We start from the raw sequence: 144,179 nt of genomic DNA on the forward strand, positions 1-144,179 counted from the left end.
TATTCTATATCTTTGTACTCAAGTATTTCCTTCATTCTCTCAAGGATCTAGCTCTGTGTGTAGTTTTGCCCAGTGTTGGAGAAGGGTTGCTAGACTTTGGCATGAGTTGATCAGTCTCACAATTTCAATGATCCTACTAAAGAGACAAGGATATATTTGAAAATCTGGGTTCATCTAATATCAGACTTTGCCCTTTTGAGCTGAAGATGGATACAACAACAGCATGGATGATACAGATGGATACTACAACAGCATGGATGATACAGATGGATACTACAACACCACTTCTCTCAATAGAGGCCATCAAAGAGACTTCAAACTGGGACATGCAGCTTTACTTTTCTGTTGGTCTGCTGGGTTTGGAGTTGGTTGGTTGGTTGGTTGATTTGATGGTTGGCGTTTTTTGGGATGATTCATTCTGGCTTTTTTAAAGTTAAAGTTTAGGAAAATGAGCGTTCAAAGGATCTGATTTTTAAAAATTAGAGAAAAACCCCAAAATGTACTGGGGCCTCATGTTCCTCTTTTGAAAAAGAGGAACAAAAAATGCTGGGAAAATTTGCTCTTTTGAATATCTTGCAATGTACTCTCTGTATAAAAAAAATATATTATATAACACATGCAAGCATATATTTCCTTTGATTCTTTTTAGACTTAAAAAGGGAACATCTTACATAACATATATATCTGCAGAAGTAGATTATCCTTTTTTTTCATAGGCTGGAGGAGAGCTCCCTTTTCATCATAATTAACTACTGGAAAGTAGAACACTGAATGATTAAAAGCATTTCTCTCTTTTTTTTTTTTTATTAAATTCCTTTTCCCTAGAGGCTAAACAGAATGTGCTCTACATATACACATTTTTCTGTGGATTGTGTTTAGCTATATATGTATAGATTCCATATGATTGATCTAGCCAGAAAGACCATTCAGAGCAATGGCATCTGGTAAAGGACAACCTCAGAATTAAATGTGTGTCAAACCTCAATCTACCTATTATTTTTATAAATTACATTAGTCAAGAATGTCCCCCTATGCCACAGTTTAGCATATTTTAAAATTCAAATCTCCTCACTACTTCCACTGGATTATGAAAAGTTGATGACAATCAAGACAGGGTACTTTCTTAATAAAAATTTGAGTGCATGGAGCAATAGCTTGTCTTCCTTTTTAAAACAGGACAAAAACAGATGGAAAATATATAAATTACTTAATTCTTCAAAATAAGGCATTCATGCAAAGATTCATAGACAGGTAATGACAGTGATCTTTAGTCTTATTTTGATAAAGGAAATCTCTTGCCTCATAGCAAATTAAGTAGCTTAGCAGGGTTTTATTAGTTTCTGCTGCATTATTAAAGGCTTGTTCTGAGTAGAAGACTCAGTCACTTAGATTTTTTTTTGTTAGATATGTATCAAAAGGAGAATGAAAGATAGGCTGTATCCAAAGCAGTTGATTGTACAAAAACAAGCATTTTTGTGCCATGTTTTCATGGTTTTGCTATTCCATGTCCAGATTATTTCTGATGCCATTGGGTCTTTTTGTTCATCAATTTATTGAAGGGAAATTGATTACTTATTGGGAGTATTGGAAAAAAATATATTGAATTAGTTCCCAAGGAGAGTAACTTTAAGACAGACATAAATCTCATTTTGTTTAACTTCAAGTACAGATAAATACTATGTTACCAAAAGGTAAGAAATGCAACCAACAACATACTATTAATATTTACTACTTTCAAAACCTAAAATAAACTCCATCAATGAACAAAATGTTAAAGAGTTATTGAGGCAATATTTTGATGGTATTTTAATTTCTATCAAAATTGCATTAAATTACAATACTCAAAAAATTTTAAAGAAAAATCCCTACATAAAATCTATCTAGACTCTTATAATAAGTTTTTTGTCACCAATAATATGAAAAGGTATCATCCAGTTCAAATACACAAGATTATCATGAGTTAACGAATTGGAAGAGACAGTGACATGAAATATAAGACAGGATTTGAACTTACATCTGACTTTTTTAGTAAGACTGTTCTCCCGCCTTTCTCCATCTGCAGAGAAGGCATAGTGATACTGATCATCATTTTAAAGTGCACTTTCAATGTGCAGATCAGACGTACTGTATTACGTTTGGGGTGTCCCTTTTGGGTCAGATACCAATGACAAGGGAAACACAGGACCCCAGCCATGTCACCAATGTTAATTTGTAGAGTTATTTGTAGAATAAGGATGAGACCTATCAGAATATGATTCATTGGAACACAAGGCAAAAAATTGCATAAACATACTGCTTTCCTATGATTGGTGTAAATGTTATTTTACCAGGAATATATAAAATGCTCTTTAAAGATTTGAAAGAATCCATTGAAATTCCTCTCAAGACACCAGTAGGAGTTTTATCCAGTCTTATCTGTTACATCTTCATGAGAACATTTAAATAAAATGGCTGACTAGAATAACAAATTTATCTGAATATATTGACATTTCATAAATGTGACCTATGCTAAAATCAAGACAGTGGTCAAGAACTGAGATGACATTAGGAATTATCTATTCTAATTGCCTTTCTTCTATAAATAAAGAAGCAGAAGATGTGTTTAAAAACTATTCCTAATTAACACAAGTTAAATATCAACTCTTTTAAAGCTTGCTGACATTAAACAAAAATTATGTTTGTTCTTCTTCTGCAGCAAATGAAAAATAAAATCATTTGCTGTGATCCAGCAAGGAGATGAAGTGTAGGAAAAACCTAACACATCTGTAGGAGATCTTTGAACTAGCAATTACAAAAAATGCACTAAACTCCTGGTAGCTCCGGAAGGGAAACATATATTTAGAGTAGCAGATGACTAACCTGCTACACTTGGAATACCATTCCAATGGCTTTCCAGACCACAACCAATAAACCAAAAAACAGAAGGATGATACTGAGCAAACCCTGGGAGCTTAATTAAAGTAAGTCATGAAGAATGGGGAAAAGCTGCTCTTTTCACAAAAAAAGAAAACTGTGCCAGATTTTGAGAGTGGATGATTTGAAAGTCTGAGATGCTGACACTATGATTACAAACAGCTAATCAGTTACTGCCATCTACAGAGCTGATCTCACAGCTCCACCTTGATGAGGAAGTTTTGTGTATTTAGTGTCACAGGAGTACTCTGCAGGTCAAATCTTCTGTCTAATACTAGAGGGAATCTTTTTCACTGACTTTAACAAATGCAGAAACATGCCAAATTTATGACCTGTTAGTTTGGACCTGCACCAGAGAGTTAATCTGCCATATTATTATTATTTCTGTGCCAGAGACCATTGAAGAAAGCCAAAAAGTACTTTTCACATTTATACAATATATTTTTTTTTAATTTGATAGAGGACTAGCTGAAGATGAAAGAATTTTTTTCTTTCTTCTCCACAGTTTTTTCCCAGTCTTAACTATCTTTTCAAAATACTCTACAAATCAAATTTACAAACAACGCGTTCTAAAAATGTCCACATATGCAGAGTGAAATTTGCTTGAAATTTTCAGACCCTGAAACAACAGTTCTGCTAATCAGGTGTTTGTGTCAGTAGTGGTGACAATAACATTATCACTATTGCAGCTCACTATGGCACACAAGAATGCACTAAGAAGAGGTAGGGAAAAAGAAGAACATTTTATTTTAAGTGTTCTTATAGATGGTATAAAAAAAATGGATAGTAAAACTGCAGGATAAAAGAGACAGCATAATCATTTTCATCTTCTCAAAGAGGTATATTCCAGTTTTTGTTAATGTGATTTCAAAAATATTAAATGCCTGAAACATATTTCCCCAGATGCCTGTAGTATATTGAAATACATGGCACAGAAATGTAACAATATTTGGAGAGGATCTGTAGGGTTACAGCTATACTTCACAATGCACTTTTCTTCTCAGAAATGGTTCTGCAGAATTTTTTTTCTGTCAGATATGATCTCTGACTACAGAAAGGTTGAGAAATATACCATAAAACAAAAGTAGATATTTGGTTTGGATACTGGGCCTGATGATGTTGGAAAGTACTTTGTGAATTTAAGTTGCAAAGCAAAGCACTCTTGTATTTCTGCTTCTAGCCAAGGAAATGCGCTTCAGGCCAACAGAGGGACAGAAGCAATTGGCAGTTCTTCCAGGGGCTGCTGGACCACACAGACGCACCTGACAGCACAGCAGAGCCCCACACATCACTGAGCTGAGCGGTGGAAAAGGCAGGGGGATGGAGGCATTCATTTCCCTTAAAGTCCAGCGGTAACTACATTAGACAGAACACCTTGTGATGGAAGTGACCTTAAAGATCACATTGTTCCTATCCCCCTGCCCCAGACAAGGACACTTTCCACTTGACTAGGCTGCTCAGAGCCTCATCCAGCCTGGCCTTGAACACTTCCATGGGTAGCCACTTCCAGGGATATTTACACAACCAAACTTAACAGCAATATAATTTCTTGTCAAAATTGGGCACTATTTGCATAGTAAAGAAAAACAGCATAAAAGATAGGTGTATCAGCACCACCTAGTGATGTCTACCAAATCATTGGTTCCTTGATATTCAGAACTCAGAAGAAACCTCCCCAGCTATATACACACCTGTACCAGCAAGCCCATGAACACCACTCAATGGTCTTTGAGATGTCTTTGGATTTTGTGTCTTAATCTAATTTTTATACACTACAGGCTTACATGTTTTCAATTAAGATCTTTCTTCAGAATATAGGTAAAAATATTTGAATTTACTGGAAGATATGTGATTCATCAGTACAACTTGAAGTGCTGTAGCACTGTACTATCTCAACACTTTAGAGGTGCTGGCTGTGAACCTCAGAGGATTTTGCCTAGAAGCCAGTTGTTGAAACATTTATTCACAAGTAATTAATTAGTAAAAGCCTGATGATAACATTGAAAGATGTCTCAAGTTTATGAAGACCTTGAACATTCATACTTACCAACAATAAAGTTTTGGACTTTGATTCACCTAATTTTTTGTTTCAACAGCAGTTGTTTTATTATCTGGAGCTACCTTAATTTATTTTTATCCAAAAGTGATATTACATTAAAAGAATACAAGGTGCAACAAAAATACATGAAATATTTAAACACATTTTCTCATAAAAAAACAAAGGCATTGTATTCCACATTTCAGAAGGTCTAATAGGCATGATGGCAACAGAAGAAGTAACCTATGTAGGTCAGAGCTGATACAACAAAGCAAATATTGCAAGCAAAATTCTTCTGAGTACTTAATGTTATATGTTCATGATTGTCTCAGCTAGCCTGAGGAGTCATGAAGAGAAGGATGTATCCCACCGTTCACCCCACCCAGGTTTTTACTACGGAACACAGGTTCTCTTTATTCAAAGAAATGAGCATGAAAGATAGGCAAATATTTGTGTTACCCTAACTTTTTGTCTCCTATGTAGTGAGCACTATTAATATTTCTGTTGTTATCATCATTGTGGTTGTTATTTGGACAGGAAGAAGTGAATTTCACTTCGGTACCTTTGTCAAGGTGGCATTTCTCCCCAGATACCTGCAAAACTTGGGAGGCAAAGTATCACTACATGCCTAATTATTTGCTCTGCATCTAGACACTTTTGAAAACATGGGAGTGGGATAAGATGGACAAGGCCAGGCTAGATGAGTCTCTGACCAGCCTGGTCTAGTGGAAGGTGTCTCTGTCCAAGGGGATGGAGGTGGATAGTCTTGAAAGTCCCTTCCAACCCAAACCATGCTAGGATTCTATTTCTTCACCAGGGAGAAGAGATTCAGCAAAGGATGGTACAAAGTACCTACATACAGTCTTTTTCAACAATGAAGAGGACAGCCTTTGGGATGTTTAACTTTTTTACCCATTTTTTTCTTTCAAAGTAACTTGAAACCAGATGGTATCATAAAAATAAAAGAAGCTCCATTAAGAACCAGCAGAGATGCCATTAGTATGCTAATGGCCAGATGTTTTCTTAAAGAAGAGATAAAAGAAATGAAAGATATAAAAGATGTCAAGAGAATAAATAGATCCTTTATTTTTTAATGTAGAAACCAACATAGAAATGACCAATAGGATAAAGCAATTCAGCAAAGGAAGAAGTTTAAAAAGTCATTTTAAAAGTCTTGGCAACATTGACCGGGGAATTTAAAAAAAGTTCCTGTTAAAAGTTTCTTTAATAGTCTCATATAAACCAGTGTCCCTGAGTGAAGAAGAGATGTTAGCTAGATAATGACTTTTCACTATATAACTATGATCAAAAATTACACCAAATAAAACCTCTTCAAGAAAGAAAAAATGCCACAATACTGCACATATGTTCAATCAGTAGAAAACAAATCTGGTCACAAATATCTTAAACCAGCTACCTAATTTATGAATAATGTTAAAAATAGGCCTTTTTAAAAATAAATTCTTTAAGACACATATGCATTTATTTTAGTTTAAGTATGTCAGAAAGCCCCAATTACATCCATATCTCAAATCCTGAAATATTACCTGAGCTTCTTTGTTTTAAATTATTTTTATTCAGGCCTGAACTTGAGAAAAATCTTTCTACTACACAAAAGAGTCTCCTATCTAGGAGGTGGTAACTGTATCAAGCTGAAAGTACTCAGAGGATGATTAGGTTAAAGTCCATAGCATTATTATATTGTATGAAATGTATTAATGTGTGAAAAGTGTAGGGTTTTTTCTTCTTTAGTAAGGAAGAAAGTCCTTGTTACCAAGTGTGTTCTGCCATGTAGCTGCCTGGCTTTGATTCTTTGATACAGAGGGACAGAAGTTCATGTGTTTTATGCTGTCTAGGTTGAAAATTCAAAACTGAAATATTTGATGGGCTTTGGAGAGCCTTAAGGAAGGTTTCTTTAAGACAGTCAAGGGAAACAATGTTGGTTGAGTACATGGTCAAATTGTGCTGCTATCCTTACTCTGCTTCTAGCCTGCAGAAATACTTCAGTAAGCATCTATGGTTCAAGTTAGCTTTCTGGAAGCTAAAGATAATGATACCAATTTCTTCTAGGAGTAATCTGAGATTCACATGCGGAAAGTCCTGTATGAAAAGTGGTCTTACTAGATAGATGCAATTGCTCAAATTAAGCTTGTCAATTAGATGCGAACACATCGATTTTTCAGTTCAGCAAATAAACGGCTCTAATGTGAGTGTACTTGTGGTGTGGCATTAACAGGAGGGAAAAAAATAAAAGGAAGAAAAGGATTCGAGCCCCACTAATTGTGGAGTTTAATGACTTAGAGTACTTTAGATGAGATTATGTTTGTGGGCCTCAGAGGACAAGAAAGGACACAGCCATATGGCTTGGGAAGAGAAAGAGGTTTAGCTGTGGTTTACGTGATTTGTAGTGTGCAATTTCTCTTTAAAGCAGAAGAGGGAACACCAAATTTTCCAGTCAAATTTTTGTATGAGTTGCACATATTTGAAGCCTGGAAATTAATCTTACCTCTTCAAAAGAGGACAGGCAACAGAAGTTTTGTAGAAATGCAGACAGGTAAAAGAACAGAAATTGAAACTTGTTAACAGGATGAAAGAGATACAGTTTAGAAAGAGCCATGTGGTGAATTTTGAGGTCATATGATAAATTTATAAATGTGGGTCTATTAGGAAAATGTCAATCTGATATTAGTTTCTGCATACCTGTTAAAGACTTCAAATTAACCAGATAATTGGACCAGGTGAAGTACACCTGAAAGTGCTGATAGAGCTGGCCAGTATCATCTCAAAAAGGACAAAAAGGAGGATGTTGGAAACGCTAAGTCTTACTTTAGTCTCTGGGAAGGCTGTGGAGCAAAACCTCCTGAAATCTGCATCCAGGTCTTTGAAAAACAGTAAAATGACTACAGTCATGATGGACTAACCAAAGGCACTTCGCATCTTCTGCAGTGAGACAACTGCAGTGTGACAAGGTTTTGCAGGTGATGCGAGACCAGTGGACATCAGTTACCTTGACTGTAACAAGGTTTTCCTCAGATTTTCCATACTGATATTTCATTTAGAAGTCCAAATCCAGTCAACATACTAAACGTGTTGAATACAAAGTGTGTAGTGAAATGACTGGACTGGCAGGTTCAGTGAAATCCCACTGGTAGCCAGTTATGAATGACATTTCCCTGTGATTAGTACTGCTTTCATGTATTTTCCTACAAGTAATGACTTGGAGTTCGACATGAGTGTGCACAAACTAAATTCAAACCAAGGAGGAATGAACAACTTGCTGGGCAGAGAGCAGGGCAGTCTTTTTGAGGGATCTTGACATGCTGGAAAAATAGACTGCCACAAAGTGCATTAATTTTACCCAAACATAAACTATGTGATGCAGAATAAGCCTGTGTAAAACAAAGTCTGGGGCTGGCTTACTGGAAAGCAGCTTTGCAGAACATGAGGTGGAGGTCCTCATTGCTGAACAAGTGGAATGCAAGCTGGCAGTGTGTCTCTACAGCAGTGAGGGCCTACCAATATCCTGCTTCAATACCATAGCTAGTATAATGAGGGAAATGGTTATTTCCTCTCTTTGGCCTTTGTATACACATGGGAAGTGTTATGTCTGGGTTTGGACTCAGCAATGTGAGAAAGTTAATGACATGAAGGAAGAAATTCACAGAAGCATCAACAAAGATGGCTGGGGACAAGAGCACACGATGTGTGAGGGCAGACTAAGGGAATTAGGTTCATTGTGACCAGATAGGAGAACGCTGAAGGGGTTTTCTAGCCTGAACATTCCTCCTCAGTTGGATGCAAGCATTTACCTTCTGTGTTTTATTGATGTAGTCATCCAGAACTCTCTAGACACAATCCTATGCAATGTGTTCCAGGAAAACCCTGCCAGATCAGGGAGGTTTGGCCAGATGACCCTACTGTGTTCCCTTTCCAACCTTAACCCTTCTGTGATTCTGTGATTTGTAGATAGGCCCAGACACATTCTTGGGTTTCTCTTTGAACGGAACTCAAGCTCCAAACATTTTGCTCTCTGCAAAAACTGAGTAAGAGTTTCCTTACATCCTATCTGAATAGACCCTTAACTCCAATGATTCTTTATAACTCCAACTCCCATTTTCTTTTCCACTTGCAGCTGCATAAATTCTGTCATTTGTGCCATATTCTTAACATTGCTTTGTTTGCCTGTGGGCATCATGATCCACTTAGTACATTATTTTTTTAAAAAATGCGTTTTGCTTTTCTCTTCTGCTGCCCTGTAAATCTCCAGACACAGGAATTAGAAGAAAAACTCTGATTCCATCACTATGGGAATTATGAGTATGCAAGCATTTACCCAAAGTTTAGATGTTTGTTTTTTATTTTTTTTTTTTAATTTTAGCAGAAAGAAGATTAGAAAAGTAAAATCTCTCCATAGCAAACATAAAAACAAACCATTTGGAATTAGAGCTGCAGTTATACAGCTAAACTTGCCATATTTTCCCATTCCTGGGAGTCTTAAGTCTGCAAGCCTAAAATGAAAATCCTTCTTAAATCATGCTGCAAGGTTCAGTGTTGCACAGGTCTAGTGGAAGTCTGCCATATTTTCTGAACCCCAAGAAGATGAAGAGCTGCAAGGGTAAAATGAAAATATATTGTCACTTTTTCCTGAGAATTCAGCGTCATAGGGCACCTGCTGAAGAGTGCTTCAGTGTGGATTGCCTTCCCTCCTAGAATTTGAGAATGATAAATTTATGCTGAAAGAAATCAAATCTACTCCTCAGAAAAATGTTACTAATAAGACTCAAGAAATCACAGACAAGGGAAGCTCAATAGTCATCTAGACTGTTGCAGGTTATTTGTCAATAAAGTATGAAAATTAGGACAGAATTAAGAAAACAGATTTCCTCTTTCATTTTCTTCAGTATAAATTGCTAATGGCAAAATTGATGACTAGTGTAAGTGAGAAGAAATTTGGCCCAAAGAGAACTAATTAGAAACTCTCTACCAGTCTGCCTGTGGATGCAAATCTCTCCTCGACAGTGCAGAATTTGATTGAGCATTCCACACTGAGAACATCACCCGAAACCCATTCTTGCAGAGAAAATAGTCCAGCAAAAATACCTTTTAGTTCAGACCTTTTCTTTATCTATGGAACTACTGTTGGCTTCAATTTCTCATGTGGAAATAAGGAGTAAAATATGACTAAATGGAAAAATACAGGGTAATCAGTAAACAGTTTTTCTTAATCTTGTTTTATTAATAAAAGATAAACTACTTATTAATGTTTGCTGCCTTTATAAAAACACCTCTTACCACAAAGACATATTATAGGTTAGTATAGAGGTAAGTATCTAGAGAAGTGTTCAGTAAGTGCTTTTCTTATTAAGTAATTGCTTCTATATCTTTTTAATAGTGTTAGTCATATTGGTTTAAATAGAGAGAAGGAATAAAATATTTGGGTTGAAAACTCTTCTGTCAGTATCTGAAGCACTAATTTCTGGAGACTGCTAGAAAGGAACTTCAGCCCAAGCTGCTAATTTTTTACTGATTACTTTTTTTTTATGAGAATTTAGTCTTTTCCGTCCTGTGCTATGGCACTTGTAGACTTGTGGTACTTGCAAGGAAAAAAAAGCACCCAGCTGGTTACTTTGAATTAAAACATCCATTCAACGAGGAGGCATGTAAAAGCATTTGGCTAAATTAGCAAGTACTGCAGTGTCTCTGCAGCGTGAGGGAAGATAGATCCTGACCTACAAAGGATTTCAATCAACAGAGGTCTTTCTATCAACTTAAGCCACTTTAGAAGTGTCTAGTGGTCCATTAAGTCTGCATCAGTGTAACAATGAGTTATTCTCACATCTAAATCCTCCTTAGTTTTAAGAGGACTTAGGCATATGTTTAAACTTAAGCAAAACCTTAAGTGGTTTCAATGTAGGGAGGTTGAATTGTGAACCTTTAATGAAGGAAGAAGCTAACAGATTAGTATGAACACTATTTCTGTATGGAGAATTAATTCTCTGATGATATGGATAGTTAAAATACTGACACAAAGTGATACAAAACAAATCCCAGTTTGGAAGGAGCTCTTATTGTGCTCTATCTTCCTGTGTTTATTTTTTATAAATTAGAAGTTCTTTTGGAAAGCAGATCTTCTGATTCCCACTGAATCTCAGACTCTTGCCTAGTCGAGGTGCATCATGATATCCTACTGCTTTCTGTTCACTATAACCATATTTTGAAATTATTTTTGCAGACCGACTACCCTGTACTTACTGGCAAACTAAACCATTGATTGTGATGGCAGTGCCTGTTATCTTTGGTAATGAACAGTTTCAACTGAAAGCCCACATGGAAATAAATCATATTTGATAGAATAGCTTCAGTACATCAACGAGTTATTAAAAAAAATTGCCATATGCCTGTTGCTTGGGGTTTTTTAAGGAGTTAATAAATTTTTGAAGGCTTCCACAATGCATTAAGAAAAAAATGTTTGAAACCTTCTCTCTTTGCTCTTACATAATAAAGAAATAACACTGCATTATTTACACTTCCCTTGCATTTCTTTGCTTTCTGGGTTGTCTGTTGCAGTGAAGGCTTGCAAGCACTTTTTCAGAGATGAGCCGGATGACCACCATGACTCATCAGCAGATTAATGTTGAAGCCAAAATGACACAAGGCTTACACCTTTCCAGGAGACTGTGATGGCTGAAAATGAGTCTGACCTTTTGTGCAGTGCAGAAACATCATAAACTTTGTCTTATTCAACTTAATATTATGGAAAAGCTTTAAAGAGCAGCTGTTATCTCCATCTTAAAACCAGTGTTTTATGGAGATGCTGTACCATTTCATCTGGACATTGCAAGAAATATGTTTATTTATAATTTCATTTATCTAAATGACAATGAAACTACCTAAAATATGTCTCCATATTTCATTTGGAATGAAACAGAACAATTATCACAATTATTTGGCTGTATTTTAGAAGGTAGTCCAACTTTACATTGTATAAGTATTCACAAAGCTTTAAATTTTCTCTTTTCTGATTTTGAGATATGGACATTTAAAGAAGGTTGCGTTGGTCAGCCCGGCAAATGAAATTTTTTCCTAAAATTTAGGATCAGGGAAGAACAGAGTAAACACAATATTGAATTCAGCATCTAAAGGTTCCTTTTGTCTATCCTTTGTCCTTTTGCTTCAAAATACCAGTGCAAACTAACTGTCACACAATCCTGTGGAGTTAGTGCTTGAAATGAAGGGTATAAAAGATAGAAACCTCGCCTCAAATAAATCTGTTTAACTTCACAGATTTCAGATTGACTGAGCTAATTTATAATAGGTGCAGCTCTGCCCCAGAAATAAAGCCAAAGGTAAACAAATGTAAATACAGCCTTCTCATTGCAACTCAGACAAATTAAAATTCTTCTACTTATCTACTCATCCACTCTAAACAGAAGATTTTCCTCAATTTTTTCTCTGTATATTCATATCACCTTTTCCTGAATATAAATAATCAAATTTATGGTATCCAATTTGCAATACAATTTTATTACAAAGAAACTGCTAGATAATGCAGAACAAGATTTAACCTTATTACTGATTAGGCTCAAACTATTTGTTTTATCAAAAGTTCAGTCATATGTGAATGCATTCAAGGGGTCCCATAGCCTTTTATTTATTTGGGACAATGCACCTCCAGAATGGCTTCACAGTTGACGGTCAGACCTGTGGTTGTAGTGATATGGTCTGACACCACTGCAGCTGCCATTAAGTCATTTCAACGTGTTTTGGGCTGGCATAATAAGAAAGGGCAAAAAAATTAGGAAGAAAACAGAAAAATAGCAAAATAAGACCAGCACCCACAGCAAGCAGTGGTTCCACAGAGGACCTCATCATTCCGTAGTGATTCAGCACCCAAAGGATAGGAATTCAGGCACACTCAGAAGTCCTGATAGTGCCATTGCCACAAATGCCAAAGTAACCCTGAGTCATACAGAGGATGTCCCAAGGAGTACCAATTCATCCAGTGTATGCTCAGATCATGTCTAATCCACTGGAGAAGCATTGAGTTCAACACAAAACACATCACTCATGGTTATTTTAATTCAAAAGTGCGCAGCGAGGAAGAGTGGTACCACTGACCTTGATTTCCATAATATATACTTGTTAGAGCAGACTTGTCAATATGGCCAGGTCCAGAAGCAGCAGATTGCCCCTGTTCTGAGCTTAACAGCCATTTGCCAGTAAATCTGGGAGTCTGCTGCCCAGATCATCACTGCTGCTAGCTCAGGGCTGCAGCTCCTGACAAAGAAATGAGAGACATGGGCTCAATTTCCTCATGAGACAGAGTGAGATTAAAGCTGCATTTCTTCAGGTGAATGCCCTGGTCACTTGACCAACAAGCTTGCAGTGGAAGAGTGAGGTGGAAGGGAGCTTTAGATGCTTTCAGTGGAAGCTTGGAAGCTGTTGAACAAGGAACACAAAAGTCATAAGTCAGAGATCCAATGAGGTGAAGCAGAAAATGAGGCAAATCCTGGATTTTGCTCTTCACTGATTTAGTTGTGCTCTTCACATTTAATTGTGGTGGGGTAAGATGTCCAATATTAGGAATAGAAATCAAACCTATCAGACAGAGTCAAATCTGTTCAGTCTGTCCTACTACAAAAATTTTACTATCCTGAAGATATTGAAAACTTTAAGGGAGAGTATTTGTGGTGGTTTTTTTTCTTTTTTTATTTATTTTCCATAAGCAGGAACTGAATAGTTTTGAAAACATATTCCATAAAATGGAGATGTTAAAGGCCACCATCTGACTGATGAGTCTTGAATCTCCTTACTTGAATGTTCACCCCTACTCATATTACAATCACAGAGCACGTGAATTACTATTGGAAAAGTTTATTATTGTAGAAGGTAATGAAACTATAAACCTGAAAGCTGTTTGCTAAGATTCTTGGACAAAAAAAGAACTCAAGTGACAGTCACTCTGACAAAACAAACAGGCCAAACCTTCATCTTTTGGGTTATATATGTGATTATGCTATAGGTATTTAAAAACCTGAACCTACTGGTTCTAAAACTGCAAAATTTACTTAAATTTTTAATGAAAAATCTTAGTGAGAAATTGTGTCTCATTCTTATTTAATTTATATGCAATTTTAAAAGTCTTTCTTCCTGCTGAACACCATTACAGCTCATTTCAAATAAAAATGTCCTTTACTGACACATTAGATTTTTACTTACACTAGGTTAGAATTGGTGTATTCCTTCTGCTAAAATCATCATTTACAAAGAAAAGGAAGCAGTCTACTTTTCATTCTTCTATTATATTTCTAAGAGTTTTATTTGCTTCACTGAAGGCACAGCTGATTCAGAAAGAGATGCTTCTGCAGGAGTTCAGAGAGCAGAGTCCTTGTTTTGGATGTGTCAAGCTTTTCTTCCAGAGCCTTTGGTATCTGTAACCAATTACCTGGGATCTTTTGCACAGTGAAGATGTAACTGTTAGCAGAAAGAAAAACACAGAAAGGAGATAAGTTTATTATGAAATTAGGTAATAGAATACAGACATTCACTGTTGGAAAAAAGTGCTGCAAGAACACATAACACAACTTATGGGCTGAATAAATTATCTGTTAAAGTTATCTGTTTCTTGCCAAATTATTATTTAGTTCTGTTTTCAAGGTTTGTATAAGCGTTAGTGTATCAGTACCTGCATAACCTTTCTCTGTGCATTCCTGCAGTTGGTATACCAGGACCCTTAGTGGGTTGTGTTCCAGCAACAGCAGTCCAGACAGAGAAGAGTCTTGGAAGAGTCCTGTAGTTTTTCAGCTCAGGCTGTTTCTAGTTGGGGTGATTTTTGCACTTCACAAAGATATCCCACAAGTCACGAGCCCTCAGGGACCCAATTCATTTAAGAAACTGAGTAAGGTTTCAATCTAAGATGCTGTCACACACATGAAGGATCTTCTCAATTTCACCTTCAAAACCACTTCAGCTCAAGTTCAGACCAGGTCAGAGGGGAGGAAAGAATCTTATATTTTTGTTTTGACTTCATTTGCCCTCCCTGACTCTGTCCTGACAATACAATCAGGCTTTCAGCAAGGTCTCAGTTCCATTTCACTGGAGAAGTCAAGGACTAAAAACGAAGACCAGACTAACTTTTCCTCTTCGGGTGTCTATTCCATATCTGTGACACAACACAATAACCAGGAAGAAGAAGATCTACCACCCTTATTGTCTTCTTTCTATGAAAAAACAAATAATCTCATTTTCCTGTTATAGAGTACCAAATTAACTTCAGGGTAGGGTAAAACAAACTTTTGGAAACTAATTTCCTAACAGCACTTCTGATCTCACAGACTATGTAAAAATATAGTATTGTGAAAATAATATGTGTGATATTAAAGTACCGTATAAATATATAACATGGAACAGGTAGGCCGTGGTTTGAGGGTGCAAATCAGCTACATATTCTTCCTAGAACACAGCATAATAGTCAGTTGTAAAAGTGAGTTGGAAAGAGAAGAAAGGAAAATCTTCCATCTTTAGTAGTCTTCAAAGACAAAAATTTCTATAAATCTTTCAAACCTGTAAAAATAGTCATCTACTATTCTAGTCATTAACCAGATAAAACATTTTCACTGAAACTTATGTCCAGCTTCCTTTCCTCTACGCATTTATTATGTCTTCACAATGTAGTAAGTATGTAGATTGCAAATACATTAAACTGAGTTGTCTTAAACTAAATAAAATAAATCTAAGCTTATTTGATAGGCTTTATCAGCACTGCAGGTGACATTCACAGATCTATTCCCGTCCCATGTTCAGTCATGTAACAGAATTATTCCATGTAAGTACTGACTCATTTTTGAAAGGTGATATGAAACATCTGAGTCAATATATTTTAAAAATGCCCACATGTACTCTGGGAACATATTTAACAAGGCCAAGTCTGATGGTTTACTTTCTTAGAGTCTCAGCATTTCATGATGCAATTATCTTACTTGGAGGAATAAAGTAGGAAAAGACAGAATGACTTGGGACTATTTAATAGTTATGGCAATGCACGCAAATGGCATGGCAACATCTGAGTGGTCAGTGGATAGGCCTTTCTTTACCTGATCATTTTTCTGTTATCTCTTCCACACTGCAGGACTGCTTAGGTTGTGCACACAAAGTGCACACACGGACCATGAAGAGCTGCAAGAGCACAGCAAACATCAGGTGCCTTGCAGCCTCAGGTTCAGGTATGTGAGTAATTCCCAACAAAAGCCTCTAGAAACATCCTGAGGGTTAACCGTTAATGAAAAAATCCTTAACACTGATAAAAGAATCAGAGGGGATGTAATAAGCAGAGAATGAGCATGTCAGGAAGCCTTAAGATTATACAGGAAGGTGACCTTCTTCTCAGATGCATATTTCTGCAGAGTGAAGCCTCCCTGAAATCATGACTACTTCTTTAGGATTTTAATCCCTTGTTTTCATGTGTAGCTATACCACAAAAATTTATAAGTGCTCAACCATGTGTTCAGGAGCCCTTAAGCTATTCTGAAAGCATGACAATTACATATCCAGCTAGCAAGAAAATGTGTTTGACAGCCATGTTCTTCTGTTCAACCCCTTTCTGCTATTTAAACCCTACTGAATTTTCAGTTGGATTCCCCAGCTGGTAAGAATTGAGGAAGTCAATGGAAAGAAAAGGGGGAAAATGTTAAAATTCAAACTTGGTAATAAAGGTCAAAATCATAAATAATTTTTCTCATAATAAAATAACATTTAAAAGATCTTAGTTTTTAATTTTTACACAAGTATAATTAGGGTGTAAAAAGCACTAGCAATAAATGGATTCTTTGCTGTTACAGCAACCTTGGTGGAAATCTTTGGTTAAGAGATTGAAGAAGCAACAGTAATCATGGAAGCTGTTGTGGTGTTTATTTCTTCCTTGATGAACAGCTGCTACAGCACTTTGCACCATTAAAATAATTTAGTTAGTCTCTAAAATGTGGAAAGCAATTTCTGAAGGGAATTAATTGCCCCTCTAAAAGCTTTAATGATTTTTTTCTTCTTTTCCATTTCAGAAATACTTTCACCAGCTATACATTGAAGAGTCATTCTTACAGTGTCAAAAGTATACATTGACAATGACAGGTCACTAAAATTTTGCTTATACAGCAGGATGAACTTCACTGCAATAGGTTAAATTCCTGTTTAAATGGTGCCTCTCTCTGCAAGCAGGAGAGCAATCAAGGCAGCAGGTTGAGGGAGAAATCCAACTCTGCCATATGATTGAAGGAATGTACCCTCCTGAAGAGAAAGGACAGGATGATCCGCATAGTTTTTGCTGTGAGATGATCCCACGAACAATTCATTAGCTGTGTACTCTGCGTTGATGGATACCTCAAAATCTTATAGCCTTAGATAGATCCCAAGACTAAAAAATGCTAGAGTGTGCTTTTCTGAATTAAACGGAATCACAGCTCTGACCAGCTGTATTTTAGCAGAAACTTCTGTCTCATGCTTGAAAGAGTGTAATGATAAACAGTCTTTCCATTTAGCACAGTTCTTGGCAAGTTCACAGCAGTCCTCAAGGTCTTTTTTTTAATTATCTGAGCTGCAGCTAACATTTCCCAAGGAACTAAGCTGGAAGAAACACCTGACAAGATAACAAAAACACAGATAAATGAAAGTTCATATTTGGTTCGATAGTTATTTTTATTACAATAATGTAGAATCTTAGATTCAACTTTAGGTATTATGTCTTTCTTGTGAAAGGTATTGTTCAAATGTATGTCCTGTTCCTGGATGCTTTGGAGATACATACCGAAAATATCCATGGTGGATGCAGGCAGAATGACATATTTGAAGAAAATTATTCAGTCACTGGTAGAGTAAATAGTGTCCTTCAAATGCCACTGGTATCACTACAAAGTAGTCAGTGATTTTGTTGATGTGCAAGCAAATAAATTCCTTTACAGAAAATTCAACATAAGCAAATAATTAACTATGTAGTGCCACTCCCCCAAGAATGGTAGAAATCATAAATAGTGCTTTCCTTTTATTTTCTAAAGAACCAATAAATTAAAGGCAAGAAAAAGCATTATGGGGAAAATTATCCATCAATTCAAAATTCGACAGCAAATTAAATTAACAGGAATAAGTCTCTGAAGGGATTTCTGCAAGGACAGGTCCACTGTCCACCATTAGACTACAGACTGTAGTTGAAAGCACTCAAACTTTTTGCAAGAAAATCTATGGGCTATATGTAAATTTCTCTATATTCTTAATGATCTGAGTAGTTGATTGGTTATAATCACTGTAAAATGTTCAATTCAATACAGAACCCTACATCCAGATGCCGTTTCTTTCAATAAATCCCTTACTACTGTGTGTATGTGAGTTTTCTTGTCAGGAAGGCTGCATTGAAGGGGAATAGACCCATGGTTGCTCCCCCTAACTCTGAGCTCAGCCTGATACTTGTGAACATTCAACAAGCCAGGTGACTAAAAGCTACTGGTGGCTTTTTTTGGAGCCAGTCAATTTTTGGTGCTTCCCACACTTTCTGTACCTAATATTCTATCACCTTTGGTCCCCTATGATCTTGTCATTAAACCATCTAGACACAGCAATTAAATATTTATTTGGAAATAGTGTTCTCAGCCAGTTGGTATTATTTCATAATTTTCTTAGTTTGCTTCCTGTTTATTCCAGTGTTCTTTTTTTCTTCTGAACACACACATACAAGGATTTCTAGCCTGATAAATTTGGTCATTTGTTTTGGTCTATTGCTGGAGTTGCATCCATGCCTTCTCTCAGATGTTTTCAGGCTGTAGTCTCTGCAGCTGCATCAGCTCATTCATCCCCTTTACTAATTTCTGTAGTGCCCTTGGCATGACCTGGGCATGACAGTGATTTCTTTAGATATTTAAGCTATCTATTTATTTTCCATTCAATACTTTCTTGCCTTATGATGTGAAAAATTCTTATTCTTTCCCTAACATTTTAACTGGCTGACATATCTCAAGACCTGACAGCACAAAAATTGTTTGCTAAGAATCAAAAATGGGGTAGGTATACTTACAAAATCTGGGAGTGAAGTATTAAATTCAAAAGGTATTGTTACAAGAGCTGGGAATGAAGAATTAAATTCTAGTGGAAAATTATTTTTAATTTAACTTAGTGGAACAATTCTGGGCTTATAGTATATTTTTCCTAGAGTTTTCATGTATTATTTTGCAATTGGTTCCCTACAGTTAAATATGTATCCAGAATTTCACATACTTAGCACACTAACTAAAAAAAAAATCTCTTAATCTGACAGGAAGAAGAACTTGTATTCATCAGTATAGTTACATTGAAAAAGAGAGAGATGCAGACCAATAGTCAGCTTACTTTTTAAGAGATCCAAACATAGCTGTTCGGATGTGTAAGATAGCCCCAAATTTCCACTACTATCAACAGAGATATCAGAACAGTCTTGGAATCTTGAGAGTTGAACAAGTATATGACTCTACTTCTTATCTACAGGCACTTTAGTTAATGTAGAACACTTAGTCAGGTGAAATACTTTAGAGTGTCTAGGATGCTCCAACAGCCTGGCAAATATGGTGTTCACTTCTGGAAGACCCATATTCTTTCTGATGTGGCAGCTGGATAGCAGATAAGAAGTCACACAGTATCTGTAGGGTAACTGACACCTGTGTTTAGACAACTGAGTCCTACCCTGGATTTCCCCTTTTGGGAGCCAGATTGCTCTTAAATCTCAGCTGATTGAATTGACAGGTAGGACCCTGATTACTGAGTTGAATGACACATCTGAGGTGTTTGCTGGAGTGGAATCAGCAGCTCTCAAAGTCAAAGAGCAAGCTAATGAAAAAACCTCCCTTGATTTTCTTCTCCTTATGTTTCTTTCCACCTTCAGCAGGACAAGGGTGTCCATTTAACAAATTCAAATTTCCAGAGTTACAAGCAAAGCTATATAATCAGTTCAGGAGAATTATTTCATCACAATTACATGCTGTGCAGCCATTTGTGAAAGTGTAAAGTCAGCTTAAAGGAGGGAAATTGATATGTCACCATCTATTGATAGAGGTTCTAATAGAAAGCAAAGGACAAAAGTCAGATTTATGTAAATGATACTGTTATCATTCCAGCTAAAAAGTGAAACTGGTACAGCTCTATTTCTTTACACAGGACAAAATACTCACATCCCATATACAATAGAGAGAAATCCAGTTTAGGAATGACCAAAAAAAAATTTCAGAAAGAATATATGTGGATTATTCAATAATACAATTTAGAAATTGACAGAACAAGACATAAAATTGATAATTTCTGGGTATCTCAGTCAATCAAAGCAATTAGATTCCAGATTATCCTTTTTGTTAATTTCTTCACTGATGTAATGATTTGCCTGTGCCTCCGAACTGATTTTCAGTTTGTCTCTCTGGGTTCCTTTGACTTCTTTTGTCACCTTGAAGAGCATATTTCTTTCTAAGTAGTCCAGTGAAGCCATTAGGAATAAATGGCAATGTAAATGGTATACACAACATAACTTTGTCTATAATAAATGTGTTAGGCATTAGTGTGCAATTCCTTTTAGCACAGGACCTTGGAAACATTTTTCTCCAGAGAGGTGAAACTCACCCCAGTATGGAACAGCAGAAAAAGGTCTGAAAGTCACTTCAGTTACTATTTCATGACACTCACTTTCTCTGTTAGTCTTGCATGCCAAGCCTTTGCATTTTCTTTTCTATTTGAAGCATGAGAGGCATGAACAACAGCTATTAAAACTTCAGCACATTTGTCTGTTAATTTAATGTAAAGCTGCCTTGAGGAAAATGGGTAATCTAGTTCTCTTCCACCCAGTCTTATGGCAAGAAAAACTATAATGTTATTCTAAGCAGATGTTTGCCTAAATCATTCTTTAAATGATGCAGATTTTGCTACTTTTATTGACATTCCTTAGCTGGTCTACCAGAAATGTTTTCCTAATGCCCAATAGAAGTCACTCTTGCTGAATATTAAGATTGTTCTTGTCTTGGATGACAGAAGAGGGAATACAGTTATTAAACATGAAAATGTCATTACAAAGCTTGAAGGAACTGTGAATGTTTTGGAACCCAGAGAACAATTTACTAATTTCTATTTTGCATTTTTTTCTAAAAATGGTTGTTATGTCTGCCTGCAGTTACTCTTTTCCTGAATTAAATTCCACATAATTCCATATTTCCTCATTTTTCAAGATGTCTGATCATGTTCTGTACTCCTGTGAGACGGCCCACATATTTTTTGAGGCTGAAGTGCCTCAAGCTCCAAGTTCAAGAGCTTAGTATCATCGAGTAGAGAACAAGAAATAATTATGTGTATCTAAACATGGATACACTCTTACTTAATGCAATGCATGTCAATTATTTCAAATTCAGATACACATAGTAGAAGATACCTTTCTCTAAAACTGCTGTCTAAACAGTGGTCCTCTTTATTCTGTTCCATTAAAAATTTCTACCTAAAATTTACAATTCTTCTTGCAAATTCTTATAAAACAAATAAATTTATTCTCTTTTATGTTATCCACATTGAAACAAAAAACCTGATGTGAAAAAAGTCCCTCAGAAACCAGATTACTTTCTAGCCCAATACTTTCAACCACTTTTACCCATTTCCCTCAGTAGTTAAATCTTTGCCCTGTTGCTCTATCTCACTGCTCTGAATAGTTCAGATTCATTCTATGTATAAGTCTTGATTTGCCATTGATGCTTGATCTGACACAGTCATTATCTGCTTGCAGTCCAACAGCAGCTGACACAGTGGATGACAAAACTCTTCAATAAAATCCAAAAAGTAATTCTTCCATGTGCAGGCAATAAAGATTCTTAACAGCTATTAGATTTATTTGGATCAAGAAATAAAGTAAAAAGTCAGTTTCAAATGTTTTTAACTACTGTAATTAACACTTGCCCTTCACATAAATCTGATATAGATGTACTGGTCATAAGCTGGAATTTATACAGGCTGAAGTAATACAACTCATAATCACTAAAAGTGAGATTTATACAAGTTTTGCATAACTGCTACTGAATATGTGGCATTCATTTTTTCAGGAGCACTTCAAATGTCCTTTTAAAAGCCAACCAAAGGTTGTCTTGATATGTCCATTTAATTAGAAGCTGAAAAATGTGATCCTTATGCTGTTGTCAGGAGCATACTGCATGCAGGGATTGAAATACACTTGATTGGCTCCTCAATGTGTAGCTGCACTTCAAGCAACAATTCTGGAGCACAGATAATTGGTGCCCTGCAGCCTTCCCCACTGAAAATCAATTGAATTTCCATTATGTTTCAATTGTCTTGCAGTGGGAAACCTACAGGGTTTCATTGGCTGGTGGTTTTTTTATTATTACCTTCCACACTAGAGAATAAAAGTTTTTAATGTTTTTTTCCAGGTAAACTACTAGCAACACAAGAAAGTAATCAATTCAAACAATCTGCTCTGCATGAAACCCCCTTTCCTACAGAAGGGCAAGTAACCTTCTGTATTGTACTGATTTTCTCATACTTCCAAGCCTTGCCTCAGTCACCATGGTCTACAGATATTTCTGCAATGTATTCTTCATGTAGTACTTCATGTGGAAATGAAAATGAAATCTGCAAGCTGTAGATTGAGATGCAGAAACACAAACTGAGCTCTGGGTGAGAGCCCAGCAAGAGGCCATGAACTGCCAACCTTTGGGATAATAAAGGGCATGAGGATGGGTGCCAGCCATAGGAAGGAATGCTGAGAGACAGAGCAGGAGCAGAGCGGGGAACTGCTGACCTTTTGGATATATGGAGATGAAGATAAGTGACTCCAGCGAGGTGGATGAGCAGTGGAAATGGGGGGCAGGAGGAGGACTGAGGAGGAAGAGTGAAACTGGGTAGATGGTGAGGGGGACCTTTGTTGAGGGTCCCTCCTTAGAGCCACCAGCTCGAGCTGTTTCTGTGTTACTGCACTGTGAATAAATGGCTTTATGGAACGAGACATCAGAGACTCTGCCATGGGAAATCCAGGACTGAGCTGGTCAGGAAACCAGTGTGAGTGTGAGTGTGAGTGTGGGGTGTGGGAGGAGTCAAACAGGGACCCGTTGGGTCACCGGAGCTGCCGCTGTGGAGGGGCTTCAGTCCCAGCAGTGACAGTCCCTGGCGCTGGCAGAGCCACTGCCACAGCCTGTCAATGGTCAGACTGGGAAGTTTCCTTAACAAAATAATGAACTGAGAGCAAGCTTCTCAGTTTCTCCTTTGTGTAGCCAGAACATGTGCCACATAAAACTGAATGCAGGCCAGACTGAAGGAAGGGCTTGTTATCGCCACTTTGTATTTTATTTACAGCAACTGCTTTCACATTATTAGGTTGCACAAGATATTGACTTCTCACTCTTCTTCAACTCAAAATGGTCAGCCCTGGAGAAAATTCTTGTAATCATCCATAAAGTTGGATGAATGTACTTCTGTGTAATCAAACACAGCTTTACCAAGAAAAAGTATCCATCCATGGTCTTTCTTATTTTACTGACAGCCTTCAGAAACAAAGCACTATGATATTTAACTGTCTGGTCAGAACAAACATAGATGGCATTTGGGAAATAAAGGAGTAAAGGAAAAACTAGTGTTTTATTAGATCAAATCAATTGAAAGAGAATATTCTTAAAATAGAGGACTCTCTTATTAGCAGCAGTCTCCCATGCCGTATTCTGATATTGTTATGTGACTTCAGAAAACTCAGGGGAAAGACAAGCATTATTTTAAGTCTCTATCAGGTAACAGAATAAAAGATTTCTGGAGAGAGAAAAAATGGTGAATGATCTTGAAATCAACGTTCCAACAAGTAGTCTACCATCACTTAACAGTTTAAAGAGACATCATCTGTGGCTCTGTTGACTTAACATTTTCAAGTTATATTTTGAATGCATTCTTCCTCTGTAATGCTGCAGAGTTAGATCAAACACTTGCTTCCATAAACCTCTTATGTGTGCCAAATTCCTAATTTAATTCACAAAGTATAACCAATGACTTACTAATGGATGTTACATTAATATAGCTATAGAAACAACATTACATTAATTAAAACTTTGTAAATGCTGTAATTAAGATATGCAGTGACAGCTGCCTTTCCTGTCCCTTAGCTTTACTCAGAAGTCTCTCAGCACTACTTATTTTGGAATCAGCAGCTGCATGGATGCAGGAAAAGCCATCTGTTGGTATTTTTTAAATGTTAACTGAGAGAGGTTCCAAACAATTGCTTCTAATACTTAAAAAAAAATTATTATTTATTTTAAAATTGTGTCTGACTTTGGCAGGAATTATGTCATTAGCACTTAAAAATGAATGTATCTTTGACTTCCTATCTGACTGATACACTCTACCAACATAGAATCAGAACAATACCTTTGCCTTACCTGCGTAAGTAAAGCACTTCAAGGTTTTACCCCATGTCATATTGGAAAAGCTGTATTGTCCAGAGAGATACTATCATCTACAAAAGGTCTACAAAGTCATTCTGCAGATACTTGCTCTTCTTCACTATCAAATCAAGAGATTTTTTTTCCCCTCACATTTGGAATTTCAATGGGTGCAACAGAGATAATTTTGATACCAATCTATGTGGCTCTTCTTTATCTTCTGTAACCTTAGTATCTGCTAAAGCAGGCTGCCCTTCACATACAGGAAATTCAAAAAGCTACCAAAACTCCTCCATATTAAACTATTTGCTTTCATATTCTAATTTCTTACTTTGTCAGTGGACTCTGGATTTTGCTTGCACAGCCAACTTTCCCCCTCTTCCCCTAATCTAGCATTCCTACTCTCTTAATTTAATCTCACAATATGAAGCCATTTCCTTGTGAATAACATTTCTCCCTCTTTGATGAATAACATTTCTCCCTCTTTACATCCTCCAAACAATCTGTTGCTGTTATCAGACCTGAAGGAATAATGAATTCAGTGAATTACACATTTTTTCCCTATGTCAGCAAGCAGATGGTATAATTCTCAAACTCATTCATCATTTGAAATTATATTGGAAGAGATTTCAGTTTCGCTGCATGGGAGATACAGGAGTGACAGACATGCTGCACATCCACATTACCAGCTAACTCCATGGTTTACTCCCATGTCCCAGTTCCCCAGTCACCAACATTACGAAAACATTCATTTACTCCTGAAATCTTTGGTAGCATTAACTTACTCTACCCTGAGAAGAAACAGTGTAACACTGCGATAGTTTATTTCAAGCACAATTTGCAGCAGTCAATAAGAATAAAGTAGCATCAGGTCTGATTTCCTACACCCATTACAAAAGCAGGCTTTGTCAGCAAACATTTTGAAGTACTTTGAAGTCCCATCCCAGCTTTTCAGTACTATGTAAAAAACACAATGTTCCATTAGTCCACAACTCAGTTGTCTTATTGTTTCGGACTGCAATTTTAAAAAATGCCAAAAATAGTAATTGTAGTCTAGGGCCATAGGGAACTCATGAAGAAATCTTCTGAGAAGGTTCAAAGTTGAGTTGTACAAGGCATACATGGCAACACTATTGCTAAACTTAAACACCTTTGAACAGAGTGGACACAATAGCTCTACAACACTTCACCGTATGTAAAAGCATTTAATATTATAGATGTAGACAGTAAGCCTGGAACATAAGAATTTTGCACTCTTCCAAGGAAATGTTCTGTTTCATTCAATGGTGTAGTACCTCAGGTGAAACAAGAGCAACTTACCTGCTTTTCCACTGACAGAGACAGGTTGGGGAAGAACAGGGAGAGTATGTAGAGATGTATGTGATATTTTAGGGTTTTACTGTTACAGAAGCAGAAGTGTGCCAGCCTCTACTTTCTGAGGTGACTTCTCATTCAGAGCAACCAGTTATGCATATGACAAAAGATACAATGGAGCTTTTAAAGAATTTCATTAATAAAATATCAATAAAGCATAAATAAATCACTATGAAATATAGCAGTAACTTTGCATGCCTAAGCATATAATAAATTGCTTGTAAATCTGATGCTATAGTGCTTATAGCAACCACTAATTTCTAGCAGTCTGGGGCAGTCTAAGACAAGATTTTTTTTTTCAGAGCTGAATAGATAGAATGAAAAAGAGACTGATAATCTCAGATGCCAAATTTTCACTGCTGACTCCTGTAGTAGAATGTAAACCCATAAATTGTGTGGCAGAGGTTTTCCCTAAAAAGCCTGGAGAGAATAGTTCATCAGAGAACAGGACATGAATGAACCAGTCATAGATTAAGGAACCACTTAAACTTTTGTTATAAAAGAATATACTTCAAATCCAAAGTAAATTTGAGAGATGCATTATTTGGGACTAACTATCTTGAATCCTTTCCCTAAATAGGGTATCTGAGCTCCTTTCCTTGGACAAGCAGAGAAAGATTTCATTCATTTATTTGAAACAGCTCTTTATGCTCTAGTTCATTATTTAGAACAAATCCTTTTCAAGTGCAAAACCAAATTCTTTTATTTCACTGAGGAGTTGAATCCTATTTCTCAAGCAGCTAACTGCCTAGTTTCATACCATGTAGGAGATCAACACTTCATCAATATTTCCTTGGCCAGTGACTTTTTAGTACTAAAGATAAAAACTTTCATTGAAGAACTACATTGAGGTATAAACGATTATAAAAGGTTCCAGAATTATGTTAATTCTCTCAAGCTTAGTGAACTAAGCTACCATAAATCATGGAGGCTGACACTGCTTCCCTCATACATGCACCTGTGGTGAGAATAATCTAACTTCTACACTTGAGCTGGCTCTACATAATTAAGGGTAATTTTTAAACACAGTTTTCAGATGTTGTAATTAAGGGTGAATAGAGGACCTATGAAGACATAGTTCTGCTCATAAGCAAGTTGACTGAATTTTTCTGCATTCCATTAACCTAGAATGTATCAATAACATTGTGATTCAACTACATAGCAATGCAAAAATATTTTCATTATTTCAGTGACTTCTTTCAAAGTTAGAGATTTCAAAATTATTTTAAAAGTCCTAGGAAGAAGTCCTGTAATCTATGATAGGTACTTTATATTAACAGAGTTACAAATACTCTTAAGTGTGGCTTTATCGAGTTACTTGACTTTGGATTAAAACTACAATATTATTAAATTAAAAAATAGAAAAATCTCCAGTAAAATTTATGTCAAATAGTCAGCATTGTTTCCATCTAAACAAGCTATCAAATGAACATGTCAAACACACCACAATCTTTATGAGCTTCCATTTACATCTGATTTATTCATGTTTAAAAATTGAGTTCTCTGATATAACTCCATTATGCCCTGAAAGACATTGATAAGTCGAGAATTCATGGTAGTAGTAAGAGCAAAGTTTTTATTCACTTTTGAAATTCTTTCCATGACTTTAAAATTGTTTTTAAACTTTCATTTTTGAGACTTTCTGCCCTCTTACATTGTAAATATCTGAAAAAGAAAAACAAAGTCATTAATAAAAAATGGGGGTTTTCTTGTCAATAGTAGAAAGAGAAGATTAAAGGGAAAATTCAGTACCCAATGAATAAAGGACTTCAGAAAAGTCTCGGCATAAATGTGAACCCACTAATACTTCCACTAGCAGAATTAGCGTATTAGATGTCCACCTGTTTGAATATTTTGTTGCAGTAGTCTGGAATTTAACTTTGAAAACATTCATAGCAGTAGAAAAAGTGTATAAAATGTCTTTCTACACTTCTACTAAACATTCTAAGGAGGTCTTGTGCACATGAGTAGGGAACACTGGCATGAGGAGATTTTTCAGGGTCTATATTTTCACCCATATTGATGACATTTTCAGAGGACTAAAACTTCTTACCCCATTTCATTGCAGAAACTGATATATATATGGAACTAAACCTGAAGATAATTTTCTCTTCAAATTCTCTCCATCTTTTTTCCTCAAAGGAAATTTGAGGATGTCAGATCTGATGAAAGAGATTAAATGGGTTTAGTCATACTTAGCAGAGCAACTGTTAGGGATTCCAGATTGTACTGTTGATATTAAACACATTCCAATGAAACAAGAAGGTGACAGAATCTTGTCCTTGAGGGATTAATAGATAATTTAAGAATAATTATCCTTCCAATTCACAAGGTTGAAGGAAAAAAACACCTTTTAATCAAATAAGGAGAGCTTGATTAGATATTTGACAGTGTTCTCTATTGGTTTAGGCTAGATAGTGCCACGAAGAACCTGACTGCAAAGTAAAACACACCCAAGATCAACATAACCCAGAATTTTGATTTTGGTTCTAGTCAGAAGCAGATACTAAGAAAAAATATTCACAAAATTACCAACAGATAGAAGAGGGGGTTAAAAGCAGCCTCTGAACTCAGCTGCACCCTGATTTCCAGCAAATAACCCTGTTCCCGCAGCACAGCAGGTTCCATACTTTGAGATTCCATCTGGCATTGGGGTACCCACAGCAAGTTTGAAGATGACAGTAAGCTGAGCAGTACAGTTGATAACACTAGAGGGAAGGGATGGCATCCAGAAGGATCTTGACAGTCTTGAAGAGCGGATTGGTGTTGTGGATGCACTCAATCCCAAGGTGTCTATGGTGTCTGTGCTATTGATGTACCTCCTAAACAGTATTTGTTGCTGTACACACCCTTAAGGAACTCCAGTTCTTACTGGTATCCACTTGGGAATTGAGCAACTAACAGTAACTCATAGGATGCAGACTTCTAGCAAATTCCTCAACCTTCCAATCGTCCATCCACCAAACACATACGTTCCCAATTTAGTGGACAAAATTTTGTGAGAGACCATTTCAAAAGCCCTACACTAATCCAGGTGGATGACTTCTGTAGTTCTTCCCTTGTCCACTGACAAAGTTACTACACATTAAAAGGGCACTAAATTAGTCAGGAATAACTTGCCTTTGGTGAAGCTATGCTGGCTTTCTCCAGTCACCTCCTTGTCCTCAATATGGCTTGAGATATTTTCCAGGACAATCTGTTCCATGATCTTACTTGGCCCAGAGGTGAAGCTGACTGGTCAGAAGTTCCCAGGATCCTTCTTTTTATACTTTTAGAAAATGGGCATTATGCTTCCCTTTTTCTGCTCTATGGCAACTTTGCCATAGAGCAGAAAAGAGTCATTGCCTGAGTGCCATGACTTTTGAAACATGAGGAAGAGTGATTTGGCAGCAATATTCATCATTTCCCACAGAAACCTGTGGTGCATCTCATTATGTCCCATGGACTTGTTTATTGCTCAGGTTTCTCAGGTGATCTTAAACCTAATCGTCATTGGTCTGCAGTTAACACCAACCTTGAGTTTTCTTTTTCTGGTTTGACAGCTAATTTTTACCTATGGTTCCTAATATGTTCATCCTTTGTTTTCAAAGACAATTCTGTGTAGTCAATCAATTTTTTTTTTTTTTTTACATAAAGGGCAACTCTTCTGGCCCCCCTCTGCCTTTCTTGCTTGTCCCTTCCAAATAGTTTATATTCACCAATATCGCCACTCCAGTAGCCTGCTTCATCCTACCACATACCAGTAATAGTGATTAGATCACAGATTTCTAGCTGGACAGTAGCTTTCAACTTCTCCCGTTTGTTCCCCATGCTGCGTGCATTGTGGGCATGCATATGCATGCCCAGCGGCACTTCAGCCAGGCAATTAACGCCTTTTTAGAGGAACACACCCTAATTATTCTGAGGCTGTTCACAGGTATTTACCTGTTGGTTTCTAAAACACTGATGGCCTCTAGTTCTTCTCTGTTGCTCAAAATTCTGGCTCCTTCTTGTAATTCTGGTTTAATTTTTTTTCTTTAAAAGTGAGATCAGCTCTTTTTTAAAGACCCCACTCCTCAATCCACTTTATGGGTGAATCCCATCAGATCTCAACAGACCCGGCTTCTCAAAGGTACACCCTTGATTGCTATAGAAGTCAAAACCTTGAGTATGTGACCAGTGATACAGCCAGGTATTCATCCGTTCACCACCTTCTTCACAAATCATCCCCTTTGACTGGGAGAATAGAGGAGAGCAAATTGCCTGTGCTCCAGATTGTTTTAAGACTGCTCTGACAGACTTATCATATAATCTCTGTTCTAAGTTGCCTCCTCACAGTATCACTGGACCCTATGTGGAACACTAGGAACAGGTGATAATCTGTAGGCTTCGCCAGGCTTGGCAGACTCTTGGTGCAACCCTGAATGCAAGCTCCTAGTGGGCTGCAAATTTCTCTGGAGAAATTGTCTGTATAACAAATGGGTGTTTCATTGTCTTTGAGTGAGAAGTCTCTAATTACCACTAATAATTTACATCCTTTTCTGGTGACATTGATTCTGATGCAGGTGGGTGTTTGGATCAAATTGCATGGTTGACTCTCATGTGTCCTTTTCGTTTCTTATGTGCTCTTCATTCATTATTCCCAGATCACTGTAATAGGGTCACTCCAGGGGAAAGGTGAAGGTTCTTCCATTTTGAGCAAAGACAAGGATCCAGTTCACTTCATCTCGCAATTTACTTGTATCAGTCATCTTAGGGTTGAATTTAAACTTCCTTATTTCTTCAGATGTTCTTTAGTAATGTTTCATGAGATTTTTTTGTGAAACTAATGGTCTGAGAAAATGTTTAGTCCTTTTTGCATCAGTCTTTACAACGGAAACTGTTGCACTACAAAATTTCATCAGCCCTACCTAATCTAGTTTAAATAATTTATATAGAAATATTTTGTACAGCTGTTCTAGATTGAATCAGACCCCAGTTTGCTATGCATTTTTTTCACTCTGTAATCATAATTGGTGATATTTATAAGGAAAACCAGCAAACTTATTTGAAGCTGCTTGATACATTCTGTGGTTTTGTATTCATTGACTTCCTCTCTCTATTTCCATCCTTCTGAAATTTAGTCATAAATTAGAAGCACTGAGAAAAAGGCAGTGTACATTTTGTTATTTTCTTAAATTTTCTCAAGAAAAATATTATGTGCTTCCGAAAGCATTTGGATCAAAAGCTTTGGAGAAATTTCCTGGATGGAATTTGTTTGGATTTGTCTCAGGCTAAAGAAATTCAAACTGCTTGACTTTTCTACAGTAAATAAAACATCTATCTATCTAATCTATCTATACTAAAAATGGTGGCTAATGTTACCATTAACATTTCATTTAATGGAATGATTAACAAAATCCGAAGGATTAGAAGTACAAAACTCTCACTGCTCCCGGCATCTCTAAATTCTATGAATATATTAATTGCACTGTAAGCTAAAGACTTTTTTTAAAATGCAGGGAATTAATAGTAAATAGGGAGCCATGTAACATGCAGGATGCACTTGAGAAAGAGAGGGAACTGCACTTGCTTACTTTTAATTCAAGGTAGTACTGCCTTGACTCTAAATCACTACCAACTTTTTTAAGAAGCAGAAATATTATATACAGATAGTTCTTTTCCTCCTTTCATTGAAACTAAGATGAGGTAGTTCTCAAAAGAGAAAGTGTTTGTCCAAAGAATTGGGTCACCAACAGAATGTGGGAGAGAACTCCATCTGTCATCTTGCTGTAGAGTTTACAGAGCTCATTGCTCACCTTCAGACACTGGAACCCAGGAATGTTTAAATCTCTTGATCCTCATTTCCTTAGAGCTCAATTACCATCCCTAAAGATGTGTTAAGTCTGATGTTAAATATACATTGGAATAAATGCATAATGATTGTGAGGTCTTTGGACACTATGATAATGAGTTCCATAAAAATATGAAGTCTACAGAAGTACCTCTGCTATTTTCTCTCCTTACATTCTCCTGAACTTCATTGATAAATATTAATGCTATTTTAATACTTAAACATCTTCCACTGTGTATTCCTTATATTTTCTACATTGGCACCTAAGCTTCCCTTAAGAAATTGTAATAAATTTCTAAAGGCCTTCTCAGCACATCATCTCAGACCAAGCAAACTATCATTATAACCCATTTTACTGATTCTTCCTAGTAATACCCACAATATACTATGCAGAGTTCAGGTAATAAATATGTGGATCATTCAATTAGAGCTATGTAATTTGCTGAATGTTGTCTTATACACACTATATAGCTGAACAGGAAGAAGCAGAAAACCAGAATTATTTCTTGTATGCATTCACAATAAATTAATAGCACATTCCTTAGAATTTATTAATAGTAAAGATTTCCAGCACTGTTCTTAGGACCTTCCAGTCTATGGAATGACCTGAAAAAAATATTTATTTTCTTATCAATTGATTCACTTTTTATAACTTTAAAAATTCTTGCCTATATTTCATAAACATTATTAGAAATGCTAGACCCTGTTTTTTCATCTTTTATTTGTGTCTATATTATTAGAAAGATTTGTAAGAAGTGTTTATTTCTTCAAAATTAAGTAATAATGATAGCCCAGCTGTTCAAGGTTTCTCCAAAATGTTCATGGAGCATTAATTTTACAAAATCTCCTGCTGTAATTACTATTTGTTCTTGAACATTTCTAAATCTCTTTACTCATTGTAATACCTGTTAATGCAGCAAGTCTAATATAAATAAAAAATAGGAGCTAAATATTATGTATCTTATATAATAAATATATAAAAATATATATAAAATATACATAATATTTATATATAATGTTTTTATAATTTTATATTTTTATAAATATAAATAATATATAAATTATATAATATAAATATAGATATTATTTTGTATTTATATATCATTTTATATAATATTTGTATAGAATAATATATATTATATAATATTTATATAAATATATATAATTGCACATTTATATTTCATATACTACAATACAATCTATTCTGTGAACTGTGAAAGACTGCTGAACCATTTCCAGCCACCAGATGGGCAACTTCCTGCATGTCCACAGCTATATCCATATAGATGAATAGCACAGGAACAACTTGGGCTGCACCTTTGTAGCCAAAAATATTTAACTTTTCAATTCAAGAACAAAGACAGGATGCTTTGGAGACTACTTTTGATTTCCAAGCTTCTCTCAGTCTCTATGTCAGCCACAGACGTGTTGGTCCAGATTATACTAAACTGTGTGCTTACCATGAAAGAGTCTTAATAATTTTTCTTAGATTAGTTTAGTAATGTAGACACACCAGAAGAATATTTTTAATGTCCTCACAGCTACTTTGTGAAATTGAAAAATTCAGGAAGCTGAAAAAGAATTGAAATTATGAATCAGTCTTAATAATTAGCTCAGAACAAATCTACAAACAAATTTCATCTCTGAATTGTTTAACTCCACTGGATTGTCTCAGAAAAGGCATAAAACTTAATTCTAGAGGAGAAGGAACTATCCAGGAAACATATCTGTTGTGCATCATCAGTACTGGCTCTATCTGAAAGGCAGATATCAAGGAACAAATGCCTTCTTCCCTAACTTAATGAGATACCTCACAGACCCACTTGTCTTAGGGCAAGCCAGGATTCTCAACACCATATACAAAGATGTGAAAAATCACTGACCTTGGAGAAGATGTATTCAGTGACCTTGATAGTAGAGAAAAAAAAGAGGGTAAAAGCAGGTCCAAGATAGGAAGCTGTGATCACAGGAAATATGTCCAGGATTTGTTGAATTAATACAATGTGCAAGAAGCGCACTGGTATGCAGTCTCAGATAATTAGCAGCAATTAACAGACAATTAATCTGGTAACAGAGGAAACCATTCCTGTGCTGATAGCTGGTCATCACACACTGGTTTTGAAGATCTCAAGAGCCAGCAGTGGATTGCAACAAAATTAGGCTGATCTGCATCTGATTAGTTTCTTCAAGGAATTTGTTACCTGGAGTGGACAACAAACAGATTCGCATACTTTGGAGATTTTTGTCTCCCCCACACCTGGTTGTATTACCTGGTATCCAGTAGAGCTGTTAAATAAAATCTGCTTAGCTGAACCAATAATAAATTTGTTAATACAGTTCTTATTTGATTCAGTAAAGTGCCTAACATTCTAATAGAATTAGGAATTTCAGCAAAATATGCTGAAGTAAAAACATCTCTGATTAGAAATTGGTGGTTTTAAATTTTCGGCTAAAATAAAAACATAGCAGTGTCTGGAAGGTAAAGATTAACATTGTCCAGCTTGTGGTAAAAATGTCAAAACAGTAGAACTTTTCACAAAAACACTGCAGCGCCATCATCAGTGGTAACCTTAATGAAGCTAAAGAATCAGACAAACCTCATGCTAACAAGATGGTGAAGGATCTAGAGGGGAAGGCATATGAAGAACTGCTGAGGGCAGGAGACTTGAGAACTCATTGTGTGCAGCTTCTTCACAAGGCTAGGCAGAGGGACAGACACCAATCTCTTGTCTCTGGTGACCACTTACACGACCCAAGGGAACGGCCTGAAATTGTGTTGGGGAGGTTTAGGTTGGATATTATGAAAAGGTTCTTCACCCAGATGTTGGTTGGGCACTGGAACAGGTTCCTCTGGGAAGTGGTCACAACACAAAACTTGGCCGAGTTCTAGAAGGAACTCTGTCGAATTGTTCAATTTGGATAATTCTGTCAGACACATGATGTGACTCTTGTAGTTCTGTGCAGGCCAGGAGCTGGATGTGGATGATTCTTGTGAATGCCTTCCAACTCTGGACAGACTGTCTATGATCCTTTGAACATCTGACACTACGTGTGATACAGAGAAAGACATGTTACTGCAGACAATCCAGATACATATCATCTAGAGATTTCCTCTGTTCTGCTGGAAAGGAATGGATTATATCCATATACACTTAAATAATGCACTGTCATAAGAGTGACACAGGCTTTGACACAGTAATTCCAATCTAGTTGGCTTGTCCCATATCACACATCACTTTTGCTGCAAATGATCTGAAGGAAACCAATACATGCAGGTAACTCAACACTGAGCTGAAGCAGGACAAATCATTATCAAAAGGTTTTAAGTGCAGCCGAAAGCAGAGATCTTTGGGTATCTCATGTGGAAACAGCTCAGAGGATATTCCCAAATTAACGTGGTTGCACCTCTAAGGGATCTCCAGAATTGAGAATGTTTTTTCTTTTACTGCTACTTATACAAACTGTCATTTAAAGGAGATACAAACAGAAAAATCAATGTTGCTGAAGAATATACAAGTGAGTACAAGTTTGAACAAAATCCACATAACCCTAGAGCAGAGCTGGGTGCATCCAGAGAATTCTGTGACTAAATGAAAAGACAGAATCATACTGTTACAGAATCAAACATATCTGTTTGCCTGGACATACCAGTGACAGATGTCTGAATAAACACAGAATAACAGAGGCTGAGATTCCATTAGTAGCTCATTTGCACTCTGGAAATAAAGCAGCCTGGCCTGTTGCTGTTCTGCACATCAGAGAATTTAAAAATAGGAATTTTCTACCTTGCAGTAGAGCTGAGGAAAAAAAAATTAGAGAGCAGGTGGATCAAAAACATAAAATCATCTGAAGTTTGTCACTGTCCTCAGAACAGGGAGCAAAGTACTAGGATTTAGCTTTCAGGGCAGATTTATCATGAAGGATGGTAATCCATGACTCGTAGCACCTCCAATATCATAAATTCGCATGTAGTATAATGTGCAACTTCTGGCAGGGCAATCACCATTTAGCCTTCCTCTCCTCACTACAGAGACACTCTTTCCATGCATCCCAAAACGCTGAAATTACATGCATTCTTAGGTGCCATTCTGAGAACTGTAATTAGTTTATCTTCTAATACATCAATAGAGCATAAGGAAACAGTTATTTCTTTACATCTGAATATAGCCAGATAGAGCCATTTCTGTGTGTAGATTTCATTTTATTTATGTGAATCTTATGGGCTAAGCAGTCACACTTCAGGATGTTTGTCTCTGAATTTTTTTTTTTGCAAAATATTTAATTATTGATTTTGGTATTGAGGAAAAGAAAAAACAAGTATTTAAAAAAATACTTAAAACTTTTTTTCTTCCTCAATCTCAGCTTAAGCCAAATTCTTATCCTTTCAAGGTCTCAACTTCCCTTGCTGTTAATATAGGTATGAAATTAGTAACAAGAAAAAAACTACATGAACATCACATTCAGTTCAAGCAAGGAATTGTTGACACTTCAGCAGATTGAGCTGATCTGACTTCAAAGAGATGATGTAGTTCTGTAAACCAAAATGGAAGAAAGCTTATTGAATGAAGGCTGAAAGCCCACCACAGAAAAGGTAAGATAACCACAGTACAGTATCTACTTGAAACAGTTTGACCAAATAATTGTACTCAATCACTTTTAAAAGCCTGAAAATGAATTTTTCACAATATATAATGAATATACTAATAGAGTAGGGGGGAACACAATCAGGAAAGTTAGATTTCTTTAGGATGAATCATCTGGAGCAAAATATTTATTATTCATGTTCACCAGTTGATCTTTTCAAGGTGTTATTGAATGGGTGTGTGAAAGAACAAAGAGTAAATAAGTCACTAAAAACAGTCACTAGTGGACAAAAGTGTAAATGGGCAGAAATCAGTAAAACACCTTTTATTCCACCAGTGCTTTTATAAAGGCAAAGTTCCACATATGTACAGTGAGAGATCCACAAATTATGTTAAAGATAGTTGCAGTCTCCATATAATCTGTAAGAACATTTTAAACACTTGAACTTTAGAAGATGAAATGTCTTTTCTATACTTCTAGTGAGAAAAACATTATTTTTAAAATTTTATTTTAATGCTATCTGAAAGCAACAAGCAAGAAAGAAAAGCAATTCAAGGAATGACTTTAAGATCAAATAAAAAGCTAAAAACACTTTAATGGCCAAATCAAATTTTTTCTGTAGATAACATAACTAGGAGCAGAGCAGAAAGAGAAGAGATAGAAACTTACAACACTGAATGGAATCTTTCAAGATTTGACATAAATAAGTGACATATTTCACAGAACTTCCATCTAATGTCACAATTCCTAAGTTTTTATTTTCTGACTGTCCTTGTTTGTTTTTTACAGTCTTCTGCACAGCCAGAGTCTATTCAGGACCAGCATATCCAAAATAATGCAGCAAGCTTTTCATGGTTTACAGATGACAGAGATATATCTGATCAAGAATCCATTCTTATCTGGCTGCTTATTCAACAGACAACCCATATCCATAGCTACATCCTCATACCTGCTTTCTCTACGGGGGTACAACTAATTGTCTAGCTATTCACTTTTCATGTGTATGTTGGCGTTTTCAGATCTATGCTTGCAACAAAAACCAAGGAGATCTGATGCATTTCCTTGAGCTTAAAAGCTCAACATTCTAGTATTCCAACATGGAATGCCTCAGTGAATTGTGCCTACTTTCATCTCAAGGGTGTATGTTATATATCAAAGATATAGCTGAGTTAAATTAATGCACTGCCATGATTTCCATCATTAGCTTTGTCCATTAATTTGGTTTGTTGACAAATTAAATACTCTGGCTAAGAAACACAGTACAAAACCCTTTTTAAAAGAAATCTTGTTCTTAACTCAGTGGTGCATTGCTTTATTGACTAAAATGTGTTACATTCCAAAGTCTCAATGTTTTCTGCAGGTCACGAAGTTCTGGCAAACAGAAAAAGCAAATTACTTTCATGTTCTGAATTTTTTCTCCCACATAGTGACTTGTTTGCTCTTCAGAATCTCCTTCTTGGTAAATATTTTGCTTTTCTTTTTGCCCCAAATAACCCCAGGAAAGTGAAATTAAGTTCAATAAACTAATGAATTGAACCTCACACAATTCCATGTCTTTTAAGGTTTCCCTTTTGAGAGTACCAGGTTTTGTTCTGTCTAGAAATAGATATTACTGTCTTCAGTGGTGTAATAACTTCATGTTTTCATTTTCTGATGGTAATAAGAAATTTAAAGACACAGGAAAGACTTTGGTTGGTTTGAGTGGAACACAACAATTTGTCCCAAAGACAAAAAACAGAAAATCAGAATATTATAGTACAAATATTCTGAGAAGTGAGATGTTTAAATATCTTTTAAATATCTGTTAATAGACAGGATTGAATCTGAGTTTTTGAAACCTGTGCAAGAATCCAAATCAGTTCTTATTATTCAAAATTCTTCTTAACTAGTTTTTTGAGCTGTAGTCCTTCATAGAAATATTCAGTGACCTCTGTACTCTAGTTTTAAACTATCTGAAATATTAGTTTGATAAATGCACTACACAGTTATTTAAAAATCCGTCACTTCATTTATTGTGCTCACCATAAGAATATCTAAGCAATTAATTCTGAAATAGAGTATCATCGGGATATTTAATACATTGCTACCTTAAAATATAAAAGTAGAAGTAATAAATGAAATACTTAAACTGATAAATTAACTTTTAGAATCAAAAGAGTAACTGTCTTTGAAATTTTATTTGTGTTATAAACTCAAACTACATTTTATTAGTAATAAATTTTCATAGTCTGAGGCTTATCTATGGAACAATAAAATTGTACAGGGAAACTCTTTCTGAAAGTTACTATGGGTAATAAATATCACTTGTCTAAGAACAATTGACTATAGCTAGCTATGAGGAAAGACAACTCCACTGAAGGAGAGTGGAGATAGACAAAAGCAAGACTGAAAGAACAGCTGAGTTTTCAGTTACACCAGAGGATCAGAATCCCAAGTGGACTGAATATTGCTAATTGGAAAGATTCTGCAAACAGAGGATGGAAAGTTTTGTGGCCTAGAAGTCGTGATCTACGGTGAAAGATAAAAGAAGCTCTCTTGACAAGAAATGTGTAAGAAATTGTCTTTTTAAGGCCTGTATTTGCCATACAGGAGAGCTCTCTTTGATTGCAAATACCTCTTTAATCTAGAAGATAAAAGGTCCAAATGAACCCAGAGGCTGAAAGGCAGAAAACCTCAGACTACAAAGAAGATGCAATTTTAAAGTAATCAGTGGAATTAACTAATTAAAAAAAAAAAGACAAACCCAAAACAAACAAAAAAATAGGGCAAAGCAAAGACTTATCATGAGCCATAAAAAACTGTATATAATTTGAAAACTTTAAAAAAACAGGTTATGCCTCAGAAGTTTCATGTAAGAATTGTGTGAGATTCCTCCTTTTGCCTCTAAATGCTTCAGACATGAATCTATCTTAGCGGTTTTTTGGTTTTAATTTTTCAGTAATACAAAATTCCCCCATAAAATCCTCTTGTAAAAAGACATGCCTGACTGATTTAATTTTTTAAGAATGCCCTTTAAATCTTAATTGTGCTGCCTACTGGCAAATGTAAAATGAAAATATTTTTTAAGATAATTCTCAAAGAGAGATTTGATGTTGGGACCCAGGACATTCCTCTGGCTGCCCTGGGTGATTCAAGACCCTGGCAAGGGGCTCAGAGATCTTGGCACAGAGTCAAAGACACTTGTGCCTTCGATTTTGGTCCATGGAAAAAATTACCAACTTTGTGTGAATATTTACAAGACACGAGAGTTTGAGTAGAATGATAGTTAATTTGTCACAGGGTGAAAAAGTAGAATTTTGGGGTTTTAGAATTGGGGTTCAAGAAGCAAGATGGAAGAATCTGGGTTTGTCGTGTCCTTCTTCTCCTTCTTCTTGTCCTCCATCTTCTGCTGGGATGGTGACACTTTTTGATTGGTTTAGAGCAGAGACAGACTGTCTAACATAGGTGAAAGTATTGGAAAATTATTGTAAATTAAGTACATATAGTTCTTAATATAAAGAGTTAACACCATCCCAAGGGCAGGCACTGTGCCACAACCCGACCTGCTGGACAGATCTTAGTAGGTCAGAAGAATGTAATAGACAAGAAAGAAGAATGTAATAGATGAGAAAATATAAACAACCTCTAAAAGCAGAACCGACAAATCTCGACTTCTTCTTCAGTTGCAGGGCTGGGGAAAAAAGACTTTCTAATACCTCGGGGGTCATCTCAACCACAGAAACCCAAGACCTTTACACAAGAAGGCTCTGTATTAACACAACTTTAAAATGTTGACCAAATGTTGACCATGATGGAAATGGAAGTGGAAACCAAACCTCTCTTACCTATATCAGCCAGAACAACTCTTATATTCAAAATATATTTAAATGCTAAATAGGTGTTAAGGTCTCATTTGTTTTTTTCACAGATATCCAGACTTCTGTGGCAGAACTGAAACACAAAAGATCTAACTTGTAATGGTTTTGTGAAGTCATCAACCGCAAAATAGCATGTATGGACATGGGCGTTTGGAAAACTGACCCAAAGGATCAGCAGTGGAAAACTGAGAAATCCAGTCTTAGTGTAATTTTTTTGCTTCAGTCCTTGAAAAGTTAGAGTACTTGGTGAACACTGCTAATAAAAAGAACCAAGACTCTGAAAGCAAAGCTTCGTTCATTTTTACACATAAATATGGACTGAAGACTCTCTTTCTCTCTCTCTCTCTCTCTATATATATATGTATCCCTTAAAAAGGAATAAATTTATTTTCTTCTTTGTGTCTCACTTATGAAATAGATGTGCTTATACTTATCTACAGAAAGGCATGCACTCTTGGCTTTGAAATATTTAGGACTCTTTAGAATATTCTACACAAGTATGAAAGAGTCAATTCCCTTTTAAAATTACCACTTCAGAGACATTATATCACTACCAAAAAAACCCTTAAAAAGTCACTTTAATGACACCATAAGGTCTTTTCAGAATATTTCTTGATCTTGCCCTGATCTACTAATATCAATTATACGTAAAAGTGAACAGGTACACATGCAATACCACCTATTAACATCTTTTTCCTCCACAAGCTGAATATTGCCACCTTATAGTTCTTATGCTAATACAGACTTTATTTGAATTGTTCTAAACATATATTACAATGTCTAAATCACAGGCCAGAATGTACTTTTATCTGATATTTTTCTGAATGATACTGCCTCTAATACACAATAATGTCTAATACGTTACTCATGCTGAGTAAAATTTTATTGCATCCTTAAAACCTGTGTAAAGCTATACATTGATGTTGTTTCTCATTACACATCTGCACCCAACTCCATTTTAAATAGCATAGAACAGAGAATTTGTCACAAGAGAAAACCACAGGCACCAATAATAATGCACTTGTTTGGATTTTTTAAAAGGACTGCATTTGGTAGTGAGATTGCCTTGATGGCAGCAATAGAGAATCAGAACGCAAATTCAATAACTTAAACTAAAGAAGCATTTAAGTTAATATCCCAAGGAAACTTCATGATGCTTGTATCTCCAATCATCAATTCTGTTTATGTTGGATATTGAGTTTTGCACCTTTAAAACTAGATCCGAGAACAAAGTGGAGAAGCAGGAAAAGCACTGGAATTTTTTTTCATGGCTGTATTCAAAAACATAGAGATAAGCAGTGCCCTCAGATTTCTCCTCTCTGCAGACAGAAAGGGAGTTTTCCCTTGCTGTTTTCGCTGGTTTTTCTCTCATTAGCTGAGGCCAGAAGGTTTTTTGGAACTGTTCAGTCTTTGTTTGGTCCAGGAACACCAGGACTATTGTATGGGGGCCCTCCAAGCTGCACTGCAGCCGGGACACCCGACCCAGAGAGACTGAGAGAAAGCCAAGGACATACCCACAAAAAGGATTCTCTCCAATCCACAGAAGGACTTTCTGAATTTGCCATCTCTTCAGAACAATGAGAGGTTTCATTGTTTAATATTATCAATTTTTTTTCATGCATGTGAGTACTTTTTAAATAAACAGTTTTTTCCACTTCTCTTGAAGGACATTTTCCTCCCTAACTGGTGGGGTGAGGGGCCACTTGAATTTGTTTTCTTTGGAGATTTCTGCCCTAAATTTGCCCTAAACCAGTACAGTTAAACTTGTATGCAACCTGTTCACTGAAATAAATTTTCCTCTGTGGGCAGAGGAGAACCTAGGAAAGTACCGAAGAAAAAACGAAAAAGGAGTGGGTGTCTATAAACAGGCAAGGTTTACTGCAGCTGCAAATGTTTTGTGATATCTTCAGCAATACACTGGTGCAGATGAGTACAGTTCTCACACACATCAGGGATCATCTTTACCCTGACTTTGTTAAGATCTAGACAAGGCTCACAGGTCAATATTTATCACAGGGCTACGAGTTTCAAGGTGCTCAGTACTGCAGTGCATGAGATGTTTGGAATTTGGATCTGGCAGCAAAAGAGTAGGGTCAAGGACAATGTTTCATGTACCTTGTTAGGCTTCCTGCTACATGTTGCTAGAACCAGCATTCAGATGGTTGGAAGGGAACCTTAGACTTACCATAATGACAGCCAAAAGGAAGGACTTCACTCCAGAAACATGGACTTAAGGATTTGAAAAATGCTGTTAAACACCCCTGTGAAACTGGAACACAGACCCTGCATCCATACCTTTTCTTGGAATCTCATTTTAATAATTTTTCTTTTCTTTTCTTTTCTTTTCTTTTCTTTTCTTTTCTTTTCTTTTCTTTTCTTTTCTTTTCTTTTCTTTTCTTTTCTTTTCTTTTCTTTTCTTTTCTTTTCTTTTCTTTTCTTTTCTTTTCTTTTCTTTTCTTTTCTTTTCTTCTTTCATTTTTTCCTTTCCCTTCCTTCCTTCCTTCCTTCCTTCCTTCCTTCCTTCCTTCCTTCCTTCCTTCCTTCCTTCCTTCCTTCCTTCCTTCTTTCCCCATGAAGAATTGCCCACGGTAGGGACTACACCGTAAGGGCAAGTTCCTATTCAGGGTAAGTAATCATTTAGAAAATTTTATATTTGATATTGCTGCATTTAATTTTTTTATACCAATAAACACAACTCCACAACTTTCAGGCTTGACATCTTAGTGGCAGTCAGTTCCAGACAGAATACTCTAATACACAGAAAAATATGCAGCATTGCCCTGTCATGACATGAGTCAGCAGTTAGTAGTATGCTAATATAATATTAGCATTGATTTTCTAAGCTATTCCAGTACAATACATTTATAATACACACAACTCTTGTCAGCATATGCCAAATCGGCAACATTGCATCAATTTGATCAAGACAAATGGACAAAATTATAAAATTAATAGAATATGCAGCAGCAATATACTTAGGCTTTTTTAGAATTCAATTAAATGATCTCACAGCATCTTTCTATGACGATACCACAGATCCCAGCCACATAATTCTCAATAGCTTTTCTATTCTTACATGAATTGTTTCGCTTATGCATGCATTCAAATACCACTGCAAATATAAGACAAAGAATTTCCACATTCCAGAATTAGTTCTCTCAGCAAAGTTGACTTGAACTTAAAGCCATTGACAGAGAGATCTTTCATGGTAGTCACCCAGGATTTTTCTGAAATATTGTCCTATACTGATGTGGTGGGTTGGCCTTAACTGGCTGCCAGCTGCCCACCAAGCCACTCTATCCCTTGCCCTGCTGAAAAGGACAGAGGGAAAAAATACAACAAAAAGCTCCTGAGTTGAGGTAAGGACAGGATGATCACTCATAAGTTCCTGTCAAGGGTAAAACAGGTTCAAGTTGGTGAATTAATTTAATTATTAGCAATTAATAGGAGAGAGGATAATAAGAAACATAGAAAAATCTAAAAACCCCTTCACCCCACCTCTTCTTTCTTCTCAGGCTCAACACCACTCCGAAATTCTTTACCTCCTCCCTCCAAGCAGTCTAAGGTGATGGGGACTGGGATTTGTAGGACTTCACAATCTTCCATGTCTGCCCCTCCTTCCTCAAGCTCTTCCTCTGCTCCAGGATACAGCCCTTCACAAAATTCTCATACATGGATCTTTCCTGGGGCTGCAGTTCTCCACATAGTGCTCCACAGCGGTTCCCTTCTGAGGAATGCATTTCTTCTGGAAAAGACTCTTTCCATGTGGGTCCCTCACAGTTCCTCAGAGGAGTGTACTCCAGGAATGTCCACATAGTGTTGCTTCCTGCAGGGCACTTCCACCAGCTCTGGTGTGAGGTCATCCACAGGCTGTAGCACAGATATCTGCTGCACGGCGTGGTCTTCTCCACAAACTGCTGGGAAATCTTTGCCTGGAGCACCTCCTCTTCCTCCTTCTTCATTGACCATGGTGTCTGCAGAGTTCCTTCTAGGAAATATTAGAAATCAATCACATACAAGGTGATTCTAGATACGGTATTCCTGCTTACCACCAGTACTATCTGTTATTCCTTATCCAACAATTTCCTAGTTTTGGGGATGTTCAGAACCTCTTCAAATGATCACACAATTCAGTAATTTTTAATCTATGTGAAAAATAAAATTAAAAATAAAATTTAAAAACTCAAACAAACACAATCCCCATTTCCTGATATTTTAATCATGTCTTCTAGTATTGTGTATGATGAAATACACATTATTCCTAATTTCATAAATCTCAGGACTACAGGTTTCCAGAGTAGTTTTCTTTTTCAGCAGAGGCTGGTTTTCACCTGTATTTTCTGGACTATGCTTTTATTTAGTCTATTTTGTCATTTTGGTTGGTGGGATCAAAAAAAACAAGATACAGGATTAATGGTATAGTCATGGATGACATAGTCAGAGTTGATGCATTTATTGAGCTCTGACTACTATAACACGATTCCAAAATTTTTTAAAATTACTAATATTGACTCAGAGCTAATTGTTAGATAGGTAGACTTATTCTTATTTTTCCCATGTGCACTGAGATACTTCCCAGAGCACAGGAAGGATCCTATGGTTTGATACCTATTTCTAAGAGTATATTCTTGCCTAGTGACTCTTTTTGCCTAGTGTATTTTAGGTAAAACACACTTTAAAAAGAATGCGGAAAGCTGCCTTGCAGCTCAGGAAGGGAGGCTTCAAGATAAAATTCCTTTTAAACTGCTAAGTACAGGTTCAATACACTGGATGTTGTTAATAACTCCCTGACATAATTAATCCTCTCCACGCTCTGTACATAAAGGTCAAACAATCCAGGAGACAATTCCAATTTGTTTCAGGTAAAGATAATAGGACTTATAATACGTACATCTAGCTGTGTTTTCTTCCCCAAAGCCACACAAGAATGGGCAGAAGAACTCAGATACAGAGTATCTTGGAGAACTAAACATGAGGTTATATGAGAATATGTAAAAAGCAGTGCAAAATGCATCTCTGATCAGGTAGCACAGAACTGTACTGCCTGGCACTTTTGAACATTTGCCGATTTAGCAATTTATGAAGTTAAACCCTACAGTGGAATTCATTAATTTCTATAATGTAAATTATTTCCTCAGAAGTGTATTTCCCATAAGTGAGATAGTTTTGCTGTGGCCATGAATAAATCAAAAATGAAGTAATCTTTATAGGCAGTGCTAAAAAAAAACCTGACTCGGGGGAAATCTAAACGCAAATAACACAGAAAAGTTTACAGAAAAAACACCACACAAACTCATTAAAAATACATTTATATTATGGGGGAAGAAAGGACTACGTGAAAAAAAATCTGCCTAAGCTTAGCATTGCAGATCTGACATTCATTGTATTGATCAAAACTCTGTTTTGTCAGGGAAATGTTAGATAATATAATTTTGACATAAATTCAGTAACCAAGAGGACATAGAGAAATCTTTAAGGTCTAACATGCAGTTTTGAGGCTTTAATCAAGAAAAGAATGATGACCAACACTTTCTTGAGTGAGTAATGATTTAAAGTATATTTTTCCCTGTGGACCTATCAAGAGGTGCCTTGAAGGGAATCACTAGAGGAAGAAAAATGGTCAGCATTTTCTGAAAGCTCTTTTTTCAGGGTGCTACAAAAGTGGCATATCAAGATATCTCAGCTCAGTTTTTAAAATCTGCCTGCTCATTCTGTTCCTATAGGCATTCTTATTTGTACATTTGTATAGAAGGAGACAAGTAGATTCTACTGCTACTCCTTTGCCTTAAATTAGCTTTCAATTACCAAGTTTCTTTTTTTTTTTACAAAAAAAAAAAAAACAGATAAAAATCTTTTATCTTACTTGGAGATATGTAACAACACCGTTCTTGTTAATTACATGCCAAGAAGCTCTGTATCTGTGACGGCTCTCAAAATCTCCTTCTTCGGGCTTCTGTGGTCACTCCACACATGCCACAGTTCAAAGACTTTAGGCATTGTGTTTGTCTCAGGATAAAGTCTCAGGAGACTTGACTGGACAAAGAGCAGTAGATGCCATACATAACACTACCATTATTTGCAGCTTTCACACAAACTGTGGACTTATTTCTTCTTATAGTCAAAAAATGCAAAAACTAGGAGTAAGCATTTTTGGAGGAGAGTTCATCTGATGGTGACCATCAATATCTTCCTTCATTAGTCAAAGTCATACTATATATATTTCTTTATGTGTACTCAGACAAGTTTTTTCAGCGTCAGTAGTATACTCTTGCAATTTGGACAATGGTGGAACCCCACTATCTGATGCTATAGTTTTTAACTGCATCTGTAGAAATAAAAGACACATAAATATAATGGTGTGTGGAGCAAGACTGAAATCTCTTATTAAGACAGCCTAGCACTTCTCTTTAGAAGAACCTGTTTCTCATGGTTATAATTACCTTACATTTGTCAATTTTTTTTTTTGTATTTATTATGGCTTGATTTCTTCTGCATGCAGGTATATTTTGTGGAGTTGCAGAATTCTTTGGGACTTGCTCAGGCATCTGACTCTACCAACCAATGACTGAATTCTGTATCACTTGTGTCCCCACACAATGGCTAAGCCCAAGAACACTTCTCTTATAATGGCTTCCCATTAGTCCTCTCCCCTGCCTTTACACAATCTAGGTACACGGTGCTCTCTTAATGAACTGTAATATTTCAAGTGTGCCTTATCCACTCCTGCACACTGAATAAAGGAGGAATCTTTAGGAGAAAAATATCATTGTTGTACAAGAATGAATAGAGAAAAGAAGGCAAAATTAATTGGCCAAGCAACCTTATTCAATATCCTAACTTCTGAAAGCTTGATGTGTCAATCTCAGTACTATTTTTGCAGACATTATATTCAATCTATTTTATATATGTCTGGTTCTGATTCAATAGTGCCTGAAGCCATAAACTAAAGTGAGATGGAGGTCAATCAACTTTATATATTTCATCTCAATTATGTCACACTATTTTTTCAACAAAAGAGGATGAATACTAGGTGTGATTATATTTTCACGTTATATTTGTCTTTTTAACACTAAAAGCAAAATAATATAATTTAGGAAAAATTTTTACATTACATGTGGCTGTGAAAAAGTTCAGTTTATTTATGTTTGGTGTTAATTACGAAATTATATATAGTCATATTACTGTAATTAGTGGTATTCTGGCATCAAACTTTTCAGTTATTACTCCATTTTTGCAGTAATAATGCCTATAAATGTGGTTTCTGATAGGCATATGTAAAGAAACTATAAAGGGTGTGGGGGAAAAATCAATGAAATAAATATTTACAGAGGATTAAGGTCTGTAAATTATGCATCTCCTAAAGAACATAACTTTCCATCAAGTATCCTATTGACTTTCTTAGGCTCTTTAACCCTTCTTTCTCCTTGGTGAAAACATTCTCATGAGAAATAGAATATTGCTAAGTTTCAGAGATAACTGACCCCTCAGACTACAGCCTTCTTTGGCTCTCTATTGCTACCAAGGAGAACTTGGAAACATGGAAAAAAGTGGTACTGGCAATACATGTACTATTCTGAGTACTTCAAGAGTGTTCAGTCTTACTGATCCTCCTATCCAAGTACCAAACTTTTTGTAAAATAAATACTCATAAGGTACATGGTGCATGCTATGGAGAAAGTGAGAAAGCAAGTTGTGAAAAACATTTACATATACAAAAACCTCCCAGAGTCTCACCATTATATCACAGAATAAATTTGAAAAGGGAATACTTCTGGGGCACAAAGAACTCTTTTAATGTCCACTGTCCAAATTATCCCACTAGTAATAATATAATAAATATCATATATCATATCATATCATATCATATCATATCATATCATATCATTAATATATATCAGCTTCTAGGGGTCGTGTCCTCAAATCTGGCCAATGGCAGACACCTATAGATGAGTAAGAATAGAGTGAGTATGCATTGTACTTTTTAAAATTCCCCTCACCTGCCTATGAACTTCTTCAACCAAATTTAATTTCCACATACTTCATAACACTCAAAGGATTTCTCTTTCATGAGCTTGTGCAGTTTTCCTAGCACCAACATAAATTTTTATTTTATCCCTGGCAAAGATTGATGAAAGGCTCTGGAAAAGAGAGCATGGGAAGATTTGTCATCGAGAAGTCTTTATCCATATAGAAAGATAAGAACATTTGTACGGTTTGCACAAAGAGCCACCTCTTTCTAAATGTGTTGAACCTGGTTGACTAAGTTCATTGAATTGTCCCTTTTGTTAGAAGAAAGAATGAACAATCAATTTATACCTATAGTATTTTTGCTGGGGGCTTTTAATCATTCTTGAACTGTGCTTTTCTTTCACACCTTTTCTTCAGTTATTTCTGTTCCCAGATGAGTCTTGGATAATTTCACTGTTCTTTATATATAAGTCATCCCAAATCTCTCAGGATCCTCACCCAAAATCTTATACATTCTTCTATGTTCAGGTAGATTCCACAGAACTGGCTACATAATGTAACCTGTCATGGGAAATATATTTGAGCATGGTTACCCATGTCTACCAAAGAAGCACATCCTGGTACCCTTCCAGTAGGTTCTCTTTAGTCATGAAGGTAAAAATGGTGTTAACATGATCTGATTTCAGTGAACTAGCAATAAATCAACCCTCAATGTATTCTAACACTGGATATAGCAACCCAGAAAAATACTGTGACAAACTTTGGAGAAAGGGTTTTCTCTCCTCACTACAGCCTTCTTTCCCTTTGAGTCTCACTGATACCCTATAGCTCTGCTTCCTGAATGTCATGTTAGCCTGAAAAGCATTTGGAAAAGTCAGCTAAAACACTTGGAACAGAGCCTTGGACTGTGTAAATCTGGGAGCTGGGTTTGCTCATTTTCAATTACTGCGAAATTTCCTTGTCTGACCTTGTATCAAACAGGACATGTCTGGGTAAATTCACAGCCCACGAGTGAGAGGTCAAAGCTCTTTACAGTCAATTGATACAATTGCTTGTTTCCAAAGGGGGAGTCACAGCATCTAGTCTAGGAGTGATTATATCTACAAGGTCTGCACAATGCAATTTTGCAAGGTGCCAAAATCCATATATGGACAGTTTTTGCTTTCATTCATACCTTCTTTTCTGCCAATAAGACTCCAGAAATGAATCAATAAATCCGTATGATCAGTGACATCTAAGCATATCTTTGATATTTGTTTTAAGTTTGATTTCCTTAACCAGAGTTTTGAGCTGCCAAGAAGCCCGACAGCCACACCAGCACAGAGCTGAGTCTGACCTAAAACCCTGTTTAGAATTGCTATCCTATTTACTGCTGTTTTGTAGCTTCCACTTCAGAGAAGGTTTAGTTTAAGACAGAGTTAAGTCACTCCTGCTTGTCAAAGACAACATCATCCATCCCTAAATTTCTTTCTCAATCTAATAATACCAACAGGAAACTCACCTCAGATCAATTCACCAGAAGTTAATCTATATTTCATTAGAAAAAGTGGATAACAAGCCTAAGTATTTTGTGCAAATTCATATTTGGAGTTTAATTTCTTGTTCTGTACTGAAACTAGAATTGTCACTCTTCTTGTCTCTGGCTATGCAGAGTTCCTGTGCTCTATCAGCATGAAGGTTGATATGAGCTGCTTTTTATTTCTTTTTGTAAAAGGAGATCTAACTTCATTATTACAGATATTCAGAAATATCTGTAAAATTATGAGCCGAGTAGGGGGGTAATCTGAACACCAACACTTTTGCATACCCACAACTTCCCCATAGAATATAAACCACTCCTGATCAAACTCAGAGAGTCATGGAGTCATAGAATGACTGGGATAGGACCTTAAGGATCATCAAGTTCCTATTCCTCTCCCTTTCACTAGGCCATCCCAGTCCTCTAAGAGATGTTAGCACATCTTCAACCATTAACTCCACACATGCTCAGGACCTCCAAAAAATGTCATCTGTTTATCTGTAATGGGGAACTGACACTTGTGTTTCCATTTCTGATAAAGCATTGGTGTAGTCAATGTGTCATTCTCCAGGAGTGGATCCATAAAAAAAAAATCTTAATTTCTCTAGCTAAAACAAACTGCAGCACATGGGAAAGGATAAAGTCCCCTCCTTTGTGAGAGCAGCCTGTCCCTGTGTCAAGTTTACAGATATCCCTTAGTCAATGAAACGACATATGCCTACTATTTCCTTTGGCTATACAAGACTGAAATTTAATGGAGCTGTGAATGTGTACCAGAGAAAGAATAAAATCTTCTTTCCAGTTAGGCTCACAGCAAAAATGTGTTCCTATTCAGATTCAGGAGCTAATTAATAGCAGAATATATTTAAATACAGTAAGTTGCTGTACATGCTTTGGAATTCAATGAAACCTAATAAGCAAAATCAGGGTCTTTTATGTAAACTAATCACTTATGGTTAAGCTCACTTTGTAACACCTTCACTGCATTGTTCCACAGACAATAAATTGCTCCTTTTAGTGTAGGCAATATTTCTCAACTCTCAAATACCATAAATCTTATTTTCTTCTAATTCTGCCAGTTTTATTTTAAACAATTGTACTGAAGTGTGCACCACAGTTCACATGCCATGTATTACCTCCTATCAACAGCTGTTTCCTACTTCCCAGTCTCAGTTTCATATTTATGTATCTTGTCAGCTGGGAAAACAAATACTTTGAAATCTCTTCCACACTGAGAGCAGAAGATTATATTGGATAACACTGTCAGTAGTATCTTGGGGCTTTTGACATGATTGTTATTGACCAACACCAGAACAGTTGTTAATGATTTTGATAGCTAATATTAGATCATATTTCTTAGGTCTAAGGAAACATCTTTACACATTATTACACAATGTTTACTTTGAAGTACTGCAATCACTGCTAAAGGCAGCCTGTTATACACCGAATTGGTTTTATTGGTTTATGATGGAATGTTTGTGTTTCTTATTTGCATTTTCCTGTTGATTAAATTCTGTATTGTTTGATATTGACCTGAACAACATCCAGAAAATTATTTAGACTTACAGAAAAGAACATCCATTTAAGGACTTAGCAGGGTTTAGTGATCACTAGGGAAAAAAGTAAAGAACTCCACCTCATAGTGGTTCAGAATTATATTTCAAAAGGCTGCAATTCCCTGTAACATGCATGGAAAAAAGACTCAGCCCTCAAAACTAGGGAGCAGCCATGCTCATAGTACAGTTATGGAAGAGAAGTCCAGAACTCAGTTTTCCTGAAGTAATGCTCCTCTAATAATAAAAAATGCTCTCCTTGATGCAAGGAAGCAGTACCTTAGTGGTTAATGCCTTAGGGAGGTTCCATTATTTTTCTGTATGTTGTACATGTGCCATAAGGCATAAGCAAGATCATGAGGCAGAAAGGTAGATAGATTGTTTTATTATATCTTCTGAGTTTATAATCTCATCACACAAGGCTGTCAGCTTGATCAAGTATTTCCCCTTCATAAACTTATGCTGAGTTCTTTAAATCATCTTCTTGTCTTTAATATGTTTGGAACCAGTTATCAGTTCATTCTGCTCTTATTTTAATGGTGCATTTTTTCTCACATGGTCCCACTCAATGGAAAAATACCTGTACCAGAACCAGTAGCTATTTGCTAAAAGCTGATCTAGATATACAGGAAGATTCAGCTTTTGTACAGCTTTTTATCATAACACACTTTGATTTGGTCTGGGTTTTCTGGGGAGTTGGGGGTTGAACAAGCAATAGAAAAGGAAAAATAGACAGACCTAATCAGACAAGTTAGCAGCCAACTGACACCTACATTTCCAGTGTCCATCTTTTGCCTTACTTGGCAGTTACTTTCTGCTTTTCACAGTTTCATCATCTAGTAGAATAGGAGTTGAAACTATGACATTTAGTAACAAACAGTTCTATGGGGACCTACAAGTAAAATTCTCCTCTTGTTAGCCAGCAAAGAATTTGCATGAAAACTATCTGGCCATCCTTTTTCTACCAATTTCTGTTTGACGGAAATCAGGACTGTAAACAGGTAGATGCCATGAAAATGATTGTGACTTCATTTGGATCTAAATGCTATCTGCTTTTCACAATTAGTCTTTAAAGAATATGAATTGTTGATATCAAAAAGGTAGCTTGCATCTAACTGGGGATAAATTTTATGATCCCACATTTCCACTGAATTACAGAATGCTCTGTAGCTCACTATTGCTGTTACTTTTAAGTATAATCTTGCAACTGATTTAGTAATCAATATATCTCTTAAATATCTGCCAGATTGGTGAATTTAATAACCTGATAGGTCATTAACATCTCTTTTGGGCAAAGATGAAAAACTGGTCCAAACAACTTTAGATTAGAAGCACCAGACAATGTATTGCTGTAGTTGAAATGGTGTTTCTTTGAAGTTTGAATTCTTCTTCTTTTGACTGTATATCAAACACTAATTTATTGTTTACAAGTTTTCCATTAAAACTCTGTATTTTCAGTCATGAAAGTAATGATTGATAAAACACCGATGCTATTCTTCAGAAAAAACATTTATTAAAAATTTAACATGTGACATCACTGATGGAATTTCCTGCTCTTGCCAATCCTCCTATTGTTTAAGTCCAACAATAAACAAATTTCTGCATGATATTATGAGAATATTCAATGAAATTTTGTTTCAGTTTTGGAAAAAGAAGGATGATCTCTATTTAAGTGTTTAAAGTGATGATGAATGGAGAACCTCTTGTGGTAACACCTTCCCATTATTATTTACTGTCATTACTTTCTTTTTTTTTTTTTTTTTTTTTTTTTGCTAGTGTGAATGTTTGCAGCTCTAGTTTCCGGTCATTGGAATTGAGAAGCTACTCAAGTTCTAGCAATAGTATCATAGAATACTCTGAGCGGGACATGATCCAAGAGAATCACTGAGTCCAAATTCTGGCTCTACCCAATGCAATCTAGGCGTTAAACTGTTTATCTAAGAGCATTATCCAAATGCTTCTTGAACACTAACAGGCCTGGTGCCATGATCAGTTCCTTGAGAAGCTTCTTACAGTGCTTGACTACCCTCTCAGTGAGGAACTTTTTCCTAGTATCCAACATGAAAATTCCCGATACAGCTTGATACCATTTCCATGTGCCCTATCAGGGCTCACCAGAGAGGGATCAGCACCTTCCTCTCTATTCCCTCTCAAGAGAAAGCTGTAAAAAGCAATATGTTCAGTTTGTCATCAACTGATTCTGATGACAGAAATAATGTAATTCTGGCATATCACAGTCACATCACTGCGAAAAAAAGGTGAGCCTTAGAGAGCTTTTCTTATAACCTCTCTTTACCAAAATTACCATTTCAGCATAATTTTTTAGTCTTTTTTGCAAGTGGTTATTTATAGGGATTAAAGTTTCAACAACTTTTATACTTTGTACAATATTTATAAAAAACTGTAGCAGTAGAGCTATATTCATTGAAATCAGTTTACAATTCATTCATTAGAAAAGGAGAAATTTAATAAGTTTTTTAATAATTCCCAGATAAATCTTCTCCATAATTTTGCAAGGCACCAGTAGCCCTTACAGCCTTTAATTGTGTTTTGCACAAGTATAAATTTTCTTTGTTGCTCTACTCTTGAATTCTTTTTTTTCTGATACTCGTTTATGATCAAAACTGGATATCACCTTCCAGTATTAGTCTCATAAACAACTTTATTTTGTTTGTGTGGCAAGGTTTTGGTAGTGGGGGAGGCTGCAGGAGTGGCACCTGAGAAGAGATCAGGGACTGTCTCTGTGTCAGATCAAACCTGTTCTAGCTGGCTCCAAAATGGACCTGCTTTTGGGCAAAAGAAGCAGGACCCATCAGTCAAGCTGGTTCTTCCTCTGCTACAGTATTTTGAAGAAAGGGTGAGAAATGATGCGCAACATATGAGAGAGATATGGACTGAAAATAAAAACTGAGAGAAAAGAGCCCTGTAGACACCAGTCACTGGAGAAGGAAGCTCTCCAGGCACCAGAGAGATTTCCCTGTAGAGAAAACCCTGGGAAGCAGGTTTGTTCACTGCAGCCCACAAAGGAACAGGCAGGAGCAGATATCTACACTACAGCACACAGGGAACCCCACACCAACAAAGGTGACATGCCCTGAAGGAAGATGGAGACTGTGGAGAGCCCACACTGAAGCAGGATTCTAGACACATATGTGGGCCCATGGAAAGAAGCCTCCTGTAGAGCAGAAGTCAGATTTTAGTCAGAAAACTGGTTCAGAGAACAATGAAAATGTGAATTTCAGCTGATTTTAGGAGAGACCAAATAAATGGAATTTTCTGTATTTCCATTTGTATTCAATGCCTCTTTCATTACACTGACTACAGGTGAGAAAATCTAGGTCCACTTCCTGTACTGTCTCTTGTCAGGTACTTTTATACACTGATTAGGTCTCCCCTGAGCCTTCCCCATACTAAATAATGCCAGCTCACTCAGATTCCTTTTGTGTGGCAGATGTTCCAGTCCCCAGACCATTTTATAGACAACAGCTTCTGGCTCAGTGCTGAAGCAGACACGAGCCTATGTGCAGTTACATCTCTGGTTCAACCAGAGCTGTTGGTTCTCTTTCAGAGCTACCTCTGTGCTGTTTCTCTTACCAGCTACCAGAGGTGGCTCTGAAATCAGTGCTGAGTACATGAGGAGGTGTTTGGCTGTCTGTAGAAGTGGTTTTCTAGCTGCACTGGACAGGCAGCCGCACACAAGTTGAGTGGACGCTCAGTCAGGAGATGCAGAGCCTTGGACGGGGTCATGACGGCGATCACAAAGAGGAGCAGGATCCGTGAAGCAGGGCTGGAAGCAGGGATCTCAGGCAGGAATGCAGGGCCAAAGCAGACAGGAACACAGGAGGCAGGACAGGTGACGAGGTAGGACAGGACACAGGCTATACATGAGGCTCGGAGGTCAGCTGGTGTCCTGCTAAGCACCCAGCTTAGCAGGGTGAGTAAGTGAGGGTGAGCAAGGGCCAGGAAGGGCAGAAGAGTCAAAAAGCAGGCTGGAGCCAGGGCAAAAATGACAAAACCAGGCTAAAGCCAGGGCAAGAAGCAAAAGGAAAACAGACAAAATCCCAGAGCTTTTGACTTTTATACCCCCAGGCTCTTTCTGCCTGCTGAGAGGAGACCACTGGCCCAGTCCAGTGTTCCACTGCAGTCCACTGGGGGAGTCCTTTTGCCATGTGAGTGGAGAACCTCTCTGGAAGGAACAGTGTCCTTGGTGGTCTGCTGACTGCCTGTCCCATGTGAGATATGAAGTGGTTGCCAGGCAAAGTGACCACCAAAACAGGGCCCTCTCCTGGCTTCTCCGTGTGCAGGTGGCACATGTGTAGCCCCTCCCCCACATCCCCTCTGATAAACAGTGTTGAGACAAAAATCAAAATTAAATTGGCTCCTCACAGCAACATTTAAAACCCAGTTTAGGGAGCCTCTGAACTTCAAACACAAGGCTCGAAGTCCATGCCAAGAAGTGCTCAAGAAATGCTAATGTCTTTGGGAACTCAACTGAAGAACCTTTTCCCACAATCTGAATTTTAATAATTAAATTCTCAAAGCTTTCTGAAAAATAGTTTCTTTGAAGGAGTCTCAAATTTTATATCAGAATCCATCTTTTCTTCAAAAAATCCTCAAAAAAAAAAAAAGAACAAGCTAGCTAAAATTATTAGCTGCTTTTAAAAATCTGACCCTCATGCCATCCCCTAGATTCTTAGCTATGCTGACAAACTCAGGAAAACCTTCAAAACCCCACACATCAAAATAAAATAATTAAATTTATTGTTAATTGAATTCTTCCTTAGCAAAGAACCATCAGAGGCTAATATCCCACATACATCTTACTTAGGCTTCACGCTGCCATTCTGTACAAGATAAATTTCACTCATCAATGAAATTTTATCAATGACTCTTATTCTTAATAATCACATCATGGCTTTTCATAATTAAACATATGAGCCAAAAAATAGGAACATGGATGCCATCTTGCTTGCAATACTGAACATGATAGAATATGTTGCTGTCTTACTGGAAGACTCAGAAGATCTTGGTCATTAAAAGGCAATAATGGAAGGGTCTCCCGAAGAGTATATTTTGATACTCAAATTATGTAAAACTGCTGAAAGACTATTAAATTCAGCTAAGAGGGCCATAATCCAGGAATTCTCTTCCTAAATAGACAACCTTGAGCATTCCATCAAGTCAAATACCTTAGAATGCTTTATCCCTCCCTGTAGATACACTAATACTATAAACATTCACATTACTAAAAGAAAAATGAAAAACAGAGATCCACTTAAGCATAAAACATCTTTAGTAGATCTGGCCATGGTGCATACTTTCATCCTCTTCCTGTTCCTGGGGACTGTTTCACAGGTTTTTCCTCAAGTATGCCCTTATCACTCTCTTTCACTCACATGTTCAGCCAGTGAGCTTCATTCTCTCATTTTCATTTTGCAGCCCTGCTCTCATTCACAAAGGAGCTATTTGCTTATTTTCCTGGAATTTACTGCTACCCAGTCCAGTAAGATGTGCTACACTTAAAATTACTCCTACCGGCTCCTAATAGTAAAGGGGGGGAAAGCTGAGATTTCATCACAGTGTAACCCAGGTGTCCCATCCCACTGAAAAAGGGGAGCTGGGGAGGATTCTTTTTGACAGATTTCTCTGATGAAAATAAAGTGTGAGCATGGCAATATTATATTGGAGCACTGTTTAGAGATAAAAATAAGTGCTCCTACTGAAGGGGGATAGAAAAGGGACCAGAGAGGGAAGAAGAGAGCTTCCTCTCCCCTGATGAGCTGCCAGATGAAGCCTCCCTGTGGACAGGGCTACCAGCACATGTACAGCCCCTAGAGTAGTTTTTCACCTCATGTATTACATATGTTGAGGCATAAATAAAAATCAGATTAGTCCCTCTCACCAGGCAAGATGGGGTTCCTCTTGCAGGAGTCATTTTCACAGCTTACAGATAAATGACATTTTTTAAATTACTTTTGGGTTCATAGTCCTTTTAGAAAATTTATTTTCATTCCATTGTCTTCAAAAATGCACATATGGAAGCAGGAATTTTGCTTGTACCTTTTCTAATCAAATAATATGAACACTTCCTGACCTCTTCAGGTCATGGTTAATTTGTTATCACTGTGAATGCAGACAGTGTTGCCTTTCTTCTGTGCACTCCTGAGATTTACCACATGAGGTATTTTTAAGTATAAATCCCTTAACATCTGCCTTAATTTAGTAGATAAGATCATTAACAGCCATTATATCTAATCAACATCTAATCCTCGTACAAGGGATTCATTAGCAGGATGAAATGGGAGCAGAAGCCCACTAATGATAAATGTTTATTTTCTTTGAATAAATTTCCACTAGGGAAGAGCTAGCAACACTTTAACAACCTCTTCCAGAACAGTGTTGCACTGCATATTGAAAGATCACCCCCAAGCAGTAGGTCATTAAGAATAAAAAACAGACTCCCTTCAAAATGGAGAAAAGGGACTTTCAGACAACTTACATGCAGGTATAACAACTCCTCTTGAGTCCTGTGTGCATTTTTGGGCATCACAATATAAGAAGGACATAAAGTTTTAAGAGAATATCCAGAGGAGAGCTGCAAAGATGGTGATGGGTCTGGAGTGGAAACCACATGAGGAGTAGCTGAGGTCCCTTGTCTTGTTCAGCCTCAAGAGAGGCGAGGTTTAAGGTAGGTATTACAAAAAGGCTCTTCACCCAGAGGGTGATTGGGCACTGGAACAGATTCCCCAGAGAAGTGGTCATAGCACCAAGCCTGACAGAGTTCAAGGAGCATTTGGACAATGCTCTATGGCAGTGGTGTGACTCTTGCAGTGCTCTGTTAAGGGCCAGGAGCCAGACTTCAGTAATCTTTGTGGGTCTCCTGCAACTCAGCATATTCTGTGATTCAATGAAAAGTTTAAGAATAGTTAGGACAACCTTTTGCTTGCTGCGTCATCTGGAATGCAATATTCCTCTCTGAATGAAGATTATGTTATTGTGCTTCAGGAGATATTTGTTTTATGTAGACATACAGGACTACATACCATAGCACAATGTTTCTGAGGTGTGTATTAAAATAAAGAGAGCATAACTATGCAGCTATGAGCTGTCTGAGTCCTCCAAAGTCACCAGGTATACTTTCTGAAATTTCTGTCCTTGAACTTCTAGCTTTTCAAATTAAATTGTAGATGCCTTTGTCTGCTATATTAGAATATAAATCACAGTAATTACATATTAAAGGTTTATATGTCAGAATGGAGTGATGTGGGGTCACTCAGTGGGCACTTGTCAAGTAGCAGTACAATAATAAGGCACACTTCTGCCTGCCAAGCTCCCCATTTGTTGTTGTTGTTGTTGTTGTTGTTGTTTGCTATTATTTTAAATTAGCTGAAGAAAAAGGCAAAGCTTAAAATTAGTTGTACTAATAAAGTCTCTAAATAATTCAATGCTTGCTGAGGACTGACTATATTTTAAGCTATTCTTCTCCTGACCATGTTTTTGTCAAGAAAATAGTTGCAGCAATCATAAATTGAAAAGTAGCTCCAAATTATTTAAAAGGTTTTCACTGTAGAAAAAGAATTTGTGTACTCCTCAGATTGTAATCTGGAGATTTTTAAGCATTTATTTCTCTTGCATTGTAATTTTGTCTGCTTCTGGCAACAAGTGTGGAAATTACTCCTGCACTTTAGCCACTTGTATAAGCACCCTTCTGCAAAGCCTCTATCCATCCTTTGGCTGAACAGAGAGAACCTGAATGTTAAATATCACATCTCAATTATGTAAGAGAATCTATATATTTATATTATAGATGCATTTCTAACACTTAGACACTACTGCCTTTCTGTTTCTAGGGTTTGGTTAATGTTTGCATCCAAGTTACATTGAATAAAACTCCTACACCTCACTGAAGATAGGGTCTGGAATCCAAATCCAGTACTGACCAATTGTCAAAAAAAGTCTGTGTCTCAGGGCTACCTAAAAAAGCTCTGGGTCTCTCTTCCTAACCCCATCAATGCATGAATTCTGTGCTATTCTACCAGCATCAAATCCATATCTCATTAGCTTAGAGAGGCGGATGTTTTGGAGGACTATATCAAAGTCCTTACAGAAGTGCAGTTGGCTATGTTTTGAAATCAAGGGCAGTCCTAGCATGTCTGATCTATATTTTGCCATGAATGTAGCCTGTCCAAGAAAGTTATCTCAAGATTCCTGATCACCTTCCTGCCAGGCCCTGTCAATGCAAGCCTTACAGAGTTACTAGGGGCTCACAAAAAATTGAGGCACTATGTACTGAGCATGATCAAGTGATCTTCCAAACAAGAAAAGTAACAAAGGCTCCTTTATGAGTAGACAAAGAGGGTAAGTACTTCTGCTGGCCTAAGAATGGCCTTGACATTCTGGAGAATGCTATAGACACTACCTTTGGTTCAAACATAGTCAAATTAGCCCATTGCAGGAAAGTGATTGTCTGAATTTTTACTTATTTTATTTTACCTTAGAGATTTTCAGAGTTCATAAAAGTAAATTAATCTGGAAATTTTGAAAACACTTCATAATTCTGTCATGAGATATAAAGTTGAGATGTGTATTTAATATATACCCTTCATATTTGTCTTTGACATCATTTTAATCTTCCAACATGCTTCACTTTCTTTGCTTATCTCTGTTCCACTATAGTTGTTGGAATCTAAAATCCATACAGAAATTTCAGTAATATGAAGTTTGACACACTCTGAGAAGCCCCATTAGTATGAGAGTATATTTTATTAATCTCCTTTTTTCAGCTGTGATAATACTTGACAAACAAAATGAGCAGAACCAGAGATAATTGTGTCAGTGATATATACAGTTAGCATAGGACATAACACCAAGGTGGGGAAATTTCTTACAATCAGTTTGGGAACATAGTGTTGCTTGGTCCTTTTCACCTCATTTCACCTCATTTCATCCCAATCCATGTCATTCTCTTCATGGTATTTCCAAATTTTCATTTTGTTTTTAACTTGCATTTGATTCCATCACATGTCCATTTCAGTGTGTTTGTTTCACTTTCAGTTCTTTTCATGAAAAGAAAGTCTTAATTTCATGAAAGGAAATGAAATCTTGCAAATTCAGTGAGGACCAAATGGGCAAGGTTTGGTCCTTTTCCCTGCACTTCAGGTCATCCCATTGCCTTTTAAGGGTTTTCACTTCAGTGCAGTTTTTTTTTTTTTTCTTTTTTCTTAAATTCCTGATTTCATTAAATACTTCTCCTTTTTTTTCTTTTGACTTTCTTCCCTGATTTCAAGATTTCAACGAATATCATTTTGTGACGTTTTGGTCCTTTTCACGGCACCTCATTTCATCCCTATGCTTTTGCTTGTAGTCACTTCATGTGCAAAATTTCTTTTTTTTTTTTTTTAAGTGCATTTCGTTTTATCAGATCTCCTTTCCAGAGTGGTTGTTAAACTTTCTATTCTGATTTCAAGATTTCATTTCCTTTCATGGAATGAAGACTTTCCTTTCATGAAAAGAAACGAAATCTTGTGAGTTCAATAAGGATCAATTTGCCAAGGTTTGGTCTTTTTTTCTTTACTCCATGGCATCCCATCATATAGTTTTCTCTTCATTTTGTAGTATTTTTTTTAAAGCATCTAATTTTCTTCATTTATATTTCTGTCTCTTCCCTTTTTTTCCCTTATTTCAATGAATATTGTTTTTGCAGGTTTTGGTCTTTTCATTCCATCTCATTTCTTCTCTGTGCATTTCATTTCATTCACTTAATTTCCAAATTATAATTTTTTTCTCTTGCATTTGATTTCATCATATTTTCTTTCCACTTTTTTCCTTTTGTTCTCTGATTTTTAATTATTTCCTTTCATGATATGAACTTATTTTATTTTCATTAAATAGATTTAAATTCTGTTAGTGTTTTCAGTTTTAGGAGAGGGGACAAAGGAGAATGAATTTAAGTAAATATTTTCTCTGCAGAAAAATCCTACATGACCACATTTTTCTGGAGTAACTATTGGCTCTGAAACAGAGTTTTCCAATGGAGAGCTAGGTTATGCCTTTACCTCTCAAACTGGAGCATTGAACAACCTCCTGGCAACCTTCCATTTCCTTAAGAGGGCCTATAGGGGAGTCAGAGAGGGACTCTGTCAGAATCTGTAGTGATAGAACAAGGAGTAATGTGTTGTTCAGACTGAAAGAGTAGAATCTGTGGACTAGCTATGAGATCTACTCTCAGTCTCCTCTTCCCCAGACTGAACAGAAAAAATTACCTCAGCCACTCCTCCTGTAGCTTCCCCTCATGGCCCTTAGCCATCTTTCTGGACCTCCTTTGGATGCTCTGTAATATTTTAATATCTTTCTTATATATTAAATAACAGAAATAAACCACACCAGTTTGTCAGTTGGGCTCAGTTTCAGAGACAAGTCCTGGGTAAATATATTTTATTCATATAAAACATAGCTACTAAGAATGCATGAAAGAGGATGGTAAATGAACCGACAGATTAATTCAGGTGCATTTCTTCAACTAAAATGAGTATAGTTCATCCACCATGATTTTCTCCTTCTACATAGAACAAGAAGCATGGAAACCTGTGCTTCCTACATTCAGAACTGAGAGGAAGCGCCTGTCTCCTATGCTATCACATCTAGCACTACCAGCATCACTGTTACTAGAAAGCTCAGCTGAGACCACTGTACAATTCAGGATTTGGGAGCCATCTCCCCTGCCATCTTCCCACACATCTGGAGGGAAATTACACACTTGGGAATTTCAAGAAACTGCAGGCCTGCCTAAGAAGCACCTCTAAGACTGAACAGCTGCAAGTTGGCTGCCTGGCACTAAAATGATCAGCATATTTTTCTACAGGGCCTGGTGTGCTTAGCATATTTGAAATGTGCACATCAGCTCAATCCATGAAACTGTCATTCGCAGCCTTGATGCTACAATATTTAACACTTTTTGGACAGGAGTAAACTACATTCTGCAGTACAGTTTGCATTCATCAGGATTTATCATATGCGATGATTAATTACTGCAAAACAGGCAATTACTGCAAAACATCCTGCAGTCCTGCTTCCCACCTGAACAGATCCATGTTGCTATTGCTGGCTCTGTATACTCAAATGATCAGATTCCGTGCTCTGATGCATAGACCAACTGTTTCAGGACACCTTGCACAAAAAAACCCCCAAATAAAACTACTTACATTTCCAGCACAGAAATCCAAATCCAGACTGACTGTGGAAAGGGACCACAGCCTGTTCTGACCCCCAAACTGTACCTGAGAGCTGCTTAAGAGAGATGACCCTCAGCAAAGCCATGCCAAGCAAACAGGACATGTGGATGTCATGCAAACCTTGTGCACTCTCAATGTTCCTGCATTAATATAGGTGCAACCTTTTAATGCTTCAGCAGGCATTTGGTGAACTCTCTTCACTGGCTATCCATCCCTTCAGATGAAAAACATGCACACACACACATACACATATATGCACACACACATACTTTAATGTGCGTAGTTTAATCTCCCCCCTGCTCAGGTCTTTGAATAATTGAATATTTAAACAGAGTTAGAACATGATTACCTCATTACAAGGTTGCTTTAAGTGATAACTATACCTGGCAGAAGGGCACACCACTTAATGACATCATTTTCTTCATGCCGGGGCTGATTCCCATTGTACTTACACTGCATACCACCACCTGATTGCCAATGCCATTTTCAAGTTACACAAATAATCAAGGCAGAATTCTCAGAATTTATATATTTCATCTTGTATGAAATATATAATACTAAATTTTGGAAACATCTTAAATACACTGCTTAGTGAAGATTGGTACATCCAGGGCTTTCTGTAAGCACTGCAAAGAAGAAGACATGGAGATATTGATAATGGTGGGGTTTGAGAGCAAGCCAGTATACCACCCATTTATAATGTGGGCAAGATAGAGTTTATTCACACATAACTTAAATCAGACCAGAAATATATCATACTCCAACATCTTTATCTACTTTATATTAAAATTAATAACTGTACAGCTATTATCAAAGAAAACACCAAATTTTATAATGAAGCAGGGACATTTTTCAGCTTGCTGCAATGACATCAGGGCCAAAATCATGCAGAGGACTTGCATTACACCTGTTTCAGAGCTTGACACACATGTAAAAAACTACTCCCTTGCCCAAAGGGTTTGTTGGCCTCCCTCTGTATGTGTGGGCATTGGCACCCCTCCATATACATTGCCATGCTAAGTATGAGACCTCAGCCACAGCATGGCTGAGTAGCTCCTCTTCCATCTCAAGACCCCACACATCAGAAGCAAAGGAACAGCAGACTGCAGTTCTGGGTAACCTATTAGCCAAGGAGATACACCTTGACCTCTGAATCACAACTGTGGAGAAAGAATGCAGTGAGTATCAACAGCACAAAAACCATGAACTGATCAGCTGGAAGTAGAGAAAGAGTAAAGAATGCAGGAGTCAGAAGATCTGCATATATACCCCAAAACTACACTGATACAGGCTGTACTCATAATGTATATAGAGCCATCATCAATTCCCTGTAAGCAAAAAAAGAATATTAGTATCACACTAGTGAGAAACTACCTACTGATAACCATGATTTCTGAGGCAGTCTTTCTGAGATACAGCCCTTGTGTAATTAATATAAGCCTATGATGTTCCCTTCTGGTCTGAATGTTATGTTTAGTTTTAATTTAAATTTAATTTAACCTGGGATCCAAAGTAGGGGGGTTTTTGTTTGTTTGGTTTGGTTGGTTTTTTGTTGGTTTTTTTTTGTTTGTTTGTTTGTTTTCCCCAGTTTTCTTTTTTTTATTGTCTTGCTTCTAGAGAGACCTGGGCCCCTTAAATTTCTCATTTTGTGATACATCTGAGGATCTCCTAAATAAACCATTTTCTCAGTATATTTAAAATGCTAAATGTTATCAAATTTTCAATCTCAAGGAATGTATTAGAGCATTTTAATCCTGTTAGAATCTCCTAATCCTTACAGTAAATTTTACTTCAAGCAGATTTAAGTAACACATTGTCCTGTGTTCTGTTCTTCTGCCTTTGATTTAAACCTTCAGTGGAAAGAGTATACAAGTTACAGAACCCTAATTAAAGAAATTGTCTCTTGTCATGATAATTTGCTATTCTAATTTTAAAAAAATTAAGTAAGGGCAAGTGATTTAAGGCAGCAGTCCCTTTTTATCACAGTACAAACCTGCAATTGCAGACATAACTCATGAGCGCTCTGCAAAATTGTACTTCTAGTAAGGTGCAAGAATTGAAGGCTGACATTTTTAAACCTAAATTGTTAGATGTTTTCTTTACTAGAATTTTACTGGACTGCTTTTAATTCCACAAAGTTGATATATGATAGTGAAGTCTCAATAAATTTCACCCTGAATGGACAGAGGTGCTGTCAAGTCTTATCATTTTTAGAATGAAGGCAGAAGATCCTGGCACAATTCACTTCTAATTAAGTTTTGCTCTCCATTGAACATTCTGTTGAAGTTCATAGCTGCTGGCCACAGAGGAGACCCTAAGGTTGGGGAGCTACCCCTGATGTGTCCAGTGGCCCTTCCACATTTCAGTAACTATCCTTGTATTGCATCACCTCATCAAAGCATGAAGCTCCTTTCTTAACACCCTGAGGAAAAAACTAGCATGCTGTGTGTTATTCCTGGATCTAGCTAAATGGTGAACTTTTCTAAATCCAGGATTTAGTTGCTTTAAATTATGGATTATGACAGAAACCAAGAGAACAAGCATACAGTATTAAAGATTTACACAACTTCTGTAAACAGATGTTCAAATACCATATTTTGTTATATTTTTTAAAACTAAAGAAATATACATCCTGTTAAAAGAGGGCAACCATAAGCATACTGCTTTTTAGATAGAACCTTTGTTATAAAACAAATAGCAATTTATGCAGCTTATGACGGTATCACATTTTCATATAGGAAGGAGGGGGCAATTAAACATTTGCAAAGCCTTCTTAATCAATAACCCCTAACCTTCTCTGCTCTGATACCTGTGGTACTAAATTAGAGGGGTTTTGTGACTCTTACATTGTTATCAATGTTTTTACCATTACAATGTCTTGTGCACACCTGTTTAAACTCCATATTTAGGCTGCACTTTCTTCATGGCAGAAAAAGCTGAAGGTACCAATTTTGTGCAGAACCTTTCACAAAGTGACACCAGATTCTCAGGGTAATTGCAAGTGACAAGTCATCATGAAGAGCTGTTCCCCACGAGAAGTGAGCTGATGTGATCCTTACCCACAAACACAGAGGAGCATATGTAGCAGTAAGGCACAGCTTGAAGGTCACAATGAGATTGAAAGAACCTCTGGAGACCGTCAGGATCAGCTAGAACAGGTTGATGGGGACTGTGTCCAATCAAGTTTTGAATACCTCCACTGACTGAGACTCCACAACCTTCCTGGGCAGCCTGTTCCTGTCTCTCTCCACATGCACTCTAAAAACTTTTTCTCCTAAGCTTAAATGATATTTGCTGTATTTCAGTTTGTGTGCATCGTCTCTTGTCCTGTCATTGGACAGATTCCTGACTAGTCTGTGCTTGCATCAGAGGAATGGGAAATCAAATCCAATGCAATTGCTTACCAGCTGCTGGCTGAGGCCAGACACACATCCCCCAGAGACTGGGTTTGTGAAAGTAAATCACACTAGCAAAGACCAAGGAAAAGAAGGTGTTGCATGCCCTTTGGCACAAGGTCCTCTGACCAATTCAGCAGGTGTGCCACATTTTCTGGGGTTTCCTTGTGCTGCTGCTGCTATGCCTGCAGAAATCCTTTTTTCCCTTCATGTTTCCCTTCCCGCCTTGCGAGATTAAACTCTTAATTGACTTTCCTAAGTCCATCCCTGCACACTTAGAAAAATTCTCTCTGTTTATCCTGGGGCACTTGTCCCTGCCTGCACCTCTTGTACACCTCCTTTTAATACTCCAGTTTTGCCAGGAGTTCCTTGTTCATCAGAGGAGGTCCAGCCACCTTTACATGACCTCTTACTAAAACAGATCAGCAAGTCTTGAACTTGAAGTAGGTGATCATTGAAAATTAACTGATTCTCTGATCTTCCTCTTCTCTCCTCTCCTCTCCTCACTAGGGCAGTAACCCAATAATAGTCTTTCAAGCAATTCTCTGAACAGTCCAAAATCTGTTCTTCTGAAGTCTAGGGTTGTGATCCTGTCATTTCCCTGGCTCTCTCAGGACCCCAAACTTCACCATTCCCAGGTCACAGCAGTCAAATCTGTCCCCAGCCTTCACATCCCAACCAGTTCCTCCTTGCCTGTAAACACAGAAATTTTTTTGAGATAAAAGCACAGCAAATAAACAAACTAATCACCTACAGAGGGAGACAATAGCTCCAAGGTGAGTCTGAAGTCATGTTCTGTGTGAATCTGACACAGAGAATCTACAATGTAATATACATGCAGATATAATCCTGACTTGGATTCTAGTATAAGGATAAATTTCTATTTCCAACAAAAAAAGTATTACAGGATAGAGTTTACTGAAATATGAACCATAGTGCTTCTGGCATGCCTTCTGGACTTGATAATCCTGTAACACTGCTAAGTAAACAGGAAATTTCTAAGAAAGCATCTAGGAGAAAAGTACTCTTCCAATTTTTTTTTCTTCTAATTTCAATTTGAGCAATTTGTCCAAGATTTTAGGCAAGGAGATAGGAAAAAACTCAAAATCTAATTTCAGGGTCTATTTCCACATCCAGTCAATGGAATAATTAATAATGCAGAAGCAGATTTTAGACCAAAGTTTAGTGTTTTGAGAAACATCATCTACAATCTGAACTTGACATAACATTATTGTTCACAGAAAACTGTTTCACTATAACATCACTTTCAAATAACTGAAGTAAATTTTCCCTTTTTTCTTAGCAAAAATTTTTAAGTAATTAGTCTTCAAAACCTAACCAGTTCTGACATTGTAAAAGATTATTCACTGTCAGCAAAAGAAAAATTTCCCATAGATAAAACTAAAACAACTTTGAGAGAGAGATTTTATCAACTGATGTTGAAAGCTCTTGGCATAAGAGTAAAAGAAACGTACATGGATTAGTAATATTGTCTAAGATTACCATGATCAGCTGGTTCAACAGAAGTAAACACTGGTCTTACTTGACAACTTCTCCCCTGTTGATGGTGGCTCTATTTATTGTCACAAATGAAGAGGAGCACACATGGTAACAGGCTTTCATATTTTCCTATGAGAAAGGTAAAAGTGCAGACTGGCAAAGTGTTAGCAAAGACAGGTTATGACTGTTTAGTCTTTTAAAGTATATTGGCAAAATACTGGAAAGGCTGCAAGTTTTTAAATCTTACTACTTTTTTCTTAATGTTCTTATGCCTATTGTGTGCCTTTCTTCACATGCTTTGTTACAAGAAAGTAGACACAGACCTTTTCTTAAGGCGCTGAAGAAGTTGAATGGGTTCTTGAGTCTGGGAACATCAGAGAAAATAATGTAGCATTTAACCATTTTGGTTACAAGTAGGGAAAGAACCAAACCCCAGCTCAGCTGCTTTTTTGGTACCTTCTTTCAAAGATATTTGTGGACAGGAGAACCTTATGCAAGAAGACAAATACCTTCAGTGTCTATAAAACCCTAGATAACTTTGATGTTTGAGAAATAAAAGCTGGCATAAAATTATCTTCTAGGTTTCTACAGTTGTCTGAACAAAACCTTTGACTCACCCCTTCATAATGATGTAGAACATGAATGGACATAATACTATGTAGCACACTTATAAGGCTTGAGAAGCTTATATTTTAAAGCAATTCCAGGTGCTTGGATAAGAGAAACTGTAGCTGGTTATTGTTATTCTTGTTATTACTATTAATATTTTGATGATTATCCAAGTCAGTTAGTTTGTAAAAAAACAATTAACCTTGTTTTCTTAGATCATAACAGAAGGATAAAAAAGACAGCTGAGACAGCAAATAAAAGTCAGATGACCAGAATGTTGGTACATTCACATGCTTTAGTCAGTTACAACCTCCGATCACAATTGTTCACCTGTTTTCCCTGTACTTAGTGACATCTTCATTAGCTATGAAAAGATGTGAGTACTGAGGAAAGACCTGCTGGATAAAATGGCTTTTCCACACAAGTCAAATCTAAGAATACTTTAAAATGTTTAGCACTAGGTGCCTTTACTCCTCATCTCTAGTACAGCCACATTTTTCTGTGGCTGTCTTCTGATTTTTGCCATCAGAGCACATCATTAATCATTGTTAAAAGTCTGCGACTTACCTAATGCAGTAGAGCTGAAGCCTTGGGGCATGACATAAATATCTATCAACAAGATGCTTTTGCATCATAAGATTGACATTGTACAGTGTTCAAGTCTTGAGAAGAAGTGTCTGGTTTTGGAATTAGAAGACTTTGTCTGTCTCATTGAATGCACAAGATTAAGGTAATACAGTTTCCATTTGCAAGTAAGCAGGTATCTTCAGCATAAAACAAGTAGTATTGGTCACAGGAAAAAGCAAGCTAACAGGCAACAGATCAAAAGCTTTTTTGGTGGAGAATAACTTCTCATTTGTTTTTCACACTGGTGATATATCACTATAGGCCCATAAAAATATAAGCTTTTGCCCCATGGCTTCCTACTTCCTGGTTTCCAATGCTTGAAATGAAAGCACTGTATTCTCCATGGATATGTTACTAATTAAAACAAACAAAACCAGGGGGAGAAAAAGAAAACATAAGAAACACTCCACAACCTGCTTCATTCTGCTTTAAATCCTCACAGAGGCTGAGTATTCCTAATTTCAATTGATGTCAATGGTACTCAAAGGGAAGTTAATCTTTACAACCAAGCAGTCTATCACAAACCATCAGCAGCACCTCCGACAGTATATGTAGTGGCACTGCCTCCAGAGAGAACATTAATGCTGACACACAGAGCCAGCAATTGGCCTGTGCACCTCCAAATATTCATTTTGGCTCTATCAGTCACCATCTTGCCATGTGATGAAGTCCTTTTCCAGGATATGGTTCTGGAAGTCAGATTCCCCAACTAATTATTCAAGGGATATCAGACATGAAACTGTCCAGGTTTAGAATTAAGCGACAGAGCTGATGGTCTTTTCTTAAAGTGGTCAGAAATGTAAATTCATCACACACCATCTACAGTTCAAAATTTGTGTCATAAGCAAGGCTCTTCCCAGAGAAAATGGCATCAGTCCAAAAATCTCTCACTTAAGCAGGCACAAGGGAGAATGCACAAACAAAAATTATATGATGACTTTTAAAGATCAATAAGAGATTTTCTCTCATCTGAAAAATATTTTTATGATTAGGAGACTCCATTCTCCAAATACAGTCCTTTTAAAAATGTCATTAACTGAGATGAGTTCTTCAATCCCAAAATAACCTAGGATCTCAATACATTGGTATCCTAGTTTTGTCCAGGACAGGGTTAAATTTTTACTCATATTAACTGCAGAACTATAGAGTTGGCCTGTCTTTGGCCCAATGATTGTGTGATTTGCACACAGTGAAATAACCCCAGTAGACAAACCTAGAATTGCAGGGTGACATGCAGAGTTTGTGTCTCTTATTTGCCAGTAGGAGACCCAGCTTTAGACACAGTCAAATCTGCTTTAAAATCCATTTCATGGAAGTACTGCTTAAATCATCAAGGTCTTATGACTTTACAAGAAGAAAAAGGATGTTTCTAAAAGAGACTAGGTAAGAGAAACACACCAACTCACATATAGCTAAATCTGCTGTAGACAGAGCAGGCTTTAGTTTTAACATGAAGTACCTGGTCAGGATAACCAGGACTTTGTGGAAATCTGCAGTTTGCCTTTGCTTGTTAACTTACTAAACCACAACATTTTCCATTAGGTCTAGGAGAACAGAGAGAGTAACAATTTTTTTTCCCTACTAAAGATCAAGTCTTTTGAAGGGATGACCTTTTAAAAATTTAGGGCAAATGTGGGCGTTTTCAACTGCCTACATTTCTTGCACATTAAACTGTCTTGTTAAATGCAATATTTCTTCTTAATAGTCTTAGTTGATTGTTTAAAACAAGTTTGCTTTCTTCACTTCCATTTGGAGTATACAGACTATGTACTGAAGAATACTATTTTTGGAATATTTTCTTATTGCAGATAGTTGATTTCATAAAGAAATTGTCACATTTGAAACCATAAACCAGTGCAGAGTTTTGTTTGCCACTGTTGCTAAATATAACTTAGCTCTCCAAAGATAAAATAGAGATTCATTAAGCTGCTGCATGCTTTTATCCATTCTCATATTCCTGAAAGATTTCTCATTTATTACAAAGAAAACATGGCTAATTGTTAATTAGAAAGTGCATATGAATGTGATAAGTTTTAATTAACTCAAACAAATACAATTCAAACCTTCAATATAAAGATTTAGTTGCTCTCTTTTTTCTTTTGATTTTTCTTCATGGAAGAAAGCTGTAAGTTTGCAAAAGTCCTATTTAATGCCCCTGTTACCCTGCACAATTTGACCCTTTTTAATAAATTCCTTCAAAACAGACAAAAAGAAAAAAGTGAAAAGAAATTCACAATGTTTAAAGATCTATAAAGTCTGTTCTTCAAACTTTGCTGGAAAACTTTAATTGAAAGATTTTTCCATCAGAAAATGCCCTTTCAATAACTGTGCCTGTTTTGGACCTGATAGAGTTAAGGATCTTCATAGTAGCTACTGTGGATCTATGTTTTGGAATTGTGTCCAAAACCAGCATTGATAACACAGGCATGGGTTTGTTACTGCTGAGCAGGGCTCACACAGAGCCAAGGCCTTTTGAGTTCCTCATCCTATCCCACCAGCGAAGGGGCTGGGGGTGCACAAAGAGCTGGGAAAGGACACAGCCAAAACCACTGACTCCAGCTGGCCCAAGGGCTGCTCCAGACCATAAGGTGCCACATTCAGCAGAAAAACTGCAGGGAAGAAGAAATAGGAGGTTGTTTAAAGAGATGGCATTTGCCTTCCTAGGTCACTGTTATGCACTAGGGAGCATTGCTGTCCTGGAGATGGCTGAATGTCTGCTTGCCCATGGGAAATGGTGAGTTAATTCCTTGCCTTGCTCTGAGTGCTTGTGTAGCTTTAGTTTTCCCTATTAAACTTTCTTTATCTCAACCTGTGAGTTTTCCCACTTTTGCCCTTCCAAATCTGTCCCCCATCCCATCAGGAGAGAATGAACAAGAGATTGTGTGGGGGTGAGCTGTCTGCTGAGGTTAAACCATGCAAACAAAAGAAGCATGTAGCAAGAAAAGCAAGTCAGTATTTATAAAAAAAAAAAAACAACCTTTGTACCAAGAAAAACCTGGAAATTTACTTTTCATAAAAAATATTCTTTTTCAATTTGATTTATCTTTATATTAGTTTTGTTACATACATTATGTTCTGACTCAGCAATAGTCATATTACCCTGAGTCTGTCAGGTAAAGTTGGCATCATTTACAGTCTCTGTTCCTGTTGACTTCTGTATATTCGGGAACATGAAGGACCAGGATGGAAGTTAAAGCAGAGTAGATAGCAGGATCCTACTATTTTTTACTTAAAGCTACATTTCTGGTAAATTTAGTTTGTAATGTGTAGATACAACCTAGCTAATAGAAACAAAAATTAAGAAAAATTGCCTAACAAAATAAGGGCTCAGCATATACATTTATAATTAGAGTAAATTTTTGCTTAAACTTTATGAAATCTGAAATGCAGCAAAAAAGTATATTAATTTGCCTTAAAAATAGAAGTGCCTGAAAGATTTCAGATCAATAGATGCAGTGAAAATTCTATCTCACAATTTTCAATAAAAATTACCAGTTCTTCTTTGCAAACCTCAGATGATATTCTAGAAGTCATATATTTTCTCTGCAGCATAGGTACTGAGAACTAATTACTTTGGAAAGATTTACCAGAAAGTCTCTTAAGCTCTTTCATGTTCCTTTGTCATTAAAGTTCTGCTGGGGAAACTTAAGTTATATCAGATTTGCCTGTATCTATCACTTCATAATTACATAATTAGATTTTCAGCTAAAATTTAGAAATAAAAATTGGGCTTACAATGCATTTGGATAGGTGCTACAACCCAAATATATCAAGTGACTATGAGTGTCATCATCTATATTTCTACTTTAATAAGCTTGTTGTAATAATCAAAATAAATGCAAACTTAAAACTCTGAAAAGGTCTCAAGATTTAGTATATGTAAGGAAGTCCCACGAGGATGTGTGTTGTTTAACAGCGCATGGTGGGGAAGAAGAGCAACAAGTGTATAATTTCAAATAGCCTTTGAGAAAAGCATCAATCCTAGAAGCAGTTCTGAGCTCTGCAGGGTATATTAATAATGCACCCAGAAGAACAAATTTTTTTTCAGGCCATCTCCAGAGACAGGAAAAAACCTCACTCATGTGCCAAAACCAATAAATATCAGGCAGAAAAGAAAGAACAGCACGAGATAAACTTTGGATTGGACCTTTTAGCACTTTCCATAGAGGAAAGGAGGCATAAAAACCCCAATATTTTGCCTTGCAAACTCTACTAAATGTCCATATTCAGATTTTTTTCTTGAAAATGAAACTAGATGTTGTTTGCAGGTTTGATGACGGAACTCAGCTCTTGCAACACAAGTCAGCAAAAGAGGACCCATTTTTGGATATGTACTATCACATAGCCTCATCATCCTACAGGCAGAAAAAATAAGACAGGAAGATGAGTCTTTTGCAGAGCTTATCATCCCCTTTGAGCTCCTCATCAATGCCTTCAAAGTGGGAGACTGTTCTTTCCATTTAGCTGAAATACCTAACATTTGTAATTTTAGCCCTACTGTGATTAATATTGTGTTCATGTCAGGATATCAGCTACAAAATTGGAAGGAATGGTAATGCATCCAGTAATGCTTTCTTCTCATACGCTCTTAAAAAAAAAAACAAAACAAACAAAACAAAACAAAAAAAAAAAACCCAATCTTGCAAACCTTTATAAATTATACTAAAACCCAGAATTTAACTGCATGAAGCATATTCCCTACTCAGCATTTTTCATATCAAAAAAAGCTATGCTGCATTGCTACCCTAATAAGTAGTGTGACTTTGAACACCATAATACACAACATCTGTGTCCACTCCCAGTGTGACCAATGAGAACTAATTTTCCACAGCCAGGAAAAATTATCATCTTCAAGGATGAAAGCATCTGTCTCCATGATGTATAAACACGTCATCCCTTTGGCCTAAGAGAGGAGTCATCCAAGCAAGGGAGCAGAAACTGGGGCACTACAGCAAAATAACCCCTTGTGGGAAACCAGCTGTTAGCTATTTATCTTTGTGTGGCCAAGGAGCCTTTATCCAAGATACAGCTGTTCCTTCCTTTCCTCCTTATGAGCTACACCTGCCTCAAGCAGATGAGTGTAATTGTTAAATGCTTTTCTCAGTATTTAAAGTTTTAGACCTGGTCCTAATACTCCTTTGTTCTTACTGGTAGTAGTTTAAAGATGCTATCAATTTATCTTTGTGGTAAAAAAGAGACAGGCTTACTTTTACTTTCATATAGATGAATGAATAAAATATCTCCTTTTTTTAAGGTACTACAAATCCAGGCAAAATACCTATTTTCTTTCATCCAACTATGAATTCTTAATGCAGCTGTAACATTATATGACCTCAAAATTTTTAATAGGACTGAAATTTCCCAAAGGAAACATACTCCTAAGCATATGTCATAAGCTTCTTTCTCTGTACAAAATAATACTCATACAAAGACTCAAAACAAGACTCATACAAACATATTGTGGAAAATTACGCTAACTGCAATGACATTTTTCTGTTCAACTGACAGCATTGGGTTCTTGAAGCACAAAGTCACACAAGGATATGTTTTCTACTCACCCATATGCAACTGTATACTTATAGTCTTCACATTTGCTTCCTGTCCTACCCTTCTTAAGTTCACACTCCTCTACACTGCATGCTCATACAATTCAGCAAGATTATTTACAGAAGCACAGGAGGGCACCATACCAAAACTGAAGTACCTTTTCCAGACATTGTACAAGCATGCAGGAAAAAAATTACAAACTACACAGATAAAACTTCAGAGCAAAGCACAGGCAGAGGTGGAAATAGATCACACGTGTCCCAAATTCTCACTCAGTGCCCTTTTTGCTCAAAAATTATTGATTCACAGTTGTCGTAACATTTATATCTGAAGTCACCAAAACCCATTCGGAAATGTTTGCCTAGCAGATTCAGCTTCCAAATGGCACAACACACACTGATCCATGTTGCTGAGGTTTTGACTTTGCCTCCTCACCTGATCAGCATCCACAAAGCATCTGAAGTTCCATCCAGCATACATAAAGGTTGATGAGTACATTGAGAGAAAGCACCAAGGCAGTCAGAATTCGTTCAATGTGAAAGCCTCTTTCAGCTTAAGAAGCAGATGAGTAAAAGCAGGTCCTGCTGGCAGCCAAGGTCTCCACTGGCTGCATGCCAGACACCTGCATGTCTAACACCTTCACTGGTAGGGCTGCCTGTGGCCATGGGCACCCCAGGACAATGCAGACTACACAAGCTTATAAGCTTGGCCTTGCACAGTGTCCTTGTATGTTTTGATGGGAGCACAGACAGTCTATCTTCCTCCATTCGCTCTCAAAGCAGCAGCAGTGACAATCCAGGACAGTTTTGCTCCTGACACCATTCTTTGCTGACTGGGACTCCATGCTGCTAGAAATCTTAAAATCTGAAAAACATTCCCTGTCTTTCACTAAATTCATCAGCAGTTGATTTCTCTTCCACTCAGGAAAGGCAAGGGATGATAATTGCAAATCATTCCAGTAGATAAGCAAGCCAAATAAAGTAGTGTCTGGTAATTCATCTAACCAACTTCTTGGAATTAAAAGGGCTCTCTTGTAGATTGAGAATAAATTAATCATGAATCTATAAACCAAAAAGCACTGGTAAACTCAAAGAGAATAATGAGTACATGACAGGAAGCAGAGCATATCATATGCAAGGATGTATTTTCTCATTAAGCACTACACATAAATATGCAACCTTCTTTTCTGAAGGACGTGAAGGATAGGCTGTAGGTGGAAAACACTGAAAAGGAACAAACAAAAATTTGTTATTATGCAACCACCTACATTCTTTCTTATAAAAATAGATGCATGCAGACAGAGAAATTAAACAAAAATGGGGGCATATGCGTATACACAATATATTCACAAAGATTTTTAGAAGGTATGTTTGGCCATTTGGGAGATGAAGATTGTTTGAATTTCTTCATTTAATTGGGAAAGGATTTCAGCAGCAATTCAATTATTTAATACAATTTACATTCATTTTTTTCTCCAAGAGCAGAAGGGGGAAGGAAGAGAAAATGCCCTTTCCTTCCCTCTAATGCTTGTCCTCCCCATAGTCACCTGGAAGCAGTGCAACAAGGCTCCTGAGGCTGCCTGTGATCTAATATTACATACTAATATAACTTTTGCCAGTTTTATTATAAACTCTGTGAGTTCTTTCTGGTTATCATCTGCATATTGATTCCTAGTACTGGCCCTGCTGCAATACACTTTTACTTACAAACTTCTAAATTCTATCATCAGGGAAGACTGCCTTCTGTGCTGAATTGCTTTCTATTCTCAAACAAGCCCTGTACTGCCTCCTAATGTATTAACTGTGAAGGGCTGCGGGGTTGGGTACTTGTAATCTAAAGGTGGTATCATTTCAGAATTGATGTAAGGTTGAGCGACATCAGTCAATGAGGTCAGTGCCTTTAGGGTCTTGCTCATCTCTCTGGGGTTACAGCAGTGAAATAAGCTGCAAGAGGCAGTCATGAAACCATTTGCTGTTCTACCTCTGTCTTTCTTGCAGAAATGAAAATTACTCTGCGCTGTTGCAAAAAAAAATCCAAAAGCAAAACCAAAACAAACAAAAAAAATTATGTTATTTTTCAGCTCTTCTGGAAAATAAAATGGCCCTATTATGTGCCTCATTGTATAGGATATAGCATTTTTGTCCTCTTGTTCCTAATGTAAATTAAAAGCCTTATAGAGTGTTTGGTTTCCCAGAGTGACCATCTCTTGGAGTCCTAGAGACCAACATATATTGTTTCAATACACCTCTCCACCTTCATTTTCTCTTGGTTGCTTTAAGATAAAAAGTACCTTTTTAAGATAGAAATTGTTATTGTCATGGTAAACTTAAAACCAGCTTTTCTTTTCTTTTTTTTTTCTTTTTTTTTTTTTTTGTCTTTTTAAGTTTTGAGGCACAATAAACTCAAACCAGTATGTTTCCTCAATTTTCTCTAGTTTTTGAACTTCTTCCTGATGTAGGCACCTGTAGCCTCAAGCATATCTGAATGGTTTGTATCTTCAGCATTTTAGCTTCAGTGTTTTGGGATTTTTTACATTTGAGATTTTTAAAAAGTGTTACATGAAAATTATAGAGAACCAACATCACAGTGAACACACACCTTCTTTGTTTCTTACATATTCCTTCTTCTTTACCATATGTCCACCAATGACCACGCACAATTGGCATCCTTATGCTTATGCCCTGCTAATGCACTTGCATTTAACTCCCTACTTTACTTATGCAATACTTTAATTTTATCTAAGCTATTTTAGTCATCTCTCTGCCTTTTAATCTCTCTAATTCTTGATCCTTGGTATTCCAGATCACAACTAAACCCTCTTCTAGGATTTAGGCCACTCCCTGTTAACCTTCTGGAAGCCAGATTAATTCCATAATGACCAAGTAAGAACCAGAAATATTATTCTCTATGAACCAAAGGCCCATTTCCATTCAGCACTATTTAGGAAAGGGGGGAAAAAGCCATGGTCAGAGTATTTCCCTGGTCTCTGAGCTCTTTTAACTGCAGAAGTGCTGACTGATCTCACTGGATCAACAAGGCTGTAATAAAAGCTATGGAAGTGTTGTGAAGAGGTTGAAAAATAATCCTAGAATTGTCTTTTCAAGCAGCATGATTAAGAGTTTTCTTTCAATCTCATAGAACCAGTCATGTTCTGAAATCAATAGGAACTGTTTTCCAGCTCACAGATGTTCACTTTTTGTGTTTATTTATGACCAAAGTTGGCTTTTTTTTTTAATTTTAAGTGTACATTTGGTATTTCATATCTATAATGTGTTAGATATGTTGCACCACAGAGGAACTGACCATTTACAAGAACAATCAGACAGTCTAGAAGTTTTCTTCCATTGTTTTGAACAATTTGTTGGATTTTTTTCCTCTTTTGGCATAGACATGTGTTACAAGCATGCAGTTAGATCTCTAATAAACACATCTGCTAAGAATAAGAAAATATGAAAGTGTAAATTCTACATATTCAAGTTTCTTCCAAAGTTCTATGCTCATTTGTTTTAGAAAAATTACAGAAAGAGCCAAAGAACCCAACAAAATTATGGAAAGAAATGCAAATCTTATTTTAACTTGCACCCATCACTCTTGAGCTCAGTAGACACAGTTCACTTTCCATGTCCCTTAGAAATTAGTCATGATATGCAAGTCTGGAGAAGCAAACTCTTGTATAAAGGATGTTTAAAGTGCATCAAAAGCAGGGAGGGCAGGAATAAAAAAGGTGGCAGGTGGAGAACATGGAGGCGACATAAGGACATGAAGACATCTTGGAAGGTCCTTAATGTCCTTCACAGAAAGCATGGCTGTCTCACAAAATGCTTCTATGATCATCATTATTATACCAAAGGAACTGCACAACATCTTGTTCACCTTGCACTCTTCCATGTGAATGCAGCTGAGTGGCCAGAAGAACTGAGAGGTTCTTCCCAGCACAGGCTGGATTTTCTTCGCAGTACCTGGAAAATTTTGTTCTGAGTATAGTTTAAAAACCCTTACAAGCCAATACTTCACTTAACTATGTATATTAAGTTTTACACTCCTCACTGTTACACACAGCAGAAAATTTAAAATATCATGTTGCTCATGTTTGATTTAATTAGTGCTTGGGGAATTGGGTCTGGCAGGTTCCATGGCTGCTTGCAGGATGGAAATTCTCAATTAGCAATATGCAAATGAATGCACAAAAGCCATGTTTCCTCATTTTCACCTTTGGCCCTTTGCTCAGTTTCAGGGGATAAAGCCAACCAGTTATAATTTTTGTCAGAACAGGATTAATAGCTTGAGTTCACACATCCAAGGTGGGGTTGCTTTTGTCATCTCACAGAGCAACAGTAAGTACAAACCACTTAGACGCTGTCATTTATAGCAGCTCATATGTTTTAAGTATTTGTAAAGTTGGGGGCCTTCTAATGGATCATTGCATTTCCACGCTTTAGAAGATTCATTTTGCTGTTTCATTCTGCAAGAGTCATCATTCATTACCAAGACAAGGGGTTCTCTTTGAAATCAGTTTGTCTTTCAATTCTGCAAAACTAGAACATGCTTCTGTGCTGGTCGTGTTGCAAGTCATAGAGAGAATCTTATTCTTTGGTCCATTTCTGTTTGTGTTTCTTTCCTGTATATCACTTTTACAGCCTCCCTTTAATATTGGTAGGAAACCCAAAGAGAGTCACATGGATTGCTTCTATGTTACTACTGATAAAACACTGCTGGATTTAATGGTTGCTGTATGGGCATCAGGAATTGGTGTGTGCATTCTGTGTAAAATATTATATTCAGCAATAAATAGTTGGAACAATGAGCAGTAATCATCTTCTCAAGGTTTCTCTGAAAAACAAAATTCTGCTGGGGAAACCAGACTGGTCTTGCTGGTTTGCATTTTTTTCAATCTGGTGTTTATTATTGCACAGTCCTTTTCTATGATCTTGTTGCTAGGGTCACTCACAGTACAAACATAATTTCCACTTAAATGATACAAAGCCTTTTAGTATATTAGAGGGGAAGAGGGAAAATTCTTTTCCTTTCTCTATAAACACAGAAGCTAGCTCAGCAATAGAAGGGATGAGATAACAACAAATTAATTTCTGTACCATGGAAATAGCAAGACATTTTAAAAAAACACATTAAATTGTGGTCAAATACTATTTTTATGTAGGTGGTATTTCAAGAAACCAAATTTTTGCCCTTCTTGGTAGGTAATTGTTATCCAAGGATATTGGAACTATAAAATTAATTGAAAAAAAGAGGGGAAAAAGGAAAATAAAAAATATTATCCTTGCCTGAGTGACTAGAAAGTGATTACTTCTCTTTTTTCACCAAAAAAAACCCTGTTTTTCTTTGATGAGCAATAAGAAAAGAAGCTGATGAGAAATGTTTTTCTTCTCTGATTCATTTTTCAAATAAGTTTCTCAAGGAAATTTCCTGCTGTTTCAAAATAATCCAGAACATCATATTAAATAATTACTAATAAAAATATATTATCTGTTTCTGCAACTACAGCATAAGTTAGTTGTTTGACTGTAAAGAAACATAATAAAGAAATGTGGTTAGATTACTGCAAAGGTCGAAAACAAACCAAGTTTTTGTACTTACAGTCTGCACATTCTGCAGGTTTCAGATATCTGTTTCATACATACACTAAAAGATAGAGATCTAAAGAAAAATTAAGTGGAGATGAAAATGAAAAAACTATATCAATACCTTTCTGCCTATAATAATAACTGCAAAATTTTGGTTCTCTTAGAATTCAGCACAACCATTTGATTCAACTTCAGACTTAGTCTCACTTTTCCATTTAACAGACATACATTACACACATTTCAATTAGATTATATTTTTCAGAGGAGGAGTAAAAAATAGCTGATATTCACATCTGAGATTACATGCCACAGTCAGGAATCACCTGAGAGTCATAGCCAAAGAAGATATTTGTCTAAATCCACCCATATAGTAAATATTTCCTCAGAATGAAATAAATACTGTCAGAGGGTATAACCAAAACAGCAAATGGAGCAGCCTGTAGGAAAAAAAAAAAAAGATGAAACTCAAGTGTTTTTAAAATTGGATGTTTGAGGTTAAGCACTGAAGAAATACCCATTTAGGCTGTGGGAAATGAGTTCTTTAGGTTACAGATGACTGAGTGCTCATGGACCAGTGGCACAGCTATCAAGCAAGTTTTACAGATGCAGGATGACCTGAGGCCAGAACACTCAAAATCTCTGAGCCCTGAAGTTGGGCAAGGTTAAACACTGAATTAGGGGCACTGTTTTGTTCTTTGAATCACATTCCTGGCTTGTCAGCCTGGGCCATTCATTTCAGATAAAGACAATACCTCCACATATTCTTCTCACTTCTGAAATTTTACTGGAATATCTCTGCTGGTGCCTCTGCTTTGCTTCTCCTAAACTCCAGCCATGACCTGACAGCTTTCTTGGAGCTTCACTTCTCTTCTGCAAGCCAAAATGACAGAATCACAGAATGGTTAAGGTTGGAAGGGACCACTGGAAGTTATCTAGTCTCTGCTCATGAATGGTTTCTTCGAGCACATTACTCAGAATTGTTTCCAGTCAGCTTTTGAGTATTTCCAGGTAAGAAGACACACAATGTCTCTGGGCAACCTGTTCCTGTCATCCTCAGTAAAGAAGTTATTTCTCATGTTCAGGTGGAACTTCCTGGGCATCAGTTTCTGCCTATTGCCTCTTATTCTATTGCTCAGCCAAGAGCCTGTCTCCATCCTCTAAACAAAGGCAGGTGGATATGGTCCTAATCGCCTTATTCTTTTCAAAAGAAAGAATGTTTCAGTCTCAACAGTTAGAAAATATCTTTCCAAACTTTACAGAGCAGGGGTATTTTTTACAACCTCCTTATTAGGTGGCATTTGATTTTAATTTATGAGTGGATGCATTTGTTATGCAAAGTTTGTTCTTCATATTTGAATTTCATTTTCTGCCACTTTAATGATTTTGGAATCTCGTAAAATTTTACAGGAGTTGTCATTTTCTGATACAGCATAAAAATCTTGGCGTGATATAACAAGGACACATCTTTGCTTTTAGACTAAAATAAGTATTCAGAATTGGTATTCGTCTCCCTCACTGCTGTCTAATTACTTAGATTAGGTCTAGTGTGTGGTTTCACTGTTCATTATAAAATGTGATCTGTTTTTATAACACAGATGTCTTCCTGATTCTTTTTTTTTCAAAACTAAATTCTGTACATTTAGCACCCAATTGATGGCCTCTTACTGCTTTCAGTGAATAATTTTCCATCAACAGTGTCATTGATTTGTGTGAATACATGCTGACCAGAGGGAGTAAGAGGATTCTTACATACTAATGATTTTATAAAGTGATTCATTGCTTAAGTAGCAAGGGCACACATTCAGATATCCTAAATGTGGTGCTACTGTCCTCAGTACCTCCATTGAGCCTTAGATCTCTGATGGAAAAATATTCAACTCAAGCATTTGTGTCAGAACATACCCTTGACACCCTTAAAGGGCTCCAAAATGCATCCATCCCTGCACTAATGTAAGAGGGATGTGGGAGTGGACAAAGCAACCCAAGCTAGACAGGGAACACTTTCCTGCCAGTTGCTCACAGGACAGATTGCCCTGAAGCCAAAAAAAAAAAAAGATGTTTTGAGCTATCATCAGTCTTCAGAGCTTCTTCAATTCCAGAGGGAAAACAAAAACAAAAGAGCAGTTCTCCAGGTTCCATGGAGTAGCAAGTTTGAATGGACTCTCAGCACGTGTGACGTATCATCAGACTGCACTGACAGGTCTGTCTTGTTCTGCAGCCACAATCTTACTATGTAAAGCACCTGCTTATTGAGACAGCTGGAATACTCTCCAGAAAAGCAGCTGATTGCTCTGAGAAAAGGTGTGCCAAGTACCATCCTTAAAACAGGCTGGGAATTTGATACCTAGTAGAGAACAGCCTGTACAGAGAACTTTATGAAATCTCTGTTCTTAACTGGTGGATCAAAGTCTTATCAGTTGACACCTGTGGGCTCATGCCTTGAAGCAGAAGTGTTTACAGACATGTGCATCTTCATAAATAAATAACCCGCAAATCATATCCCTGTGTGCATTTTCCAGATGTTTTTCAGAGGAAATGGCTTGTAGTTACACTTAGAATTTATGATGGAGCTTATATGAGCCCCATCATGGGCAAAAAGCAGCAGCTACCCTTCCTTTGTCATCCATTTCAGTGACTAGCCCATAACTGGACAGCCCAACCCATTATTTCACAGCACCTACTTGCACCTTCCTGCAACTTGATCTCCCAGGGCTTTCTCTCTGTACTAAGGTTCTGGCCCAGCACTACAACATGCCATTTTCCTCAGTCTGTTTAATGTAGTAAAATAGAACACTCTTTTGATGACTCCTGGAAGGATGAATGAAGGAAAATTCACCCATCAGATCAGAGAGGCACCAAGCATAAGTGGATGCAGGCTCAGGAAGTCTGTCTCAATCCTTCCACAGTTATGGAGAAAGATTAGCCTGCATCAGGGAGGCTAATGTACTTCAAGCATCACTTAGTTATAACCCATAAACATTACTGAAAATGCTGAATGATATTTCCTTCAGGAAGTAATTCATTCATATCCCAGGTTTTGGACTTTCTGAAGAACAGAAGAGTGGTAATGAAAGTTCCTATGTAGGAATGAACAGTTATTGAATAAAATACTCACAAACTCTCCCTCTTCTCTCCATCAAATTATTAATGTCAATGCAATTGCATTTTGCCCAAGCACCTTGTGAGATGGGTCTTCTTTCAGAAAGAACATTTTAGACTGATAAAAAAATCTAAAACAAAAACCTCCTGATAAGAGCCTATACATTTTGCTTATATGTGTTTTACCTTCTCAAACATTTAAGCTTTTTAAAATTTAGAACAAAAAGACTAAGCTGCAGAGCTTATGTGGGGGAGTCACTTTCAACAGGTAACACACAGAAAATGGAAGACAAAAGATATTGTCTATCTATTTACTTAGATATTTTATCTCTATACTATTTCTAAGCTGCATGTGACATCTTCTGTTTAATCTCTGGAGCTCTGGATCAGGTCCAGAGTTTCAAATAGATTCCAAAATGCAAAATTTCTGCTACTCTAATGAATTTATAACCAACCAGACAATCAAACCCAATGGTCAAGCACTGCTACAGGCAGAAATGAAATACATTAAGTTCTTGGCCATGTTATATAGACTATGACTCTATGGTGTAGTAGAAAGTACAAAGCAGATCCACTTGTTGTCTTATATCCTCATAGTCATGAGCCTTTACATCGTCTTCATTTCAAATTCAATGTAAATTTAAACATGAGCCTAATTGTGCCAAGAAAAAAAGCAAAATCAGCAGAAGACCTTGAAACAGAAATGATGAGTGCAGTTATTCCATCTGATATTATAGTTCTCTTTTTCTAAGCCTGCAAAATCCCCTGTGAATGGTATGCATTTTTCTACTGCTAATAAATAAATATACAAATAAATAAATAATAAGAAGTAATCATCCTGTCTATCTTAGATAATCATATGCACATGATCAGGAGTCAAACGCTTGTAGCCACATTAGGATCTTCCAATTGTCCAAGCCTGTTGCAAGTATAGGAAACACTGACTAATATGATTGCTGACTTCACACCAGTGCCTGGGAAGGGCAGGTGCCATCGATTGCCAACCAACAGGAATTCCCACACACAAGACTGTGATGCGATGAGAAATCCCACAATGGAACTGAGTGTCTAAAAATAGAACCACACTTCACATCTGTTTTGCTTCACACAGTGCCCTTAAAGCCATGCAAAATGCAACATAATGAGCCACGGTGTCTTTTTAAAACAAAACTCAGTGGTTGTGCCAAACTTGTGTTAGGCAGTCCTTGGGAAGATGTTGTCACAGCAGATGGTGCCTTTTTCCTGAGCCAGGTTGCAGAAATGGCAGAGAGAAGTGTGAATATTGTGTAAAGGTTGTAAATGTCGCAGTTGGTTACTGCCTGGGCACCTGTTTATAGCAGGTGACAGGGCTGTAAAAACTGTCCATCCTGCCAGGGGGAAGGTAGTGTGCACTGGAACCCACTGTATCTCCTTTGGTACTTGTCTTGAGCTCAAATTGGACAATAGGAGCAGTCAGAAAGGGTTAAACCATTCGTCAAATCCAACTGAATGACAAATAATTTTTATTCTTTTTTTTAGCAAGACATAAGAAGGAAATAAAGTAGCAAAATATGATGTAGGTGAGTACAAAGTGAATCCAGGTCAGCTGATTCCAGTGCTGATCACCTTGCAAACAGTGCTGTTTTCTAAGGCAGAATTGAACAAGGGGGGCTTGGTGAAGGAATATTTTAACTAAAGATGGGTATAATTATTATTCTTTATTTCTTCAAGACATATTTAAACCTTGCAGTGACGAAAGATCTGTAAGTACCATGCTATACCATGCTATAAAACGCAAGGTGCTGAACATTTAATTCTAAAGATCACAAACTGCTTGTGACTCCAGCTTGGCAAACCAATCCCCTGCATGAGAAGAAATATATTTTGAAGTCTCAAATTAATTTAACTGCCAAATGATACATAATGTTATTTTCCCAAATGTTTGTGCATTCATACTATGATACCAGATATATAAGATGGTTTAATACTGTAAATCTTACTTTATTTTATGTATGGAAGAGACCAGAGGTCCATCAATGACATGCACTAAGAGAAATCCAGCACCTAAGTTTTTTTCAGAGTCACTTTTTGATTGTTTTCAGTAACAATGATGCTTAATAGCGGTCTTGCTAATCTAATTTTCATTAGTCTTTTTGAGTTTTTCTGATACTCACATTTGGGTGAAAGTTGACCAAGATGTAGTTTATTTTCAGGAGAGGGTGCATTTTTAGGAAGCTGGAAGGAAAATAATTTGTGAATAAGCCCTAGTTGCAAATCAGCCAGCAAGGTAGGGAGCAGATTTTTCATGTGCATTTTGGGTGCTTGACTGCATAAGGATCAAAAGTTGGAATCATAGAATCATGGAATCTTTAAGGTTGGGAAAGACATCTAAGATCATCAAGTCCAACTATTGATTAATTAAGGTACGCACAGGACTGTGATCATTAATTTAAAGAAAATTCATGGCTCAGAGGACATGAGCTATTCTAAAGCATTATTTTCACTGTATTTTCAGCCACTAGGTGCCACACTGTGCTTTGGGAAGGTCTCAGCAGCATCCCTAGTAAACTAAAGAGACAATGTCCAGTTTCAAGCTATGTGGGAGCCTGTTCTTTTTTTCCTGTAGATAGAGATATTCTGTATGATCCCTGTTATATAGTTCACAATATCATGACATGTTCTGACAAGCAGAATTAACTCTCAAGATTTAAATTTCGCTTCTCAATTTCTTAACACTAATTTCTACAGCCTTCGAGCCCTGTTACTGTGGAGGAATAAAATGGAGGTGTAAAATATATGTGTGCTTGCAATGCACAGCATTACTGAGTCAATACAATTGTTTTTCACCCAAGCAGCTGAAAGGGATATAGGAACACTAAAAGTTAAATCAACATTGTATTGATATTTAAAAGAGCTGATGGTGCAAAGGGAATAGAAACCAATCAACAGACTAATTGTTATCAAGAAAAATACTAATAGCTTCTCATTATAACAACTGCAATGTATTTATTAAAATGGACTGTATCCCTGTCTTCACCTGCTCATTAGGATGGTGCATCTCTTATAAACACTCAATTCAAAGAAAAACTATTCTGAGTTTACTTCTGTGTATAACTCCTGAGAGCTGCTTGCTGTTTCCAAAAAGGATATTCACTTTATAATAACATTCTATTCATCTTCTGTTTAATTCCCTGAAGTAAAAAAACACCAAATAAACAAACAAAAAAAAACACAGAAGAAAAAACCACAAGCAGTTCAACCCCCAAAAACCTTCATAATCCAGCTTTTACTTTGCATTCAGCCCAGATGCTTCTGCATTCATTCATTGCTACAGCATGACCACCCTCACCTCCTGTTCAAGAATGCTACCAAAGCAGAGCACACTGTTTATACCTACAGTCTCATTGAGTCTTTGTTTCTGAGTATGGCTTGACAGGGTATTGCCATTACCCTTTCCCTTCATAGTTTTTGCCATGAAGAATTAGGTCATGAGTTTATCTACAGAAACAGCAGCAGACAAACCTTGATCTAGTAAATAGTCCTTATGCTTTTTGTTGTCTGCATATATAGTTTGAAAGTCCGTGAGATGAAATATACCGTATTTCTCAGAGTTTTATTTCTAGTGTGAAAAGTTACTCTTGAACTGCCTATACAGTGTTTTTTGCAACTGGCCAGACTGATGCTTCTGGCCAGACTTCAAAGCTCTTTCTGAAAACCACATACACTCTAAGGTTAAGAAGGGAAGCACTGATTTCTCCCTGCCACTCAACTCAAACATGTCTCTTGAACTGAATGACCACATGAATTATCCTGCTGTGAGAAATTAATGGACCTGCTTTCAACAGAGACTCTACATGATACTTTAAGCTGTCTTCTAGGAAATTTTAGCTTGGTCATACACAAATATTAGCTCTGGATGTTGCTGCAGTCTTCCTTGAACAATGAGATATTTTCTGGTTATTCTTTGTATTTGAGGTCTTTGCAATCCAACTCTCAACATAAACTAAAGCAAATGGTTGCTTGGAGACCTTACTTTGGTAGTTAGTAATCCCACTGACTCCATTATATAACCAAAGTTTTCCCTTTCAATATCCAGGAACAAGTGTTAATGAGCCTCCAAGTTTAATAAACCTTCTCACAAAACCCTGAGAGATATCAGACTAGAGTACACCACATTCCAGCATGTTTGGCTTCACTGGTGTTCCTTGTTTCTGAGCATATTATGGCATATTAAAAGCCCTGGCAATCACTTTGCAGGGCTAGAGCATTTAATATAAATCTTAATCTTCAAGAATTAAGATTAAAATACCTGAAAAAAACCCCATGCAGTAGGTTTATAGGTATGCAATGATCATTTTCCCAGTGTGCTTTTTCTCTAGTAGCCTTCTGTAGAAATTAATGCACAACTAAGTATTACCTTGGTTCCTTTTCTCTCTACCACGTATTCAACAATAAAACCCCTTCCAGACAAATTACATCCTTTCTACTAAATTCCTTATCAGGGTCTTCCAACTTTCATACCAGCCACTTCTATTCCAGAAATCCATTATTCTAGCTCTGCCCACTACCCAGGCTCAGTAAATGTACAAACCCAGAAATGAGACTGTCTCTCTCATGACTTTGTGGTTGTATATTAGGGTGTCTATTAAAAATAACCTCCAGTTTTCCTATTCAACACCTAACACAGCTGAGTTTGAAATAAATGCACAAAAGTAACTTGTTTACAGGCATTTAACACCTGATCTCTGCACAAGACCATGGCTTGCATGCAAACCAGGTACATGCAATATAAATGTCATAGGCGTAAGAAGAGCTACTATAAATATTAGGACCTCAGCAGTGGTCAAGCAGTATGTATAGTCTTCCCCACTAATATCTCAGCAGATGAAGCAAGTTCTGAATTCTTTTCTTCCATCTACCTGCAGCATGGGAGGTTGTCACACAGTAAGAAAACTCTTCTGACTTACTGTGAAGAAGTGCTCCTAGGTAAGAGCATTTTTTTTCAATTTAAGATGGTCTAGTCATTAAAACTGATATTTTCCTTATTTACAGGTTTTTTTGGATTAATGGCACAAGAAAAAACATACTGATGGCATTTTCATCACAGTGGTGGCACGTTCTTGTCTCGTTAGCCTGAGAGGTTTGAATGTATATAGCTCAGTAAGGCTGCAGACACTCCAATTACCCAGACATGTTTGCTTAAATTGAATGGTCACACACTGCTTGTGTCCCAGCCTTCATATGAGGACATCGTAAAATGCTGTCTTGAACACCAGCAAGAGACCTTCCAATCTCTGGGATGAACTAGTCTGGTTCTGGAAATGAATTCCAGCATACAAAAAGTTAATACTGTTCTCACCACAGGACAGTAAATCATTATCTTCACCCAATACTGATTCTCCAAGAAGGCCTTTATTTTCATCAGCTATTTTTTTGAGATCCTTTGCTTAAGGGACAGAAATGTTAGCTGCACCACATGAAATCAGAAGAAACATAGTATATTTTATAAAGCTGTAGCAGTAAGGTTCCATTACTGGTCTGCAGCCTTCCTGTGAGCCCCTGTGGAAGCTGCCAAAGGAGTCTCCAAGGAGTTATCTAGCAACTATCTTGGGTGCTAAGCTGCTTCATCAATTCTGAGTGCCTACAAACCTCTGCAGAACACAGGAGAACTCCTGAGGTGAAGTTTGGTCCTTCACTAAAAAGAGTGTAGATATTTGGAAAGCCTTTCCACAAAGAATGACTTTGCCTGGGGACATTGCTTATGACTATCAGCTCACAACACAGCTTCATGTCCAGACTTTGATCCAGTCAGGCACCCTGAACACCCACAAGGACTGGTAAAATGAACTGAACCTTATTATCTCATAGTTAACACAGTAGCTATGGACAATTGAGTCCAACTTCAACTGAAAGAGGTAGAGCAGCATTTGAGAAAAAACATATCAGAATCAAAGAAACCCAAGACATCCAGATGTGTTATATTTATTCATAGCCATAGCCAGTTTACATTCAGTTCCAAGCTTTGTATGATTTTGATTCAAACTAGGACTCAGAACTAAAGCCACAGATTTTATAGCTTCTGTACATAAATGCATTTCCCTTGGCACCTCTGGAACCTTCAGTACTTCAGACTTGCCTGAAAGAGGTGAAAGGCACAAATCTGCTAAAATTCCTAAAAATATTTGTACTCTTCCTGTCACTTCTTGTTAGGTCTTTTTGTGCAAGACCTGAGTCCTCCATCAGTGGTTAGATAAGGTCCAGTTTTCTCTTTGATACTTTTTAATGCCCACGTGGAAGCACCAAGTTAATTGCTGAGGAAATTTGAGTTCAAGTGGAATCCATGTATAGATTAAGTTCAGGAACTGTACAAAGACACGTAACTGTCGTACTTCACAGTCGCAGGATATACAATCATTGCTGAAAAAGACTCCTTGCAAAGTGAGGTCAGGTAATGGGAATGCACATTTGGCTGAAGCTAAATCCCATTGAGAGTTTGGATACAGATGAGCATCTACGGCCATAATGTAGCCTGTAAAATTAAACATACATACCTGAAAATCATCAGATTTTTTGACAGAACTGTAGGGCTGATGGATTCCTGACTGATATTATTGGTGCTAAAAAACCGCCTCCTCCTATTTTTATCAGATTTTTTTACCAAGGTATTCTGGAGGATCCTGCTGTATGACGAGACTACCATTATAAATGCCCTAATTTTTTGTTGGTGGTATCCCACTGATGTGATATAACTGGACATGAAATTTTCTGAGACCTGTATCTAAACATCCAGAACTAAGACCATCACAGATATTGCAACCATCTGTCCAGAAACAATGAACTTATCTTCAGTCTTATCTATATTTCATTTAGAAAAACCCAAAAATCTTTCAAAAGAAAATTATCACACCAGTTTTCATTTTTCCGCCATTCTAGAAGGACTGTAGCCACAAACACTGTGGTACAAAGCATAGTCACATATGTGATGGATACTGATTGAAAAACACTGCAGAAATTCACAAAATAGGATGACTTAAGTCATCTTGAATGACCATCTTTGTATGAGGCCTGCAGAGTTCAGATATACAAATAAAAAGTAAAAATTTAAAGCTTTCATTCTATCAACAGATTCAACTCTGTAACAGATTCAACTTACTGAGACAATGAGACTTTGGCATTTGAACTTTAACCTTTACTCTCTGTTTTGATTTTTGTAGTTCTTTTATGAACCTAGAATTCTGAATACTCATGTAAGGTCTGCCAGCTCATCAATACACATAAAGACACATTTCTAAGTTATTTACTTTACTAAGTTATTTACTTTACTAAGTAAATAAGTTATTTACTAAGTTATTTACTATACTAAGTTATTTACTTTATTGATTTAAAGTTCACCAAAAAAAGTAAATGCCTTGGAACCTACATAGTATGTATATATATGTTTTATTGCAATTGTTCTGATTTCCTTCTGCTTCAGGCAAATTTACCACAATCAAAAGCTAGTAAACCTTGATCTAAAAGGCAGTACCATCACATAATATTGTGAAAGCAGGAAAATATGAGGCTGGGTAGCAGCACTCTCTTTAGTTAAAACTATTTTTAATGACTTCATCCTTCATGGTTGCCCAAAGCACCCTGTGAAATAAACCTTTAACTCTTACATTGTTTCTGTCTTAAGGGTAATGAGCCATATGTGAAGACATCTGCAATGCCTGAAGGGAATGATCATTAATTAGAGAGAAGACAGGACACTTTCTGATTGCTGATATGGGGTGGGGAGATGGGGGAAAGCCTTTCAAAAAGTCACGGGAATTAAGAAAGAAAATTAGTCCTTTAGTTGACATGAATCACTGTAGACATCACAAGATGTGAATACTATAGTTCTGATTTTTATTTCTTGTATGTACTGGGGAGAAAAATTGCAGCACTGTGGGAGCAAGACACCAGAGAGGAAACAGAGAGCCAAGAGAAGGGAATTCTGTGAAAAAGGCTAAGACAACAGCATATGTTGTTTATATAGAAATGTCTTTCTGGAAGGTCGGGAGGAAGATGCAAAAGCAGGGCACAGATTGTATGCTTAACCTCTTATTTTCCCTGCTCTAATTGTCCTTTGTTTACAAATTACTAGGTCAGGCACTTTCATCTTACAGCTTTCTCTGGAAGTAGGTGAAGCCTTGGCTTCCTCCTGGCTGAATATCCATTTTGAGTCACCTTCCTCTAGACCTTTGCATGGCACCTTGTGGTGTCAGGCACAGCATTGTGCAGGGACAGCCCTATTTGCCTTCTCAAGGAAGCATATGAAGCTGGACTTGCAGCAGAGTGAGGGTTCTCTATAAATGTGTGATTTCTTCACTGTTATGAATCCCTGGATATTTCCTGGCTTGGAGAAAAACAGCTGGAAGTGTTTTGCAACTTGCAACTCCAGGAAGAGAAGGCACACATAGAATGAAGGAAATAATTTATAGGGAGAAGTAGAAAAAGTGATTCATGCCAGCCCGAGATAAGAGGAATGAATCATCACCTTGCTGATCTATCCCCATTGATCATAAAGGGAAATGAGACAGCTAGTTCAGAACAGATGCCTGACTCTTGGGCTCTTGAAGTCAGACAACCATAATCCCTGTCAAGACTGAGGGATTAGTGGTTTAGGACCCCAAGTTCAACGTGTTATTGGAGGTAGCTTCAAGCCAGAAGTCTCTCTTGTGCTCAGGTTTAATGCTCTTGGTCTCCATCCCTTGTTCTCCATCAAAAATACCTACTTGGTTGTTACATGTCCTGAGGAGGCTATATTTGATAGGAAACTTTCACTTTTTATAGACTTGCAAGTAAAATCTTCTCTAAAACAGCTGCATATGTAAATACCACTGATTTTACAGGATTTCTTCTCTACTGCTCTGTCTGCATAGACCCATGGCTTATATTTCCTGAGTTATATGAAAACAAACAAATTAATTTAATGGCTATAGTATTTGCATTTTGAGAGTGCTAATTGTTCAGTAAATACCATACGCTCACCTATAGTGAGAAATTCCCAATGTGCAAGGTACAAACCATCTAATGCATCTGCAACAGACTTGGTATCCAAGTACAGGAATAGAAAGGGACAAACTGAACATAAATCATCTTGGATTAGCATGGCTCTGAGTATGAATTAATAAGCTCTGTTGTTACACCTAAATGAGAACTACTTGATGTCACGTCACTTTGTAACAGGGAGCACAAGTGCTTCAGTCATTCCCTTCCAGCTAGACAGGCAACTGAAGCGTATCTTTTGTCAGCTGAAACAAACCCTTAGGACAGACATTTATGCATTTTTTGCAGCTTTGGTTTTTTTGGCCATTATAGTTTTATTATCTACAGTTTCTTATTTTTTCATTTCAGTGACCCAACAAATTATAATTAATTGATTTCTATGAGTGATTGAAGATTTTGCAGGGAAGGAATGAATAGAAATTTAAGAAAACTTGCTTCATGCTTGACATAAAAAAATAATTTTTTGATAGGGAGTTCTAGTGCATCCAACGCAGGAAGCACAACTTACCCTTAATTCCTGGTGTTTACATTCCTATTTAAATGGAAGATGTGGGCTTCATGAACAAGTACTCTCTGTTTGTTCTGAGTCTGGTCAGATAAGGAATTTTTCTCTATGCACTTCGGTTGTTCCCCATGTAAACATACCTCTGGAAGCATGACAGTAACTAACTGAGGATTTAGATGCATTCTGGGAATTTCTGGACTGTAAACCCTTGACAGATGGAGACAGTCAAGAATATTTCTGCCAGAGTTGAGCCAGCATTATGATTAATGTTTATACATGACCTGTGGAAGTCAGAAAGAATATCTAAAACCAAAAAAAAAAAAAAAAAAAAAAGAAATGCCAGCAAGAAACCTCTAAGAGGATCAGCTTCCTCCTGAGTCTGCTGTTAACGCTAATTACCTGGGTGTTTTTTCCTAGATTCTTCAGAAACAGAGTTGGCTGCTGAATAATTATTACATTTTTTCCTGCAGAGAAGGATAGTACCAGCTCCAGAATTTATCAGGTATAACATGTTTCACTGTTTAGCACGCTGGATCTGCTGATTGCTTCTTTCCTGAAAGTAAGACACAGCAACACCATCCATAACATGGCAGGGCCCCAAAGGAGCTCTTCATGGGAGAGGGGAGGTGTAAGTCTGCACTTCTCTTTCTTCTATGCCTTCAACCACACAAAACACTAAGTATTGTAGCATATTTGTTTAACAAAAATTAATGTATGCTTAGACAACACTAACATTTATACTCTGGGAAAGAAAATTAATATGATCCTACTACACAGTATTGACATCTTGGTGACTGACATGAAGGAAATCACAACTATCAGACAAGGAGATAGACCTCAGGTGATGCTTTAAATTAAGAAAAACACACAGAAAATAAAAGCCTCTCTTGAGCTGTCAAGAGAAGATTGCTTTAAATGCAGGGGTTTGCTCCAAACAACAGCTTGTCAATTTCTGATTTTTAGAAGGAAAATCTGTTTCCTTTTACTTGAAACACTTATGGATCACAGCCCAGCCCTCAGTGACAGATGTTGATAACACAAAAACTACATCTGGCAGAAATTCTCATAATAAAAAACATATTATGACTAAGACATCCCTCCTGCCAACACGTATCTATGGCCTTAGCTTGTAACAGACAAGCATTTTGATGTTTGTAACACCAAGAACAAAGTTTAACTGGATTTTTTTCCCTATTTTCTTTCAATAGCACAGCCTGTTTGACATTTCCCCACAAGTGTTACTAGGGAGAGCAGAAGCTGAGTTATTGGTTGCGGTGACAAGAGATAAGCAGTCAGCAATTTTCAGGCTTGAGGTTGCAAGCCTGGAAACATCAATAGACTCAGGAGTGTAATCCTGAAAACAGACAAAAGCAGAAAAAATTGGGAGGTGACTAAAATAAGCCTTGAATTCTGCTTCAAAAGGGATATGATAAAACTCCCTAGGTATTTATACCTTCCAAACACTTCTGTAAAGGAACATAATGTATTTATCACTGCCCATCTGGGGAAATAGGTTCCTGGAGGAAAACAGCCTTGACTGATCATATTCAGAGTCACATCCATGGATTTCAAATAGAGGTATTTGGGATATGCTCTGCTGGGATAGCAAGGCTGATCTCAACAGAGGGATTCACCTCACCTGTCCAAGCAAGTCCTCTTTAGACCCCTCTCAGCTCAGTGGAGGGAAACAAGGATGCATGAGGCACAATCCACCTAAACTCTTTTAGGTGGCTGCTGCAGACCCAGGAGAGCTGGAGAATGTTCTATTCCTACATCTGTACAGGGATATGAGGGTTATCACTGCAGATGCATCACTGGGTTGAGGAAGCATACATAATTTGCTTAGAGCACATAATTTGGTGCTCTAAAAGGATTTGGAAGTCAGAACTTCTCTGAAAAAAAACTTGCATAGCCATTGAGCAAGGATACATCTATTTTGGCACCTGTACCAGCTGCATTTGCACTTGGGGACTCTTGCTGCTGGAGATCACAGACACAGACAGTTATATACGCATGTTTAGTATCGTCCTGCCATGCAGCAGCACTTTATCCTTATGTGACTACCTGCTTTTCTTTCCTAGCACCTCCTCCACAGAAGAAGCTACTTTTCTCCTCCTCTTCCTCACGCTGGAACTATCACTTTCTCATCCAGGTCTCACAACAACTCTTCCTTCTCCCTTAATGTGATCTGCCTTACTCAGTTTTTCTGTACAGCTAAGAGACCTTATATTGAGAGAAATTTAAAGTCCATTTAAATATGCTTTTTGTTTTTAAAATGTCAAAAAACCCCTTCAATTTAAAGGGGATATCTGCCATCCTGACATTGGGATATCAAACAGAAACACAAGGCTAAAAGCATCCAATTCTCTCTGTGTGCTGCTGATGTGTCTTCACAATTCTTGCCCTGTGGATGCCCTAGACTTTTGGCTTATCTTTTACAGAAGCATTTGAAAATATCTCTGTAAGTGGGGCAGGGGGAAGTTCAACTTCCCTTTTCCTAAAATATTGGGATTTTCTTATTCATCTCTTGTTGTCTTAAGGATAGTAAAGTTGCCTGGATGTATGTGCTTCTCATGGCATTTTTCTTCTTTGAGCGATGTGGTCCAATTCCCCTCCCCATTCCCCTCTACTGAATCATAAATTGGCAAGATCACCAAGTGAGGGACCATAAGTGTAGTTGCATTTAATTGGCAGGACAGCAGACATAGCAAACTATGTCTGCAAACTATGAAAGTTCAAGGGCAGAAACATTAATGACAGCTGCCTGTATATACAGCCACAGTCATTTTTTTTTTGATCAGGAATAGAATGCAGAGATGTTTTAATTGACATAGTGTAATACATGCTGTGCTACATTTAACCTGTTTGAAAGCTGGTGTGCGGGTTGCACAGAGTTTAACAAATTGCTGCTGCATGTGGTTTCAGTGTGATTCTCAACTCCAGCTGCGCTTAACAAATACTCATCATTTACTTAGTGAGGGAAACAATGTTTCCCTTATTAACTTTTCTCATGCTTCAAAAAAGGTTACACAATTATTTTTTCTCCCAAGGTGATTCACCTCAAGTCCCAGTAATATTTTCATGGTCTCTGTTAGCTGCAGAGAAAGCAAATTAGTAGTGTGCATAACGTTCAGGACCCTGTATTGTCCATCTAGGCCATGTCTTCTTCACAGCTCAGAGAACATGCACTCTTTTGGTTCATCTCTAATGGGTGGCTATCACTGGCTGTACCTTTAATGTTCTTCTGCTAATGGAAAACAATTAAGGGCAATAGTTTTTAAGAGGGCCAGCCAAAGACCTCGATTATGGCTTAAAAGAGGACTGACTTTCAGCCACTGCTTACAAAGTGCTTCAAATTGGCAGGGAAAAAACCATTGTAAAATGCAGAAATGACCAGCAGGATTTGATAAATTCTGCCTTAAAAAGTAATTGCAGACTTTGATGAAATTTGGTACAACTCAGGTCTGTGTAGTCACTGTTCAGCATGGGTATATTTCAAACAGGAAGTTGTGCTTTATGTTTATGTTCTGGTCCTAAATCCCTTATTTCCAAATGCACAGTCTGTGCTCACAAATGACCACAACATTTTTTATATTCGGGGGCAGAAGAGTGTCCACAGTTATGTGTTTATTCACAGCCATTTTCTAAAGGGATAAAACCTTCAGTTCCACTCCCTACATAGCTGGTTCCACTTCGGTGCACACACCACCTAATCTGAGGAGTCATTTAGTGCAGGAATGTTTTGAGTCACAGCTTCAAATTTTGCTCTCTTGTCTTTATACTAGCTGTTATCAAACAGGCCTTTATGTGAATTAACAGGAGCCAATTAGCAGGAACTGCAGATAAGCCTTTATGTGTTTGATTGTATAGCAAAGAAATTAAATTACTGATGTTTTATCTTAAAGTTGCAAAAGCAAAATACCTTACTGGTATAATACAAGCACAGACATATCCTCACAGGAGCAACCCATTCTGAATATCATTGTAATTAAAAGGGTGGAAGTTAACGCAACGTTAATGTACGTAGCAGTGGGCTTGTTCTGCAGACATCTGATAGATACATTATGAATACAAAGAAGATACATCTAAACAAAGAAATAATATTGCAGGAGTTTTTGCAAGATTTTCTCCTGTTACCTTGATTTTTCCACACATTATCTTTGAAATGTTGTTTAAGACCTACATTTGTTTATCTCCTGCAACATTGGTAAAGATGGAATGCCCACTGAAGCAAGCTAATATCAAAAGATTGAGCAGAAACATCTTCCCTGCATAGAAACTTACCATTGAAATTGTACTCACAGCTTGTTTTCTTCTGTGCTTGAGTGTGCTGATCTGTCCTATTACTCAGACCCATACATTCAATGGAATATAACAGTGGCAGCACCTGTATCTGCCTTCCAGGACTGGTGCAGGAGGGCAATCCAAATTACTTTGTTTTTCCACTCACCCACTGTTGTGTACCTCAGAGGTTACAGAGGAGGTCTTTGGCCTCCTGAGACCTCACATTAATTTCGCCATTGATTTCCTGATTTCATCTCAGTTATAGAGTAAAGGAAGAAGGCAGAGTGTTATAGAAACATCTATCTCCATAATTCACGTTACAGAGAGCTATGTCACATTTTATCTTTTTGGACAGTTTCATGAAGGCAGGTGACAAAGGTTCGACACATTTCTAACCAGACATGACTGACACTACAGCGGAAAACACAAAGCAACAACAGAATGGAAAACCCAAAACAACAACAGAATTCCATCAATCAAATGAAACAAAGAGATATGTATGGAGAGAGATCAGAGCAACAGGAAGGATCAGAGGTCTGAAACAGTCTGTGACAAAAGACAGTAAGTATTAGGGCTGTGATGAGACAAAAAGCAGCAGCTTTAAGCCACTAGTGACATCTAGGTCAGACCTGCAAAAATCCTTGTAAAGACAAAGCACATAGATCCCAGGGAAGACTTGTCTGGGGAGACTGCAAAACCCCATCACTGAAAGTCTCAAACACATGCCAGACAAATATCTGTAAAGAAGAACAGATGTTTTGTTGACTCTACCTTCTTCTTACAGGCTGTTTTGTAAGACTTTTATACAGTACTTAATTTCTTAATGCAAATGCACACATACTCATCTAAACAGTGCAGAAAAAAATAGCAAGTTAGAAGTACAAGAACAAGCATGGCTTAAAAATAGACAAATTAATTTAATAATAATTACAAGGTAGAGATACTAAAAATATAAGCATGAATGAATCTTAATAAATTAAATTGTCTTTAGAAACTAATAAATGCACAAAGTAATTATCTGCTGAAAACACCTTTTTAAAATAAAGATAATTAAAAATAATAACTTGGATAACTGTAAATTAGCAAAAAAGTTGTGAACAAAAAGAGCTATACTACTAATATATCAAATATGCCTGGTGCTGAAATTCTCCAGCACAGAACGGTTCTTCTGCTTCTTTGGCACAGAATGCCCATCTTGTTATCCTACAAAACTGAGTTTCTGTGTGTGAATTCCCTCTTTAGATTGGTCTTTGGAAGCAAGCAGGTTTTCCTTCAAAAAATATCCCTAGCCACCAGTAACTGCAGGCCAAAACTGTGCTGAGAACTACTTTAGAGTCTAATTGTGGGAACTCAAGTTCCGGTGCACAGGAACGTTTTCTGTCAAAGTTTCATGTACTGGGATAAACATAAGTAGTGATAGCAGTGCCATAGTTGAGTAATTCCCAAGATTCTCTGGGTTGACAGTACCACATGAGACTAAATACCAGGTGCCAGGGCCCAGAAGGTACTGTCTAGGTACTGCTTGGGGCCATAGTTGTAAGATTACTGTCCCTGAAGAGCATGGAGCAAAATGGCAAATGCAGTTTGGATGTTGCCTTTGCAACCTGAGATTAAAGAGAATCACGTGAATTTTGTCTCCTGAATTACAAAAGGGAGGGAAGGGTTTATATATAGTTTTCAAATGAATTTAGGATCTCAAGTCTTAAGGAAAAAAAAAAAAAAAAAGAAAAACAAAAATCACATGTACACTCATGTCATTGGTTTTCCTGGGCTGCTCCTGTTGTTTCTAGCCCTGGCCATTCTGAGAAAATTAGAGTATGGGAAGTTAAGTTTATAAATGTGACTGAACTTTGTAGAGATTTTTGTTGGTAGGGTTTGGGTCTAGTCTACTACAGCACAGGCATTATTACTGCACCAGCCATCTGTCTAGAAACCAGGAAGACTGACTAATCCCGCATCCAAGAGTTTCTCTTTAATTTTATTGATAGGTGAGTGAATTGGATTGAAAGCTGAGGTTTTGGTCTGCTCTCCTGACTGACAAGCGCATTAAGCACACAGTGCCTATAAGAAGAGTTGCCTTTATTCAAAATCAGGGTAGAGAAGGCAAAGAACATAAAGGAAAAGAGCAAGCCCTCTTAGCCTTCAGCTCCACAGTCCTGCCTTTCAGATTGACATTCTTGGGCTTCCCTCTTCAGCAGCATTAGTCCCATGGTCTCTCTGAAACAGTTAAAAGTATCCTGCTTTACATTAGAGCAGTCAGAAGTTCAAATCCTGGTAAAACTGTCATGCAGTTCATGAATACTTTCTTCCTGTACCTTGCAGGAACACTAAACTCAGAAAGAAAATTAAAAAAGAAAAAATTCATAGTAACTGAAGCCATGCTGCAATATCTAATAAGAACACAGCCTTTATTATAATAAAAGCTTTTGTGTTAACTCTTTTATTAAGAGGGACCATGCAAATTTCTCTGTACACATGGCAGATCAGAAGGGGCTTTCATAATGGAAAGCCTTAGAGTATCTTCTGAATGTACCTGGCATTGCTCTGAATTTGCACTGCCTACTGTTCCTCTTCATCTCAATCAAAGAGAATAGCTCTGAACAAAGATTAATGAAAATCATTATTAAGGTGATTATTGGCAGAGATTATTTTTGCTGTTAGTGTCTGAGGCATTCATAATGTTATTGGTAGAGGTGAGAGCCATTTTCATTAAAGCTCACACACACACACACACACTTTTTCTTTTTTAAAGATTAAAAACCAGCCTTAAATTAAAGGGACAAATGCTGGCATCCTGGGTAAAACTGTTACTCCAATCCCTCTGCTCAAAGGAAAAAGATTAAATGAACTGATATTATTTCCTAATTCCAGGCAGAAATGAATCACAAATCACTAGAGTCTCTCTGCAGTGTTTTTTTTAATTATATTTATTGAAATCAAAAGTATTCACATCCCACTTTACAGTGAAGAGCTTGCTTCTTTGACCAAACTTTCCTCCAGTCTCAAATCTGACAGAGTTACACACCAGAGATGATATAATTTACTCACAGAAATAGCTTTGTCATTTATGGCCCATATAATTTCACACTTGCCAGTCATCTGGTTCAAAAAATATTTGAAAGACCTTATTTTTTTAATGTGGTCAGCAATTTTCATTCCCAAATAATACAAGCACATAACCAGCACTCATCTCTAAATTAATGTCCACTGCCATTGCTGATGTAATTATGGATGAGACACAACTCGCTTGATTTTAGGTTTTGTCCTGTACATCTTGCTAGTCATCCTAGGTTCCATTTCAAAGACTGAGAGTATGAATCATCTAATATACACTTCAGATATCTATCATAGGGTGAATCTTGCCCAGAATTTCCTTTTTCATACCTGTGAGCAACTGCAGATACCTAAAATTTAGAAAGAAGGAAGAAATTGAAGTGCTGAAATGTAGTAAAGGCTCTAAGTCAACACATGTGCCTCGTGTCTGCTAGTCTTGCCTATGAGACATATGGCCAGGGCCTCTCTGTCTTTCTGGATGACCACTACACAAGAAATTAAAGACTGCAAGACCTTGGAGCAGAAATTGCATCATAGAACCTATCAAGACATGACATATACCATTTGAAATAAGCATAATTATATGAGCTAATTTAAGAGTCCTTTCTGCCTTCTCTCAAGCCCTCAACCCTCTCCCCAGTGGAATGTGACTAACTCTTCTAAGTTGTCCAAATGTTTTTTAAAAAGTCCTGACCTGTAGAAAAACCCACTCCAATTAGTGGAAAGTAGGTGCTATCTTCTCACAGGTTTGCTACGAAACACAAAACCTGACTAGCCTCACATGATCAGAGACAGAAAATAAAGATCAGGATTATGACAATCTGCAGGCTACCATAATAATAAAACACGGCTGAAGTAGAAATGAAATCCTAATCCTGTTCCAGCAAGATTATGGTGCAAGAAAACACTATGAACACAAGGTTGTATCCTTACATGCTGCTGTTACTGGGCTTCTAATTATGTGTTGACTTAGAGCCTTTACTACATTTCAGCACTTTAGTTTCTTCCTTCTTCAAGAATGGGGGGGTAGACAGGACAAAAGCTCAAGCTTGCTACTGCTGCTGCTGAGATTCTCAGGAGGGTACTACTGCTGCAGTGGGTGAACATGCACACATGCGCCCCACAGCCATCCAGCACACACCGCTCCCTCAGCCTTTCACACATCTTGAGAGCAAAGTTTGCATTGACTGTCATGTGCTTCCCCTGCGAAGTGCCTGTGGATGGGCTCCAGAACACTTCTCCATTGCCTGCTTACCTCTTAACCATGGCATAGCAATGGATCTGCTGTGACAACTAATGAGGGCATTTGGGAAATCATGGGTATTCAGTGGAATCCAATGCAAATTGAATATATCACTGGGTATATGTCGGATTCTTTATGTTCCTCTCCAAAACCTCTCCAGTTCTGATCTGAGTGTTAGTCTTACATAATTTTGCAATGTTGCTGTAAATTCCTTAAAGACAGGCAGATAATTGATACATTTCAAGTTGCAAGACCTATAAAAGATGGGGTGACTGTACAACATTTGGGTTTATCTCTCCACTGAAGCAATGAATTATCCAAGGGAATATGACAAGCAATTTATCAAAATATAAACCACAAGTCAAGCAAGAGTATATATTCCCTTAAAACCTAAGCAAAAGCCTATCAGAATTCAACAGCAGACTTTCTGTTGACTTCAGGAGGCTTTTGATACGGACCAAAGGAAAATTCATGGCTAAACTGAAAGGTGGGGTGCAAAGTAGTATAAAGTGACAAGTTGAAATAATACATTTTAATCCTAATTAATTCATTCATTCTTTTCCTCTGTAAAATTTATATGTGTTAGTATGTTATGTTTGAGATCAGTGCCTTTTTTAGTCTAAACAGGAAAGGAAAGATTTTTTTTTTCTAAATAGTGAAATACTGCACACAGTAAATACTGGGGACATAAATTTCAGAGTGAAAGAGCACTATTCTCCCCTGGAGCAGCACATTCACCTCATCCTCCATGGATTTCCTTTTTGTATAACATCTTCAGCAAAAATGCAATTCTTTCTCCAAAGTGAGCATACATGGCTTTATAGTGGAAGAAGGATCTAAGCATTAAAGAATTGTGACATTTCCCATTAGAGAGAGAAAAAAAAGTTGTGTTTCTCTATGAGCCATGTCATCTGCACAATTCTTTGTATGTTTTATGTCATTCTGCTGCAGTTTAACCCCAGCTGATATCTAAGTACCATGCTGTAGATTGCTCACTCCCTTCCCAGGGGGATGGAGAGGAGAACTGGAAAAAGGTAAAACCCATGGGTGGAAATAACAACAGTTTAATAATTTAAACAAAGCAAACTTAATAATGAAGATGATGATAATGATGATGATAGTGATGATTGATTGATGATGACAATAATAATGATAATAATGAAAAAGAAAATGAAAAGGAAAATGGAAGTAAAGAAACAAGTGATGCACAGTAGCATTGCTCACCTACTGACTGATACCCAGTGTATCACCCAGCAGGGATGGGCCCCTCCTGCCCAGTTCCCCCCCACATTATATACTGGGTATGATGTTCTCTGGTACTGAATATTGCTTTATCCAGTTCAGGTCAGCTGTCCTGGCCATGTTCCCTCCTGGTTTCTTGTGCATCTCATTGGCTGGCAGAGCATGAGAAACTGAAAAGTCCTTGACTTTGAATAAGTACCCATTAATTACAATATGTTAACTACAACAGTACTACAACAGAAACATTAATATGTTAACAACATTATTCTCACACTAAACCCAAAACCCACAGAGCTGTACCATCTACTAGGATGAAAATTAACTCCATCCCACACAAAATCAGGACACACTGATGCCTCCAAACACAATCACAAACATCTTGATGACCTCCCATGCTTCATCAGCAAGTTGTGATTTGGAGATCATTTGGAGAGCAGAAGAGGACAAGAAATTTTTTCCAACATCAGAAGCCAAGATGAGGGAAAAAATCTCCAGCCTATCTCAAAGGAGAAAAATCAAAAGCGCCATCTGGTTGTCAGACATGTTAAGCCTTTCAAAAAATGAGTGCTTGCATTTTTTATTAGCAAAAGTAGGCTCCTACACTTGAGAACTTAAACACAACTTGATTTTAAATCCTGACTGATGTTGTGTGTTCTGCTCTGCCTGTTTATGTGGAACTTGCCCAGTTGCTGACCACATTAGCTGGTAAAACAAAAGATAATAATTGTCACTGCAGTATGTAAGGCAGAGCTTTGTGAAGTGCTTTTTACCAAAAGCCTGGTGCATAGGAATCCTTCTAAGATCCACAGAAAAAACACAGCTCACCTGCTGTGCATTATTCCAAGAGATCCCAGCACTGATTGTTTGGCTAGTCTTCCCTCCCTCTGCTGATTCCACCTCCTGCATTAAAGGCTGTCAGTAATAGCATACTCTGAGATAGAGCTGCTTGCCCAGCACAGAGGATATTGCCTGAATCACTTCATATCCCCTCCTAGAAATGACCCACAAGAGCAGCGAAGAAAACTAACAATAATTTCAAATTAACATCCATATGAGAGAGCACAGACTTTCCCCAGGGCTCAGAGCCACCGTCTTCAAAGCTTTTCAGGAGAAGCTTTTTTATTTGAGTTTTGCCAGACTGCATGCACAATCTCAGGCAAGCAATAGCAAATACCAGAAGAGAAATTGTTCTGAGATAGAGCAGGAAATTAATTGAAAGCATTGTGAATGTGTGCACACAAGTATAAAGAAACTGTCTGAGTACTTGAAGGAAGGACTTACTGTACAAACATTTCTCTTGTTATTCAGTCTAAATAAATTCAACAAAATGTATTCAGAAAGGGGCTTTGTCAAGAATTACAAAGAGAGTGATAAATTGTAAGATAACAAATTTATCCATCAAGCTGAGAGTACCAAAGAACAGAGCCTTTCAGCAGCAGCAGCAACAGCATGAGAGCCAAAGCATTGCATAGAGTACATCAAAATGGTACTATGGCCAAGTTTAGCTCACTGTAGAACATAGCCAGCTAATTACTTAATCCCAGTTTTGGGGCAAGTTCATTTAGCAACACGACAACAACCTTTCACTGTGCTCCTAAATCTTTAGGCCCTAAATATCATTTGTCAAGTGGATCTAACTTATTGAAATTCACGGGAACTATTAAAACTTGATTATTAGAGATTTCTTTCGTAGAGACAAATGGGTTTTTATACAATCAGAATTTATAGAAATTATTTATAAGCTTTTAATGTTTAAATAAATGACATGGATGTTGGTGGAGATAGAAATTCTCCTTCAGTGATAGACAGAACTTTCTCCATAGGCTGCTTCTTGCACCTGTGGACACAAGAGTCCCATCTTCTGAATGCAGCCTGAGATGTTAGCCTGCAGAGTCTGATGAGGGATCTTTTCACCTGGTTCAAGATGGCAAAAGAGTGATCCTTACCTGGTCTCCCTGAAGCTAACTCCTACGTACAACATTTCCTGGATCCCCTCGGAGAAGCCAGGTTTGCCATAGAAAAGAGCAGAGGCAGGGCTTTGCAGGAAGCCAATGTGTTACATTTAAAATACAGCAGCAATGCACTGGCTTCTCCATCCTCACCTCCCCAGAGGCAGGGCTGGCATTCCAGGGCTCCCTGGCCACAGCAAGATGCTGAAGCAGCAAAAGCTCAGTGGCCTGTGATGCTGGGGTTGCCTAGAACACAGCTCCTTATTGAACATGCACAGTGATATGAATTTAATATTTTATAACATTCAATTGAATATTATATAATAATATGGAATATTTTATAATAATCAATATAAATTGAACATTTTATTAATCAAATTTAATATCCACTTCTTTCAGTGCAGCATGTCATTTGGTGGACATCTTCAACGACATTCCAATGTCGTAGGCTTAATATGGCCTATGTTACTGGACCTCCTCTTCTCTGCTAAGGCCAGTTTCTCACTCAAAGTCTAAGATCTCCAGTAAAAAGAGTAGCTGTGGTCAGGATTGGAAGAAACAGATTACTAAAATAAGCTGTATTAACCCTTCTCTTATGTTTTTTATAAAGCTTAAGAAGACAGTTGTCCTCACTGAGGGTTGTCAGAAACTCGGCATTTTTCTCTAGCAGACCCCATAGTTGTATGATGAAGTAGACACATTTCAATATCCTCTTTATTTTTTTGTTTTCACATTGTTGTTTTGAATAGTCAGGTGTACATATATATATGATTTAACTTTATTCTCAATTTTTTTATTTGAGTACAAATTTGAAGACTAAAACAAGTGAACAAACAAAAAGTGAAGAAATCTATGATCATCATAAGAAGCATATAGAGAAATGCGTTGCAGGGCAGGGTTGAGTGAATGTTTTTCTCTCTTAGGAGAACATTTTTGAAAACTGTAAGGAGTATTTGTGTGAGCTCTGAAGTCTGACAGTTTTTTGCAAGTTAAAGAAACCGAGGGAAATATTTTATATAAGTCGGGGTTTCCTTCACTGCTTCCGTTCCTTGCTAGCATTAATGGATGTTAAATATCATACAGCAACAGGTTCATAATAGCAGAAACCAAATCAACAAGTCCAGAGCAAACAGCCAATAAATGGATGTTGCTATGTGTGTCTTTAGGTACATCATATTATTTACATTCTGCACAAAACAAGCACCAAAATTAGCTCAGCCATCAAGGCTACAGAAAGCCATCAGGGCTACAGAAAGACACCATCCTTCGGTTTTGATGTATGGTGATGCATTTCCATGTATCAACAGGTTACTATTGAGTTATAGCACTCTGCTTTGTTATCATCTGTTGCCGGATCAGTCAAGAACAGGATCCAACTATGTCAGTGTTATGAATGGATGTGAGGGTTTAGGTAAGACCTTGCCTTTTGCCCAGGCCTCTGGCAGCAGGCAGTAGCTTTATTGAGGTGCCCAGCATCCCAAAACCCACTCTTGTTCCCAAATTCTTTCATAATGGCTGATTTGGTCTATTATAGAGTGAATTATTTATTTAATAGACAGAAAACTAACAGACATAAGACTAAAAACAAACTAATACTACACAGGAATAAGGATAAAAAAGAGAAACTGCTAGTAGATATAAACAGTGTGAGGTTAGAGGTGCCTATTAATGGTACAGCGAGCAAAGAAATAATATAATTTAGGATTCAATGTATTTTATCATCCAGTAATTGGATGGAGATCCTTTCCCTCAATCCCCAGCAAAGTAACCACAGAACCTGCGTACAGGGTCCAGGGAGAAGTCTCCCACACTTTCAGGGTGTGTGTGTAGAAGGCTTCTGCCTCTGTGATATCTCATGTGTCTTTTATAGTTTGTAAAACAGTGTCTCTTAGTCAGGAATATTTCTTTTAAAACAGTGTCTCTTTGTCAAGAATATTTCTTTTATCTCTTCTCATTAGCTCTCCAGACTAAGATGTTGATTGTTAGCTGAGCCTGAGACTTTTGGCACCAGAGATGACCCCTTGCTGGGCCTTCCAGCCCAGTTATCTTTTTATGCACCATCTGTGATGGGGGTATGACATCCTGCCATAGCCAGGTACCAGGGAAAGACAACACAGTGCGTAGTCACCATCCTAAATGAACTCAACAGTCAAGTGATGAATGGAGAAAAAGACAGTTACCTAATCAAGGAGAATAATGTGAAGCCCAGCAAATAACATGTCAGTGGCAGGAAGAATTTTGTTTGTTTTCATGTAAGTACAAGAGACACAAGTAACACACTAAATTGAAGGTCTAGGGAGTGCAGTGATAAAACTGTTTAGAATCAGCCATTGAGGGGGAGGGTAGTAGAAACCTGGACCATACCAAATTGAAAAGAGACTGGACAGAAAAAATGAAAGGAAATATCCTCATGATGTTGGCCTTGGCTTTAACAGCTGCCCTTTCTGACTGTAGGTAGAAATAATAGCAATAACAATTCTGATGGCATAATCCTTTTTATTTAACTTTTTCTGTTTCCCTTACAAAGGCTAAATAGGTATAATAGGTTGGAATTTCTCTAGGTGTGGTACTTCAAATGAAGTTTGTCTTAGCAATGCTAAACAAAGTCCTTATCTCTGTGTTTGGGAGCAGTGCAGAGGAAGGCATTCCAGGAAAAGCAGCGCTGCCTTTTTCTGTTCCACCAGTATCAAGCTCTGTATGGGAGACTGTTGTGGCTCACACTGAGGCATAATTTATTTACCTATGACCCAGAAAGGCAAGGTGAAAATTCAGCCCATCTCTCATGCTGTCCTTTCCAAGATCCTTAAATGATAGAAATACTCTGCTTGCAATGTGGACTTGTCTCAGAGGTTTAAGAAATTATACTTCTTGTTCTGCTGGATGTCAACAATAACCTGGTTAAGACTTGACATTGTAAGACACTTTTCCTAAATAGACAGCTGCAACATCAATCCTCAGAAAAGCTTTTGCAGCTTACCGGACGAGCATTCACAAATTTGACATGAGGTTGGTGGTGCTGTGTGGGGACTCAAGGTATTCTGAGGATGGAGGAGTCTGTTCCCTTTGATGAGTCTATTTTTGGAAGAATGGGACACCTTGAATTTCTTCCAGCTGTCAAAGTTATTCTGAAAAATAGACCATCAATAAAAAGAAAAGAAAAATTTCTTTTATTAAAGTGAAAAACTTAAGAAATAAGTGTGTTTGAAAGTGGATACACAGATGTGAAATAAAATGTGTAGCTCGCTACTTCTAGTTACACTTCACAAGGTTTTCATTTAGCTATAAAACTGTCTCAATACTTCACACTTCTGCAAGATAGGTTGTTATCTCTACTCAAGATGCTGGCTGCTGTTTGAGGAATGCTATTGTCCTTTAGGAATCCTTCTGTACTTGAAACACAGGACATTCACAGAAACTGCTACGAGGTGATTTAAAAATAAATAAAAGGATGTTCTTTACGTGCTTCTGGAATTTGTTATTGCAGAAGGTGGGGGAGCCAGGTAGCATCAGCAGGTCCAAAAGAAGTTTAGTCAAATTCATAGCCAGAACATCCATGAACAAAAGTAGGAAATAGGAAGGCATGCCTATCCAATGATTACAGTTGTTGCAGGGCATAGGAGGGAAAAGGACTGCAGAAGATGGCCAGGTTCACATGCTATCACTCAATGGCATCTTCTATTGGTGCTTCTGGGGACAGAGTACCAGGCTAGGCAGACTCATTGGCTGGGTCTTTGCCCTTTCATTTCAAATATCTGGACATCTTTTAAAGATGAAAGCAAGGTCTATGTATATACTTGATATTTAACTTGACTGTAAGGAGTTCATATAGTGACTGAAGATGAAGTTGTAGCAGGCATATTGGGAACCATATTTTATGCAAACATAATAAAAGCAACAAGAAAGCATCATATTCTTCCTCCCACTCTTGAAAGACACTGCCCCAAATTACAGGTGAGCCTACCAAGTAAGTGGGAAGACATCTCATTTCTTCTTACTGCATTGCTACACTTAATAAAATAGGATGGAATTTAGCCCTCAGTCATCTTTAAGCTGACAAGTGCGAATTCAGATAAATTCTGGAGGAAGTACTTCAGCTGATAAACAGAGAGAAACTTTCAGACAGTATGCTTCAGGAGAAACAAATTTCAACTCAATGCAAAAATCTGCTGCTGGGAGTTTCATTTTAATCAGTCATTTTCTCCTTGTTTTTATTTGCACAGCAGTTCTGAACAAATTGAATAGTACTTTTTTCTCCTTTAGTGCAGGCTGGGACTCTACCACTTCCACTGTAAAGGAGAATTCAATTTTGCAGTGACAAGTTCAAGAATACACAGATAAGAAACTTGAAGGAAGTGGGTGCAGGGCAGAAAGACCACCAGGCAGGAATTGAGCATGCTGAGAAAATACAGAAAAAGGAGAAATTTCCAGCTGCATTTTACATGCTGAACCTAGACATTTTTCTCCAATCTACAATCTTCAGCCAGAGAGAAAATAGTGAGCTTTGCTAATTTCATTGCTTGGTTGTTTCAGAAAGATGCATTTACATTTTCTGTGTGGATAAGCAGGACTAGACAGCTTGTGGAGAGAGATAACGTAAGCGCTGAGCTCTGTTGAACCTTGGCAGCGCTCTAATCTTTCAGGTTTTAATCTCAACTCATTGTCCAAACTCTATCTCTCTAATGGCAAGAGTAAATCCAGATTTAGATAAAGAAATGCATGGGTTCAACTGAAACTCTGGTGGAGGCTGGGTGCTGTGTTCTGAGGTGGAAATAGCATGACCCTTAGCAAGGCAGACAGGGAAGTTTTAAACTCTGCAGCTGTCACTGCTGCGAACGTGCAGCATGCAATAGTGGTGACTGAGGATGGATGGCTTGTGACACAGAATAAGCACACGTGAGAGGGCAGTTGCCTGGGGTCAGCTGTCTTGGCATCTTCTCATCAGAGATGGCCAGCAGCAGCTTCCTTGGGAGGAGGATACAGAGATAGAGGCTGTACAATAAAATATGCCAGAATAGTACTTTGCATTTTCAGGACAGCTGAGCCAGACCTGTTGTCTCAGCTCAGTACCTCTCAGTGTATTTTTATTCTGGGACTTCATCCAGCTACCTTCTCTATGCACACACAGCCACTTGCAGCAGGGAATTTCAGAGATGAACTAAGTATTTTCTTGCTTTGTTTGCTATGAAGCTACCAGCTACCTTAACTTGAAGTTTTTAGGTACAGTGTGGTAGAGACAGTGGAAAATTATTGCCTACAAGCCCTTTGTGTATCCCACAAGAATTTATACAGCCTTTGTACAACTGTCTTTATAAAACTCTCAATTTCCACTGTTTTTCCCTGAAGAGCTGCATCCTGTTCAGCCTACTCTCATGTGCAATCTGCATCCCACCATTGCTTACCTGTGCTACTGTTCACTTGGCCTTTTCTAGGAGCACTATTCCCTTGAAACTGAGACTAGAACAATGCACAGAATTTAAGAGGCAGGGACACCAGCACTTTGCACAGTGACATAATGATATTTTCTGGTTTATTCTCTTTCATTACAATTTTTAACAATCAGTTTGCAATTTTTTTTACTAGAGCTGGGCACTGAATTCAATAAAACTATGTATTATAACCCCAAGATTCCATTTCTGTGTAATAGCACTTAGCTCAGAGCCCATAATTTTATAAGTGAAGTTTGGATTGTTTTTCCCCACATATGTCATTTTACATTTATCTTTTCTGAATTTCATCTGCCACTTAATCACCAAGTCTTTTAGTGTCTAACAATCTTTCTGCAATTCTCTACACAAGTTCTCACTTTTAACTCAACTATTTGACTTAGACTTCCCACTACTATGGCACACCCACACTTATTCTGACATCCTAAGAATAAAACACCCACTCTGATCAGGTTGAGGTGAAAAATTGAGGTGACTTAAGTTACGATTTTCATTCTAAATTTTAAATATTTGTCTGCTTGCCTATACCTGAAAACTTTTGCACCATTGGAAAGTTACACAAAGCAGTGTTGCTCCCATGGAAGAGTGAAAGAGGAAGTGAGACAGAGCAAATCCAGTCATCAGAAATATCAATATTATTACCTATAGAGCTGTTGAACAGTGTATCAATATTATTACCTATAGACCCAGACAATGGATTTCACAATAGCCTCCCAAAATAGCTATTTTCATGCCATTTAACTTGAATTCATTGCATAGGCTCTGCATATTTATAGCCTAAACAAGTTCAATATAACCATTTCTGTTCTGACAGAGCTAGGGACATGGAAAAATGCAAGGTCCAGACCTGAAGGATTACAGACCAATGCACTGATTTAAGAAATTTGTTGAGGACATGTGTAAGTTTAGTTACTCATTTAAGTTCTTCCCTAAATATGTCTGTTTTCCAGAGTTGTGGATGAACCTGGAGAGTCTGGACTGAGAAGTAAATCACAGCCCCTAGTTAGCATTGCCCAGTTATCTTCTCCCAGCTCTGAAAATTCTCCCTTGGATTAAAAAAGCAAAACAAAACAAAACACCCAAACAAACAAACCCCCAAACAAACAAACAAAAACAAAAACCCAACAACATCACAGAAAAAAAAAATACTCTTTTAAGGCGGAGTCTTAAATCCATAAGTTGCATCTAAACAGATGGCAGCAAGAAAAGGTTTTAATAGCATCTTGCCATTACATTCTCCAGTCCGGCCATATTTGCTGAGTGCTTAGTGACATTAGAGTAGCTCCAAACTGTACCTTGAGATGCTCTTTAATTAAGCCACAAGAAAGCAAACAAATAAGCAAACAAAAAGAGGCTTGACAACAAGCCATTCAGGGTTTGAGAAATGCAGCTAAATTGCATGTAATGCTTTATTGCTTTGAGTGAAAACATTTGGCTTCAAAAGTTGGAAATGTATTATTCTGTAAATCTTCTCATTAATTACATTTCATTCTGAATTCAAAGCCAGGCCAGCATCAATTTATTTTGCTCAATTGCATCACCCCTGTAATGTTATTCTTCAGTTTTACTTTCAATCTGGCTCTGACTGATAACAGTTTGAGATCAATAAAAAGGCAGAAGTTGTTACCAAAAATAATGGTATGTTATAAAGCTGCTATAGTCCAACAATTAAGGGCATTTTATTACATAATAGAGCCATTGCTATTTTTTTCACTGAAGCCACACAACACTAATTCAGACACTAATTTACACATGGTATAGTATTGATGGGGCAAAAATGCATTAGTTTATATCAAGTTCAAAAATCATATATCTCTAAATATATTCAAATCAGAGTCCTCAGGAGGCTACAATGTGATCTTTCTTAATTTAGACAAAATGTATGCATAGCATTGATTAGACCCACTTGTCAGAGTAGTGCTTCCTGAGCTGGGTGGTATGAAAAAAAAGGTAGAAACCACATTCTTCTCTATAGAACTTACCAGCACTGCCTTAAACATCATGACTAAAAGTTTATTCTCACTGCTACTATCTAAGCTGAGAAAGGTATTCAGGGGAGAGGTTGTCACTGGCAGGAGTTTGTTACTGTTTTTAGGTGCACATTTCTCTCACTTCACGTTATAGACTGACAAGTGAACAAATGCACCTGGCATTGGGAACAGAAAAAGAATTTCTGTGTCCTGTATCCAATCCCTGCACAGTTTAGCCTTGCCCAAAACAAATTTCTTCTTGAGCAGGGGAACAATATATGTATGACATATAACTGTGCTGTGTCTGAGAAGTGGAGCATTTCTGGATCCTCCTGTGACATTTTAGATAATCTGTAGACAGATCATAGCCATGCAGATTTCTTCTGAGGGGATTCACATCCAGTATAAAGCCTGGAAGTGTACAGAGGATTTGAGACAGCAGTATATCTTTCCTGAAGCCTTCTGAGGAGTGAAAGCTCTGGCTAAGAGCATACTTCAAGGATGGATTGTAAAATTCAGGAATTCAGATTTGTAGTTGGGTCTTTAACACATCTGAGTATGTGTTCATAGCTGCCACCAATGATAGCTACGGAGCTTCTTTGGTTGGATATGAGCTGGTACCATTAAAATCCAGTTTTGTAACAGTAGCTGTTAAAAGCAAACAAGAATTCTGGGGAAAATTGTCATGCTTCAGACCTTTATTCATCACAAAACTTTGCTGCAGATATTTATTCATCCCAAAAGTTTTGGGGAATTCTTTTCCTAGCAATAGGATAAGTAAAGATCTTGCTGCAGACTGTCTGCTTCTGAATTAGATCCTCAAAGGTAATTTTAGAGACAGGCTGCTGAGTAAGATGGAGGACTAGCCTGATTCACTAGACTCTTTCTCTGTTTCAAAAGCTAGAATGATCTTCAGCTCATTAGAGAGTTATTTGCATCTGTCAAAGATCCATGCTGGCTTAAAGACAAAGAACTCATCGTCTGGGAGACATTTTTTTCCATTCTAAATTATTCTATAGACCTTCACAATGATCTTTGTCACGTCACAAATTAGACCTCATTTCCTCAGTCCCTGTCCTTTTTGAATAGTGATGATAGTACTTACTTACCTCACGGGACTGCAGTAGATCTTCATAACCCAGAATCTGCAAAGCACCAATAGTATATAAGTGAGTATCCATGGGAAAAAAAAAGGTTGTCATTAGGCATCTTTCAAATTAAACCAGATGGGGCAAATGAAAAGATGAAGGACCAGAACAACACTCTCCTGGCTCACAAGGGCATGGCCAAAGTGATCAATGTCATTGTAGTTTCCAGCAGCCTGCCCAGTGTATGAATGAACACACAGATTTATGAAAACCCCAGAAGGCATGAGTCCTAAATCCCACTTTCAGAAGGAAAGAAAATTTACTGTGTCTACTTGTGTAACAAAACATTCCAGTTCCTTTTTAAACTCTTGTTAAAGTAGCTAAAGTCAGAAGTGAAAAGCAAATAAATAAAAAGGATATTATCTCTGAAAGCAAATAGATCATGGAGGTATGCTGGGATAATATTGCTGAGTTGACCATAATTTTTACTACTGGATGTCAAGTTCTTTGTTAATAACTGTCTGTGGTTGTGGGATCCCCTGACAGAGGGCCATAGGTATCACAAAATCTCAGGCACTGGAATGAGGGCTTGAGGATGTGGAGTTCAAAATTCCCTTAACAGTCATGCATTTCTTCATGTTTGTTTTTGGTTTTGTTGGGTTTGTTTTTGTTGGGTTTTTTCCTTATTCCCTCATTTCACCAAAGTCAGCTTTGAAATCACTTAAGCTCCTAAAATGTCCCTAGGTTAAAAGGGACAGGCACTATCTACGCCATCATGGACAGGGTACCAATCTTCTCCATTAAATGAAAGAAAGTGGAAAAAGCAATAATCAATGTATCTGAAGGACCAGAGTAAAATCAGGTTGCTTAGAATTGGAATTTAGTCCTAAAATATCTGAGAAAATACTTCTACAAAGAGAGATTGACCTTGCAACCTACTCTTGTGCAGGGCATGCATAGGGCAAAATGACACAGACTTGGAGAACTGCTTCAAAGAAGAAATTCACACAGAAAGAGAGAAAAGAGAGAGCAGGTAGCCATTAAAATAAGTTGTGCCCACAGCCCACACTTGAAAAGGAGACCCACAGCATCAGCAGGACAGAGAAGTTTGTGACTGGTGCCACTCAGGGGCAGAGATCTGTGTTTGAAGGGATCTTACCAGCCAGCTGCTCAGCCACTGGCTCTAAAACTGGATCTGTAAAGGTACAGTGACTGCAGCAATTCACACCTGGTGTTCACATGTGGATTGACTGGACAGGGATTCTTCTGGGCCTGTGCAGTGAGACCAAGCCCTGCACTATGACCACAGTGAGATCACCTTCTGCTTTTAACGTGGAATGAAAAGGGGTCCTTGTTCTCTTCAGAGAGAGCCAGAACTCCTCACTACATTCATAGTCACACACTGCAGTCATGCAGACCAATAATCAAAGAGCTTAAGTGTCTCAAAGCATCAAATCAAGAGGGAAAGGCATAAAACCAGGGCCACTAGAGATAAACCTGGGGGTAGCACACCACTGTTAGAGGGATGATGTCCTAGCAAGGTCCCTCATTCTGCTATCTCACTCTCCAAAAGGTATATGCGAGGAAAGAGTGGCAGTAGTGTTGTGGCACCACCCCTGGAGGTATTTAAAGGTAGTGTAGGTGTGACATTTAGACACATGGTTTAGTGATGAGCAGTGCTGGGTTAATGGTTGGATTTGATGATGTCTATCTTTTCCAACCAGTATAGATTCTATGATTCTATACTGTAAAGAACTTTCCATCTTGATTTTTAGAAGCACTGACCTGTTGCAGAGTCACAGCTCAGCTACCTGCAACAAAAAAAGATTAAGTATCTCATTTCTATGCAACTGTGCTAACCTTGCTACATTATGGGAAAGGCTGTGTTTGTTTGGTGTCTGTTGGCAAGACTGATTGTCATCATGGCCTGCTAGGTTCTCCTTCTTCCAGAAATAGTCCAGTTCTGGACATTCCAAAGTTTCACTACTCTAGGCAATGAGGCATCTGCCTTGCAGAGTGAAAATAGCAGAGACCTCTAGGAAAGGATGAAGACCATGGCAGAAGAAGGATCCAGAGACCCATGTAAATAATATGTTGAAGGCACACCTATACCCTATAGCAAGTCTGATGACTTCTGACTACTAGATGTGAAAGTGCCATTGGGACAGTCTGATTGCTATTGTGGATTGTATTTTTAAATGTGTGTCTCTGCTGTTCGTGATCCCCAAAGTTTTATTTTATTTCTTTAACCTCTATCTTTTCTTTATTTCTGCTTAATCTTATAATTTTTCCTAAAATATAGTTTCTTATTTCTAAATCAAATTTTTACAATGATTGCTTTTCATTCCTAGAGTTATAGATATAGGGGAATATTAATTTATGCATCTAATCATTAGATAGTTCTAGTCCATACTGGGACTCTATTCGACTGAACTAATAACAAAGTAAAGGCTGCAACCTTCATCTGCCTCAGGCATAACCCAAGAATGATTGATTTCCAGTGGGCCCTTTGCAAATGTGAAATTAAACAGCATAATTTCTTTTGAGGTAAGCTTGCTCTTTGAAGGGTGATCAGGTATTCATTTGATGCACTCTTTAATCCTGGTCTGCAATTTTTCATGAGGATTGTTTCACAGCATAAGAAACATGGTGGACCGAGCAATGACAGTGGTACCCACACATTCAAGAGGGGACATGAGAAAGAAAGTACACCTGCTTACTTCACCTTCCATGACTGGCAACAGGTTGAGAGTTAGTTTTGAAAATAATTATTATTTCTCTCATGCATTATTGGAAACAACATCTGGAATTTAATTCTCTGGCTAATAAGGAGCCACAGGGGATCTATCACACTGTGATGCTTTCTTTGAGGAAATGTGAAAAGGATTTTAGATAATAGATTCATCTGAGAGTTCAAAATCATTTGATCTTTTATAAATAGCAAAATATGATAAATTATTCCATTACTTGCCTCACTAATACTTCGGTGAAAATAAGGTTTGGCATGGTATCTTTTTTGTCTACAACTGGAGAACACAGAACCAATAAAACAGCAGAAGAAAATTTAAAAAAACATGTAACTTATGGAAATGGATAAGAAGGTTTTCTGTTGATAAGGCTTTAACTTCTGAATTTCTCACAGCCTCTTTTTTCAATAAGTGTACTTTCCAAAAATGCCAGTGTTACCTTTTGCCTGATGCCAAAAACCTAATAGGGCACATCAATAAGAATTATAACACACAAAAATATAGCAAAAAACTGCAATTTCAAATGGAGACATAATGTTCCCTGCCCTTCTCATATTTTTTGATTATACCAGCATATAGTACAGGGCAGTTTTGGTTTCAGTAGCAATCCTTTACAGTTATATGCACATTTGGGGTAAATTTGAGTAGCATTCATGGAAGTATAAAAATGGAATAGAATTCTGCAGATCACAGTGAAGTCATCATATTTATACCTTTTATGAAAAATTAGTGTTTAAAGATTAACTAATGATACAAACAGATCATACTGGATTGTAGAATGGAATGGAATGGAATAGAATAGAATAGAATAGAATAGAATAGAATAGAATAGAATAGAATAGAATATTTCAGTTGGACGGGACCTACAGTGGTCATCCAGTCCAAGTATGATGGGAAATCGAGATGGCTCATATGGCAAGCACAATGTCATTGACATAATCTTAAACTTGGATGAAGGTTACAGTCCAGCTATTTAAACTGTTTCACTTAGGACTTCTAAGTAGCTAGGATGGAAAAAAACTCAGACTAAAAAATTAACATAGATAACCATGTAATCATAGTAAATATTGAAAAGAGTTGTAAGGTTAACTTGAAGTAGTTGTGGATCCCGGTGATTACTAAATTAGAAAATAAAATTATGTGACAGAAAATAAAAACTATTATATTCCTTTTCCAAACACCTTGAAATCTGGAAGGAACATTTTACCTTCCTCTCTGTCAGTTGGGATATGTTTATGAACACAATTTCTTTATTTCTTTCCTTTTACTTATCATAGAATCATAGAAACATGGAACACCTTAGGTTGGAAGGGAATCTTTAGAGACCATCTAGTCCAACTCCCCTAATAATTAGCAGAAAAGTTTTTCACTAGATCAGGTTGCTTGGAGACCCACTTATTCATGTTTGAAGGATGATAGATGCCAGGATGATAGATGGCAAATATTTTTTGCAAAATCCAGTAAATTATTCACTGATTAGGTGCTGTTAGCATGGTAAAGACAAAAAGTAAAAACCTTTGCTGAATAAGGGTACTTAGTTCTGTGTTCCAAACAGTTCATCTTGTAAATTCACTGCTGAAGAATTCCAGAGTGCTAGTAACCAATCTATATTGCAGGGTTAGTCAACTATCCAGAGGAATTTGTTTTGCAGTCAATTAAATCACAAATGTTACCAGGGAGTAAGAAACCTGAAGGAAATTGCATCTACTACCTTCATGAAGTAACTTTCTGAATAGCGAACATTTCAGCAAAATCCACTTTGATCATAATTAGACTTTCCATACACCAGTCCTTCAATTTTCAGTGCTGTTTTTACAGGCGAAAAAGTTATTCATGCTTTAATAAGCTAACTACTTGAAAATTTGTTTGTTTGCAAGATACCTAAAAGCAGCAGCAACCTATTATGTGCATCTTCATGAATTGGTGGGGGAACACCCTGAACTCCTTTACCATCTATATTTAAAACTGCTAATATGCATGAAAATCTGACCTTCACGAGTATGTTAGCTCCTTTTAGCTGAGGGTTTTCAAGCAGTAGGAAATTCAGTTTTAAAGTAAGAAGCTTGAATTATCTATGTGTAGATGTCCTCAAGTGAACAGAAGTCTTGAGTTCTCCTTATATTCTAGCCTATGCTCTTGTTACTGTAATTAAGAGTCTTAGAGAAATTACCTCAGTCTAGATTATACATAATTATTATTATTATTATTGGTGGTGGTGGTGGTGGTAGTAGTAGTAGTAGTAGTAGTAGTAGTACTCATGGCCAGCTGAATTATTTTTCAGGATTCTCTGATAGCAATGACAGGTTTGGCACCCAAGACACATGAAGATCCCTATAGCTAAACACAAATGTAGATGCTTTTATCTAGAGTTTAATCAATTCTTGCAATTTAACATGATTTTAAGTAGACTGTGAATTAAAAATAGAATAGTGCTTCCTGATTAACTCCATGTGGCAATTCTTTTATTTTGTGATAAAGCTTTAATAAAAGATTAGTTTGATTCCTGTATAAAGGGAAAAAAGCCTCTTCAAAAGGTTCATCATACTTTTATTGAGCTGTCGAGCCAGCAGAAACATTCAGGAACATTTATCCTACCTCTTTTGTCTGGAAGCTGAAGACAAAGAGTAAGACAGAAAGTGCTACAAAGAGAATGGAAAATGCAGATAATTTCAAACTGCTCTAGAGTGGGATTTTGCCACTGAGGACTCCATAATAGGCTGGCACAAAATCTGGATATAATTTCTTATTTCAGACAGAGAAAATATTTACACTTGTCCTCATATCAGGTCTCCTGCATTAGAACTGGAAAGACACAGCCATTTTTGGGGTGCAATTCATCTGAAACATGGAAAAGAATTGCTACTTGAAAGTGTCTATTCCTCTCCACCGAATATGGGGGGATTTGATCCAAGCCAAGAATTCATATGTAGATAACTGTATCTGATCAGAGGTGTCCCTGACTCAGTACTGAGTGCCAAGGAATCATGGAGAGTCTCTGCTAAAGTAAGGAAAAGATGTGTGAGACTTACTGATTCATTAACTTTCTATTGAATTAAAAAGCAGACACACATATTCCAGCTGCCCTAACAAAGAAAACTGCCCTTCCCCCCAGAAAATCCACAACAATCCTCCCTCCTCACCTCAAAAAGAAAATGAACCAGACCACACAGATGCACAGAAACAGCAATAATAACAACAACACACCAGAAAACTCTTCTAGGAGAACGTTTTCTGTGTAAACCCAGCCTCAATCAGATTTTATCCTAATAAAGGCAAGACATTAAATCCTGCACTATCATAGTGCAAAGGTGCTCCCCACAGATTTTCAAAGGCAGAAAGGCCACACACTGATCCTAATAAAGGACAACTCTAGTACTGCTACTTGTAGCATTTTTCTTCCAGTTCTTCTCAACCTTCTATCTAACCTAACACATGTGTATAACTGGCTCCCTACAGCCACATCACAGAGTGAAAAATAAGTGAAAAGAACACAAAAGGACTAGCAGTTACCTCCACCATGTATAATATCTCTTCATGTTTAGAGAAGAAAATGACTAAGAGAACAAAAAGTCAGACCTTTAATTTTTGTTTTCTGTCTTGTAACTCATCTTACAGAGAAATTGCTTTACTTCATTCCCTTTTTAAATAATAAGTTGTCTCAGGATTTCAATTTTCTGAGTCACATTAATTGTGGTACCCTTCCTTCACATCCCTGTAGAGAGTACTCTGCATTCAGCGACAGTGGGCAAGACGAATTATAATAGAGTAGATCTTACTATATGTTTGCCACTAGAGTAGATATTTCTCTTTCAATTGAAAGCTGGTTTTATACACAACATGCTTTTCTGCTGTCAGTATTATTCACACAGGGCCATCACAGAAGGACTACCAAGGCAGTCACTAAGCTGAACTATGAAGGCTGCTGATATCCCATAAGCTGCAAGCAACCAGAATACTCAAAAGTGGAGCTCATAGCTCTCTTAAGACTCAAAATCTGTCCTCTGTGCAGTAACATAGAAGTACTCATACACAAACCAGAGAATAAGAGACACTTCCAGGCAAGTACCAAGAAGGTTCCATGAGGCACTCAGGCAGGAGGGTAAGAAGTGGGTGCTGGGCCATTTCCTATGTCTCATGGCCAAGAAAGAAAGTTGTAGGTAGCAAAATAAAAATTTCAAGTCAGATTGATCAACTGGGTATCAAGATTGAACGCCAGCTCCAGATGCTGCATGATTTCACAGAACATGTTCATGTATCTCTCTGCAGAGCAAAGCAGAGTGATTGATATGAGCACGCTTTTATCATGTTAACACCATGATCTGCAAGGTTAATCTGTCCTGATTGTCCTAGCAGGATAGTTACAGTGGCATGCATGTTACTTTCATACCCTCAGCATATGCATCACTAAGACAGTATCCAGGTCATTGCTGATCCTTTAGTTTTTTAAGCAACTAAAAGTATGGGAGACCAATACACTGAGTAAATACTCTCAAGCCACTCTGAAAATCCCAAGGATAAAAAGACCTTCAGCTTTGTTTTGCTCATCCTGTTGTTTTCAACTTTTAGATTCCTTTGGGGTTTCCTTCCCTTCCCTTTTGCAATCCTTGCCATAAACCAAGAACCACACTCAAATATTAGAAGCCAGAAGCAGCTTTTTAATGACCTATTGAGAATGAAATGAATAATTTAAGATTTACAATAGCTTTAAATTGGTTTTTCTTGTTGTAGGGTGTAAACTTCATTACAGAGGGGGGATTTATTCTCTTTCTGTTTGCTTGTAATGAAATGATACAAAATCCTGTCTCATATTTTCTTTGTGTTAATTGGGGATTTAACTGTTGCTTCCTTTGCTTACAGTGATGTACATCAAAGCCCTTAAAATCCATTTTAATTGTGCTGAGTGGATTTGGTCAATTACACTAGCAGTCTTCCTATTAATAAGCATGTGAAAAGAAGACTGTTCTGTATGTAAATTAATAGAGCTAATCAGTTGTCCTCCCTTTGTAATACATATTACAACATTTGGCAGTACTTCAATAGGAAGCAAAAGTTTTGTGGCTTGTGCCCAGGATCATGTTTTTGCAGCCTACACGCAGAGAAGAAACTGAGGTTATTTCCACGTCCTGTTAAAATGTCCAGAATTTATCTGGTAACCACCTAAATATCAGAATATGAGGGCTTTGGCTTGGAAGCATCCTCAGAGTGGGAATTGTAATGACTATACAGTTCAGAAGTTGATCAAGACAATTCTATTCTTTTTTGTTAGATAGCACTTACCAGCCCCACTTATGATAAGATCTTATAGCTTGGTCATGGCAGACAAACAAGAAGACAATTTCTGGCCATGTCTAAGAAAAGAAAAAAAAGAAAAAAAAATATCCAAAAATACAACTTAAGAAAACAGAGATTATCTTGCTCAGTGCAAGTGGGTCTCATCACATGAGTATACTACTGCTACAACTACTCAGTCATGTACTTGGCTTTTACCACACAAATGGCAGTTTTAGAAGAGACACGGTGTAGCTCATTAAATTACTAATAAGTAGTATTTCTGTGATACCTTTGAACTTGACTGGACACCAGGTGATCACCAAAGCCAACCTATTGCTTCCCTCCTCAGCTGGGCAAGGGAGAGAAAATATGATGAAAGATTCACAGTCAGCATAGGGAGAGAGATCACTCACCAGTTACTACCCAGCCAAAACAGACTCAGCTTGGGGAAAAGAGTTTAATTAAATACCAATCAGAACAGGATAGTGAAAAATCAAACTAAACCTTAAAACATGTTCCCCTCCACCTCTCCCCTCTTCCTGGACTTAGCTTCACTCATGATTTTCTCTACCTCTTCCCCACCAGTGGCACGGGGGGATGGGAAATGAGATTTGCTGCCAGTTCATCGCATATTATTACTGCTACTCCTTCTTCTTTAGGGGGAGGACTCCTCACATTCTTCCCCTGCTCCAGTATGAAGCAGAATCCTCTGAGTCCTTCTAAAAGGCTATGATTCTCCACAAACTGCTCCAGCAGAGACCTCCACAGGCTACAGGGATAGTGGACTCATCTTGGAGCCAGCAGACATTGGCTCAGTTGGAATGGGGGAAGGTTCTAGCAGTGTCTCACCAGAGCAACCCCTGTAACCTCCCTGCTACCAAAACCTTTCTACACAAATCAAATGTCACAAAGAAGTAATTTGTTAAAAGTTTCTGGTATGCTCCTATAAATTAGAAAATCATCATGTGACAAAATACTGTTAGTTCATGAAGTGAGCAGGTTGGTGATGCAAGAAAGGAAGACAGGCAGACTGAGGACTGGAGTCACTATTCAGGTATTGAATGAAACATTATAGGTAGTAAGAGAAAAACTTTCAGCATTTCAAGGTATCTGCCAGTGAATTAAATGAGAACATAATCCAGCTGAAGTGCATTTAGAAATCCTCTTTTTAATCTCTTCCTCTCTGAGTGGTGGTTTCCCCGAATCTGGAGGTATAACAGGGGCATCACTTTTCCTGGGTCCTCCTTTCCCCACACAACTCAAGCTCCCTGACCGCAACTTCCCAGGATGGGACTTTATTGTCTAAACATAAGCACTTATAGGCAATTGTGGGGTCCTGAGATTTTCAAGACACCAGCATGACAGTTAATGAAAGACTTACAAGGCACTTGCACTACTCTGTGGAGGCAGCTGCAGGCTGGGCAGGACATTAATTTAACCACTCTATGCTTACACAATGAAATTCTGCCCTCCTTGCAGCCATATAGACTGTGAACCAGCAATGTCCACTTACCTCTGTTAATTGCAGAGCAAAGCACAGGACTGAGTAGAGATGGAAAACCTTTTTTGATTCTAGACAAAGTCTAACGAATTTCAACTACAGTTGCTTCATGCACAGATGTGCATTCAGGGTGTGTTGGACATAATGTGTACAGAATGTGCTGCTGATCTGTCTGGGCTTCCTATGTGTCTCTTAGATCAGGTTACAGGTACTAAACTGTAATTCTATCAGAGCATAGCCATAGGTAAAATAAATTCTTCAGATTCTGCTCAGGTTGATTCTATTGGCAGAAAAGTAGGATAAACTACTTGAAAACTTGGTTGTGGGACAACTCAGAGCATGATACCTGTGGCTGCAGTACTATGACCTTAACAGGAGTTTAAGTCCAAATTTCTGAAAGAGAGGAAAATAAGGACTCATTTAATTAAAAATTAAAATGAGGGAGATGCAAGGGACCTAAGTTATAATTTAATTTATGAGTTAAATGCCACGTTGGATATTTGGACACTCTCCAGTACTGAACCTGCTTCCTGCTCATGCTAATCATTTCTGCAAGAAAAAAAAATTATTGGATTACAAAAACTGTATCTCTGCCATTTTCAGGGTAATTCAAAGCATTGGCACACTATTGAGAGTCTGTATTTTATCTTATATTGACATGCAACCAATGTGAAGGAATGTAATTTTCATTCAGTCAGAAAATGTTAAGCAAACAGTGAATTGGGGAAGACAGGCTCTGCTCTCTTTTTAAGCTCACAGACTGCCTTCTTCTATATGAACAGGCTTACAGTTTCTTCATTTCAATTCTAAGCAGCCCTCATTTCTAGTCAGATTCACTAAGGTGCTGAGTATGCACAACTTCTGCTAAAGTCCACCAAGACGCTTTGCTTAGCCAAGCTACTGCAGTTGTGGGCTTCCTGAAATATCTTGTAATTCTGTAACTCCAATTTTAGAGGTAGCTAAACTTCATCAGAGTTAATCAAATCAGCAATTTGCACAATAACCTGCAAAACCTAATAGGTAAGGCTAATGGTTTACTAAGGCAATAAAAATTGCTGCCCATCCTATTGTTTTATTTTCAAAAGAGTTTTATTAAAAGACTTGCTTATCATGACCAGTGCTTGGCAGATAACTCTATTTTCATGTCTTCTTAAAAAGGTATAACTTTCAATAAACCACAGCAATATTATAAATCAGCTTATGCTCTAAAACAAAAAGAAACTCCTACTGGCATATTTTTGCAGTAGGAAACCTCCTTCTACTTAGAATTTTTGCAGAATATAAAAGTTAAAAAACATAGCAAGCCAAAACTCAAAAAAGCAGCAGATTACTGAGGCGTAGAAACAAAATGGAAATAAATTATTTGCAGAGTATAGTTCTCCAGGACCTTCATTTATTTGACAATATTCAGGAGGAGCAGCAGCCTCCTGAAAAAAGCAGTCAGTAACAGCACCACATTCAGGGATTCTGAGCACCGACAGCAAGCAGCTACTGACTTAACACGTAATTACAAAGATAATATTATCAAGCTCAGCCAAGCCTGATAAGCAGTTGGGATTCTGTTCAGGCCATCAAGATGAATTTTAGGATCCTCTTTACTCAATTTCCATTTCCTGCTACTGTGGTTGATTTTACTGCAGTTAAACTACTGTAAAACTAGGCTCATGCAATGCAGGGAAAGTTAGGCCTCAGTATCATTGCTCCTCCCTACAATAATGGCTTCCATAATTGTTCTTGTCATCCCATGTAGATGATCTGCACAGAAGTCAAAAAAAAAAAAAAAAAAAAGGTTGTGTCCTTTCCTGCTACTTTATAAGGCATGATGATAGCTTCATAAAATTTTATTGTGTTACTATACCAAGACTACAATACTATTCTCATACTTTATTATCACGCCAAGAACTGGAAGTTGAACTCAGAGAAATTCAACATTGAAATAAGATGCAAGTTGCTACCACTGAAGGCAGGGAAACATATGAATGATTTGTTGTGAGGGCTAAAGAAACAGAAGGAAAATAGAGGTTCTTCAGTGTTGTTTTCTTTTGCAGTTAGCAGTTCCTCACTCCAGTTTCACCATAGCTCTGTGCACAATAATCCTTCTTTCTGGAGCACTCCTGCAGTAGCTATCTCAGTCATCTGTGTGACGTTACCAGTTAATCTATTCATGCTGCTCACCAAAGTCAGAAAAAATTCTCCATTACCTCAGTATAGTTGAGAGCTTGTGGACAGTTTTGCTTTTGTCTGCCTCATGAGGTACATTTTGTCAGCTGAAATGGGATATTTTTAACCTAATTGATTGGGTGTCCTTAAGGTCTTTCGGCACTACCATCAGCTAGTGTCTCCTGTTTTGTAACTGTGATTTATGTTTGCCCAAACAAAAATGTTTGGTTTAACTGAAGCTGGATAAAAGTAATGGTATGTGACAAACAATGGTGTAAGTGGTCTCTCACAGACTTAAGTGTTGTGAAAATGCCCTAATGTGCATTGGGTCTTTGTGGCCCGGTTTTGGCAGTGGAAGGACTGATGGGATGGCTTCTGTAAGAAGGGATCAGAAGCTGCCTCCATGGCAGACAGAGCCTGTTCCAGCTGGCTCCAAGACAAGCCTGCCACTGGCCAAAGCCAAGTCCATCAGCAATCCTGGTGGTGCCTCTGTGATGGCATATTGAGGAAAGGATGGAAAATAAAGCACAGCAGCTGTGAAATAGAGAAGTGAGGAAAAAATGCGAGAGAAAAAATTCTGCAGACACCCAAGTCAGTGAAGGAGAGGCAGGAAGTACTCCAGGTGCCAGAGCAGAGATCCCCTGCAACCAGTGGGGAAGCACATTCCCTTCCTGCAGCTCAGAGCACCCACATTGCAGCCCTTGGGCAGCCCCATGCCTTGGCAGGTGGATGTGCCTTGAGGATGCAGTCTGTGGAGAGCTTGGGCAGAAAGAGGCTCCTGGCAGGGGCTGCAGCCCATGGAGAGGAGCCCATGCTGGAGCAGGTTTGCTGGCAAGACCTGTGGCCCTGTGGGTATCCACACTGGAGCAGTCTGTTCCTGAAGATCCGCAGCTGGTGTGAAGGGACCACGTGGGAACAGCCCATGAAAAACTCTCTCCCTTGGGAAAGAGCCTGCTCTGGAGCAGGGAAAGAGTGTGAAAAGGAAGGAGCAGTCAAAGCAAAGTGTTATGAACTGACCATAAACCCCATTCCCTATTTCTATCCCCATTTCCCTGTTCCTCCTCAGGGAACAGAAAGACAAAATGGAAGAGTTGGAAATGAAGGAATCAATTTGAGCCTAGGAAGAAGGGAAAAGTGCCTGTAAGGTGACTTTAGTTTCATCTCTTTTTCTCACCATCCTAATCTATTTTAATTGGCAATAAATTAACTTAATCTTTCTCAAGATGAGTCTGTTTTGTCCATTCTGGTAACTGCTAAATAATCTCCCTGTCCTTATCTTGAACCAGAAGCTTTCCCATCTCATTTTTGTCCCCTCATCTTCTGGAGAATGAGGAATAAGAGAGCTTCTGGTTGGGGGTTTGGCAGCCAGTCAAGGTCAACTCACCACATCTTGTTCAGCAGTTTGTCTTTGGAGTTTTAACTCCTGAGATTTGCTATTGCCTTTTCTTTTTCTTTTTCTTTTTTTTTTTTCCAATAAGATGTAGAACTTTTGTAAACTTATAGGATGAATATCTTAATCTTTTTGCAAACTCATTTTATCTAATGTAAATTAACCATCTTTTATGAAATGTACCCATGTAAATCATAGAATTACAGAATTGTTTGGGTCGGAAGGGACCTGAAAGATCATTTACCTCTAGCATCAGCACCATGGGCCGGATACTACCCACTAAAGCAAGTTGCTCAGGATCCCATCAAACCTGGCCTTGAACACGTCCAAGGATGGAGCAGTCACAGCTTCTCTGGGTAACCTGTGCCAGTGCTTTATGACTATCTGAGTAAAATTTTCTTCCTAATACTTAATCTAATCTCTTAACTTTTAGTTTAAAACCTTACTAGGGAAAAACCTTGAAAAACTCTCAACAAATGGTAAAACCTGGACTCTTCTATTCTACAACATCTGATGCTATACCCTGTTTCCACATGGTACAGCATCTCTAATCTCAACTCACTGCTTCCACTTTCACAGTGGAAACTCACATTACAGCTTCATTGTGAAACACTTTGGTCCCAAGAACCCCACGTAGCTAAGATGAGTAAAATTAGATTATTTGGAAAAAAGAAAATACTATCATTATCAAAATAAACAGTTACAGCATCACCTTGATATATCTGAAGGGAAGTGCAACAGACACAATAAAAGCATGGTAGGTCCTTGCTTTGCAGTTACCCAAGAGCATTCAGTTCCAAAACAAAACAAGTCTGAAAGTCTATCAGTGGTGTAGCCCTGTGCAAAATATTCTGCCCTGTACGGGAGTCACACTCCTGCTTCATCTCTCACAAAGATACCGGTCTCTGATATTCTCTACTTGTCCCCATTCCACCTGTCAATATTATTCTGAAAGCTGAGCAAATGCAAAAGCAATCGGTTCTTAAAATCTATATCATACCTTCTTTTGCACAATAAACAGCATTTTTGAAGTGGGCAAAAAGAGCAAGAACAAAACAAACCTTTCATCTTCTTCCATAAAAGCCAGACTATAATTTTTTTTATGTCCCTTTTCTTTTTTTTCCCCTTTGTAGTCCCTGGAGCATCGGCACAGTGTTTTCTTCATAAACAGATCTCAGACTTAAAAATGTCACTGTTAACAATTAATTATCCCAACTGTACAGTGAGCACTGTGGTGGTCATCAATGGTTCTTTCTGTAAGCATTCAAGGCTCTGTACTGCTGATAAAAAAGGAAATCGGGGGTAGAAAAAGATTACAGAGTAAATAAATCTGACTAGTACTACAAGCTTAATTGTTGGCCAGCACAATTAACTGAGTGAAGTGATGCCTCAGGCATGGAATGGTCTGCCACACAGTCCACTCTGACCTTACTGTATTTCTCTGTCTGTAGCTAACATTTACAAAAACCACTAAATCATAGGTGACAGTATCTAATAGATTTGTCAGCCTAAATGGTTTGTTTTTCAAGGTAAATGCAGAAAATTCAGTTCACTTTAGAATGACAAAAATGTCACAGTTTTGAAGTCTCTAGTATTTCCAGTTAAATATTAACCAACTGTAACCAGCTTGAGCAACAGGATAAATGAGAACATATTAATACAAATGTCTGTGGTTTAGATTTTTATTGAAGATTCAGCTCAAATTGCTGGAGGAGTTCAATAATATTCTTTAATGTAGAGACTATATTTCACAACTCTCTTCCCTTAAATCATTTACTTTTTTAAACACTCTATCAAAATACTTTAAATAATCAAAATAGCAGCTTTAAAATAATTCAAACCCTTTTTCTTAATGTAATGTCTTGTTCCTCAAGAGATTAGAGAATTTCTATGATTCTGTTGTCTAATAATGCCCCACAGTGTCTCAGCAGTGGGAGAGAAAGGGATCTGTAAAGGAATAAACATTGCTATTCCCATTTAAGAGAGAGAGAAACTGAGGCAAATTGCCTTGCCGGGGACACTGTCTTGTTCAATAAGCAGATCCAGGAAAAGGAAACAAAAACCTGAATTTCAGTTCAGGAAATGACCATAGATCTCAAGAAGACAACTGGCTGAGTCAGTTCTTTAAAAGTAAACATTAAATTCAGAAATAAAAATTCTTGCTTTGCAGTGGAAAAAGAGTATGATGTGCTTGGAAAGCTGGAAAGCTCTCTGGCTGGCAAGCTGCCCAGAGTAAAAGGACCTGAGGGAGCTGGTCAACAGTGGCTGTCCCTGAGCCAGTGTGTGCCCAGTGGCCGAGGTAGCCAATGGCATCCTGACCTTTATCAGGGTAGTGAGGCCAGCAGGACCAGGACAGTGATCCTGTGTTACTCACTACAACAAAGACATTGAGGTGCTGGAGTGTGTCCAGGGAAGGGCAATGGAGCTGGGGAAGGGTCTGGAGCACAAGTCTGGTGAGGAGTGGCTGAGGGAACTGGGGGTGTTTATCCTGGATGAAAGGAGGCTATGGGGGAAACTTAGCACTCTTCTACAACTATCTGAAAGGAGGATGCAGTTAGTTAGGGGTCAGTCTCTTCTCACAGGTAACAAGAGATAGGACAAGAGGAAATGGTCTTAAGTTGAACTGGTGAAGGTTTACATTGGATATCAGGAAAAATTTCTTCATGGAACGAGATTTAGAGGATTGGAACACTTCTGTCAGGGAAGTAGTGGGGTCACTATTTGCGAATGAAAAAAAAAAGAGAAATGAAGTGATAACCTTTAAAGTGGGAGGAAAACAAGTATAAGGAAGCTTTCAGTCCCAAGAAAGTACCATCAGAAATAAACTCTTTGTAAATACTTAGATAAGAACAGGGAGACAAATTTTTCTTTTACAAACAGGGAATTTCCCTGTTACAGAGAGGGGGAAAAGCAACAGATAACCGATATCTTCATTCTAGCCTCACTCTCTTGCTATTTGATCAGAAGCAAGCTTAGGAAGGGTCTGTGAATTTGGTATAAAGGTGGCAGGAAAGTCATATTCAAAGAGCAGTTATCAAGGGTATAATTCCACTTAAAGGACATTAAAGTGGAATTATGCATAAGGTGGAGTTCCTGAGGAGTTTATCTTTAGCTTAATACACTTACATATCTGCTCTAAGGAATACAGACCGTGTTTAATAAATACACAGGTGATCTAAGCTGCAAACACATTGGAAAACAGGATGGAAATTCCAAAGGGAGAAATTGTTTGGAGAAAAAAATAAAAGAAGCCCAGTTGCAATTTAATGAGAACAATTAGAGAACATAAGTATAACCAACTAAATAAAAACAGGTTGGAGAAAAGATGGCTTAGGGAACCAATAACTGAGAAAAAAATGTGGCATTCAGATGGTTCAACACTGGCTGTATGTGTGCATGGTGCAGTGAAATAGCTACACTCTAATATGTGCCATACAACATATCACTTCCACTACTCTCACTGCTGATAGAATCTCTAATAAAACCTTGTGTTCAGTTCTGAGTATCAAATATCAGGAGAATTATGTGTGAATTAGAGACTGCTGAGGGGAAAGTACAAAGTGTGGTCTGGAACTCATGATCTATATTGAAATATTGATGGAATAGTGATTTTTTTGTCAGGAGTAGAGGCGACTGACAAACAACATCATAAATGTTCTCAAAGTTTGAGAGGCCTGCAAATGGACATGATATCCATGATACACAGGACAAAAATTAAGGGCTGAAACTGCAACCTGAAAAAAATCATTTTAAGACTTCAATAGGTCAGTGAGGATAGCAGAGCACTGAAGCAGATTTCCTGGCAGCTTTTGGAACCCCAACCATCTGACTATTCTAAGAAAAACAATTACACAAACAGTCCTCAGGATGACACAGGAACAGCTGACCAAACCTTGAGGTAGGTGAATGGATTAGTGATTTTCTGCAATTCTTTTAAAGGGTTATTTTTTCTGTGACTCTGACAAGGGAGAAGTATTATTAAAGAGAAGCTTGCAAGGGCACCTAAATTTAATGGGATTTTTTTGAGAATCCGGTTCAATATGCAAAAAATCAGATTGTTTTTCTTCTTCATCTCATAAGACAAAGATTTTATTAGAGGCATCACCAGAAATAACTACAAACAAAAAGCTTTGGAGGATATCTTTTTTTTCAAATATTCATATAAGAATAATTATTTCCAGTATAGCTCTGCAGCTACTGGGATGGACACTGAATATCTGACTATTGATCTCCTTTCCCAAAGAACACTGGTGTACTACCCTTGATAGTGTTGATAGTGCATCCTGGTTTGAACCTAGAAAGACAGCAATTGTATTTGCAGAATTGCAAGTTCTCTTAGAATTATGTTGTTTCATTTCACTATGACAATCCTGCTTGTGATAACAAAAAGATCTTTTGGCTCCTGGGTCAAGATCTCCATGTGAAGTCTCCTTAGATGTTAGACCTCATGAATTTTTAGTGACAAGAAGCAAATGGTTCCTGAGACCTGTAAAATTCAAATCTATTGGAAAATGCATAGTCTGGTACTGATGCTGATCACATACTTCTCCTCTTATTTGCTCCCACTTGGGACTTCACACCTCAAACAAAGCTCTCACTGTTCTGCTGTCATTTTGCCTTGATTTAGTCAGTCACAATAATATCCTTTTTTCTTTTTATGCTTATCTATTTTCAGCTCTCTACACAATTTCCAAGCTTATTTGCAAAAGGACAAGGCTGTAAATTTAAAACCTTTCCATTCCTGGGGTGTCTTGTACTGCTCTGACTATGTAAAGAGGCTGAGTGCTTTGTGTTCCCAGGGAGAGCCAACAGCAATCAGCCACATGGAGATATTTTTATTATCATTCTCTTCCAATATCTGTCTATGAGTATCATACAGCACAGATGTCGGTCTAAAAATAAGCATTCCTGGCTGAAAATCTCTCTCATTGATAATCGTGTATGGTTTGCATTTGAGGATTGTTTTTCCCTTTCTATTTTCCCTTAAAGTAGAACTGAAGAGTGAGATTTGGTGCCATGAATGGAAATTGGGCCAAATCATGTCCCATGCTAGAACATATGCTTAAACTGAGAAAAAGTATCACAGAATGATGACAATTTTAACCTCACCTGACAATATTCTCTTGCCATATGCATAAGTACTACACCCCCAAGAAATCTAGTTAAAAATCTGATAAATCTAGGATGACTGGTTATAAGCATTCTTGGAGGTCAATGTCCTACATACTTTGAACCACACAAATGTGTCAAAATTAGAGTGATATATTTACCTAGGCAACCCTTCAGGCAAGGAGAAGAAAGGCAGAGTTACAAAGCATAGGATAGATATAAACTTAATATTAGTGAGGATGTGCCTGCTGCAGGAATGTTATATGATTTGGAATTAATTAATCCACTGGAAATACAGAGAAAGATTTTCATGTTTTGTCTTTTCCTATTGTCTCTTTGTGCTGTTTGAAATAAGATCCTTCTTCTGCTGCATTTGGTGATGTAATTTCCTTAAAACAAACAAACAATCAATCAAACAAACAAACAATCCTCAGAACATCAAATGGAACTGCACTTAAGTGTCCAGAAATCACTGACAGACCAGTTGGGGAAAGCTGGAGCCAGGGGCCAACTAGACATCAGACAGAAAGCCTTCAGATATCTGTGAAGATGAGTTTACTATGAAACTTTTGTCTTTCTTATCATTGTAGACAGATAAAACTGATCAGGTAGTTTGGACACAGAAAATGCCTATTTCTCTTTGTTGGCTGTAAGGCTGACAGGAGACACAAGGTCCATAGCTCAGATGGAAGCACCTTACAAAACTCCTCCTTTGGATACCATCTGGAGGGCAAAGAAATGCCTCAGGAGCTGGGTTGGCTGAAGATTGGAAGCAGAAGATTACAAAGCTTTAATTTATTTAGGAAAAACACAAAGGAGTATGATTTCCTGGTAAGTTCAAAATTCTATTAATGGGAAAGGAGAAAAACAATCTATATGTAAAGCCAAGAACTTATTGTTACTGTAATTGAAATCTTAACAAGATAATCAAAGAGTTATTATGAATCTATCTCAATGTATTTTTAAAAAAAATTAAAAAGTGAAACAAATTAAAGAATACCACTACACAGAAAAGATCTTAACAATAATAATAGACCAGTTAAGATGATTTTTAAAGGCACAGACCCTATCCTCTACCCTTTTTCCTGGTATTATGTTCAACTTTTTACTGTCATCCAGGCTCTGGAGTTCATGGCTTCCATTTGGCCAGGGAAGGGGAGATGGGTGTAGAGCATCCCAAGTCCTTCACCATCATTATGATGATAGTGCTGATGACTTTTTTCTGCTTAGGATGTTTTTTGTTTGCTAGAACATATTTACAACTTGATTTTTCTTTATTGGTTAACATGTTTATGCCACATGCAAATTTCATGCATAAATGCCATTTTACAGATGCTGCGTATTTGTTCACGATTCTCTTTGTTATTCCTAAATCCAGTTTTCCCACCAAGATCTGAATTTCTTTAACTGACCATGGCTGGTCTGTTTACAAACTTGGGATTTCCATGCATGTCTGTACCCCATGTTAGCTAAACCAAGTTACAACAAAGCTGCAGTTAGGTCAGGACTAGTTCAGAAAGACCAACCTTGACAAGGCTTCAGTCCCATGGGTTTGCAAATTCAGTGCAAGGCTTGTGATCTTTTATTAAGGAGGGCAACACTATATTGCTTTACTGCAGGGCTACATTTTCCAAACGCCCTGCTTTTTAAAAGGTCCTATGTACTGCTTAAGCCAACTTGATGACAAGTTATATGATCTCACTTTACTGTGCTCATATTAAAAGTGTCCCCTTTTTCATATTGTACAGGCACCATAAGCAAGGTATGTTCATCTGGTCTCACATTTAGGCAGTTTGTGTCCCTTCCAAATGAGCTGTAGCGTGAATCACCCATTACTGAGAACAGAGACCTCGAGATTCAGTTTTATAGTCATCCATTCTAGTAGGAGGTGACAGTAATGACCTTAGAATTCTCTGCACTACCTACAGAATCAGATTTGGCCTGCAAATAATTATTGCAACATAACAAGGTCAACTTCTACTTTTCTTTAAAGATGAAGGGAGAGGAAGAGATCTTAGGAAATGAGTAACAGCATGAACATACCCACTCCAGCCAGTGGGAAGTCCTGTGGTAGTTTCTGGTGGGTAGTTTTCCCCACTGCAATAACAGACATGTTTAAAAGCATAGACTTGAATTCAAAGAAGGCTGCTTTCCTAACCCTGAGTTTCTCTCTAATCTTTCTAGTATCAGATCCCTAGATAAAGTGAAACCTACAAAACCAATATCACTTTGGGTCAAACAGTTCTCTACTGGCTGAATTTGGACTGTAGAACTCCTTCATCTGGCCTTCTGTATGCCCCCCAAAGTAGGCGCCAGCGCATTTAAGTGCTCCAGTCAGAGTCTACTAACAAACTCAACACTCAGATGGACTGGGAAGACCCCAGAATCCAACCTCCAAGAGACTTTTCCACTTCCCACGATATTGAAGTTACAGAATTTCTTTTAAAAATACATATATATTAAAAAAATTGCTACCAACTTTTCATTGGTCACTTACATCAACATAATCACTATAAATTTAAATTTACAGTAACTGCGTAGTACTAAGCACTGACAGATAACAAACAGTTCACCAGTGACTGCAGTGCAACAGTCTGCATATTTGTCAGATGTTGTGTCTTCCTCAAAGCTATTTCAAAGAGCAAACTCATGTATAATGTGCTCCACTAAATCACTCTTTTAGCACCTAGCAATGCTGTTTTCTTATATTCATTCTATCCTGAAAAAACAATTGCTTTCATTGATGCCATAGAATCTATTCTTAGAAATTTGTTTTCCCATTTCAAAGTTTGCCAATAGAACATGCCTTCTTATAAAACTGTCATCTAGCTTGAATTTACTTCTTGGATTGGTACATGAGCTTTAGAGAAATTTGACCATTGCTCTTTAGTCAGATAATTTTGGCATGGATTTTTGAACATGACTTGGAATGAAAAAAAAAAAAAGAAAGAAAAAAAGCCAAACAAACAAACAAACAAACAAAAAACCCAAACAACAAAATTAAGACCTTGAGTCCAAGTACTCAAAGGGAAAACAAATTCTATCCAGGTTATCACATCAGGATTGTCATAATATTTATCAAACTTGTGTCCAGTGCCTTGATTTTAGATATTTTCAAGAGAAACTGCAGCAGCTGCATCCTGTCTTTCAGGATCCCTACTGTGAGTACAGTTGCTACAACAGTTTCGTAGAGTTGAATAAACACCTTAGTGTATTAATCTTTAGTCATGCAATGTAGAATTGTAGGTTCCTGTGACTGAGCTCAAGAACTGCAGTCAGGGTATGCATAGGGGGGAAAATAACCAACCCAACAAAATTTGAACAAAATGTTCAAATTCAAAAGCACAAAAGAAGAAATGTAGGGAAAAGAAAAATTTTGAGCTGACAAATGTGAGAAGAAGCTGTCTTCCTGAATAGAAAATTAAATTATTCAAATCTATGAGGCAGTTAAACCACTGGAAAGGAAACAGAATGAAAAAGAATTTTAACAGATTTTAAAGGCTTGGGGTTTTATACAACATCTTGCCATCATTTGCAGTCTCCTGCTGTCAGTTCAAAGGCACTTAGCCTTATTTCTTTAAGACAACAAAGAACCAGAAATCACAAAGGTTAATGCAATTCCTGAGCAAAATTTATAATGCAGTGCTATGGAGGAAGCTGACAAAGTGAAGAAGAGCTTGAGATTTAGCAATGACTGGCAAGCTGGATAGTTAAATAATTTGACAATTTTATGTACTATATAAATAGATGGGAAACATTTATGCTAGCTTTTTAGGCCATAATGGGCATACCTGAATAAGGATCTCCTTTGTATCCATATAAACCTGTAAATCCAAAACCTGGCCATTACAGTTAGGAATTATTTTACCTGTACTGTATGTAATGCATGGTGTAGCAGATCCACAGACACAAATTCACCAGTTTGTGGCTCAGTCTGATTTTCAGCAACAAATACAAACCATAGGTTGTTAGGCACCACAGTTTTTGTGGGATTTGTTTTGTAGGGGGAAGAAACTTAGAAATCAGCAGAACGGGTTACAAATTATATTAATAGTTCTAGCAGCCTATTTCTTGATTTCCCCTTTCTCAAACACAATAATTTCTCCAATTTCTGCAAATTATCATTCTTTCTTCAGCAGAGACCAGAAAGTATCTGTCCTATGATCAATATGAAGGCACCCTCCACCTTTTAAAGTGTTTCACAGCTTTCCTTATACAAGAGAAAGGTGTACATAAGGGAATTAAATGATGAGGAATCCAAGCACAACTTGTTGAAAAACCATCCGTCCATCCATCCACCCATCCATCCAACCATCCATCCATCCATTAATCCATCCATCCCATAGAGGAAGATGCCTATCTCGTGGTCATGGGATTGATACAGCTTTAGTATCAGGACAAAGCTGAGCTGATAGATGCTCTCATGAAAGTGACTGTGTTCTCCTCAAGTAACTGAATGTCATCATAGAACCTGGTAGTAGGTGCTCACAGCTTCCTAAACTGAAAGATACCTCCCTGGTCATGTGCTGGAGAAACAGTTTAAGTTTGTATTCTTCAGGTGCCTCTGCAAAGATTTTGATACCTAGCTAGACTGCCTAGTACAGAATGAAAAATCACTCCAGCAACAACATTTTGAAATACCCATCTCAAGACACATTAAAATCACTATACAGTAACACAGCACTTCTGTTGCTACCAGACATGTAGCTGAAGTTCTTCAGAATGCTACATGTTGCAACCATGGTGCTCTTTATGTCTTTACTAGAATTGTGGGCATTTAAAGATTCCTTTTTCAACACTTCGGATTCGTGATGTTACATTTGCTTATTACCATAACAATAAATTTGCTTACAAAGCCGCTAGCTCTACTAAAGAGGTATCTTTCATAATTAAAATAATCAGTAGCAATAATACTCTCAAGAAAAACAGGAAATTATATTATTATTTACAACTGTATAAATTATATAGTGTTCAAAACAGTTTTTAAACATCCTTTTTACATAAGTTCCATGCAAAGGTCTCTAATTTTGTAGGTTTTTTTATCTCCCACCTTTCAGACTGTCAGTCTACAAGGAGACTTTTTTTTCTTAGTGCTTGCTTGAATCAACTTAGCTTCACCTGAGGAAAGAACAATCTTTCTCTTTATCTCTTTTTTTCCTCTGTCTTTCTTCTGTGGCTTTGAGAACAACTTATTAGTATTCATATTCCTCAGCAATATCCCTACATGCAACAAGGCCATATTTTTGTAGGCATCCTTGAGATCACTGAGAGGGCTGGTGTTTTCCAGAACTGACATACAGTCTAAGTGGCTTTAACAGAAAGTCTGGTTTTTTCTACCCATTTTACATATAGGTAACTGGGACAAAGAGGCAGTAATACTTAAGTACAATCTTAAATGGTATTCCTACATCTCTATCCCATCTATAATAGTTTTGTACCTAAAGAAGGGAGCACATACTCCTTGATAAAATAACACAAGGTTAACATTAAACCAGATTTTATCCATTTTTCCACAAACTAATGCTTATCTGTAGATCCTGAGCTACTGGCATGACCATGGTTCACACAGCCCAGAAGACTGGTAATAGGGTCAAATTAAACTTATTTCAATAAACACTCTCTTGAGAACACAGTTACATAAAACCACTTCCCACAGCTCTTTACAGATTCCTAGTGTCACCCAGTGGTGTAAAGATCACCTGTGGGTCATCTGCATCATCCCAAGTAAAATGAAGCTGGAAATCCTCTTTAACAATGTATGTAACATCCAGATGTGGCTATAGCACACCTCTGAAAGAGCACAAATAACTAGACAATCATAGCAGTCCTGGTCCTTAGCAGGAAGGACCACATCAAAAGGCAGATTTTCTTTGGCTGTTAGTTTTCTTACAAGATTTTCACACCTTTCACAACTGTTTCTTGTGTTGGTATGTCTACAAAGGACTAACTCCTCAAGCTCTATCTCAGTTGTTAAAGACTTGGAAACCTACCTAGGATATGGTGATATCAGTAATAAACTGAAAATTAAATTTCTGATGAGGATGTCAGTCTACAGCTGAAGAGAAGTTGTTTTTTCCAACCAGGTCCAAAAGTAAGAGTCTTTCAAAAAAAAAAACCATCACTGGAAATAGGAAGCCAGAACACCGTGAAACCCTGGATATAAAACCTGATCCACTCATTCTAAATCTACTCACATGGAAGTTAACTGTGTGATGAGCTGAGCAACAGGATCAGCAAAAAGCCAAAGACAATTATTTAGCCTTTGTCATCCTAAGGCTTGAGCTCCTAACTGCCCCACTTCTGGATGCCTGTGTTAGAAAGGGGTCACTATGCAGCCAGGCTGACAGTGGATTCTTGATTTACTTGATATTTTGTAGTGGCCTTAAAATGGCTCAAGCAAAATAGCAAGTGCCCCTCTAGGCTCCCTTCCCTGCTAAAGGTTGGTTTATAGTTTACATTCTTGAATTCTGAAATTTTCCAAGAGTGCAATAGTTTTGAGAGAAGTCTTGAAAATTCTCACATTTTGCATGGTCTAGTACTTCTTCCAAAAGGAATATTTATAGATATTTAGGTAAGATTGCAGCCTTAATCTCCCAGTCCTATGGAAGCTCTTCTCCCTGCATTCTTGTCCAGGCTGTAGTCAAGATGTTTCAGAGAGGTTGACTAGATTTTTACTGGTTCAAAAATAGGGATACTTCTCAAATGATCTGGATCTTAATAAAGGAAAAATTGAGGAGTTAGAGGTCAGATGTGGACAGTGCTGATGGAAATACAGAGCAAATATTATGCTTGTATTATTTCATGGAAATGGAGAGAAGCCCAAACTAAGTAATAAAATTATTATTTTATAATCCTCCCCCCAAGAAAAAAAATCAAATTTAAAATAGTTTTTCTTCAAATGCTGGATGAATCTCTTAAAGGAACACCAGAGATTTAGAAAAATTTTGAGATTTTGAAAGTCTTTAAATACCGGCAGCAAATACTTCAAATTTTCCAAAAGGTTCATTGAAAAAGCAATATGTTGATTGCACGTATGGCTGCAAATACTTTATCACTCCTTTGTAAAAGACCCTGCTCAATAGAGCTGATAAAATCAGTCAATTAATCTGATTAATTAGCCCTTTCTTCCTCTTGGACAATGATTCTTGAACATACTTTTATTTCTTATTCCATTAGTTTAAACTGTTCTTCACAAACAACTCCCTGTCTCTACGCTTCATTTACTCTGGGTAAAACTGACAGTTCTCCAGCACAAGATCTGACCACTAGTCCAATTCCAGTGAAGCCAGGAGCCTTGTGCTGTACAGCTGGTCATTCAAATCACACAGGATTTTTTTTTGAGCATTTTTTTCTGCTCCACACAATTTGGTTATAATAGTAAGCAAAGGGTGACAAGTGTAGGATATTCAGCTTTTAGTAATGCCCAAATTCATACACAAAAATGACTGTACACAGCAACAGCAGCTATTGACCAAATGGACAAACAAGAACACATTTTCAATCATTTTTGTGAGCAGTTAGAGGAAAAACACTCAGTTCAGTAAACATAACCAAAACTAGAATTCAAATGAACAATATGTATTACTATCCAGTATTTGCACATCTTTTATTGAATTTATCTGGAAGAATACTCATTGCTAATGAGTTATTTGAGACCACATGCATACATCATCTGTATATCCCCCATTTAAAAAACTGTCATATTTTGCCCACAAATAATAATCAATCCCTTTTTTATGTATCTTATAAATTTGAGACTCTTGAGTAGTACTATTTATGAATAACATTCTTAATAAAATATTCTGACTATTTTAATAACATTAATAAGACATATAGAGAATTTATTAACAAGATTTTTTTAAAGTCTACACACATCCATTAAGAGCCAATGACAATGCATGATTCTATTAGATCCTGTTCAGCTCTAATAGATAATCTCTTTCTCAAGTAACCTGTAATTCAGAAATTTCTACTGAAATTTCAATAGAATGAATTTTTTACATGACATTGCAAGATAGTTAGCAATATATTAGAAATTGCTAGGTCTGTGAAATATCATGGCTCTTCATGTGTTACTTCCTTCTTTCATTTTTTAATAACGCTAACCCAACTTCACAGGTGTAATAGAGACTGGCCCATTTCTATTATCCAGACAAAGATAGGAGGACCTCAAAACTTTATCCTCAAACATTTATCAACTCAAATGCATTCCCAGGACAGCCAGGAACAAATTCAAAGGTCACTGATAGCTCTTTTGAATATATTTCGAAGAACAGTGAGTAAAAAAATGTTCTTCCCAATACTGGAAGGGGTCATTGACTAAGACTTGTTTAATGACCATTAACCATCATTAACTAACCATTAACTAACATGCTATGTTATTCATTTGCCAGAGGCACTGTACAGCACTTAAAATGAGAGAAGAGGAAAACATAAACTAAAAATTCTCTCCTGAATAATACTCACAGCTGAATTTGGGACACAGTCTGGTATGTGTGCTGTAAAGAAAAATGGCATTCCAAAAGTCTCACTAACCACAAAGGCTTTTATACTGACATTGGACCCAGAAAAATCCCTCTTAAGAGCTACTTCAGGTCAGAGCTTCTGCTCCCACAGAGGGCTGAAAGAAGAAATTCCTGTTGAGGAAGAAATCTCAAGGTGAAGAGAGTTCATGGGTAGGAAGTTCCTCATTGAGATTTTTACAACTGCAGTATAAACCTAAGATCTTGACTTACAGTACGTTCTCCCCTAGGATATCTACAGAGTAGACACGTTTGATCATTTAATCCAACCCAGACCTGAACTCAGCTATAATCTCAGTTTGTAACACTGCACACTTTGGAATAAGGAGGCAAACAGAAATAATTTAACAGTTCCTCTTTAGAAGTGAGAAATGTTGGGATAGCTGATGATGAAAAGACTCATACACTGATCACCATGACAAATCTCTGGACTTGGATCCCTGTACATGCACACCAACACATGTCAGAGTCTGAAGAAAACAGGTACAATGTAGTTGCCATAAGGTAGGAGCAGCATCCTTGTGAGAATGCTTGCCACATCTTACAGCAGATCCCACTGTTAATTACATAATATAAGCAGAACTTTGGAAAAGTAAGCTCTAATGGCCTGTGTCATCCCTGATTGCAATGGACATTCCTCTCTGGGAATATTATTCCAAGTGAACTCTTCTCCTCATGCATAGTCTACTGAGACTGAAGGCACCTCACTGTTCCAATGATTATTGGTTCTTCCCTCCTCCCACAACAGAAAATTAAAAATGTATCTTACACATTACAAAACACCAACATTTAATTAAAAGATGCAATCTATTCAATACACATAGTTTTACTGCTTAATGCATCCTAACACACATAATGCAGAAATTAAACTACAAATTAACAAGTACCCACCACAAATATGTAAAGAAAAAATGGTACATACACTGATTTTATTTCTTGTAGATGATAGAACTCTTATGTTATCGGAGGTTTATTTTGCTTTCTACTGAGTACAGGATGTGTCACTGTAATACAGATGACACACTTAGCCAGTCAGCTTTACAAATTGGGATAATAGAGTGAATTGGTTGAACCGGCCCAAGATACACAAACAGCTGCTAGTATTTTATCTGGATGGATATTTGTCAGCTAACTAATTGACCTGAGTGTAGATAAAATATGGGAAGTTTGGATATTCAGAATTTTTCACAACAAATATATGGGGGTATTTTCAAAACACTGATGATTCCAAATCAAAGAAGTTTAATTGCAACTTTAAGTTTAATATTTTAATAGAATAATGTTCAACAACTCCTACAGGAAAAAGGTGATCAATACCTAATTGTGGCAATTACTTTACAGTGTTATTGACTTTTGCCAAAAATCATTCACCTGTATTGAGAAAAAAAAATGCAAAATTTGTGTTTACAGAGACAGAATTTAGCTAGTGTGAATGAATAGATATGGGTAAACAACTGTAAATGCAACTGACTGCAGTTGGGGCAACTCTCGAGGGATGTTTTTGAGGAAAGTCCTCTGAATCTGACTCATCTCTTCAATCTGCTGATAGAACATCAAGTTTTTTCCTTCATTCTGGCAAATTTCATTGCAGCAGTTTGAACATCCCCTTCCTCTTCCTTCCCCTCCCTGGACTGTCTGCATACTTGCCATCCCAACAGGACTTAAACCTATAACTTTGTCAATTAACCTGTGAAATTATATTTCACAGGGCCAGTGCTGGGACTGAGTCTGGCAATAAACTACTCAATAAGACCATCTTCTCCAGTGAGTATATCATTCCCTGTTATCTCACCATGTGGCTTATCCATAGGGGCTGCCTCTGCTGTAAGCTTACCATAATGTCTGCCAACAACAGAGCAGACACCTCAGTGTATGAGCTTCTTTCTTTCCTTAACGGATGCTTAAAGGACCCAGAGCACTCCCTTTATGGTTAAATTAAACTGAACCTAGATGAAGAACCCACGAACCCTTGCCTCCATAACATTTGGGATGAAGAACTGGCTCCATTTTACACAAGGTCCCTGACACATGAATATAATGCTAACACAGAAACTCCAGCAGAGCACACTCACACGCCAAACCTGCCGTACAGGCCATGCCTCAGAACCCAGTGGTTTAGGTAGAAAAAGAAATTAATTTAAATAACAGACATAGGTAAGGGGTCTCAGATTTCCTCCTTTTTTGAAGACACTTCAATTCTAACCTTGGTTCCTACATTCTCACTCCTCTTGTTGCAAGAAGGACTTCACCAAAAGCCCACAAAAGCCAACCTGAATTTTTATGTTGCTGTAAATGGACTTTGTAAAAGAATCAAAGCAAAAACCACATCCCCAATCAAACCTCTCTGAGCACTACAAAGAGCAATTAGAATGCAGATAACACATTGCTGTTTCTAATTGTTCATTATCATAGCATTATAGATGTTATGGCTGGTTTTTCTCCTTCTTTGCTGATGTTGCTACATCAGTCAAATGTCCCCATAGCAAATTATACACACATATTTCAATCTAATTAAAACCTCACATCAGTGTGATTAAAAAACATCAGTAGCAGCGTTCTAGAGGGAGACAACATTCCATGTATTTATAATAGCTGGAGGTGGGCCTTTCTTTTGCTGTAGTTAACTCATATTTCCCATGACAAAGTCCTGCTGCAAGGTGATTCTGACCTCATTGAACTTTAACTGCTAGGGTTGTGCTGTTATATGCCAGGTTGACTTCCTGTGTCTCATTTTTCTGGAAGTGAGACAAGGCTCCATGTGGAAAACTGTATGGGATTCTGTGAATGAAAACAATTAATTTTAAAATACGTGCATGCAGCACTGAATTGAGGATGTACTTGGAAATGTAATCTTGACTTTGAAATAAGTGACTTTGAGCTCTCGATGCAGCCTGCCACCTGTGGTTCTCTTATCTTGCTCTGCGGTAGCAAAGATCTCAAGGGCACAAAATCCTCTACTGAAACATTTCCCTGTGTATCTGTTTCTTGTCAGGAGGACATGCAGGGTTCTCTGGTCTCTGCTGAATGACTAGCAGGACCCACCTCCTCCTCTTGAAAGAGTGGGTCTTGGATTAAAGGAGGATTTTGATAGCTGGTAAGAGCCAGCCAACTCCACTTTACAGAGCGAAGTGTTGGTGACTGAAACTCCCTTAAAGATCCATTTAAAACAGCTGCTTCCTAAATCTTTAAATGTTCAACTGAGTGTTGATAGTCTTATCTCCCATAGTTAATATGAATGAATGTCCCTTTTAATCAACCAAGCATTTATCAATGAAGATGTGTTGAATTAAGGAGAAAAGGCTGATTAATGACTCTGCCTATCTCTCTCTGTGTTAGTATCTCTTCAAAAGGAAGGGGAGTTATTCTCTGTATTTTTAATTAATTGACACATTTGCTACTATTAATTTAGCAATTCATTATGTCATAAAGGCATTTGTCAATAACTGTCAGTGGAGACTGACAGAATATACTTAAAATGAGGCTATGAAGACACAGCCCACAGATGCTCACAGAGCCTTTTGGGGACGTCAAAGAGGAGGAGAAAGAAAGTTCTCATTGTTGATGGTAGCATGTAACATTCTTATGGAAACCAAGAGTCAGGCCTTATTGCAATTCCTTACTAAAAATCTGCTGAAAAGAGGCTCTTAGAAAGAGAAGAAAGAGGTATAATACAGAATATCAAGATGTAAAAGATTATCAACATCTCTGTGACTCTGGCTCTAACATTCACCTTCTATTCCTGTCACGTGTCACTCCCTTGATCTGATCTGTATAACCATTCCCTTTATTCCCCTCTTTTGTCACAGTGCAGTTTTGTCACTCACCAGAAGTGGCTACTTTACAATTACTGTCCAGAGCAGTTACTGGCTATCATGACTTCTGTTTCAATGAGCTGGATAAATGTTGCCATCTGTAGCCCTTTTTGATGATAGTCACTTTCTTTGCAGGAGTCTGAAACTTCCAGGCTTCACTTTCCTTTTCCCATTCCCCAAATTATTCCTCCAGCAAAACTGCTCATGGTGCATCTGCCAGTCAGAAGAAAGAATATGAAATTGAATAGGATTTTTTTGCCTCTTGCTGTTATGCCAAGCCCTTTAAGGAAAGAATAATGAGCCATAGCTGATGCCAGTCATTCATGACCATTGCCAGAAATGTAATGCAAATGTAACTGCAAAGAAGTGATATGCCTACTCTTGGATGCAAAAGTATTTCGAGTTTTTCCCTCCTTATATATAATAGAAAAAGAGAACTAGTGCTCCCACAGGAAAAGAAGGAAACCCTTGAGAACTGGAAAAAGCTCTGCAGGAAATTACATTCAATGCACCATTTCTATTTCTGTACCCCATCTACAGAGATGGGTCAAAAGCAAGCAAAGAACATAAATCCTATGCAATAAATCCTGTGCAATCAAAGAACCTGTTAGGAAATGTCAGAGATTCCCCTAAGCTGCCAACCTTGAGTGCAAGATCATGATAATTCACTCTCTCTCTCCCCTCAGTGATAGTCAGTATTTTCTCTTAACCTCAGCTTTAGAAATAAAAAGGCATTAAAAACTCTTTAGCAATGAAGAACAGCAATCTACATAACAGAACATAAAGGTTTGAAAAGGTAAAGCATCTGCAGCCTGAAATTTCAAAACCAATTGATAAATTGAATCAACTTATCAATACCAGGGTGTTTGATTTTTTTTTGTTTTTTCATTTAATTACATAGTTTTAATCCAAACCAGGACAGTGGTCAGGGATTTACAGTGCTTCTTTTCCTTTCAGAGCAATAACCTGATGTCCTCCAGAAACCTTAGTAAACCACTCTGGTCCACTTTTGCCATGATCTCCCAGTGCCTACTTCTCTAAAAATCAAATCTAACTCAGCTTTTAAATTATTCCTCCATCTTTTCCTAGAATACCTCACCCATCTACCTTCATGAATACAAATGTGAGCAAGCACACAGGCAGAGCAGAATTCTTCCCCATCCAAAAGTTTCTTCATTTGATTAAAAGAAGTTTTAGCAAAGAAAAAATGCCTATTACTTTTAATGCAGTGAGGAGCTTTATATCTGGTTAACAGGCTATAT

This window comes from Motacilla alba, chromosome 1 (assembly GCF_015832195.1).
Source record: "Motacilla alba alba isolate MOTALB_02 chromosome 1, Motacilla_alba_V1.0_pri, whole genome shotgun sequence".
Classification (NCBI taxonomy): Eukaryota; Metazoa; Chordata; class Aves; order Passeriformes; family Motacillidae; genus Motacilla; species Motacilla alba.